Below are 144,179 nucleotides of genomic sequence, written 5' to 3' on the forward strand. Positions count from 1 at the left end.
TCATTTGACAGAGTTTGTATCACAGAATTACACAAATATTGTAAATTTATTCATATACCTGATTTATGCTAAGGGTTAACAAGAAGACAGTTCAAATTAGACAGGAGTGTTAAATTTAGTTAAACCTTGGCGGAGTGGGTGACAAAATAAGCCATTTATATTTATATAGCTAAAAAATAACGACTTATTCAAACCAAAATGATAAGTGCTATTATTAATAATTTATAGAAATGTTTTCTGTATTTCATTTTAAATTTAATAATTAAATAATGTATGTAAAATTCGTGTTTGTTCGAATATAAGTGTAGTCGTGTGTACGCATTTGTTTATTGAGTGTGCCTTACTTGGATTCTCATTCCCTTGGTGCCTTATTTGGTGTAACTGCTTCTTATCTAATGGTTAGCTGGAATAAAGCAGATCAATAAGTTCTGGGTTCTTATCTGTGATTTTACTCATCAAAATTTTCGGATTTTTCTGTCTTTAAATTCTTAGTAGCCGCTTAAAGTTAGAAACAGACCACGGATATCTCCATCACATATCCACCACAATGATTCGCTTTATCTATTACAATATATCTTTTGTCTCCTATTTGTGTTTCTGTAAACATAATTCTGTTTCTTTTTAGTTTTTCTTCAGCTGCGTATACTTTTTAATACCTATAATTAAAAAACATAGTTTGTGCCTAATCCGAATGGTATTCGTAGATTCAAAGTTAGAATTACAGTACATCATAAGTCTTATTTTTACAGAAAAACTTCATCACGTGCTCAGAAAAAAAGTCTCGACAGAAGTTAGTCTTGAGACAGAAAACTAAATTAGTAGTGGTTTAATTAAATGATTAAACTACAATTCCTTTATAAAAATTAGTTCTTCGCCTAGATTTACGAGTATAATTTAAAATTGGCCAATATATAGGTACATATGTGTTGTAGATTTCGCTGTCGTAATATTCACATTGGTGTGTTAAATTTTCTAAATACTTTGTATAAAATCGTAAGTAATCGTAAAGTAATAAAAAATCGTCAACAACGAAATCACTCCAAATTAAAAAACACGCTAATTATTGCAGACTTTCCCCTTACCAAGTAACAACTACATTACAATAGATATAAAAGACGTTATATTATATAACCATCTAAACTACCAGCAATAAATATGTTTAGATAATATTATTGAATATCGCGATAGGATTTTGTTTTAAATGTCAATATGTTGATTGATGAAGCTATTTCGTCCAACAGTTATAACGTCCGGATCGCCGATGTGGCTCAGGTTCGCCCACTCGAAGTATAAACTTTATGCTCAATTACAATAAATATATTACTAGACAAATTAAGATAATAGAAACGAAAAGATTAATAGTCGAACGATATCTGAAACACACAATAATTTAAGTAAGATCTTTATGGTACTTTCATAAACATTTATAACACAAATGAAGCCTTTTTAATATGGAATATGATATTATATTATATCCTAAGATAAAAATAAATAAATGCTAATGATCGTCAGGCATTTCTTGGATTTCAACCTTGATTCATACAAAATTTCATCAAATTCAGTTCGTTTATTAGTACAATGCAACAGACAGACTGCAGACAGAGTTACTTTCGCATTTATAATATTAGACATTAAGTTTTATATTAGGCATTACAAATGAAATTAAATTAGGTCAATATTTACCTACACGTTAATACCAAATAAACAACATATAATACTAAAAAATTTACAAATGATTTCTAAATGTATTATCAACTAAATAGATCAAAATATTATATATAAGTTTAAGATTGTTCGATATTATAGCCGATCTTAGATTACCAGCGGACAGACGATGACTAACGCGGGTACAGCCACCGCGTTACGCAGAGAACCGGTCCCGCGCAAAAATAGCCGATACATGCCTATATTATACAGATTAAAAATTTATTGTGACATTTGCTTTATGAATTGACGGTGACGTTTCTTTTTTTTTAATTAACTCTTGGCTGTGGATTATGTGAGATATGCTTAAACAACAGAAGGTTGTTAATTTGTTTTAAAATTATAATTTCTTTAGGTTTACAAATTTTGCTTGATAAATATAAGTATTTTTACCTTAAAAAAGTTATATTCTTTGTTATGCAGTTCTCTGTGACTAATAATAGAAATTAGACTATTACTAAAAATAGCCAAGTCTAGGTTCCTATACTAAATTAGGTTTTTAAATTAAATAAAAAAATGAAACAACTATAATCATTATACAATATTTATTATCATTGATCTACACATTGTAATGGAATACATACAAATCGTAACTATAAAAAAATATAATATTTTTTTACAACTAAATCTATATAAAATATGGCTAAATGACAGTCCTGTCAAATATTGGCACATGGAATATTTTTCTTACCATCACAACTTGTCAGTATAATATTTTAAAGCATATTCTGTTTAAGCGATTGTCTTATGACATTTGATATATAAACTGTATTTATATATTTGTAAAGACATAATATAGAAAAATAAAACTTTGCCATTACTATTTCGCTAGTGAAGCGAAACGGTGGTAGTTTTGGGTAATAAAATGCTGAAACGAATACAAGAAATATTTCTTTTAAATCTTTACATATAATTTCATAGAGACTTCTATTATCTTTTTAATAACTTTTCCATACCAAAAGGTAAACGAATTTTCAAAGAGAAATAAAATATTAAATATTATCATTCACATAAGTCATTATTCAATTAAAACAGAAAAAATACGTATTAACTTAAAACTATTACTGTATTTACTCATTTAATCTAAATTTAGTGTTCTCGCGAACAAAACTAGAACAAAGAATCATTATCAAAGTTTAATGAAAACGCGAAAATGATTCTCAAACATTCTGTTCGAAGGCACATATGATTTAAGGCCAAGCCAAGTCATTGTTAAAATTAAACAAATATACCCATATTTCTAAGCATTAGGAACAACCCTTATAATGTACAAAAAGCGACAGAGAATGTTATATAAAAGCCTAATATATAAATGAAAGAATTAGAATTATATTTTGAAAGCCAACATATTTTTTTGTTTATCTTCTCATCTTTTCTAAACATACTTCTTAAAGATTCTCAAAACAAACCGATCGAATATAAGGTACGTTCTACGTAGAAGATTATATTAGTAACAATATTTTAAATATTATATAAATATTATTTTACATAAAATAGCTAAGCAGTTAAGCCGTTTTAATGCTAACGTTACTTATTCTAATAAATTACTATTTACAAATCACCAGAATGCTTATTAATTTTGTTGAAAATCGAATTTAAATGACATATTTCAAATAACTTTATGCATTTGTTAAAATAATTTCAAATTACTTTATTTTATTCGTCTGATATTATATCAACAAACCGTTTAAATACAATGATTTAGCATCATACAGTTTAATATACCCTATTATCCATTAACACTACATTTTAAAGATACTGTAAATTAAATTTGTTTTTATTTTTACTATTAAACAAAATTAATAGTTAATGTCAAAAATGATACTTAAACGGTATCAATTTTAACACGATGTTCGTTTTAACAATCGTGCTACTGGACAATAGGTTGATTAAACGAAAAACTTAATTTATTTTAACATTGCAAAGTCCCATTCTGGTGTCAACAATAGAAGCATAAATACTGTTTAAATTCCCAGACGTTATATGATCTCAATGGTTTTCTAGTGATCGTATTGTGTTTGTATCACCATCTTATGTTCATGGTCTCCTTATTGGAATTGTAGTGTGTATCTCTGTAACAAATTATTAAAAATTAATATATAAACGTAATAAAATACTTATATTCCTTTTAAACGAAATGTTAGTCCAAATAATTAAAGTCATGTCCACAAATAATAAACCCAATGTTAACATTCAGTTGGTATGCTTGTGGATTTTTTTTTAAATTTTAGCACGATCTTTGAATTGATCAACGACAAATTTGTCGTTCGTCTGTCACAATGCGGTCTCCTATGTATTCAATAACGAAACTATTTCAGGAACATGTGTTTAATTACATATAAAAGTATCAATTTTAACATTAAACATTGTTATGTTAAAATTGTTTCGTTAAAATGGGTTAACATTTTGTGTTCATGCTAACCAAACTTAACTCTTATTTTATATGTATATACATGAATTAGTAACGTGTAGAACCTTACTCTATTGCGTAAGAGAGACCGTTGTTGTTGGATCGTGCTATCTCCGTCACCTCACCGCCACAAGCATTGACTACATCTACAACAATTGAAAAAAAACATTAATAAAAACATTATTTCGACACATAAGGTTGACATAAACACACCTCGATTTTATAAGCAACAGAATATTTAAAAAAAAAAAGTGTTATTTGAGGTGATATTTATATATATTTAATTCATATACTATATTAATTAATTAATATGTCTTAGTATACAAATGATTACAATTGACATTGGACTTCAAGTGGATGTTCGAGTAAAACGAGAAATCATTCAAAAAAAATACTAATACTCATCAAGACAGACCGTTAGTTTGAAGTTAAATAGTGCAGCATAATCCCAAAAAAAGTGGGTAAGAAATTAATTTATTGTTAGTTAATTTAACTTAGGATTAAATACCGTTACCAAAACAATAATAAAGAAATACTGTAAGAAAAACATGATAATTCGTTAAAAAGTTAAACCGTTAGAACCCTAAATAAGATTACAACATCCGAGCGAGGATTGTCTTAGTTCATATATCTTGCAACAAAGAAGCACTTTAATCCTTTTAAAATGTTCTATTCCTGTATATCTTCTTAATCTGTAAATCCTTACAAATACATTAAAATCGCAGCGCTTAACATCTGTTTATAATCAAACAAATATAAAATAAATAAAAAAATATCGATTTTTCCATAGATAAGATAATCTCTTGACGCAATCCAAAGACCTAGAAACCGATAAACCGGGGAATCGAACCCTCGCCTATTAACAAGCTAATTTCAGTGCACTTAAATAAATACGTAAGTCAATATCATAACTTGTGAAACTTAATACTAAATGTATAAGTAAATAAAATGTATATAACACAATGTTTAAGATAAATAATACATAACCTTAAAATAGTAAGTCAAGCTATTAATCATAGTAAACGCAATTTTAAATTAAATGATTAATTACTCGATGTTTACATATCACTATCGCCTATTTATAAGTGATAGTAATGAAGTCGTACAAAACATCCGTTAACTCGACTTTTTTATTTATTGTTAAGATGTTAATACTTTAAATGGCAACTTCGAACTTAACATGCTATGATACACAAACGAAAAGTATCTAAATTAAGTCGAAACATTATACAGTTTACATGCCATAGACTTTAGTATCATTATTTATTTAATAACATTTAGTTTTAACACAAACTACGCACCTATTCGAAATAACGAAATGGCAAACGTAGTGAGAAAACGATGTATTACAGGCGACGCGAGTTAGCGCAATCGCGTATTAAATAGTAAGGACAATATACGCGACCTGTGCGGTAGATTGTACAATGTTGAACTATTCAAGTCGCATTCGATAGTGCAATTTACGTAATCGTAACAACGATCGTTCTCGCCGAATCTCGCCACGGCAACAGTTAAAGGGCGTAGGTGACAGGCGGCTCTTATACTTCCGCGCGATACAACACCGGGTGAGTTCGTGCGAACACCCCGTATGTGCGACTGTGGGAACGGAACGTTTTGTTTCTTTATACAGCGTGATTGCGAAATAAATTGCGTTGTGATTCTTGTATGCAACTGTTGTTGTATGCAACTAAATAGATAATAAGTAACACGTTTCGCGCCACCAATTCATTTTAGACGCGTATTTTATATCGATACTTTGCTTTTAAAAACTCACACAGTCATTTCATAGAAAAATTAGCTTATAATTGTTTTATAGCTTTTAATGAGTATAATAATTTAAAGAAATACATTAATGTGATACAAATGGGACGTCCTGTATCGTGAGCGATATTTCCAAGCGCGGCTAATTAGCGTTGCCACCTCGGACGCGAACAATTGTATACAATTGTGTGCTAGCGACCAGCTGTTTTAAATCGTAATGCATTTAACCGCATAGAATTTAGGTTTAAATCTAAAATGATACATATAAATTAAAAAAAAGACATAATTATCTATTTTGAAATCTAATAGTGTACCTTTTTCATGAGTAAGCTGTATAAAAGATTTCTTTGCATAAAAACATTCAAACGATCGCTATTAAAAAAAAACAAAACACAATTTGAAATTATCAATAAGTTGTTACTTCTCATAAATTTATTGAATCTTATTAATATGCTCAAGTAGTGAACGACCTATCTAAGCCCGATCGCACCGATGACCCACTCCGCTAACTCAGTAGAGCATCTCTCGATTTCCAATCGTTCGTAATTAAGCTAAGTAAGGACCCTTTGTTATCGATACGTCAAAGGCTAGCCTTAATTACGATTTCTGGATTCGAGCCATCGATAAATTATAGTTCAGATGTTCGTTTAATTAAGTTTGCATAAATGTCACTATTTACATAGCTTAATCGAAGTCGCTTGAAAATTCTCTTCGAATTACGTATTATAATATAATTGAAGTGCTTTAAAGCTATTTGTTATTTATAAATGCTTCAAAATTTCAATTCGTTGTTTTTAAATTCAGAACGTGTTTATTATAGCATCTTATTAATAAATTTATCTATGTTTTTATTATCTGTGACTTTTGTTGACTATGATTTTTGACGGGTATGTAATAAGTACATCGATTGTATAGTCTATGGCCACCTCGTATGTTAGTGTTTCCGCGTAAACCTTCAGGTCTCAACTGCTACATACTTATTTAGTAAAATAATCAGTAGCGGTACTCCGCCGCCATCGGCACTCACGTCTCTCTTGAGGTATTCACACGAGCTGAGCCACATCTAGTAAACATGGCTATAGTTTTTTTTTTTCGAATTATTTAATACATTATGTATGTAAAGGAGCATTTCAGTTGTTAATATATGCTACGTCAAGTGATACCTCATCGTAAATGATAGTAATGACTTAATTTTTAAATGCTTATTAAAATACTTCATAATTATTGTAGGTAGATATTTTTAAGAGCAGAGCTAAATGATTTTAGTACTAACATGATCTTTGAATTTATAATTTGTCTCGTATCTACTCCTGACCATAAGCAGATGTCATTTTGAAAATCTGCACTCGATCATCGTGGTGAAGTAACATTTTCTAAACATTCTCCTTAACGGGGTAGGTGCCCACCGCCTACTACTAATAACCATGTACCTACCTACGTATGTACGGTACGCGGTAAGGTTATATGAAACATAATACCCTTCTAAAAAACATATAAGGTTTATCATCCAAGCATTATTTAACCATTTACCGTAACCCATCGAATAGGCAAGCCCATCGCTTAACCACCGCAATTCGGGTTCGGCGGGTTAAGCGGCGTGCACACTGTTCCTTGTACGGCAACTGCAAATTATACGTTCACGTGTGGGGCTACCGCGTTCGCACAGTTTCGGAAGCATTAGGGGCTATTAAGCACCGTTAACACACGGGCTCGTCACGAGCTCACGACTCGCATCGTGAGCGATCTATCGACGATCTCAGTAGCGGATACGGGGCTCGGTTTTCACACGGAAACCAATGTACGCGTATAATGTCCCATTTGCGAAAGAAAGCCGTTTGAGTTCGTAATGTTCTCGATAAAGAGATCTTTTAAAATTTCGAATTCAACCTCTTTGAATCTGCATTGCTGTAAATTCGATTCGACATAGCAATTTTACTCCAGGCCCTTATCAAAGATACACTCCTCAGATATTAGTTGGATTATCAAGTTTCCAACTAGAAATACATAATCGCTAACTAGAAGCTGTATTAATGTTTAGAAGATATTCTGAGATTTGCACTGTGACCCTGTCAACTCGTCGCTACCATTACATTGTATGTTAATTATCTGTGGGCGAGAGTGTTCTGTCACTGTCGTGTAAATACGTCTTCACTAATTGGGACAATGTCGCTTGTCGTTGACACACATGTAAACGAGTCCCTTATGTCAAAAGTTTAACGAACTCAATATGACAGATAATGCTAAGCATAAGTTTTTATAGTCCCGCTTTTTACGTTCGTCAGTAATCGACATTGTATGTAAATTATAAATTGCATGTTCGAAATGCATTAATATAGATAAGCTAATACAAATAATCGATTTAATTACTCGGATCATTTATTATTATCAATAAATTAATTATTTGTTAAATGTTTATAATTTAGTTATAAAACACAAAGATCTTGTCCTAAAGGACAACATATATTCCAAAAAAAAGAAAAAAAAAAGACCTCATTTTAATATTCCTTCTTTTTGAAATATAGAAAACATTAAATATAATTGAATTTTAATAGCGTAATAAGGTATTGAATAGGCTTTGTGTAGGAACTGTAAACCTTAACTCACAGTACGATGTGAAATGTTTTCATCATAAAACCTTAAGTACATCTAATCTTATATTGGTCACTGCGGTCTTTGTAACAGTAGGAACTGACGCCTGACATCTCAGTACAGGACACTAGATCAGCTCATTGCGCATGTGAAAAACTAGACCCTAATACAGAACGACAAGTGTAGCCGCGGCCTTGCATCCCGTGGTGTTCCGACCACAGATTATGTAGGCCATCTAAAATGTCTATTACGCAAAGAGGTTGAATTCTGTTAAATTTCAATTATATTCATAATTTAATGTTGATTATATATTTCGGTATTATTTAAATATATTTTAAAATTTATTATTTCATTTAATTACATAGTTTGATTGATTGTATTCGATGTATTATATATGTATTTGCATTAAAATATGTTTTGTTAATTGAAGTAAATGTAAACCAAATTATACTTTATTTGTTTCATTTGCGACATAGATTCCCGTTCATGCCATTTTGATTTTCATTTATTGTATTTTAAATTCCTTTTTTCATCCTTCATTACATAATTACTATTTACAAATAAGGTACAATTATTATTGATTAACATACATTGAATATAAATTAAATAAACATACACATATAAAGATATATGTAGTACTGCATATTACTTAGTTTTTAAGTAGTTTTCTCTTGTCTTCTCATGTAATTTCTCATAGAATAAGGAGAAACACTTTATCTTAAAAATGTTAATAAAATGTGTACCTGTATGTATTTTAAGATTACTAGTTTTATTCATTTATTGAATCAGTGAGTATATCAAATAATTCGTTCAAATTGTTAAAATTAAAGATATTATATCAATTTAAAAGATAGTTATGATTTTAGGCAATCATTTTGAAAATCGAAACATGTGTACGTACAGATATCAAAATCAACTAGCATTGATGATTTTTATTAACATACTTACAATTTAAATTACGTCTTAAATTAATGTTTAAATAGTATTATTTTTAAATACTTTTGTTATCATCAATAACCGTACACAATTTTAAATTATAACATAACATATTATAAGTGAAGCTAGAACCGGTTCAAAATAAGAATTCCCCCAAGAAAACCCTCTAGAAACCGACCAATAAACCTACATTAATTGTAATTTACAAAATGAACTACGGTATAAAAATCAACGAGGAGGTACTAAGTAAATTTTATCATATGTATGTATAATTATATAAAATATAGATATCCATAATACAAATACAAAATGATAGGAAACTAACCTGTGCTGACGCAAATTGTCCTGCCTTTTGAAACTCTTCCCGCAGACCTCGCAGCTGAAGGACAGCTCCGGGCTCTTGTGGGTGCGTTCGTGAATCATCAGGTTGTAGGACTTCGTGAACCGACGTTGGCAATACTTGCAGACAAATTCGCACTTTGGGCGCAGTTTACGCCTAAAATCCCTGGTGTGATCTTCGTCGATTTGCATCACGGCGAACATTTTGTCTGATCTATGGTGCTCGCTACGGGCGGGGCTTGGGCGCCTGTGTAACAATGATAACTTATCAGACACATATATCAATCAAATACGACGCCTTGCTGTATTGTAATAGAGCTGAAAATTATCTAACACTCGACAAAGATAAAGGTAATTCTTCATTTGTTTTAACTGAGTATTTATTTAAGGGAGGTACACACGTGTATAACATATGCGATATAAATTAAAGGTTGAATATTTGTTGATAGTTCTCTTATAAATTTTAAATTAAGATTTCATAACTATTTGAGCTGTCATTGAGTTTATTGTAACGTTTATTAGTGATGAAGATATTGACGAGAGCTTTATAATATAAATTTATTATCAAGACGTTGATTACTATGTTAATTACACGTATATTTATTATAATAGCTAGTAAGTAATACGCACCTTCGATTATTATATAAAGCTCGTAAATTCTTAACACTTTCACTGAAATTTGATTAAATAACACAGCGTATGAAACTCCTTTAGGTACGATGGCAAAAATTGAAGTTAAAATTTACAAAGAGCTAATGTGACTAGAAGTGACACGGTAGACGTGCGACGTAGACCGGGTGCGTTTGGCAACTGCGCTGGCGAGAGGGTGCGGAAACTACTGATAACATTACGCGGAAGGCGCGTAGCCCCCACCATGTGCGCTCGCCTGAATGAACAGGTAGCGGGACGGTAGGCTGGTGGCTGATGCCGCATAGAGGAAATTGTTCATCAATATATAACTATCGTGTGTCGGAGATATAATAAATGTACAATAAACGCATTAATTTAAAGGCATTTTTTTGTATTATTTCTTTAGCAAAACCTAAATTTAAATACATAAGAAATAATAGTATATCGCGTAGGTACGTTCTGTAAGTGTTTTTTAAATATTTGAATTGTAATATAGTCATTTCGTATAGGTATATAATACTTGGTGAAATTAAGTATTTCTTGCTATCCCCCAAACACTATTAACCTCGGTAAACTAAAGATAATTACAGAAACAAGCATTAAAATGGCAACGATTACAGTACAGTACACCGGTCACGGTGGGAAAGCCGCGGGTGGCTCGCGGCGCTACCGTGCGTGCGTTCCACTCACGATATTACTTATTTCGGCACCGGCGCTTGCATTGCCACCCGCTAAATTACCGTTTGCATTCGGCTTCTGTTATTACCGGTCAGTTGCGCTTTCCGTTCAATATAGGTCCGTGTAAATCATCGCTAAGATTTATAACATATAAACAAATCGTTCTGAATCTTAGCGTAATAAAGAAGCAATTTTTATATTTTTAATTGCCAGTGCAAGTGGAAACAAAGCTTAAAGATTATCGCGTTGATGATCTCGGTTACAGAAATGTATTTTTAATGTGAATTCTCAGCATGACTCTATTAACGGAGCGCAGTTTTTTACCGTCTTTTGCGATAAGAATTTAATATTTAACTGTGGAATCACGAAAAGATGGCAAGCGAAAGAAGCTCTGTTGTATATATTTCGACATACTTAGCTACCATTTAGGGTTAGTCTTCTGCGCCGGTACTTTTTGATAAACATCTGATAGTCACGAAGTTTCCTCTTTAGTAGCAAAATAAATGCCTCTTATGGTATGAAATATGGTACCGAGTTTATCTCAAGTTTACTGCTCATCTTGAAGAAATTATCGTCATTCTATGTTCACAAATAGCGGGTACATGTAATGCTAGATTTGTTTAAATCTCGAAAATTCAAGTTAAATTCTCTAAAGTTTAAGTTAAAGTTTTAAAAACAAATTTCATATACTAAATGAGACATATTCCTATAGAGATTATAATAATAATATTATAGAAATATTACAAACCTTACAAAACCGTAAATTATATTCAAATTACCTAATAGGAAAAATACAACGAAAAATAAGTAATCAAGCGAGCGTATTTTTTCTAAAGTTATTACTAATCCTTACGATTGGCGAAATGCTGTCTCATCCAGATAACATCTATCTGTGTCAATTTATTTGTTTTAAAGACGCGGATCTGCGTATGAATCAAGGCACACCTTAAAGTTACGTTACGATTCTATGTATTTATGATTCATAAATAACTCGTCTTGAACTACTGACCTCAGGATTCATAGAAGCGTATGCAATATAGGTGTATGTTAATTAAAATTAAATTAATGAATTATTAAATCAACATTATTCAATATTTTGACGAAATAATTCGTCACGGGTAATTCAAAACTAATGAGCGATTACGCATAATAGCTTATAATTAATACTTAGTTTTATGACATCGATTTTTATAATTAAATAATATAACTTTATTAAGTGTATCTAATATGTAATAATTATTATTATTCAACATTTATTACTTTAAAAGTTGTTTAAATATTTATAATACCTACTATGAATTACATTTTAATTGGTCAAAACAAATCAAATGAGTTCAAACCCGAGCGGCTGACTAGTAGACACTGAGAAGTTCTAGTATTTATCTCCTAGCTAACCAAATGAACTCAATGCTATCAAATAATTTTAAATCATCCGAATTAAATACATTTAAAAATTATTTAATAAAATTTACAATATAATAGATGCAGTTTCAACTTTACTGCATAGATTTGGTTACAACTGAAGCTTTAACAAATATCGGAAAAATATTTTTCACTTCACTTCGACTTAGTAAATCAGTTAGGTTGTTTAACATATATTATTTTGTTCGAAAAATGAGGTTTCTTTTGTAAGTATACATTCGTCATGCGACAACTCATGCGTCATATCGAGAGTGTGGTTAAACTGTTAACTGGAATTAACATAATTAAACAACACGTCGGGTATTCGGTCGCGGAAAGTAAAAAGTATATCGCGGTTAAAATTATGTATCTACCTAAGCACGATGTGTTTTAGCACACTAAGAACTCTATACATAATTTAAAATCGTCTTGATTAGTTTCAAATCTTCACAATTCTTCACCGATGTGGTCCAATACATAATCATCCTAAACATCTACCACTAGAACTTTTTTTAAACATAAACTTGGCAATGATGCAATCCGTTCATCCAAATAATTAAAAACATTGTAAGTATAGTATCTGGTACCAATATAATCATTGTAAACAGAGCTCCATAATACACCTTAATGATCACCACAAAAACTGCCACTTTAAAGTTAATTACGTTAAATTCCACAAACGAATAAGTAACTGCGTAAAACATTCAATTGTTAGCAACATAGTCTTTGCAACTGTTTGTCTTACACTGCGCGATTCGTTGCGTGTTGCAAACAGTACGTATATGTATATATACAGTGGCGTAGCTATCGTAGGGCTAGGTGGTGCAGTGCACCAGGGCCCCGGAGCTCAGGGGGCCCTCCAACCTAAGCTTTGAATAGATATGACATATGGATTTAGCCTACTAATGTTCGTCTCAATGTATCCTTTATCCTATTTTTATTCCTATCTATAATTTTGAAGCGTAATATTAGTTAAACAGGGGGTGAGGGCCCGTTTCTATGCACCGGGGCCCTTGTCCACCTAGCTACGCCACTATATATAAACTAAAACATTAATGTCTGTATGTAAAATGTTCGTAACTATAGTTATAAATAATATTGGTGAAATTATTTTGGATTCTATCTATGATGATGATCGTAGTTCAAAATAATATTATTGTTTCTTTGTCAATGCAAGATCTCGGGATTGTTTTACACAATATTCTACTAGTTACTTAATAATTTGTCGACAGCGGCTTTGCTCGCGTATTAGGTATATTATAAATATTAATCACTGATATTGGTCTGCAAAATTTATTTAAGTATAATTTTTTTTTTTTTTTGGTTTCCCTTGTATGCTACTTTTATGGTATTTCTTGAGGAAAACTCGTACTTATTCGTATAAGCTACAATGCGATTCTTCATAATGGTAGGAAATTATTATAAATGAAAATTAAATGAGGAATAATAATACAATCAATGATACAATAATGGGAAAATATTTAGTTGGTGATAGAGCTTAGCAGGCCCATCTAAACTACATCTACTACATCTACTCTCAGCAATTATTTTACCAACGAATGTCTTGGTGTGAATGGTGATTGAGCCAGACCAAATACAGGCACAAAGAACAGAACATCTTAGTTAACAGTTATTGGCACAGTAGTAGTGTAAGGAATAGTAACATTTTCGTATTGCGTAAAATAATAAAAAAAAAAATAGAACATAATTATTAATTTCATTAAATTAAATAACTCGTAATGTACATCATACATTTATTTATGAACTTAAATGGACAACAAAGTCAGACGATCTATCTTTACATTTTCACTTCGAGTATTGAACAATTAAAACGAGGATCAAAGCTATAAACGTAATGGCCGTTTTCATATGAACATCGTTGTTAAATTTTATCACTCGCATGTTAAGGAGAAATCGTTAATAATCACTAATTTAGTTCTATTCATAAGTTGAACAACTATTTTATTAGTCGTGGCTTGTGCATAACGTTTATGAGATTTTATTTTTCTTAACAAATTGAAAACGACGCAGTTTGTTCCCACAGACAGCACTTCATTACAGATTAAACATGAGTTTAATAATTAATTATAAAACAATTTTATTGGAATTTTATATCTTAGCATTTTAATGATTTAACTTTTTTAAAGAGACTAATGTTTTATATGTATTAACTTATATTGAAACATTTAATATTCTATTATTTTTATAAAACGATATTTTGTAATAGAAACAATTCATCTTTAAGTTGTACTTTAATGTGTAATGTTGTTTTTTTACGTACCATAATTATTCAGAATACCTACACCCCAAAAATGCTTACAATTGTATTTATAGGAGTCTGTTTTGAATTTAGTCATTATAATTATTTATTAAACTAAACATCGTATTATTTGATATTGGCCTTTTAAAAAGGAAATTGTTTTTTAATCTATATTTATCATAAGACCTCGAAATATGCTAGTAAGTTTATATACCTACATATTCCATTTTCAAATTCAAAAGCATCGATCACATTAATATCCGAAACATTAAAAACATAGATTTATTCTAATTATCAATTTGAATTACGAAGAGCGACTTAAAGAAAAAATTTTAAAGAAAGCATTTTTCATCTTATTTAATATCATAAATCCACCATCAGTATAGTTATTCTGAAGTCAAAAACTCACAACTACAAGACCGCATTACAAGAGATTTAAAAGACAGAAAGTGATATGCGACATTTGACACTATATTAACAATTATGACATTTAAATAATACGCATCAAAATAGCGTATCCACGTAAGATGGGTTTGAACATAGCCCTGCAGTTTAGAAAGATATACCACAGATCCGAGAAGAACCAAACCAATCAAAGAAGCTTCTAGCTAAAAGCTGAAAACGATTGAACGATACTGAACAACACTTGAACTCGATTCGTAACGATTTAAACATTTCAAAAGCAGTATTTATCATGTTATTGTGTCAATGCCTTTATAGTCACATCTAATACGGTCTATTACTGGGCTTTGTGGCCATTGTTCGTCTTTCACGAGACCGAATGCAAGTCAGCGTGAGTCAATTCGTATTACGGCTTTCGGCGTCGGCTTTCTAAGAATTCTTCTGTTCGATGTTATTTGTGCAATTGTCGATATATTTTTCGAAATTTGTGCATTTTATTTATTGTTTATAATGCAATTGAACTTAATAATATAAGTTTACATGGATTATAATGTATTGGACGTATTCGTACTAGATTTATAAGTAGCTAAAAAATTATAATATGAAGTCATTGTTGAGTCAATAATTTAATTACCTATATATAATTTATTTTATTATTATTATATTTATTTGGCTGATTATACTTAACTTTTATAAGTTAATATCTGGTACAAATACACAATAATTACAACAATAAAAAAAGGCGCTGAAGTTCGTCCGAAATAAAAAAGCATTAATCCCATATTGTTCAACTCGTGTCTCTGTATTTCAACACGAAATTATGTTTATCATTCTGTTTGACATTTTTACGAACAATGAATCATTCGTCTCTTTCTCACCGATTAAAATCGACGAAATATAGAAAGGGATGGAATGCAATTGTTGGCTTGTCCTTTAAGTTATGAGTATAAAATGCTTGGTATGGGCTGAATCATGCTCTTATAATTACCTTGATGTGGTTTCGTTCATGAATAAATCTTTAGTAATGGTCGGTGATCCTTGTTATAGTGGCAGTTTTTAATATTAGTAAAATTGCTTGTACAAATTCACAAATCAAGTTGTTTGTGAAAATGAGGTGTTACTATAACAACAAATATGGCTGAACAAGCACCGACTTTTGTTTAAAAAAAAAAGAATCGACCTATTGTTGTTGAGAGATGTATATGTTTCGTGGTTATTTAGTTAATTCATGCTAATTATATTATTATTTACAACGGAACTAACTTTAACTAAGAATATATATAATAATGAGCACTTAATGTCATTAGGACTAACTTTAGACCTAACACTTGAGATGTCAAGTGCACACGGATGCATTCTGTCACAATTTGTCACTTTCTCACTCTTTTATATTCTAATGATGAAGGACGGCAAATCGATTTATCGAACCAGTCACCAGAGAGAAATCAGGAGCGGGACCGACAGTATTTTACGTGCTTTCCGAGGCACAAGTGATTGCCGACGTCCGAAATACTCATTCTTTGAAATAAATACTTTTTACCGTCTCATTTATCCTTGATTTCAAACTGTATGAGACAAGTTCGAAACTCAAGAATATATTAAATACGATTGCTTGAGAATGGTAAGTAATAATAAACAGTCATCGTTAGTTTTCATTTAAATTAAGTAACATAAATTAGATAAAGGGAATTGTTTAAATTCCTCATAAGTCAATCATTTGGACATATTATTTACAGCGTATAATCCAAGTTATATCGATTTAAATTGAAACAGGTTCCGCAGCCAAATTATAATATACAAATGAGCGAGTGAGCAGATATAACGAAACAGTTAACGTCTTGCGCGTTCCCACAGGAACGGTATGCGCGAGCTGGAACAGTGGAACGAATGGAGACGACTGTTAATTATATAAATATTGTATTCTCAACAACTTAACAAAAATAAAGCACGTAGTTCCATCTACTAAGATGTAAATTATATACCTATTACGATTACTATTTTGGAGTATTAAGATATTAGAAAATAACATACATACATACATACATATATATGGTATACTTATTTACTAAATTTAAACATACTTCAAAACAAATATTGACTACAGTAGTTACCTACTTGTTGATGTTGATGTTTAAGAGCAAGTTTCATGAAAAATCATTTACCTCGTTTATAAATATTAAATTTCATTTCGTTTTACTGTTAGGTACTAATCGATGTTCATGTATTTATCTATATACTCTAAACTAGGTTAGTATATCCTTTTACTTACTTACTTTAATTCTTAAAGTTTAAAACGTATAAAATCTTGTTAGGTAATTAGGTACCTAAAATATAATATTATTATTACACGTGATAGTGCGCATTAAACATTAATAGCCATATAAAATTGTACTTAGGTACCTATATTATTTTATTATTTGACTAAAGATTTATAACTTATCTACTTACTTCCTAGTAGATATACCGATACAAATAAAACTGTAATACCTTTAAGCATGGCCTATAAGTAATTAAACCAAAATATGCGTATGTAATAGAGCAAAAAAGAACTTATAAATATCAACTCCACCGTTTTACTGTGCCGACTGATATATTGGGCGCTTGCCCGTAGCCCCCGGCGAGTGCCTCCCCGTACATTTTAGCTGATTGCCTATGTTTCAACTTTTAACCGCGGTACCTACACCTATAGTTATATATTATGTACTTAATTCGTACATCATTTTGTGCCACGTATGTTCATTAGGTATTTATATACGAGAATTATTTTTAAAACTTTTTAATGATTTATTGGAATTTAACAATTCGAAATTAGAATATTTCTTTGAAATAATAATCTTCTAATAATCTAAATTCAAAATGAATAAAAATGTTTGACATTGATTCGTATAAATTTAAAAATCGAATCAAAAAAATAAACTGGAGGAAGGAATATTTCAAATTCTTAATTAAGAAAAAATATCTCTATGATTTAGTAATTAATTCTAATAACTAAAAGCTCATTCGTAATACTTACAAATTTCTTCTCGCCACCCTAACTCCCTTTATATATTATGCCCTCTGGTAACATATGCGTATTTATGTACATGTGTTTACGTGTGGGTGTCGCTACTGGTTTACGCGGCGGCCAATCAAAGACGAAGGAGAAATCTTTAATAACAGTTCGTGAACTCTTTCGAATTGATTACTTGTGATTGGTCGATTTGAAAATAGAATTCGAATCGTTCAATTTAAATGTTTATTTTGAAATTTTATACGAATCACTAATATTCGTAATCTAAATATTGTTTGTTTTTATAAGCATTTTATAGTTCATGTATTTATTGGCTTAGGAAAAAAGACAAGAAGAATACAGATTAAAAATACTCGAGGGTCTCAATCTCAATCGGCTCAAAGGAGGTCGGTTTATTAGAGTTCGTGACCAAACACACATAATTAAAACATGGCTTCGCCCTAAGGGCTTTATCTCATGGTATTTAACGTTACAGCTTTGCACTCTAGTGTTTTATGATCGATGATTACAATCGATTAAACGGTGTCTCACAAAACTGACAATGATTTTTAAATGAATATACTTTTTTGGACGATAATAATTCGTTTGTAAGGAAAAATCGATATAAATAAGAATTACTTTTGATTTACTTACGCGATTTCATATCTATTAAAAATCGAACGATATGTGCGTGCACAGTGAAAAATTTTAATCCGGCTACTGTTCACCAATCAGCGTGGAGGGCGTGGCGCGTAACTCGGTAGCCGATTGGGGAAGCATTCAAAAAACGAATTCTTACTTTTTTATTTACAAACGAGTGAAGCGTGGGAGGAACTTTCTACAGCCGGAAGGTTTTTTCACGTGGGACGCTGATATAGCTTCAAAAGCTTTTTAATATACAGTTTAGCGCATAAACTGGAACAAATGTGTATGTAAATAACTACCTAATTATTCCGAAAATTTTCGTAACTTTCTAAGTTCTATAAGGTAATGCTTTAGTTTACATTTCTGTTTGAGAAAAACTTATAAGTACGTTATAATGAAATTAAAAAAAAATTGTTCGTACCTACTTAGGTAGAGGTAAGTACGTACCTATTGAACTCTATTTTTTTAATTCTTTATTCAAATAGTAGGTAGGTACCTAAACATTTACAAATATCTCCAGAAAACAATATTAACAAAAGCGTTCCTATTTCATTCGCTTAGAAATAAGATCAACAAAAGTATCAATCGCATAGAAAAAATCTACGGGCAAACATTACACACTTCTAAATCTGACCACAAACAGACCACATCTAAGCATCGAAATCACTATGTCTATAAAAAAGTCAGGTATAGTCACCTGTGGCGCTATGGGATGTGTTAGACGAAAGCGCCGGTGTGAACTGGCCTTAACAAACATCTCTCAATGGACGTAAAACATGTTGAATGAGCGTGCTAAGTGCTTAATATCAGGTAAATGAATAGATCGCTTAAATACATGGTTAGTTTGGACCATCAACGCTAATTCCGCAACCACAAACTATAAAAAGTTATAAGCAATGTGGCAAATACCCTCAATTTCAAACCATGTTGAACTGAATAAAATCGTGTTACGTTAAAAAATTTATTTTTTTTTCATTTTTTACTCGACATTTGTTAATTAAATACTTATGAATATTTAATGTTTATCGTCGTTTTTTTCACTCTGAGTATCGGCGTTAGAGTGAAAACGAAATTGCGAAAATATTAAGGATTTTTTTTAAAGCTTTTTGATATTAGGTAACACATATCTTGCATTTTAAATAAATTAAATAAATATCCCCAAAAACCATCCTACGTCGTATGTCATCATAGTTAAGAATGTACTTATAGATTATTAGTGTTAAATGGTCCAAACTCATAAACTATACAAGTGCTGTCTATTATTTCAACACTTAATCGATATCTATGTAAAAAAAATATATCTTCAGTTTTTGATTGTAAGGTTATATCAAAATTCTGATTCATTTTCTCCCTATGTATCAACAATATTACGCAACAAAAAGTAAACTTAAACAAAGTGTAAATTTAAAATCGTCCGTAATACATGTATTGCTGTATCGCATTTGTACCTTTGCAATACAAATATAATCAAACATGTATGCATTATCTTCAGAACACAATCGTATCAATTCACGGTCGCGTTTACGTATACCATAAAAACCTAATGATATGTGATAAGGCCAGTGTTACTTAGGTAAGTGGTTTTATTGTTTGCAGTAAAGTTTATCGTTGAACAAAGTAATCAGGTGGCGGTGTATTCAAAGAGCTCGTACTAGGCAATGCCCCGTGCACAAACAAAGCGATAGCACCAAATACAGATAAAGATTTAAAAAGGATATGTTCACTAAAATTGCGCAGCTTTTTGTATTTTTGCATAGTGTGATTGTTTTGCACAGATAATATAATCGGTTTTGGTTAAATATGTTCGAGGAATACACACCGACCAAGAATGAATGATAAAATGTTAAGAAATACAATAGACACAACAAGTAAATGCACAACAAGTAAGATATCCTTTTACTAATTTGTAGTTCATTATTGTACAATTAATTTCGATAGTATGGCTGTCATTGCAAAATATGAAAAAAAAAAAAAAAATAATACTCCGATTGGTAGATATGTTACACAAGATAGGGATGAAACTATTATTTTTATATAGGTCTCAATAACTTCCCTAATTTGGTAAATCGACGAAACTTGACCATTGGGCAGTGTTATTTAAACGAAGAAAATAAATGTAATTTAGGAGATTTTCGCTTCTAACGGTACATTTGGTTTATAACACTTGGAAAGAAAGTTATAATAAATTTAAAATTTAAAATCTAGTATTTTTTTAACGATTTTTATAATGATATCTCCATCGCTTTTTGTGTCCGTAGGTATATTTCGAATGTTTATTCGATTGTTGTTGTGCTTGATTCCGATTAATTGGAAGTTTAGTTAAAACCCTATGAGAATTATGAAAATAAACCATTCGAAGATTATAACAGGAATGGAAACTTCAAACGTTATTTGTTAATATTTAACACATCCAAGAAAGGAATTCGTTTATCTATTGTGGTCGGAGTCAGATAAGAGCTGCCCAAATTCGTCAGACTATTGTCTTTTATCTAATACAAATAAAAGTTTCCTGCCATATTCTCGCGACTGACAAATTATGTGTTAAGAGGATGCTATGTACAAATAAAGTATATTATTTACATATGATTGTTTGATCTTGTATTTGTTTCCTGTATGGTAAATATATTGACGACGTGTTCAATAGTGATGTTTTAAAATAACATGTAGGTACCTATGTACTTACAATTGTTAACTAAGAATTTGGGGTACCTACTTGGATTTGAACTGAAAATGCTAGTATTGACTACATACCCGGACAAACTTCATGGAATTCTTATTATTATTGTGTTTGTTATTAATAACTAAATTTATTAAAACTTGACATATACCTATTCTGATAAGAATAAAGCAATAATTTTAAAATGTAATTTATTTTAGAGGAAATAACCAAATTTAACGTATAAACGTACCTACGAATACTTTATAACTTGTATACAGCGAAATGATGATGTCCATCAGACCGATCTCGGAGAGGGGTACAATTTTCAACGGAGACCACAGTGACAGCGGAGATGCACTCATGATTCCTTCATAATTCGATTAGATAGCAAACCGGATAGAGTTCAGGCACAGGACCAATGGCTTTCTGCCAACTTACAAGCTACGAGATTTTTTAGACATAAAACCTTTTTCGCCCGGCCTAGTGTTCTGACCCAGGACCAGATCTCGAGATCGGATTTTATATGGCTTAATATAATAGCCAATACACCAATGAAGCAGTTTAGTAATTTTACAAATGGAATATTATGAGTAATAACTGAAGCATACCGACATAATAAATTAAAAAATATATCGTAAGGTCGATATGGACTTCTGTTGTAAGTAACATACTTACAATACATATATTAGATAATGGTAAATAGCATTTATATGAAGTATCGTCTGTTCTGGTGGACTATAATCAATATTCTGTCCTCGTTCAATGTTTAAACATCGTTCGAAAATTAATGGATGCAACATCGGTCGATTCGGTCGGCGTTATGACAAAAGCGTTTCTGACCATAAATAATCATTGTCTTGGATATTATTCCACCCCGTGGCTCATAAACTCGACGTTGTGTGTTAATATGGGGAATAGCTTGTTCTACACAGCCAACAGATAAAGCATTAAATTAAAATAATCCTAACAAAAACGAATACATCTTCTAATGATAATTACTGCGTACTTCTAATGTTGCTAACATTATTTTTGAACAATGATTTGATTGCTTTTATTCGATTTGCTGTCATTTAAAAAACCGATCGATTCGTGAACATTCTTTGACAAAGCAAAAGTACTTGTACATATCTTATTTTTAAAAACTTAAACTGCACACGTTTCGAAAATAAAATCTGAGGGGCATGGTATATTACATTCGATTATTACTGGGCGCGTATGTGACATTTGTCTTTTTAGTCTGTGGTACGAGTTCGTTCGGCAAAGTTAAAAGAAAGTGGCGCGCAGTACGCCCCGTCGCGCGTCCTCGACATTCCAAAAATATTCCAACACAATTTCAAATTTTAAACTTCGAACGTTTGTTTTTTAAAATGCAAATTTTCATTTCCCCTTTGTGGTTTGAACAAACATCTCAAAAATCACATGTAACAGTTTAAAAACTGTCGTTCTAATTGAAATAAATACGTGTGGTTAAAACAATTTTACTAATCCCTTTATTAATTTAAATTCAAAACAAATAATCATAAAATAAATCATTATGCTTTGCAAAACGTTTATGTGAAAAACTTTGCAATAAAAAAAGCGATTTGGAATCATTTAGCACATAATTTGCGTTCTAAAAGTGAATTGGCAACAAGCGGTATAATCACATGCTACTGAGTTACGCTCATTTTAAAAGAGCTCGACAGCAACTTTTATCAATATTCAATATCAATATTATACTCATTTCTTAAAATTGTGATATTTATTTTTATCACGGTGTACAATATTTTATATATATTTTTTTTTAAATTATATATTTTTGATGTTTTTATAATAGCTATTATTTTTAATTATTAATTGAAATATCGAAAAATCAAAGCGTTCAATGTTTCTATTTATTAAACTATTATTTAATTTTAACTGTTTACGAGTATACCTACCTATACAGACTTTTGTGATTTTTACCCTTGCATATTTAATCTATCGTTTGTTAAAAAAAAACACATTCAGCCTATAATAAGCGTATAAATGTTATCATTTACGAAAAAACATTATTAAAAATCGCTGACTCTCAGCCTATAAAGGCCACTCAGTAATTACGAATGTATGTTATTCAGCCTTCGGCATTGTATAAGCATGTGAATTAGTCTGACATTAAAGGCATAAAGTAATTTTCCTTATTGTTAATTCTTATTTTTGTGTACGAATAAAACACCCAGCAAATTGATTATAAATAATCGGTATCTTTTATTCGCCATGTAGGAACCACCATGACTAAAAATGAATACTCGATTTTTTAAGTAGATATCTGTTTTTTGTAACGTTAACAAAGGTACGAAACTTTGTGTTTTCAATCTACTACTCGCTCAAATTCGAATAATATTGTAAATATATTATATATTTATAATAAATAGGTATTTAATATTTTTAGTACTTAATTATTTTTTTTTGTTTAAAGTGTTTTTATGCATTTTTAATTGTCATTCTATTTAATATCTCATACAATGTTTTGGCGGTAAAAGGCTCAAAAGATAACGTCGAACACATCTGACGTAGGTATTTTTTTTTAATCTCATGGGAACCAAGAAAATATCGTCTAAAGTCTAATGATGCGTGCACTTAAAATCATTCATAAACAACAATACAAATCGGACAATCCCAAAATGTCTAATAACGTTAGGGCAACGTTTTTAAGAAACCATTGTTAAATAAACCATAAATCGTTATAAAATGGTTGCGATCAGACACTCAATGGTGCTCAAGTTGGGTGCTCGTGACTAAAAAAAAATATAAGTTTTGTAATAATTTTTTTCAAGCGCCGAGGCGCTAAGCACCATTTGCATGATAATATAGTCGGCTCTATTCAAATAAAGAATATATTGGATATTTTTAATCATCCCCAATACTTCAGAACCTAACTCAAGCACAATCTTATAATCAATTTTAAATATCGAATCCAATTTATATTTACAATTCAAATAAAATTACCTTACATACATACGAACTAAATTAACGCATATGACAAATTTTACACCTACTGTTCTATTAGATAATATTTGCATAAAATCGTAAATGCTAATAAGAATGTTTGGTTATTATTCATACGGACGAAACTTGAAAAGATTGTGGTTCACACCTTATTGCTTGCTTGTTAATTCATTATTTATCGTGTATAAATAAATATAATAAAAAAAAACTATTAAGAAAATAATATAAAAATTTCGACTTACAATTCGAGACGAATGCGTTACTTGTGACGAACATAACACTTATCAAAATATACATTTGCAATAATAATCGTTTTCTCCCTTAATCGCTTCGTCGGATGTTATGGATTTTATGTTGTACGTATCTTATAAGGCTGAGGCTGTACTCAATTCTTATGTTCGCAATCGACAGTACGCAATTAAAGAGAGCTTCGATTAGATTGAGAATAAGTAAGAAGGCGATAGAGTACTCACTGTGATCGGGCGCTAACAGCGGCGTTTATTGCTGATTAATGTTTATTTTTACGTATAAATTAGTCGGCTGCGCGGCGTAGACTGTTCGAGTGCAGTAAAAAACAGTAATTTATTAGTGGCGACTTCTCGTGTTGGCACGGGCTTAACGAGTGTGTGGCGTGCGGTGCGGTGGTAAGAAAAAACTGGCTCGCTTGGTACGTAGCTCGAGCAGCAGTGGCCTGAGGAAGAATAACCCCAGGAGTCGATGGGAGCTGCCACCGCTTCCGAACGCACCCCGCGCCCCGCACCTCGTACCGCCCGCTCGATACAGATCACGCATTCTACGAATACCTTTAGCCACGGCGCTGGCGATCACCTGCCATCTTTTTCACTCTTTTGCCGTTGCTGTTGCGTTGGAAGACCACGATTATGCGGGATGAAGGGGGTCTAATGAACGTTTTACACCGAACGACGCTTCCTAAGTTCACCGAGTAAAGGTCACACGGGCTAAGCGAGCCGGACGACGCAGCGTGAGCGTAGAACTCGACCGCGCCGAAGTAGCTGCGCGTGCGCAACACCGGCAGCGCCCACATGACCGGCCGTTTAACTGCGCGCGCTCCTCGCGAAACGCTATCCGTCTCGCTCTCGCCTGCTCAAGCAAATCGCCTCTCGCTCGCGCACATCGACGTGGAAAAATGTATCTAGTTCTGTGGAGGCGACGCGGATTGCAGTAGCAGTTAAAGGTTTTTTTCGTTTTAATAAATTTGTGGTTGTTCGTCTCGCTTAGGCGCGCGCCCGGGGCGTCATGAAGCGAGAAGGTAGATTGCCACCGAGTTACGCCTTCCGCGCGTTCTCGTTATTATGTAGGTTGCCCGCGCATTAGAGCCTCCGTGTATTGCGCCTGCGCATGTATAAAATATAATAATGTAGTAAATACGTCGCTTGTTTGCGGTGAAGCCGGTTATTTATGTGCGCCCGCGGCTACCGCGCTACGCGCCGCCTCTTACGATTTACTTCCCACTCGATATTCATCAATCATACCTAAAAGGGTTGTGTATATAAGAACCGATAGGGATAAAAATGTTATTATTTAATATTGAAGGGCTTATACAAATTAATGATTTAATTTATTTATTACGTCATTTTTAACGCAGCCAAAGTTGACGACATTATTTTTATAAAATAAGATACTTACTAAATTCAGATCTAGAAACTACCAACTATTAGAATGTTTCAGAAATTAAATTAACTTGCAATTTAAGTAAACATATTAGGTACTGAAAATTAAATAAAAATATGTATTTACAAAAAATCTTTATTTTAAATGTTTTTCAAATTACCTTTTATCTCAGTAATTAAAAAAAACAAGTACCTACATAGAAAAAGAAAACTTTTATGTTCCCAATCAAAAGGCAACTACAAATCGAACATAACGGTACCACGCGACACGCATGACACATCCAGTGAGACAAAATTAAACAAACAAAAGAGGCTTTTCCAAAAAAAAGGTCTTACAAATATTCCATTTAGAAACATCACTATTAACTTCTAATCAAGCGTGGACGGTGACAAAACGCGACAATGACCAAAAACATCAAAACATATTAAGGGATTTATTGTTTACGAAATTGGAATTCATTATACGAAACTACGGGAAGCTTATAGACTCATTGTCCTATATTATGGACTGCGAAGTGTCACTGCGCACGAGCATAGACAATGCTGTCGCTCAAAAACACAATGTTTGCTCACAATGACCAGAAACAATCGGCAACTTTTATGGCAACACAAAAAGACATTAGAGATGCTTTTGTTGACAGAATGAATGCCAATTTCGACCACACCGAGTCGATGTGCGTTGCTAATTTCCTAATTCAAATTCCTTCGAACGATATGGATTTGTAATTTAAAATTTATGATTACATTCCGAGGGTCTGTAGTCGTGCACAAAATATTTCTGAAACTAGTCATTATGATCGAAAAAATATTTGGAGTCGGTTATGAAATGTTTCCATTTGATGTATTGTCTGTTTTATTTACTCGTACAAAAAAAAAAAAAAAACTAGCGTGCTACCGGCACCATAAAAGCGAATTGTATCTTCACTGAGATCGTCTGTATGCCTTATAAAGCAAAGCAGAGCTTGCTAGCCGAACCTCTTCTAAAAATAATGTTTTCGCTCATCATTAACTCCACAATGTGCCGCGATCGCTTCGTGCTTTGTCTTTTTAGTCGGTGACGCAATTCATACCGAAACGGAACAATAAAATAAAGTACCCCATCACACGATTATAAAACTTACACTTAAAGTTTTAGAGTAGCAACTTTCTTGTACACGACAACTGTTGATCTCAGAAAGAATTGTCCGTTGACAACAGAGACATCGATGCTATTCTTTTTTGAATATCGATTGTAAAAAGCATTCTCATGATGCTGTGAGAACTTTCGAGCCGAGAGTACAGTCGCGTCTTAAATTCTTTAGCCTATTCAAAGCATTCTATCAGCCGTCTTTGTGTCAATATTTCAGCTTTGGAGTTACTAGTTAGCTTGTCAAACAGTCGTAGTTAATTTCGAACGCGAAGGTACAATGCGGATCGGTAGAAGCATAAGAGATTATCAGATATTTTCCCGTCGGCTCAGTGTATGACAATATAAATTGAGTTGAAGCCTTGTAAGAATATAATGGGTGGTTAACTGTTGTTGGATCGCCTGATTGGGATAAGAAATATAAATTATAATAAATAATTTATGCTATAAAATACTAAGTTAAAATAAAATTAAAACGTGATAAGGTTATAAAGTGACATCGCTCTTTAAAAAAAGGATAATAAAGACTTAGGCATAAAATTAATTTAAAAAATACATATTCAAAGGATTCCTCTTAAACCGAAGACGCTGATGCACATATAAAAATATGCACAAGGGATACATCTTAATAAAAACAAAATTCAATTATTGATATACCCAAAAATGAATAATAAAATATTATTCTTAAGAAATCTCTATCGTATTAGAATCAATTAAAAAGAATATGGTATTTCGATGCAAATATTTTCGAATGATTAATGCTACTAATCTGCAATCTGCCACTGAATTCCACGCTACATTCCATGGAAGAGGTTTTACGCATAACCAGTAAATTATACGACGGTATCGCCTTTTATAATCTTGTAGTTGCTAATTTATAATATCGTGCTTGAATCTCATAAAAAAAAAATGTTTTCAATTTCAATTAGCACACAAAAACATTTTAATTAAAAGCTTAATAAAACAGAACGCTTACCCATTTGTACCGTTTTGCTATCAGCTGCCGTCGAAAAAAAATAATAATATGACCACACGACCGTCGAAGGCCCCGCGTTAAAATAAAAATTCTCTAAAACGGATAAATGAGACCGAACAATATCAGCGCTGCGACACAACTGCTTGTAAAAGAAATCAGGAAAGTATGATAGCGATTTTTTTAGCTTTAAATATGTGAATTTACAGGACCGAACCGATTCGGACTGATACAAAAAAAGACATCGACAGATGACATTCGGCCGCCGAATAATTGTGTTTTACAAACGGAGCGAATAATAAATAATTCAATTTTGCGGTCCGGCGATTAAATTACAGCCTTTATCCATTCCGTATGATGCAGGCGACAATAAAAATGCAAATGACGACCAACGATGCTGTTATTTACGGTGTTGAGACATTGAAACAATCGACTGTCCGGCTGCTGCCATTCTTTTTATTTCATACATGTCTTTAGCCGCGGGTCCGTTCGTGATTTGAAACGAATTATTATTTTTTAGGTTCTTATATAAAATATCGATTTAATTTGCTACATATAGGAGACGTCGTTCTTATTCTGAGTCTTGAAAATTCGAAAGTTATTAATAAAATAATATTACAGGCGGAAGACGTCACGTATGGTTTTTAACGTATATAAGATTTTTACTTTGCTTGAATATTAAGACATTCGAGTTGTATATCATCATTGATAAATACTAAATCTTTTACTAAAGGTTATGGTCATTCTAACTTACCTCACACTTATCAAGTATATTGTAGATTTTACAGAACATAGTTTTCAATTTTGGGAAATAAATACAGGTACATACATAACACACTATAATATGCCAATCAATAAATTATAAACATACGTATTCAAATATATGTTATCATTCAATATTAATTAAGCTTCACAGACATATTAAGGTAGCTATAAAACATGGGGACCAAATGAAACAGACAGAAAGCAACTTACTATACAAAGAAAGAAAACTTACACAAAACGCCTATGAAGTCTTAAATATACCAATGAAATTGTATAGATTAGAACTTACGTATCAACGCATCTGTTCCTTTGGCAAATGAAGCGAGGAAAACATACTAATGAAGATATTAAATTTAAGATATGTGATGAAGTTTGTTTATTGATATCATTGATCCATTGCGGATTATGAAATTGCTAATGGTCAGTCAGTCATACCAAGGTGTTTCCATGTCTGTAGCTGAATCAGTAAAGTTAGTTGCATGATTATTTCTAGCAAGGACTGCGTGTATTTACTTGGTGTACAATATTCACCTCATGCTCGACAAGGTATAACACTGTAAGAGTATCAGAGAAAAGTTGGACTTACCTAACCGCCAAGACGCAGTGGCAAGCGTTGTGGAATATGTTCCATATGTTTTCTATTCATCCATTGAAGACGTTATGTCATTAAATAGCTATTACATACTCACTTACACTTATGACGTCAAGTCTCTGGATCAAATCTTTAAGAATATCGCCTCCGCTTCGCTTGGTTATTTTAGTATGTTCAATACTTAAAAATTATCTATGACACCTACACATTATATGCTTATTAACCTGTTTTATTATATACTATATATCATTAGTAGATTACTCTGTCTTGCAAATATATATATAAAAAATAAATAAAATTGTCCATGAGTAACGCTAAATTATAAACTATATTTTAAATATAAGCAGAAAACAAACAAAAAGATACATTTATAATATATTGTATATGTTCGTATATAATGAAAATTTCACATACAAACTATATCTATTTAGAAAAAAAACCTTGGATTGAAATTACAATCATTAAATTCTAAGCATGTAGGTACAAATATTATATCTTAACAATTTATAAAATCCAGTTAGCGTTTATCATTTGCAAAAAAGAAAAAAAAATACGCTGACATCACTGACGTCTATGGTTTATGTTTCGACGAAACAAACGTACCTACACAGATAATTAAAAAAATGCAATAGATGATTCATTTTGCCAAGCCTTATTTAACGTTCTTATTAACGTCACGTCTTATCTTTATTTAAAATATCAATTAAAGATTTAGTTATTTTTTTTTTTATAATATTTGTAACTTCTGACAATATTTTCTTGTTTACAAAATTGAAATTTTAAGTTTCGAACAGTCAGTCTAGAATTAAAATATAATCACGAAAAATAATTTATAATTGGTCTTTTAGTTGAGAAATCTCTTGACATAGGGGAAGGTTGCTATGATTGGACCACTTAACTTTATGACATCATATCTCATGAAATATCATCGACAAACGGAAACCAAATGTTGTAATGTGATGCTATTTATGTAAATTAATGATATATAAATTATTGGCAATGAAAGTTGAGAGATTTTAAAAATATACGAAAATAACTCTTCAATGAGGAGTTGCTTTCTTTGGACCACCGTCACCTTCAATGGACCACTAAGTTGCCATCAATGGACTTAGAAACATTTGTATTAACGGTCCAATAAAGGTGACTCAAATGAAACACAAAATAAGAATTACTTTTTTATTCAAAAGTTTTTATAATAATCATATATTTTTTTATATCTGGATGGTGCTTCATAAATACATACTACCATTTTTTTCCTGTAACTTCTTCGGTTTTATTAAAACAATATTTAATTTTATTTTTTTTATTCTCTGACATCTTTTGGAGTAATGCCAAATTAAGAATTTTCCATTTCGACAATGTGATCCCTTAATTCAATTTGTAAAGCTTCAGGGAGAGGTCTTTCTGAACCAACTATCTGAACTTCTTCGACAGCTTTTTGGTTTTTCCCGTCCAATCTTCTTTTGGAACACCACAGATTTGACTCGCTTCATTCAATCCAATAGTTTCATACAAGTTTCATTCCAAAAATAATATTTCCTTTTCTTTTTCCCTGCCGACATTCTGGAATATACTAATGAAATGTAATTATAACAAAAATGTAGTGAAATACAAAAAATCTCAATACAAAAATCTTTATTTATTAACTTGGATATTACATTTTGAATATTGCTGGAGTGTCTATTTAGATATTTTATTTTTATGAAAAATATGTTAAGGTAAACGTAAGGACTTTAAAAAAAATCATACAGACAAAAACATTTCTTAGAATTCTACTAAGTGAAAATAAGTAATTCGCTAAGTTTCTTTGATTGGACCGGTCCAATAATGGCGTCACCATAGTGGTCCATTGATGGCAACTAGGTATATCAACAGAACTGAAGCGGGTATTTAAAAATATGTAAAATAAGGTAAAAAACTTCATCATCTCTGTAAGAGCAGATAAATTTGCTATCCTGATCTATTACAATCATCAAACATTAATAAATACAATGCTACTTACATCAGTTTGTTGGTGGCTCGGTTTTTATATCACGGTCGCCGCTGACACAGATGCACGCATTGCTACTTACCACGCGTCGCAAGCGCACTGAGGTTTTGCGGGGGGGGCAATGGGTGCGCTGCTGTTGCCTAGCAACGTATTTAACTTGTCGTAAAAGGCATAGTTTTGGAAAAAATTAGGCGGTCCAATGAAAGAGCCGGTCCAATGATAGCAACCTTCCCCTAATGCTTGCAGGCGGAAATATTGAAGCGAAAAATTCAGCTAATTTTTATCTATATCAACAAACAAACAAAGTTCGGTATACAGTCCATCTATTTATCGGCCTCGTCACTGTTCAGAATATCTCATATTATAAAGAGTTGCGTACATTTAAGTATTACGCAAGAATAATACAGGTATTGAGTAAAGATTCAGAACACAAAACATTTAGGTATAAATTTTTATCACCTTTTGATGTTGCCGTTTGTTTTATAAAGTTAAGTGACTCTTGACATATTTTATACAACAAATGAGACGTACAAAAACCTTTTTTTTAATAATATCAAACCTCAATATATTTATTTTAATACCGTACAAGAATAGATATATTTAATCTATGAAGCCAAGACCGAGTGACACGTATGTTTTTTGCTCACATAAATTATAATTGAAATGTCACCAAGAACATTTTAAAGTCGTTTTTTGTTGTCTTATTTCCTTCCTTATCAATCTATAACCCCAGATGTTTCTATTTCCATTGGCTACATCACAACGAGATGCCAAAAAATCAATTTACAGGTTATTTAATGAATGTATTATGCAGATTTCATCGATTTAGTTTTTCGAATATCGATAAATCTATAAAAGCGAGACAAATAAGTCATAACATTGGAAAACCTGGTAAGGACAAGGCCAAATTATTTATTTTTTGAATATCGATGCAGGAATCAACTCGTTGTGAAATAAAAAAAATCTGTTTTAGTGGCCGTGTTTTAGACCAGTTTGACGCTTTATTTCGCCGTTGCGAACACCTCGATCCTTACCCAAAAGCGTTATGGAAATATTATTGGATTGCAATTTAAAAAAAGAACATTGAAAGGTTTTTAATTCGCTTAACATGTAAAGGTGTTCCGTACAAATTTTATATACCACATATTCTTTGAATACTGCAACGCATTATGGGAAAGGGATACGATATTCTACCTTTTCAGGATTGCCTTCTGAATTCCTGTTATATTTCAATAATTTCTACAGTGTAAATTATAAAATAATTGGTCTCACCAATAACTGACAATAAGTATATTTTCATCTTCGTTTTCTTTTATCTTGAAAAGTAGTAACTCAATAAAACTTGAACTTCAATTATTTAATAATTGAAGTTCGACTTATACATTAACTAATCTGTTTTAAAGCCTTACGTAAAAAGTACTTTTAAATCAAGCGTTTTAAGTTACAGTTTAGTATTACTATTTTAAATCAATATTAATCACATTATATACTTTATGTGATAGAAATCAATATACCATCAACATATACCTATACTTTTGGATCGATGACCTGGAGAAGGTGGCGGGACCGACAGGATATGGAAGGAAGAGATCCGGGTACTCTGGCACACTTGGCTTATATCTAGCAGTTAACTTACTTATTAATACTCCCATTTTATTAAAATTAGAAACGAAATAAATTACTGTGCATTATTGGTAGAAATATATTCATTTAGATTGGATTTGTGGAGCTTATATTTATGTGGCTATTTATGTAGGCGTGAAATAAATTTGGATCAAAAACGTCACCTTGTGGAACTCCAAAACTGGCACGTTACGTTGTACGTTACTAAATTATTCAAAAATTAAATAAATTGATGTAATATTTATACACAATCTCCCGCAGAAACCCCTCAGAATTTTTATGACAAATCGAGACTAATTAGGCTCCTTCTTTCGACCGATACTTAATATACAATATTATTGATTTTTACAAATTTTATAATAATTTGTTTGCAATAACGAGCCCGGATGGTCATTGAGACGTAAACTTTAGGTGTTGTAAAACACATTTCATCGGTTTGTAATCCGATATTGTCACACCTACACGATTATTCAAATATTAAATTAAATATAAACCGATTATTTATTTTACTGTTTATAATATTATTTCATTTATATATATTTTTTTACTTGCCATTTTCTTATATTAGTATAAAAATTGTTTTGACGATTTGTTTTAAAGTAACAATGTTTACTTCAACTACGTTAAAATGAAAAGGTATTCTAACTGTGCATATTATGTGGTTATTACATTATAATTGCGAAAAAGAGTAACTACTAAGTTTCTTTTCGGTTCTTCTGGATAGAATGGATAGAAATACACATTGTTAGCATTACATTCAATTTATCTTTTAAAATGATGATGAATGATATTATAGACGATAGATATGGAGGTTTTTGTGATATTAAAGGTTAGGTAGTGTCTGATATTCACATATATATATAAGGGAGGGAAGGATAGGGATTTAAGGGAGTTATTGTAGGTAATGTAAGGCGGAACTGTAATGGCTCAGCGTTTAAAACACAAGAACTTGGTTTATTTGTTACTGTTTATCTTCTTAGTAAATTTAACCGAAGAATTTTCAATAGGTTTCAGATATATACTACTCATATCGTGCTTGGCAGTAAAGAAAACTATCGTAAGTTAGCCTACCCATCCGCATTGGGGTTGAAGATGGAACATTATCCTCAATAGGAGAGGAGACCTTAACCAAACAGAGAATTAATTACAAGCTGTAGCTTTATTAGCATATCTTGTAACTTTAAATACAGGAGTAGGTTCAAAACAAGTTGGTACTGTTCAAAACGAAAAATGCACAAAATAGGATTAGTAATTTTCCTTTCTGATTAACTTAAATTACCTGAAGCACTACGAGACGTTTTTAGTATAATTAAATCATTTAGATGTACGGTTTAGATGTACGCGATGAAATTATGAATGCTTTTGAAACTCCAGCCTCAATAGGCTTTATTGACCAAAGAGTTATCAGTATTCTTGTAATAGCAGTGATTAAATCTTTACCACAAAATAACTCGAGGCTTGTAGTAAAACAGTAAACGTGAAATGTAAATGTACCTTGCGTAAAACAATACCCTAGTTAAGGAACTGTGACCAAGATTTTGCTCTAGAGATGTGTAACTGAAGAATAGCTTGTTCCTATTAACTCTAGTAGCACCATAATACCTGAAAACTAGTGATATCTGTCCGATCAGGCGATGATCCAATACCTGGCATGCATAACTGATCTCGTGGCGTCCCTAAAAGATGCGCAGAGTTCCGCTGGTTTTTAGTGGGTATTATGGAACTCGGTCAGGATTATTCTATTTCACGTTAACTTCAATAAATCCTAGAAAGGTTTACCTTTACCATATTGGGTATTATATACCAACAATATTATATTCGTAAAATTTATATGTATAAATACACCTGACCAAGATAGTAGATATGAAACCGGGAAGCAGCAAGATGGAATAATAAGCTTCATTCATAAGTTAAAATATACGCGATATAATGAATCTGTGACGAGTAGTACCTAATCGTGAAGGCTTAACAATGAAGAAAAGAGATTTTTTCAATCTATACAAACATTTAGTAAATATAGACAGATATTTTTTAATACGATGAACTAATATTGAAAAAGTCAAATTAGCAACTAGTTGCATAAATATTCCGATTTACGAAATAATGTTGAAAAATAAACCACTCAAAACAGTTACTGCCATGTTTAATATTTACACTGGATTAACTTATTGTGTTATACAACGTTTACTATTCCATTAGAGGCCAACATCGCCTATTTAAATGTAGGAAAGTATCAGATTACATGTCACCCAGACGTTACCTTCAAGCAACTAGCAAGTTCTACTGTAGTTTCAATTTCCTTTCTAGAATGTCTTGTAATACTAGCGAGGTTACACCATTGTATGCCGATTACAAGTCTTGGTACACACTGATTGTATTATGGGAAAAAATATATTAAAAAGAGCATTTTTTATTGATGTAATTTTGTAGGTATATTATTCCCAAAAAAATGATTTTTTGAATGATGCAGACGGAGACGGTACTCGTTTACCTAGAATTATGTAGGCAAAGGCCTAGACTAATCACTCTTGCTTTGAAGATACACGGATTTTCATGCTCAGAAAACTAAAACGCTGGAAAGATATTCCAAATATTGACCGTGCGTACGATAAATGAGGAAACACTAAACTCCGTTCGAATAGGTCATATGTCGATGTCGTAGGGATGTTCACATGCACGGTGTCTAGTTATCCAATGATAGAAGTATAGGGGAAGTATCTCCTCTACGCACACTTGGAAGAATGACTTGTAAAGGAACGACAGATACGATACGTTAAATAAAGCTATTTAATTGAAGTGAAATTTCATTGAAACGTTCACAATAAAATTCTAGTGCAATAAGTAACGTTTGAGAAAATTATTACTGACTTAAATCATTATCATTTTTGTCATGTAGACCGAATCTTCTACACGATTTCTGTTGTAAATAATGTTACTTGATAATCTAGAAGGTTGGACTTGGTTGTTAAAGATACATATATGTATGTACCTAATGTCAAGAGGATGTTCCTTAAGTATAACGACGATAAACGTTTGTTCCAACACACAGGAAGTCTTTATTTGTCGCCGACAAAGTTACAAGACATTTACGAAACGAACCATTGGAATACATACAGAATCAATACTTTTTCTCGGAACACTGCGGAAAAACTATAGGGTGCCTTTATGACTTTACGTAAGTAAAAACCTCAATACACACTTGTGTTTCAAATGCGTTACATGTCGAACGAAACTGTGACCTATTGTATAGGCTCTAAGATTGTTTTTAGAATAGTTAGGAGTGTTTTAATTTATATGATGTTTAAGGTTCGTCGTTGGCGGTAAGTTGGTGACACTTTTGCAAATAAGTGTGCATGTAGATCGCTCCGTCGGCTTTCATTAGTCGATTGCGGGCGGTCCGTTCCAAATACATCAATATCTATAACAATCAAAGCAATACAACATAGATTGTTATCAGACAAAAAAATGCATTCATAATCATATTTACCTACTCATATTTCTGATGTACCAAATTAGTAATGGCGTTTTATCATTTTGAAATCATTCTTAATGCATTTTTCGAGTTTATTTTTATCGTTAATTAATCTTTTTTTTTAAAGGTAAGACACAAGGAATTTCTCTTTAAATCTACTTTTACTTTAAAAGTGTTTAATGCAATTAAATATTGTTTAATTGTTAAAATAATTGATAAGTACGTTGACAATAGAAGTTGGTAATCAATATTGACCTGGAATAAAAAATACCTAACCTTAAAATTAAAGCTAAATGCCATAAAGGTATGCAAGACACTTAACAATATACGATCATAACGGCGAGCATTGACGTTGCCGTCCGTCCTCAGTACATGACATGCACACTTATTTATACCCCTGTATATTGACGTCTGTAAAGCGAACCGCCTGTATAGTAGGTCGAACGATTGTACCGAGCATATAGCGACCATTCATCTCCAGTTGGTAGGTACTTGAAGAATGATACTCATACTATGGCAATAATTTCTTACTCAAAATCTTGAGAAAAGAACCGATTTAATACATTCACAGTAGGACATTCGAAATAATAAGGAAGTTGTTATATATATATTTTTAAAGACAGACCGCCTAATGGGTCATCTGTTTACTTAGTTACCTTTCAAACACGAACTCTACAAAACCAAGTATCTATTGCTCGTATGATATGGGCGGTACCTACCCAGACGGGCTAGGATGAAGTCTTATCACTAAGAGCATCACCAAGATTGTTACTCATTTATAGTTAACAGATACTTAAGAAATTAACGTCTCAATTCCCATAAGTGTCCCACAGTCGGTCAAACTATTCCTCTTCTTTGAAAGAGACGAATTTGAAACGAGTTCGTGATCATCCTCTTCATCGCCATACATGCCCGCCTTCTATCTGTTAAAGGTCGAAACAGTGTAAAAATTTCACGAAAGACCGCTCGCTTTGGGAATTCTTTCCCTAGTGGATTCAGTCTCAGACTTTTCCGAAATTTAAGCCGCAAACTTTTCCTATTGAATAGCTTAATTCTTCAATATGTTTCAACCAACTTCATGATCTTTATGTATGGAAATTGAGTGACGCTTGCCACGATTTGAACCAAAGATCTGATATTAGGTAAGATCATCTTTTATACACTTCTTCTTCCACTTTAAGAGGTAAGTGAGGATTCATGACTGATACTAATACTAAGATGTTCGGAACATTGCTGATTAAAACCTACTTTTAATTAAAAATATTCAGAGATAAACCAGATGACTGCGCCTGCGCCATTACCAACTATTAAACGCCATTTTAATCACATTATAAATGTATGTAATTACGTCTGTATAATATTACACTAATTGATCAATGTAATAATATTTTGCGGATAACGAAATATATTTTTGAACACAAATTAAGTTTTATAAAAATGACAACTACCGGCGTCTTATTTTATGACGACTCTTTGTTGTACTTAATATAAAATTGTTAAAACTGGAAGCCGTATAGTCGGAATTTGTTTACATAAGTTTATATTATAATGTAGGTCATAATATATCGACAATATTTGCATTAATTTCCACAAAAAAATGTTTTTTTTCACTCATGTGCACAGTTGTCAACTCACATCAATTGCAAATGGCGGGTGGCGGGGGTTTGTACAGGGCCAAGATTTGGTGTAGCCAGTGTAGAAAAAAATAACCATTATGTGAGAAATTTTGAAGTGGTACGATTAAAATGGCAGTACGATATAACCAACTCTCCCCTAACTAATATGAATACTTATATTATAAAAGCGAAAGACTAAACGACTCTTCCTAAGGCTCAATAAGTGATTACATATTGGACTGAATATTTAATTTGTTTACCTAAATTTAGTAAAGAAAAAAAGATCAGGAACGTAAGCGGCTAAATACCTAAATACCATTATAAGCGATGTATTTATTACATAGAAAGTTAATTAGTTTTGTAAACTTTGTATATAATAAAACGATACATATGGAATATATATCAAAATGAGCTGCGTTCCAAGTTGATGTATAGATACCTCTGCAGTGAGTTGTAAGTTAGTTCCCACGCCACGCCTGAGGCGACGAGCCGGACTGAAACGTGTCCGACAGACCGACACTGAAACTAAACGAGCTATAAACTAAAATAAGTAACTAGGTATTCATGCTTGAGCTAGATCAGCAAATCTTTCTTGTACGTTTATAAATTAAATAATTTTTGGGTCTCAAGAGAATTTAATTTCGAAGTCTGCAAGTTTATATGCTATGTTGAGTAAAACGATTCTGACGCGAGGAAGTTGTTTTTATTAATGTTTCATACATGCTTTTTATTTATTTAGGCTCATTTAAGAATTAGACTTGTTATTGTTCATAATTATACATATATTATAAACAAGAAATATAAAGCTCATGTAGAAAAGCTATTGATAATTAGGGAGTATTAGTCAATACAATATTATATTTTAAAAAAGGGTGGACTTAGAATTTATAATATATTTAGAATAGGCAGGATACTTATATAAAAAAATAATTGTATTTTACTGACATATTCGGTAATTAAAATGATGGAAAAGAGTAATTATATAGGTATATCTATATAGGTATAATCTACTTTCCGAACGAGTGGTAACTTTAATTCAACACAGTAACGCGACGATTCAAAAGTGCTTTTATGAGCACTTTTGAATATATAAATAAGAATATTTTGATTTTGATTTTACCCGTATAGGTGCCGATCGTACCGGTGGAATAAGGTCATAAAACGTTTTTATCGTAATAGGTACATATAACTCTATACTTTTACGCCACGCACGCTAGTAAAGCTAGTCGGGATGGTTTATCGACGTCTTCAACAATCATTGTTATATTTCAGACAATTGATTTAATACTTTTATTAATTAAACAGCTAACCATTCCTAATTAATCAATCCGACCATTGGTTAAACTTGTATGAACAATCCGTTCAGTAGTTTTTGTACTTATCACACTTTCATACACAAAGACCGACGACTTTGTTTCAGAATACAGATAAATTTAAACGTCCCTATGACTGTTTGTAAAAATAATTCGAAAATTTTGAAACTGTTGCTGTAAAAAAATGATAATGTATTTTTTGGTTGCCTCGATTTTCATACTTTGTTATAAATAAAATTATACACTGATATTACACAAAACGATGCTGTAGTACCTACCAACTCTATTATCGAAAAAATATAAAAATCGCGAATCATTGTTTTTTTATTTTATTTACGATTAATTAAGAACTTTATATCATTTATGAATAGTATAAATATTACCCACTAAAGCTATAAATTAATCATTTAAATTAATAACTGTTATATAAAGACATTTATCGGTCTTATTTGTAGATTTTTATTCCAAGGAATAAAAAAACTTCATGTAGGTACCTAATACGTAATACTTACATATAAAAAATAAATTTTATTTAAATATATTCAATTAAATGTCAAATTTGTGGTAGAAATTTGTGAAACAAAAAGTCCAAGTTTCAGAATCAAACCTTCAACGTAGCTAAACAATAAAGTGATATTGAAGTTATGTTTATGTTAGTTGTAAATTAAATGGTAAAATCTTATATAGAAGTCCGGTTGCATCTAAACAATAAAACATCTGTGCAAATAAAGATATACACAGAGGCACTTCGTTTTATAAGAACTCTGCAGGATATCTCACGTTTCAGATTTTATGGCTGCCTAGACTAGATCCTGTCTAAACATTGTCATTGAATACTAGTTCATATTGCCATTACGATTAATAACATATTCGCATAATAATTTACGTAACGTATATATAAATAATGTTCGAAGTAATCAGCGTTTTGTCATCTGCAGTTTGGAGATCAGCTTCTGATAGATTACATCGTTATAGAAAACATCTTATAAATTAAATAATGATGGAAATTATTTCTACGTGTTCTTCACAAGTTTCTACGTGTTATTAGAAAGGAAAGAAATATTCAAATTTCTTTAAATAAAAACGCTGATTTGTTTCGCTTTAAGCATATAGACTTACTCGAAGTCAAAAATAAATTTATGCGTATTTTCACAAACCAATTTCTGACCAGATCTTAATTCATACCTTAACGAGTTTATTCATTCATAACTCTGTCATTAGTATCGAGCCAATAGCACGCGATTCGAACTTAAATATGGACGAGCGATTTTTATATTTATCACCTTACAGTATAGCCTAAAATGGTTTGAATAGTTTCGACACTATATACCTATTACGAATGTAGTTACTCGTATATGGAAAAGCGAGCTTGTCAGCGTTGCTTCTAATTATCGCCGCATCTTTATCGCCGAGGTTTTTACGGTTCCATTTACCAATTTTGGTCTTTACTCCCACTAAATACGCATTAGAAACTGTTTTTCATTGGATTATTTCGTTTGTCCGTCTATACAAATATTCGTCACGGTCGCAGGCGGGCGGATGTAAAAAAATGAATCGACGGCCGCCTTGTGCGGCCTAATTAAGATATGTAAGCGATATCACTGGCTCACCGTTGTTAGACGCACTATTGTCCCGGCAACACATTGTGTTCAATACATAATGTAAACGATCGAACGATACGACTCTTATTTAGTATACTTATGTGTAATCTTATTCATGGTAAATATCTACCTTTATCTACATATCTTAAAGTCCAACAACATAACTACATAGGTATAAGTATAAGATGATGGATTTATCTCTTAGTATCAATAAAGTAACGATAGCATTGATATTTCTTTTGATATTGATTTTTGGAAATAATTGCTACCTAATTGACAAAAAAAAGTCCCGCTGAGTTTCTTTCGCCGGTTCTTCTCAGTTCCGGCTATTTTCTTTTCCGAACCGGTGCCGGTATTCGTGTTTAATTTGACAATCAATAAGTAAGTGTAATGCTTCTATATTGAATAAATTAATTTGATTTGATTTGATTTATCTGCGTAAAATAAAGTAAAGGAATTAATTTATGAAAAGGCAACAGATGTATAAAAATGAAATACTTCCTTCGTAGAAAGTAGGTAACACATTTTTGTCAATACAATTTACTTAGAAAACACGTAGCGTACCTACTAGAAAATAATCTTGATAATTGTAAAATAGGAAGGCATACTGCGGGTTCCTATATACGAATCGTTGTTATACAAAAGTAGCCGTTCGTTTTGATTTACAAATAACGAGCCGTTAGAATTTCCTATAAGTTTATACGTCACGTACATATACCTACCTATGTGGATTCAAAACTTGCGATATGTTTTATAGGTCATAAATTAAACTTTATTTATCTATTATATATAAAAATAATTATTAATATATTTACCTTATAATTTTTCTCAAAATATAAGGATATTTTAATAATTTTTTTTATAAACGATACATAGGTACAGTGAAAATGACATAACATTTAAGTACTTACGTTTTATTTATTGAACTAACACAGTCCAGTCATTTTTTATCTAATATATTTTTTATTTTGGCTACGATTCACATTGTGTACTTAAGTAAATAATTAAATTTTTATTTGTATAATCCTCACATATTAAGATAAACACCTCATAAACGAAAAATAATGTAAGTATATTCGATTGCTCGTTTTTTTTTGTTTTGTGTGAAAATAATATATTCTCGAAGTAACCAATACAAAACTTAACCCACATAAAATCCCTCGATACCTACCACAGAAGTGTTTGGTAAAAAAAAGTGTGATTAAAATGCATTTGTTAGTGGATATATGGTGAGGTAAATACGAATAAATATTCGGGTTTTCTTTAATTGAATGTGTCGAAGCCGGCGTCGAGCGTGGGACGGCGATGCGAATTATAGGCTATTATGATTTGGATATGGGTGGGCAGTTTTAAGTATTGCAAATAATTCTATATTAAACACCTATCGATTGTTTCTTGTCGGAATTTGTGTTAAAGATAACTAGCTACTTAATAAATTAAACAGCATATATACTTATTTCGTAAATTAGAAGTTAAATTATATTTCGTAGACTTACTTAGAAAGATACCCACTATTTTAGTTAGTTTAATATACCTACTTATTCAAATAATAGTCGAAAAGTTATATTTTAATTTCTCAATATTTTGTCTTTTTATTTTTTTGTCTTTGGGCTTAAGACATCAAAAGTAATGTATGTAATGCGAATTTAATTAAATTGTATTTAATTTACATTATGTACCATTTTTAAATAAAATGTATCGTATAAAGATATATTATGAAGGTACCTAGGTAAAAACAATATCGAATTTCAAGTAAAAATACCAATAGAACGCCAATTATTTTTAAGGGAGATTTTCTGAAGGAAATATTATGTCGTTGTATCGTATGTAGCGGAAACAGGCGACCTGAATTTACGAATACACATTCATTAAAGCATGAAGATATACATGATTGAGACTAGGCGTGTGCCGGTCTCCGTAAACATCGCATTTGCATCCAAAGCAAGCCGCAGAATTCAACTCAATCGATCGCTAAAAAATCCATCGCATTAAGCTCGCCGCGTGTCTATATGTCTTCTGGACCGAATACAACAACCAATCCGCCCACGCTTTATCACGGAAAATGATACTTATAACCATACGCATAAAACCGACCTCATACAACGAAGCATAATCGCATAAGCTGTTATAAGCAAAGGAGATTCAACTACAATAATACGTGCACTGGGCCGGCGCGCGCGCAGTCTGATCTGACCACTACTGTGCATTTCCCACGGGCTACGTATTGTTCTGTCTCGCTCGCACTGTATAGCGCCGTCCTCGTTCCCCCTGATGGACTGCCGCTCTTTCGTTAAACGAAGCACACCCACACACGGTGTCGGTATTTCAGATTATTCCGAGGTAGACCGACATAGATTAGCTTCGTCAGCTTACGGGTAAGCTAGAACATTCTTAGCTGTATGAACTTTGTGTTATAATGTAAGGATTCTTTTTAAATTCAAAATTGTGCAGTCATTCTTCTCTATCGCTTCCAATTTTTAAACTTAATACAACTTTTAGATATATACAAATAACATCATTAAATACTTATTAAGTTTTTCAAGAAGTTTTGAAACAGGATACTTTTTACTAGAATTTTCCCATTACACAGCATATAAATTTTAAGTAAATGTAGAAAACGTATCTATTGAATTGTAAATAAAAAATGTCATCTAATAGAATCAATAAAAATCATATTTATTTTAATTATGTTGTTTGAAATAATTTTTAAGGCAATGTATGAGAGATTTTCAAACAGATCTCCAGACAGACGCAGCAAAGCGTTGTCTAATTCCAGTACGTCTAAAGCTCGTGCACATCCCGTCTTCTGTCAAATAATGCCGCGGGCGCTAACTCTATTGCACCCAATTAGGGATATTTCGGACACGACAAGCGATTAGTCTAAGGATTAACCTTCGTTGTAATTGGAGTTATTTTTACGTCAAATATTTTTTTTTTTCGCGTTTTTATCGAATTATATAGGAACGCTAATCTTTTGTATTTATATTTGCATAATTGCTTGGATTTCACGCCTATGATGGTATGATTTTTTCTATAATTTTATTTTGTTAATAACCTAAGAAATTAGTGTTATTAAAAGTTGGTGCTAAAAATATGGTTTTAAAGTCTTACGGTAATACTAAATATATACATATATATCAAAAAACTTATCTATATTTAAAAAAAAAAACGGTTTCTCCAAGATATTATACCGATATTTTTTACTTTTGTATTAAATACCGAGGTCACTTTTTTTTGTTTATCAAAATTTAGTTTTGATGCCAATTTTTTACAACTATTATACTAAAAATAAGTATAAAAAGACGAAACACAATATAATATTTAAATATCGTTCTAATAGGTACCTACTTTTATTTAAAACCAGCGAAACCCAACCGACGTGGTACGTATAGTTTTAATAATTATAGTACCTACTTAATACTTATTCATATTTATAATTACAAATATTTAGTACCAGACTTTTTTACATGTCTTTTCATATTCAACTACTTCTCTGTAGAAATAAATCATATATTCGTTACCGCTAAAGTCACTGCAGCAACGATCACAAGAAACGAATTCACTCGACAGTTTTATCGTCGAAATAGCTTTTAATTTTACAGGATCTTACGTCCATCCCGATGATTAATTTTAGACGTTGATAAATGAATTTAGAAAATCGAATACGTAGCTAAATTTTACAAACTCTTAACAATAAGTTGACTTGGTGGTAGTTGGTGGAGTTGGGCTTTGTGCAAGACCGTATGCCTAGCTAGGTACCGTCCATCCATCACATATTCTTCAAAAAGCAATGCTTAGTATTGTTGTCTTCCACTTTGAAGGTGACGAGACATAGCAGTTAGTTTCCAAGGTTGGTGGCGCATTGGCGAAGCAACGAAAGGTTATTTTTACAGCGCCAACGGAGGATGTGACCACGTAGGGTCAGTTGACCCATTACCATTTGCTTTTATATATTGCTATTGATTGTTAAATTAAACACTATTACCGGTTCGGAAAAGAAATACCCTGACCTGAGAAGAAGCGGTGAAGGAAAATCAGCGGTTTTTTTTGTCAATTTGTGATTATTTACAAATATTCAGTATCAAAAACACGACGACCTCCATAGTCGAGTAGTGTGTACACCGGTTTTCATGGGTACGCCACTCCGAAGTCCCGGGTTCGATTCCCGGCCGAGTCGATGTAGAAAAAGTTCATTAGTTTTCTACGTTGTCTTGGGTCTGGGTGTTTGTGGTACCGTCGTTACTTCTGATTTCCATAACACAAGTGCTTTAGCTACTTACATTGGGATCAGAGTAATGTATGTGATGTTGTCCAATATTTATTTATTTATTTATAAAAACATATAGCCAGGAGTATCAAAAACATCAACCATGAACACACTAATTGTATAATAACATTTCGCACACAAGCGTCCTTTAACATTTTTATTTGATTTGGCAACAGAGGCATTTTGATCGCTTTCTGGAATCCAGTTGTATAACCGCATACATTGCCCCACAAACGACTATGCAGTAGTTGTGTTTGTTCCTTGTAATGCAATGAGTATCACATTTTCTCACAAATCATTCATATTTTGCAGTAGATACGCAACATTACAGAATATAAGTATATTGAGAAGCCATAGTTATCATATCATAGCCATAGCCATAATATCTTGATTTCTTTAAATTGATGCCTCAAAGATTCTTTAACTCCTTGGTTAAAGATTGTGCAAATAGTCCTCTTCTACATCATAAGCATCGTATTGATATCAGCTGCGTTACTCAAAGCATTATATCGGAAAACATTATACTGTGAAAGTAACTGAAATATACTAAGCGAGGCGTACCTATTAACATCGGCTCTGAGTTCGAGCCCTAGTTAGGTAGTGCCTATAATAATGATACAAGGTTTATCCACCGAAATATTCTCAGTAGCAACCTCGAGTCTGGGAGTAGGCAGTATACACTCCTGTGCCTCTCAAGCAACAGAATCAGCCATGCGCCTGAACACTTTCCGCTCGTGTCTAATTATTTTACTATTCATAGAGATTGGTATACTTCCGCTGAAATGTTTTCTTCCTTCCATAGGTTTGTAGACTAAATGCTGGAAATAGGTTTAATTTCGCTCCAAGAATTCATTTTATTTCGGTTAAGTTAAAAGAGAAATAAAGACAAATAAACATCTTTGACATTAAAGTGACGCAATATAATCGAGCCCCGAGATCTCGAATAACACAACCTAACCCGCTTAACACTATCCCCGTAATGTGTGTCACATATGAATCATGCTTATTGTTTAAATATCGACTCGACTATTTAGGCAGAGAATCTGCTAACATTGATATGAATTGTTAAAAATAGCACCCTGTTAATGTCCCACTGCTGAGCTTATGGACATATAAAGATTCCGTTGATCATTTATATGTCTAGATAAACTACAAAAACGGAGAACTTCTCGAAAAACAAATGGTGGCCACCATTTGTTTTTCGAGAAGTTCTCCGTTGTAGGCCACTAAGTACACGCACTCTAGTAAGTATCATATAAACAAAATCTAAGTAAAAATCCTTATACGAATGTATTTTAATTCTTAGTTCTTTATATTTTTTATTTACCTCTTCGTAATGTTTCCAAGTAATTAGCGTAGAATTCAGAGTACCAATAAAATTGTATCAAGCATTTCAAATTCAAATCGGACACACAGACATACCGTTGAGATACAGATAATGACGATTATTTTGATAAATACCTAAAACACTATGTAATAAATAAATAAAACAAATATGGAGTTATGTAACAAATTGTCATTTATTCGCTGTTAAGATGTAAACGTTAACAAACTATTGCTATTAATTAAACGATACACGTGGTACCCGAGACCAGCATCCTTTACGATTACAGCAAACAGGTACACATACAATTTTAAAATCACAGTTGGTTTTTACAATTCTTATAATTAAAACATAAAAGTACACAGAGAAAAAACTGACTTGAGATTAATATTACATATAGATTAATTAATTTTTACTAAGAAAAGGAAAGTAGATCGACACATGGACAGAGTCATGACCAGTGGGCACCTAATTTTAAACTATTTCTTGGCCCATTCGATGCGCTAACCACGGTCCTTACACGAAGTCCCAACTCAAATGCCTAAGCACTATCTTTCATTTCCTTAGAACATGGGTAATACCACAGTAGAACCTCAGTAATCTGGCATTCACCCCCCCACCCCCTTTTTAAACCGTCTAGTGGCAGTGTATGATTGAACATGTTGCAAATTGTCTGTCTTAGTGATTATTTCACAATTAAAATTAGATACATTAATTTAAAAAACGATTTTCATTTTGATTGATATTTACTTGGTGGTATGGGTTTAGCGGTTGTATATACGATGAGTGGGTGGTACAGTGGTATATACCCTTTTATCTATATAAAGCCCTACCACCAAGTGCCATCTTGAAATCTAAAACCTTAATATATAATGTCTGGTAAATAAACGGAAATACGATTCGTTATTTACACATATAGGCAAACTACATATAACTTATTGCTTTTGTCGTATCACGATATTTTATAGTCATACTTTCGTTATAGCACATAAATATATTTTAATTATTATTTATAAAGATAAAATTTCCTAATTGTTCTTTGTAACAAAGTAATTTTATCTTATCAAATATCATAAATGCGAGACTAATTATATATGTCTGTCTGTTACGATTTCTCGGCTAGACCTCTGAAACTTGGTACGAAGCCAGTTTGAACCCTAAGGAACCTAACGTACATACCACGCGGGCGAAAACAAGTTAACAAATAAATCAACGCTTATATTAAGAGATATCTTGTTCATTAGATTACGTTATTGAATTTGGATATCAGTTCAAATCCTTAAATGAAATTAAATGTCTATTATCTTGATTTTTTATAAGCAGTCTTTGAGAGAAGAACATTCTAGTTAATTATCAACACTCTTAAAGTTTTTATTAAATCCGTTTTAAGACCCGTAGTAAGACTTTTGTTTCGAAAGTCAAAAGTTATCTTAATTTTATTAGATTTGTCCAGTTGCAATCTTGAAAGAGTTTCCTACAAACTAATTATGTTTATTTTTACTTTATTCTAATGGCTAGTGTTTTTTTGAGCTTAGACATTAATTACTCATAAAAACGAAGATTACTGTTAAATAACAAAATTAAAATATTCGAAGACAACATAGTGTTTGTTACTTAAGAATGACAATAAACCAACAAAATACGAGAATTGTTAAATCATAAGTAAAGCCACGGCCACACATGATGAAGATAAATTAATGGCAAAAATTTAACATATAGTCTATGGTCAATCCTGTTAAGAGTTAGACAACTATTTAACTCAGTATATTCACGAAATCGAACTTATATAATCATTTATAATAAAAATAGTTGGATCTGACTATAATTATATAATCTTGTTTTTTGTATATTAATATAGGCCAAATACAAACACACGCACGCTTCTCACTCTTCCTTCATAACAAAATCTTGACTGTTTAAAACTTAAAAATAATAATTATATTTAAAAGGTGGGATGATGACAAAAAAACCACTAAAGATAGATTTGAAAAAAAAGTTGAAATTGGGAGAGAGACTAGCAAATGGACATCCAGGGGGAAGGTGTCACCATTGTGATGGTCACCATTATAGTATAGTTACCATTCTTAACACCGTCGATGCGCCACTAAATATAGGAACGAACATTTTTCATCCCGATCTAACCGAAATAGCATTCATACGGCCCTACCACGGGTAGTCACTTAACAATGAGGCTATTTAAGAACGAAACGAAAAATCACCTTAAACACGTTCGTGAAATGTCAGAATATTATATAGGATATTGGGCGATTATAATAATACCATTTAAAGTATCAACGTGAGTGAGATACGAAGTGAGTTCTCATAGAATAGCTCAGTTTATAACTGGACGATATGTTAACAAAAATAAACATATTTGACTAACTAACCGTGCATACTTAACGTATTCAACCTATAACTTTTGTTTAGGGGTGTTTAGTTAAACAATGGTGTTTCTTCTTTCAAATGTCAAAACAATTGTAACAAGAAAGAGAGGACATTAGTTTCCAAACACCTGCTAAATTGCGTTTATAAGATTGATAATCTACAAATCTCTTGTTTATAAAATACTTATCTATATCTATAGATAAATTGTTTTGAAATATTCATATAAAAATATAATACTCTGTGTATGTACAGCATATTTGTACTTAGTTATTAATCACTGTTATTGACATATCAATCACATAACTACTATATTTTTTTATAAAATGTAAGTTTTAACATATATATATGTTATAAAAATTTTAATTATAATGTAATCTCTCAATAATATTACAGATTTAAAAAACAAAAGAGTTTTTAAACACAAAACATTAAAACAAATTATATTTAACAATCCTAAGAACTACAATTAAACTGATTAAAACCGGTTACATAATTATATAAATAACATTGTTTAAAGGAGTGTTTAGTCAAACGATGCTGTCTCTTTCTTTCGAATATCAAACATATGACGCTAGAAAGAGAGAAAGGGAGTTTGAATGACAGCGTTCATCTAAATACTTGCTTACAATTTTTATAAGGAAAGCCTTAAGATTGATAAGTTCAAATCATTTTTAAGAGTTTTCAAATGTTTAAGTTCACAATTCTACTAGTATTGTTTGTTGAACCAGATTCAAATGAAATGTTTGCAATGAATACAATGTCTTAATTACGAACATTTCATTTGAATTTTTGAAGTATTTTTTTTTTATTTTTATATCATTAATGTCAATAACAGCGATATAATTAAATGCTAAACTTACTTACTATAAATATCAATAAAACCTACAAGAAGAATAGTTTGTCGGCTAGTGCTTCAGACGGCTGCTGGTGTACGTTCTGACCCACGAGATATGCAAGTTTATGTGCGTACTGGCACGGTGCCGGCACTCGAACGGTGCCAGGCCAGTTGTAATACAAATGGCACATTTTATATGTCAGTCGTTGGCACTGATCTGGAGTCATTCCACTGTCATCGTGGACTACAACGTAGTGGGTCGGTGTGACCGTCCCTTGGTTAACCTTTTGTGATACTATTAGGAAGTCATACCTGAAACATAAATTAGGTTTTATTAATATTAATAAACATTACAGATGTTTATTTTATTTTATTTTTTTATTAACAAACCAAGAACCTTTTTTAGTAGTCAAAGATTACTTTACTGTACTGTATGTTCGTTGTAAAGAATTCCATTTGAAAGATATTGTAGTGTCTGACTTTGTCGAAGTTTAAATCTTGTCAAAAACACATTTCGAGTACATACATACATACATTTTAAAATAGTATTTTTCTTTTGAGCTGTGATACTCTATAGAATCTTAAGTCGATTAATTAAGTTAATCGTCTTAATATTCTGGCAAGCCTGAGGAATTTCCTTGTACTTAATTTGTTTTGAAACATTAAAGGAAAACGTTTTGTGAGAAAACCCGCATTTGGTGGATGTCACTTTGCTGTATGCATCCACGAACCTGCATTGGAGCAATGTGGTGGAGTAAACTCCGAGCATTCTCTTCAAAAAGGACATTAGGTCTTAGCTCGGCAGTCAGACATTCATAGGCGGTTACTTTACTTTTTATTCAGAATGTCTTAATTCATGAAAAAGAAAACAAAGATGTGTGCAAGTGTGTATACTTAAAATATTGCATTAAATAGCCTAATCAATGAGAATGGCTATACACTATAGAACTAACGCAATGACCCATGGGGGCGGGCAATTCCGTTCGACGCAATTGAATCCCGCACGGAGCAGCTAGTATATATAACAATTTTTAAATAATGCTAGACGAATTATATTCAAATGTAATCTTACCAATCTCGTCTAGTAATATCGTGATCAACGACGGTTCCCGGGTGGGGATTAGCAAATTCTTTTCCAGTCTTCATGAATATACGCGTGTTGATCCTTTTCTGTACAACGACGTACGTAAGAGTAGGTTTGTAAGTCTCGCCGACGAGGGAGAAGCTGATCTGCATTTGAGGAATCTCATATTGCTGGACGAGCTTCAATTGGCTATCTCCGACTCCGTCTCTGTGCATAGAATGACATTGCATTAGGATTTTATAAATCAATATTATTGCACTGAGCTGCCAACCGCATTCATCGTATGTGTACGTACGTATATCGTACATGTTGCGAAATTGCTGTAAGTAGGTCTTATTAGTTATTTACTAACTGGTTTTATATTTAAGAGAAAAGGTGACCCAGTGGTTAGAATTCTTGAACCTTAACCGATGATTGTGGGTTCATTTCCAGAAAAGCACCTGCTTGTTATTCATCTCGGATTCGGCGATGAAGGAAAACATCGTGAGGAAACCTGCATGTGTTTAATTTCAATGAAATTTTGCCACATGTGTGTTCACCAAGCCGCATCGGAGCAGCGTGGTGGAATAAGCTCCAAGCCTTCTTTTCAAAGGGAGAGTAGGCCTTAGCCCAGCAATGAAACATTTACAGGCAACTACTTTACTAGTTTTATGCGAGCTCGTCTGGATAAATACCGCGCACTTATTATTTTACTGCTCAACAACACTAGCTAGTATTGTTGTGTTTCAAGGCCGGTGGTATTGATGATGTACAGGGTAGTTAATATTTTCAATACCAATGTCAATGAGCGGTGGTAAGTTATACGTTGAATTAAAAAAAATGAAGTGTATTATTTTTTCATAGCACACCTGTATATAATGATCCGGTCGGGTAATCTTCCGTTGACTCGCAGATAGTGCTTGAGCGAGTCGACGAGGCAGGACTTGAGACTGTCGACGATTTCCTGCCCGCGCTCTTGGAACACGGCCTTCGAGTACCAGTGGGTCATGGTCTGATTGTACGACGCTATGAAGGCTAAGCAAAAAAAATACATATTATTTCCGTATTATAGATATGTAAGAAAAGACAAAGAAGTGTCTGCTGGCTTGTATAATTAAAATGTCCTGGTATTAGATAGCCTATTCATTTCATTCAGAGAATGACTAGAAACTATACACCTTTATAACCCACAAGAATAATACTGTTTAACGCAATTGAACGCCACATGGAACAGCTAGAAAATATGTTATTTGCCAACATTAAACAAATACAAGAGAACAAAGAACTCGAACTAGTACCTCTCTGTTTATTTGTTATATTGTGTACTCAGTAGTAGATATTAGTATATGTTTGAGTATATATTAGGGACATTCGATGTTTTTTAATCCAGTCGCAAAAAGCCGCTTTAACTTCGTAAACTGACTAAACTACATGCACAATAAAAGTGACAGAAGGTTCTTCCTAAAATAAATTACTCTTTTTCTCCTTCTCTCTACGTCATAACTCTCTTGTATCTCTTGTAACTTTACTCTCAAGCGTCATTTAAAACGTTCACCATAACCATTTGACCATATGTCTTGAAAAAAGTCTACTACAACTTATTGCTAGGGCGAAGTTAGAGCGTATTGACAGAAATGGCGAAAGATTGGTGTGTCTTCCTGAGGCTTTGCTAGGGCTGTCTTAGAGAATTTCTGTCTGCCTTTTCCGCAAAGACGCTAAGATCATTAAGACTCTCCCTTCGCGTTTAACACGACTCTCGATGACCGAGGAAAGTCACTACCAACATTCCCGCGGTGTGATACCACAATGTCGAATGTCATAACACAGTTGAATTCCGGCAAAGTGCAGTTCGTAATTTACTTTTTTCTTGGGTTTCTATGAGTTGAGTCGATAGCTCGTTTGTCACTTATGGCATAAAATATATAAATATATGTTATAGAGATGCACCCACAACACACGCTGCGGCGCTTGCGGGCGGCGTCGTGGTAGGAGTCGACGCCGATCACCATGGCCGTCTTGAACGGGATGCTGATGTTCCACAGCGTGCCGCCCAGCTTGCAGTTCATTTGCAGCAAGATCTTCTGGGTTATGGATCGAATTTTCTGGCTGTTCATGAGCGTCCGGGCGTTGATCACCTGATTAAAAATAACAATATTTACGTTAATTATTTCAAAATTTCTTATACAAAAATCATTAATTTCTTAGTTTTAAGTTACAAAATTAATTAAGTTATACATTTCCCTTAAAACCCAGACAAGCACCAGAGTTTACGTGCTGGTGAAATAATTTCAAGTGCTCTTGAGGGTTCAGCGATGAAGGAAAACATCGTGAGTTTTGATAATTTTGGAATCTTAAATTCTACCACGTATGTATTCTCACCTACACTGCAGTGTAATAATTTAAAACTAGAGACCTCTGCCTAGCAATGAATTTTTCTTTCTTTCCTAACACCGCTATCATTCATACCTGTGAGGGGACTGGGTTATCTGCACAGCAAATTTTCTTAATGGCAGCATAACGATCGTCTCTCATAGTCGGCGATATGGCGACGACTAGTTGTAAATGAGATGTGATGCATTTCTTGAGAGCCATGACATAGGTGTCTGTTCGGTCATTGGGCAGACGGAGTAAGTCCGGGTTGGATACATTTATACCCATTGGACGACTACACCGTTTTAATGTTTCAACGAAATCCTAGAAGTAAGCACTCAAATTAATATTTGAAATAAAAATAAAAAGCCCACTAAAATAGGAAAAATACATTAATTGAAACTATGTAAAAGATATTGGTAATTACAACAATTAAAGTAGGCACATGTGTACATCACAGAACAAATGTGAAATATCTAATTCAAAATTTCTAGTTCTCTAAGTATGAGTTGAATTAATTATAAAAATGTAAATTTGCAATTTCAATCAGCAAATAGATCTCCAGAATACTCTGCTATTGATTTTATAATATTTAATCTGTGCCTTTTTGGCACAAATAAAAGCCAGAAAAAAGAAAAAAAAAATATTGCTAAAATAAATATGTAGAAAAACTTCTTCAAAGAAGCACCAAGCAACTGTACTTTATTAATATCAAATCATATATTGTTGTATAACTTTTCACTTACACAACATTTGTATATTTGACAATACAGTATAATTCGTCATTTTAAAACTACCGTAAGAAAAATAAACGAAAAATACAGTAATATAAACGATTGAAATAACCAGTTATTCCAAGGTATTTTCTGTCCGTAGAAACCAGATGCTCTGATTGCACTATACAAAGGTCATACAATTAATATAATGTTTTATAGTTTTAATTTTGATATCAAAAGCATTAAGAACCTTACCGTTGCAACTTGTTTATCCCTGTCGGTATACAAGAGCACCCATCTCATTATATCAACGGCTTGCATCACAGCATTCCGCGAGACATCTCCATTCCAATCAGCATTAGGCTTACCCGGCACTTTAACGTCATTGCCAAAGTATAATGTCTCTGGTGGTAGAGTTCTGGCTGTTAAATTGATCGTCTCTTGTGCTATGGTGAGACCCCATCCTTTTAGACGATTTTTCGCTGTCTCGTTGTTAAGAACGTTTTGGATGTACTAGTAAAAATGATAAAATAGTTTAATATATCCATAATATTATATGACACAGTAGTAAGTCAGTGATTACTAGTTATTTATGTACATTGTTTGTTGACGTTACTTTTTTAAGAACAATTTAGACCCTAACTGCCTGTGTAGCGAAAAATTCAATGTAGGTCAACATACTATGGATCGAGCAATGCTCATAATATTTTTGTAGAGTAAAATCATAAATAAGATGCTAGATGAAACCAGAGTTGCCGACATAAATTTAAAAATTTGCAAACTACAGAGGAAGGGGGGCATACACAGCATCCCGCCTCATCATCATCTAGCCAAAGGTATAAATGACCTGAAGAACAGAAACGGATGTTCTTCCTGGCCTGTTTGGGAGAACCCATACACAAACACATTCTCATTGCTGTATGTTCATATAATACAACTGGCTTAACCAGATCTTGTACAAAAGTATTAAATTAGCCCCACCTGATAGGAGTTAAGAAAAATCTTCTAAAACAGGACAGATTATAATTTATAAATTAACAATTCTTTCTTGGTTCATATTACACACATTAAAGGTTATTTGCCTATTGAATGAGTCATAATTGATCATGGTGGGGTATTAAACAAGTACCTTTTTAAACGCTGCGTGCCGTTGATTAGGTGTTATACGTGTATATGTAGCAACATCTTTCATAAGTCTGAAGTTACTCCTCTGATCATCAGTGAGTCCTGTAAGCTGGCAAAGTTCTGGCACAAGACATATCATGAAGTCAGTTGGCTTTTCTGATCCTGGCATTCGTTTAGAATCTCTGAAATAGAAAATATATTATGTAAATTTTATTTTCATTAATGTTTTTATAATATCACAATTGAAATAGATCAAATGATATAGACCATCTAAATTTACATAAATAAAAAGATAAAAAACATAAAAAACCAATACATTTATGGGTCAAAATTGTTGTATAATCAAAATAACAAATACTTGGTGGTAAGGTCTGGTACAAGCCTGTCTTGGTAGGTACCATTGACTCATCACTTATTCTACTCTCACTCAACAATAGCAGATCTTTGCTGAACTTCAAGCTTGTTGCCTTCTTGGAAGACGTGGCCCACACTGACTTTTTTTTCATTTTAAAATAATATATACATAAACTATCATAAATAATATATAATAATAAATAATATATTTTTGGTTGTTTGGGTTTCAGATTAAAGGGTGAGTGAGCCAGTGCAACACAAGGACACCACATAGGTTGGGGGCAGATTGGTATTGTAAGGAACTAATTTCCTTTAGGTGTAAAACTAACATACCTTGAAATAAGCATTGGTTGATCAACATCCATAATATCAATTCCATAATTCTTCTTATAATACTCTATGTAACTAATTTTCACCATTTCACCTTTCTCATTCTTTTCGAATGTCGATCTTGGATTCATGGAGTCATCTATACTATCTACTCTGTAAAATAATAACAATTTGTGATACATTTCAATAATTGAAATACCATAATTAATCAGTAAAAATTAGGTATTCGGACATTATTTCTCGAATATGTAACACGCAACGTTTATGATAATAATATTTTTTTTAAACAATCCAAAGTTTATTCTATTTGTGAGCTTTGCTGTTGCTTCTGTACAAAGTAAAAATGCACAAAATAAATATTTTTCAATTCTAATTCTACATTAACAACAAACCAAATAGTGGTCACTTGTTACAAATGCTAATACATTAAAAGAAAATCTATAGGATAAAATCACAGACTTATAAAGATAGAGACAAGTCAGTACAAAAATTAAGTAATTTGTTTACAAAGTAAAATAACTCACCTAAAGAGTTTCTTATTATACGTAGTCATAACTGAGCAGCCTATCAACTTGTCTGACATTGCCCTCTTCCAGTTAGCGCCTTCAGCTTGGACGGTCTCCTTGATCAGCGAGAGCACCGACTGCGTCCGGAGCACGCGGTGGGTGGAGTCCAGCGTCAGCATCAGACCTCCTTCGTATTCGTCTACCGCTGTCACATAGCTGAAGAAGGGAAGATTGCGTTTTAAATATTAAGATAATTTTTTTTCTATGCAATAGTAATGTAAAGAGATTGAGAATGAATATTTTGATTTAGATTATTTAAAAAAGCAAGCGCGCCGTTACAGACAATAGCCCATTATAATTGACTACAAGAGATCAAGTTCATATGGAAATAAGAAACCTTATTTTACCACACATTAAGAAAAGCAACTTTACCCAGGCCATACTTCTAGCTTGTACTGAGGTATCTGTATCGCAGCGTGCTCGTTAAAATGCTGCCGTCCGAAGCGAACCAGTTGTAAATCCTTCATTATATGCTTGAATAGCACGTTGTATATTTGTATCATCTCACTCAGACGACGTGTACGGCGGAATATTATCTAAAACAAACAAAAAAAAATCTTATAGATTAAAAAATTAGCTGGAATTTTGATAGCTCGATTGTAGCTTCTTAAATATACCAAATACTGATAGACTTAGAAAAAAAGTCATTTCTTTACATTATGTATTGCAAGGCGAAGCAATGGATGAATATGGTAGTAAGTTACTTACTAATGTATAACTTACTTGTACCTGTTATCACACTGGATCACGCACCTTACGAATCGGAACACCGCAATACAAATGATCAATACTTTGCCTTTGCCCTTTTTTATGAACCTGATACCGTGTATTCAAAATTTCTTGATGATCGTCAGAGTAGTTGAGATGTGAAAATGTAATAAACAAACTTGCTTTCCCACTTATAATATTAATTAAGATGAGTGACTTAATGATGATATATCCTTGCAATATAATACAAGAATTCATGCCAATTTCGAAGGCCATCAATTTATAGGGCATATGGGCAATTTTAATAAAGATTTACTTTTAAAGATTTGCAATACTCACATTTATATTCACTTTACTTTCATCAAAAGGGTTAGTTGAAACGAGGTTAAGTGCTTCATCTGGTAGCATGTGCGGCACATATAATGTTGTGCCATCAAACGTCTTTTCTTTAAAAAAGTGATTATGCTCTGCAAAAGAAATAAATGCTTTTAAAACAAGAAATAAAGGCTTTTTTTTTCTCAACACTAAATTTTTTTTTTTTTGATTTACAAAATGTTAAGAAATATATACATAATTTTTTTTAAGCTTGCATCAAATAAATTATTAAATTCACCTATAATTGTGACAGCAAGCGATACTTTAATCGCTCAATCTATTGGAAAAGTATAATATTAATCTCCCTATAAAAATCTAACCCACCAATTAAACTACAAGTTAATTAAACTACCAGGAACCTTGTGGGCAAGAAGCCAATATCAAAAATTATCTTGCTAAAAGATTCACACGGATATAAAATTTATATTATTGTCAGACATTATTTATAAAAACAATTACAATATGCAAATATTGTAATATAAGACTAATATTGCATCAAAGCTAATATGGAAATATACTCAAAAAAGCTTATCATAAAATCATACACACCATTTAATAGCTTAAAGCGCAGGTGCTTATAATCTTGATCTGGATCATATCTGACTTCATATTCAAAAACATTGTTCTCTTCAAAGTTTAAATAGATGAAATTAGCTGTTACTTCACAAGGGGTTCCTGTTTCACCTTTCTTAACTACTGGTGGAGTATCTTTGACTTCTTTCTATAAGATATAAAAAAAATATATTTAGCAATATATGAAATAACAACTTTTTGTTACTACAACATTATTAAATAGATAATAATAGTAAATAGATAAGATAAATATAATACTATTTATTTAATAACCAATACACAAACTCAAATTCATATGGAATTTTCTCATAGTTTTAAAAATGTTTAATGATACAACATTTTAGAGTAATAACTACAACAGTACCAAGTGCTATATTTTTACAAGTGTATTTTGAGTATCAACTGTAAACACAGAAGTATACGGAGTTCTGTAATGTATTGAAGGAGATTGAAATTTTATGATAGAAAAAATAAAGTTACTTACAAAGTATTTATTTTTCCCCACTAAAGTTTGTGAGGAAGTTGCTGCAGTTGATACTGTACTGGAAGCCATTTTCTTTGTCAAACTATCAACATCACTATCAACAAGGCTCGGAGGTGATTGCGCAGCTTGTGAGGCTTTTCTACAACATCAACATTATTTATTAATATTGCTGTATAACACACTGTCTTGACTGACATACTACATATTGCTATAGAGATTTGAAACAATTTTACAGTAGGAAACTTTGTAGTCAGTAATGCGTTGAGTTACTGGTATATAATACAGATAATTTCCCTAGAACTGTTTTATTTATAATAATATAAATAATATTTATTTTATTTTGTTACTAAATGTTGGTATTACACCAAGAATGCAATTAAGCTATTTGTTTTCTTGGTAAATATTTATGCCATAAAACAGATTTCATGGTAGTTTAATCCAATGTATAAATTTTAGTATATACTCACAAACTTTTTAGAAGACTTAATCCACGTCCAACACCCCTACCAACTGTAACGGAGGTTAGGGGGGGTTTTACATCTGATGCTGGGCTGAATGTTGCATCTATAAATAATAAGCAGTGTTACTGAAATCAATGCTTGTTTGTAGATTGGTTTAAATGCTCAATTTCATGCTCAACAAACCTCCTGGTTTCTGCTGCATTTTAGAAAGTAACATAGCTGCCATTTTACCCCTCCCACCTAAACTGGTACTAGTTGAACCAACCTGTGTGATAAAAATTACTGTCTTATTAAGATTTTATATTTAGGCTTGTTATAATATGTAATTAAAATAGTAGCATCTGACATAAAAAAGAATAAATATTTATAGTGAAATCAATAAAATATATTGATATCACTATAATTGTCCTTTTACTAGTACTAGTAAAATCAGACTTCCACTTTTAATAAAGTCAATGTATGTAAAAACGTACCACACTAGGTGCAACACTTGGTGCTGGTGTGGGTTCAGGAATTGGCACTTCAGACGCTGGTGGCGATTCCATAATTTGTGACTTAAGGGCCTGGAGCAAGGCCAAGCCTCGACCTCGACCCTTTCCTGGGTCTGCCATTATTATCTATAAATAAAATACCAATATCAGATATACATCAAATATAAAACAATTTGAATTTACCTACGTTATGATTTAAAATAACAAATTCGTCGTTCTTCGTTTAAATTAAACTTTCTATAAAGTATATAGAACGAGAAATAGAAGACAATGTAAGAAAAGGTTACACTAATCTTTGTAGGTACATTTAGAAACAAACTTTTAATACCTTCATATATCATTTTAATGTTTACTTAACAAAAACAAAATGCTGAGCATGCTTGTAATTAAATACAAGATTACCTTGGTAAGGTATACTATAGAAAATGATAATTCCAATAAAAGTATATGTATATTTGAATATATTAAATTCACTTACCGTAGAAACTTATTTAGCTTTTACAAAAAACAAAAGTTAAATATTTCTGCCCGCGATAAATAAAATTAGAGAACCATACAACTCTCACAGATAAAATACAAACACAATACACATTGTACAAATTTTGACAACTCGAATCTCAATTCGTATTTCGCACAACAATAAAAACTTTCGTACTCCACAGACGACATAAATATTAATCGTGATTTAAAAAATAAACTTTAAACTCTGCAAATCGCTTATTAAATTCAAATTCGTCAAGCTATAACAGGTGGGCCAACAAGCGAAATCCTTAAATATCCATTCATAAATAAATTCTTACTTTAGGTAAATAATAAACGATGATGATCGCTTGAGGTCCGTGCTTTGAACAATTCAGCTCTATAGTGTATTTAAAATACCATTCATACCTATTCTAATGATATAATTTTAGTTTCTAAAAATTTAAAAGCTGAACAGATATTTTGATTTACTTCAATCCGGCTATTTTAAGGTTTCCCTGTTTTTTATACCATTACATAGAATAAAACAAAGTCGCTTACTGCTCTCTAGTCTCTGTCCCTACGTATGCTTAGATCTTTAAAATTACACAACGGATTTTGATGCGGTTTTTTTTAATAGATAGATTGGTTCAAGAGAAAAGTTTATGTGTATTATACATGCACAACATATTAAAGAAACACTAAATAAATCGTAAAGTAAAATAAACACATTTTTTTGCGCTTTCATTCATTCAAATGTTGGCTCAACCCTACGAAATAGATCAAAATAATATACTACAACAATGTTGTACAACTTAAAAAGGTCTTCAAAAAAGTCCGCTATGGTATAAAATGTCTATCTCAGAGATAACCCACAATAACTTTTTTTTATCCTATACTTTATACGAAAAATAATGGCTTATTTTTGAATCGATTTTAAGTCCCTTTATCAAAGTCTCTTAAATACATTAGGCATTTAATATAAATCAATTTGGCGCTTTACAGCATGTAATTTAAATTAATATTTTCGAAGATATTACAGATTTAAAACGCAGGGACATAGCGTTTTGTATTGTCTAACAACTGAAAAACTGTGAACGTTGTAAGACATTCAGGGCGGGTCGCTAATGTGTAATAATATCAATTTGAAACTTATTATTTACTAGTTGTCGGTTTTCCGGGGTTGGTCGTCACGAGGTAGGCATAAAAAAGTATGTAATCAACCTATCCTTACTTGGAGTTGAAGGTTGCTTTATAATAAACTTCATTCAATTTGGTTCAGTGGTGTGGCCGTGAAAGCAGCAAACAGCAGACACAGTTACTTTCGCATTTGTAATATTTGTATAGATTGTCTTTATTTTTTAAATATTTGTGTAATGTTTTGTTTGTTTGGTCTTTAAATCTAACGAGTGCTAAAACGACATTCTTGCAAAAATTAAAAAAAGTTATGTTCCTTTTAACTATATCTGTAGAGTTTAAGAGACTGAGAGACTTTTCTAGAAAAGTATTTTAAATTTATATTTTACTGGGTATGCAACAGTATCATCAAATCAAAAAGTACTTATATATTAATGATGATTACTAATTTTGATGCTTGAAAAGGGTGTGTTTCATTTAAAGACAAGCATAAATACCTCCTATATCATTATTTTTAATAAGTTCAATAAAAAAAGAATTGAAATATTTACATTATCTATTTATTTACTATATCGATAATTTTGCTGAGTAATAAATAAAATATAGTTTTTTTTTTCTTATTTCAAATGTTTATATCATTTTATTCCTGTTTTTCTTTGGTTTTAAGTTTCTCAAATTCTTTAAACACCTTCTCAATCAACTTATCACCATCATCATCAATTTGTTCAACTGCCAAAACTTCTGGTATATAGAACTGCATCATGTTTTGGACCTAAAAAATTGATAGCATAATCAATTTTAGTCATTATTTTATTGACAACCTTAAAATCTGAAGAATAATGTAGGTTAGGTTTTTAGGATGAAAATCATCATTCAATTATTCTATTCAAAAGAAAATAATTACAACTATATTAGTAATTACGAGTTTATATAGCTCATAAAAGTTTACAAATGAGGTTATATAGATATGTATATTTGCTTTGTAAATTTATTATTAATTTATATTAAACAATAATTTTCTTTTTTTGAATAAAAATGAAGACAATAATTTCAAATTTATTTTTATGACAATATTTTCAGATAAAAGAGCCACTCAGGTACTTGTACCTGAGTACAATTAATATGTTTGAGGAATGGTTTTCAGTACCAATATTAGAGGTTATTAGATAGACCACATTAAACTAAATATTATTACTACAATTGTATTATTTATTATTACTTACACCATTCTTAAGTGTGACAATTGAACTAGGGCAAGATGAACAAGATCCTTGCATTTTTAGGCGGAGAACACCATCTTTGAAATCAACAAAAAGAACATCCCCACCATCTTCCTGTACAGTGGGCCTAATGCGAGTATCCAAAAGTTCTTTAATCATTTGAACAATTTCATCATCATCTTCATTGATTTCTAGAAATAAGATTTTCTAATAAATACACTTTTATAATTATTATTCTAATATAAAATTTTTCTTGCTCTTTTATTTAAAAATATATAATTGTGTACTAACTTCAACAAATATTTAAGCATAAAAATTAGTTATGATATTATTTATTTTTTATTAATCCTTACGTGTATCTCCAGAAGGCTTAGCATCGGTGACAACTGGTAACCCGCTAGCAAAGAAATCCATGATAGTTGCGTATATATCTGGTTTCATAAGTTTCCAGTCTACATCATCATCTTGTTTTGTGACTGTAACAAAGTCTGATCCAAAGAATATTCCCTTAACTCCATCGATGCGAAATAACATTTTAGCTAAAAAGGTTAGAACAATTGAATATTTAATTTAATTATATGTTTTATGTAATATTTTATTGAAACAACATTTTACCTAAAGGACTACATTGTGCAGCTCCAATGTTAGGGAAATCCATAGTTTGACCAGGCTCTAAAACTTTGGTGCCAGGTAAGAACTTTAAGCTATTCGGATTAGGTGTTTCTTGTGTCTGAATAAACATTGTGCGATAACTACACTGATTCAAAGAAGGCCTTTTTAGAGATTCTTTCGAGTGAATAGGCAGCTGAGATAAGCTGCTAAAGTATTTCGTACCATTATAACTGAAAAAATTAAATTATGATATACTATTCGATAAGTAAAAGATATATTGATTTTATTTAGAACATATTTGTTGATAATTTATGAGTAAAACTTACTTATGTACAACATATATTCTTTTACATTGATTTCCAATTCTAATAAATCGCATTGAATTTCGGAACATATTTATTTTTTATACTGCGACGTTACGCAGACCTTTACTTATATTATACTTTTAGTTTTACGTTTGGTTGGTGACAATATGCATAAACTAGAGAAAAATATTTCAAATTCAAATGACATAACAATAAATAATGTTACCAATTATATTTATGGGAAAAGCTTAAAATAATACTCGCTATCGATACTTTAGAGAGCTTATCTTGGAGTAGGTCATTTACAATCTGTTGCTTTTATTGTATTTATTTAATACGACTAAAATTATTCCATTCGTAAATGAAATAGCGACTTTTTTTAAACAAGTATATTTTTTTTGTCAAAAAAAGTTGTCAAAGCCAAATGGATTTTGACGCGACCTTTAATATGTGTGTATGTCAAATTGACATTGATTTTAAGTCACTAATATTTTGACACTAAATTAAAGATAAGGTTGCCAGCTATTAAATAGAGAAAAAATATTTTTTTAACAAGAATTTTAAATTTTTATTAATTTTATATGGCAAGTCTTCATAATAACATACATAAATGCAATAATTATATATAATGGTCGTCATTATTGTCAGTACCTTAAAATGTGTGAAAAACGCGTTGTACGAGAAAATTATATCCCATTCCCCTTAAATTTAAGGGAAAGATGGTCAGACTTGCTGTTCTATATGAATCAGAGTATAGGGCTACAAAAGGGATGACTGAACGTTATGCGAATAGATAGAGTAACGAATGAGTCCATAAGAGGAAGTCTGAAAGTGGCACCGGTAGCCGAGAAGCTATTGGAAACCGGTTGTCGTGGTATGGGCATGTTATCCGTAGGAATGAGAACCACGTTGTGAGGAAGGTCTTGAGCATGGACGTAAATGGATATAGAGGAAGAAGATGACTAAAGAAACTATGGTTGAAAATAATGTTACTTGTGAGATGATGTCAAACAGAGAAGTATGGAAGAAGAAGACTTGCTGCGCAGATCCCAAATAAAACTGGGATAAGAGCAGGAGGATGATGATTCATGTAAAATTCTGTGAAATTGGTTTACTGTACTGTATTGTATGAATAAAAATAGAACAAATAAAAACAAATAATTGAGTAAGCAATAAAGGCTAGGAATAACAAATTATTAAAAATAAAAAAAATAGAGTAAGTAATTTGTATAAACAATGTTTTATTAATGTAACATAACTATGTCATTAAAATATTGATTACAAACTACTGATTTACTTAGTAATTAAGTGTTATTTATAATAAAAAAGACAAGCGTTTTGTTTATTTAATTATTTCCTTCTGAGTCAACCCTAGAATTGGTAAAAATAATTTTGTTCGCTTGAAGACTAAATAGAATTAGGCTGCCTTCAGATTATACAGTATTGCACCGGACTTATTAAAATTAAGTACAGTTTGACTGTAACTGCGTGATGTCGTCATGATTTCATTGCATTCATGTGTAAAACGATCATTAATTCACTCAATGTAGTGCTGATGATGTTATTATGGTTTAAATTGCCTAATTAAAATAAAAATAAATTAAATTTTGTACGCAATCAATTAAGTTTTCAGTTTACGTTAGAGTGGGTAAATTAATAAGTACATAACCGGCATTAGTTATGTTTTTGTGTTACATATACACATAATCTTAAATAATACCGAAGATCACCGTTCGGCGTGTGTGCTGGACGGACCTGCTCACCCTCTCCCCGTGTAGTCCCCTTTAACTTTAGCCGACATTACTTTAGGTTAATAATTTGTCCCGAATGGCAACGTTTGACCAATTTTGGCAGCATCTGATTAATTTGCCCGCTAGTATTTATATAACATATTTTATAGGGTGTTGTAAATTAATTACATCACAAATAGAGGCCTGTGGCTAAGTTAATGAATGTATATGATTGTGTTTTTTTGTGTTTGCTTGTTTTGGTCGTTTGTAGTGCGTTGACGTTACTTCCACATTGTATATCAACATCATATACTTACATTATTACATATATATACATTATTCAAAATCTTATACAACATAAACCATTCCTTACATCGCCAATGCGCCACCACCCTTTGGGAATTAAGATGTTACGTCCCTTGTGCCTGTAGTTACACCGGCTTACTCACCCTTCAAACCGGAATACAACAATACTGGATACTGCTATTGGGCTGTAGAATACCGCCTTGCGCGCCTGCTTTCTTTAACATAACTCTTTCGTAGAAAGGAACTATCTCTAACCAATACTATCGCTGTCTAACATGGCGGCTATCATGCTTGAACACAAGAGATCTCCACCGACTATCGCCTCCAGGGAATACCTCTGGGGCCCCCAACTGCGTTAATCTGAATGTGAGTGTGCTGTGACTCCAATCCACAAAGTGACTCAAATGGTGGTGGATCGCCTTCACTGGCGCCAGGCCTGCTAATGGGGACCCCAGGTCTTCCTCCCATCTGCGAATCATGACTCGTTGGGGACTTGACTCGCCCCACCTCCACGGATCCTGTACGGTCGCCGCTCACTCTGGCTTCCACCTGTAACCGGTGTACTCCCGCCTCCTGCTCTTAGAGTTCCGAAGGAGAATCGCCCGCGAGAAGCATCGCGTCCATCTACGAAACCGTACGATAACCAAGTTTTGCCCTCAACTCTCCGACCCTTTGCAGTTTCCGCAAAAGAGTTCTGTTCCGAGCGAAAGAGAGTTATAGTGTCAAACCATATTGGCACCGTACAGGTGTCTGTACTTACAATGACTAACTCACACTTCAATTCGGAACGCAACAAGGTATTGACGTTTGGCGGTAGAATAAGTAACAAGTGGGCAGAGCCATCTCAAGCTATGCTCGGGGCCTTGGGCACCCATGAATTTGGGGCCCTTTTGGTGGGTATTTACTACCATGTACAATTAATTTGCTTATAGCCAGGCCTTAAGTATAGTTTCAAATAAACGGTGCGGTACTTTTCGTAAATTCGTAGGAATCTAATTGGTCGTACAATCTTACGACCATAGTATATCTATTTCTATCATGAAGAGCACGTCTATAGCTTTCAACTTTTAATATCGACTGCCGTCAATAGCCTTTTGATAAATAAAATAAAATTTTTGATAAATATTTTAGTTAATTCTTACAAATATGACAATTTCGAAAGTATAATGTATAGCAGTCAACATGAGCATAAACGTGTGAAACAAATTGTTAGTTCTTCGGGGCCCTCTCAACATGGGGGCCCTGGGCACGTGCCCCGTGTGCCCTATGGTAAAGACGGTAATGTAAGTGGGTGATACCTACCCAGAAGAGTTTGCACAAAGATATTATAATATCCGATATAGGTAGCTGTTAGTACGTTATTAAATTTTGGAAGTATATTCAAGTTTTGTAATAAGTGTAATATGTAGAGGGTTTTATTGAAACAACTTTTTATAATTGGATGTCTATAATTACAAAAAAATAATACAGCAAATTATAAAGTATCTTATTTGAATATATCTTATTAAATACCTAAATGTAGGTACCACTAGGATGTTGGAATTAAATACCTACAAAATGTTACCTTTACTGCTGTATAATTTTGTTAGAAATCTAGATAATTTATAATACATAATATTATAGAAGCCTTGCTGCATTTATAGATTATGTAATTTATTTATAAATTTTATTAAAGCTTCCATTAAAATGAATTATCACAAATATCTTACATCATATACAAATATTACCATTCACATTGCTGAATATGTTTTCAAATTTTATAAATATATACATTTTACCCAACACATAATATAAAGATCTGATTTTATATTGCTTAGGCTTAAATTAAATTAAAAAAAAACAAAAAACTTAAGATGCAGTAGGCAGTGTAATAGGTTGAAGAAAGTGACACGTCAATTATTTTTGATTTTATTTCTCTGTCAAAATCTATTATTTTAAATAATAAAAGTTACCTCCTATCAGACAGGTAAACTCTGTCCTTTGATAAACAAATCACAGCTTACCTCAAAATAAAATACATCGTTGATACATTGCCAATATGATTTAAATATAAATAGTTTACATCGATCGAATAGCTTGAATAATAGTATATGAACACATTTAATTTAGGAATTTCATATATTCTATACCGATTAACTGGATAATAGATTTAAATTAAACAATATGATACTTCTTCAAAATATTCTTAAAGATTTATTTAATATGTAGGTACATACACAAAATTATTAAAATCTAAGACTTAATATAAATATTTAATTAATAGCTCTCATTAATATAGTAATTACAAATACAACATATTTAAAGTCAATATTTTACCTCGTTAAAATATCAGTTGATTATCAATCTTCAGATCTTTAGCCCGTTAAAAAATTGCACAAGAAAAAAATTTCATTTTCATATAATATTGACAATAATTAAATATAATTTGAAATTACTATAAGTTTTGTTATAATCTATGGCTTGCATCGGCACACGCAGCACGACGGGAATAAAAACCAGTCCATGAATATGCCAGCACAGTCGTCACTGGGGTCATAGGCCAGCAGTCGATGCCATTTGTACTTCTGTTCACACCCGCAATCGCCTGAACACCTTGACGTAGATTGTTTGCTAATAAAGAAAACATTTTTAATATAGAATTAAATTTTTAGATACAATTTTGTTATTTTATTTACATAACATTTTAGTTTCACTATTAACATATTACGTAAAAATGTTTATTTAAAAAAAAAGAATGCTTCCTGTTTCTGGTCAAATATTACCGTTTTTTTTTTATCTGCTTATTAATTATATACTTAAAAATTTTAAGCATTTAAAGAAGGTAAAACAATGACGCTTTTGTCAGTGAAATGTTTGTAACTCTTAAAAAAAGAATGAATCTATTGAGAGTTCCAATATTCATCTGCTGGCTGTATCATCAGCTTCACATTACCAGATTATCTATTGCATTGTCACAGATTACAAACACTTGTAAAGCTTTCAACCATTAAGACGATTAAATATAAATTAAAACATGAACAATAGAATTCCTAGTTTTAATTAATCCAGTCTTTTTAGTTCTTCTTTTTCTTTTTTAGTATAGACAGTCTGGTAATTATATTTATTAAAACAGTTTGCAATAAAGTCGGTTTATTTGGTGAGGTAATCCCTATATAGTAGATTACGTATTATTAGTACTTAAATTTTAAATATCGTACAATTGTACACATAAAAACATTAACAGCTTGTAAATTTCCCACTGCTGGGTTAAGGCCTCGTCTCCTTTTGAAGAGAAGGTTTCGAGCATATTCCTCCACGCTGCTCCAATGCGTGTTGGTGGATACACATGTGGCAGAATTTCGTTGAAATTAAAAACATGCACGTTTACTCACGATGTTATCCTTCACCGCCGAGCACGAGATGCATTATTAACACAAATCAAGCACATGAAAATTCAGTGGTGCTTGCCTTGTAGGTTTGAACCCGTAATCATCCGTTAAGATGCAAACGATCTAACCACCGGGCCATCTCGGTATTGTACACATAAACTTAAGAAGACATTGTCGCTGTTAGCCTTTAATCAGACCTGCTTAAAATCAACCGGTTATACCGAAGAGAAAGTCTAAAGAAAGCGAAAATAACAAAATGGACGAAATAATAAATGTATTCTTACGATTATTTCAATATTACTTAAGACTTTATATAAAGCAACATTTGACTAAGAAAGGAAGATAAAAATAGTAGAGCAATATAATGAGGACAGCAGGAATTTCAATAAAGTAAATGTTAATGTTGTTATTTAAGACATTTATTTTAATATACAAAATAATCCGGAACCTAATATATTCACTGTATTTGGTTATATTCGGCGTTCTGCATTCCAATTGGTCTAGTCATATCACTAGGCCATTATAAGTAGCATTTCGATGGAATAGTTTATAAAATATCAACTTTACGAGAGCTAATTCGTATTCGATCTAATGAAACTTTTATTTGTGGTCACGTAATTTCTTTTTATAATATATGTACATGTTTTTTAAAGAGTTGTATCCGGTAAAGTATTAAAGGTTTTTAATCTGAAATTGTATTATTTTATTGTACATATCTTAAGTTCTGACCATAGCAAACATTAGCATTCATTTTATTAAAATTAAGAGTAAACCAGATCCGTTTGTTGAATGAGTTAAATAAAAAAAAAAACCTATGACTTTTTTAAGACAATATTAAAAACATATGTCTGTGCATTTACATATATAAATTTCAAATAACATTGTCCCATCCCAAAAAACATTCTATAGTTTCTTCTTAAAAAATCCTCCTTATTGAGCATAAACTTAAAGGAGAATAACCAATCAAAAATATATAGTTTAAATGTGTCTACACAAGCACACGGGCACTGTCCCTTACATACTACATAGCCTTAAGGAAGCCTCGGAGAGAGACGAGACGCAGGTCTCACGAGGCCATCGTCTTTACACCGACCCGTTACTTAGAATTACATACATACATTCGACTATGTTTTATCGGCTAATTCGAACCCAAGAAGTTATAATATATAGCTGTGTAAAGTATCCATTAGACAAGGGGCAGTGAAACGGAATCACCGTTATATTATATACCTATGTAGTTAAAAGATGTGATTTACCTGCAAACCTCTTGATGTATAGCTTGTTCAAAATGCATAGTGTTGACTATTGCCCGTAACTTCCTCGCCGAGTTCAGCGCCCAGTACGGCGTCATTATTTCTGTTTTACTTTCACAGGCGTCTATCCTGCAAAATTTTATATTCATATTTTGATTCCAGTTCGTAGAGAGTGCTATGACCAAGGATGAGGATATCCACTCAATGTCCAACATCACCTACACATTCAGTATGTATTGTTGTAATATTGGTACTTAGGTATTCTATATTATAGTTATAAATTTAATATACTGAAATAAATCAAGGATACATATATGCGGCCTTATCGCTAAAGCAGGGATCTCTTCCAGGTAACCCAGTATAAAATATGTAGGAAAATATATGGTTACATAAATATAAAATAAAATAATAAATTAAATAATTTCGTTCATATTTAAACATATATATTATATAAAACTGTATAAATCATACAAGTATTAACATAATATACTGTTAATAAAATATATATCAATCATATTTCAGGATCATTTGCAGCTCCGGCTTAAGTTTTAAAAAAATATTTCACAGATAATATAACTGTCGTGTCATGTAAGTACGAAGATACTTTATGTTAAATTCTTTGTGCGCATGTGCCAGGAGTTAACTGGCATTATTAAAAAAAATGCAGTTTTGTGATAGAATAGTTGATATTGTGTGGTTTTTATGTCGTCGTGTCTAGGACTAGTAAAGTGTTTTATGTTAAATAGTTGGAATGTGAAGGATTCCTCCTTTAAAAATAAAAATACTATACAAATACTCATTTTATTTCGGTGTAATGCGTCGATGAATTGTCGTTTCGATAAATACATTTTATGTAAGAGGAATGAAGTTTCAGATAAGCACGATGATCATTTTTTTTTACAAACTTCGAAATAAAGTGAATGCTGACGTAATTACTGAAAACTGTTTTTAAGGATACGATTTGACTCATATCTATGCTTCTTAAATTTTCCATATCGGTGAATATCGACCAATGGGGTACATAATACTAGTAACTGCTGATTACATTTAGAAATAAAATTTTGACTATGACATTGATCTGATTACACACCTAAAGTAATTCGTTGGCACCTATTAATGCAGTTCATACACACACAGTTCAACACGATGTCATTTTGTTATAAATTTTTGTTATAAGCAATGACGCATGTGCCGTATAACGTCATAGTCTTGTAGGTTTATAACATAATATCTTGTTTGATATGTGTTTTGAATGTAAAATTTAATTAAGATTACCTACCTCCCAGTATTATTGACGGACTGTGTGTCAGGTAGCTTAGGCTTGGTCTGCCGCACATGTCGGAAATAGGAGTCTCCTGAATGCATGTCAGGTACACCAGGGGCCCTCCGCACTCTGTTACCTCCTGGTATTGTAAAGGAACCGTACATTCGCTTTATAAGTGCTTTATTTTCATCTATAAACGTTTCGATTTTGTCTCTGAAAAGAAAAATTGGTCATGAGTTTTAACCGTCGGTTTTATATATTTTTATTTTATTTTACAAAGCATAATATGTGAAATGTCTTTTTTGCTTATGAATTCTGCAAGGGAGGGCCTGGAAGTACAGCATTGCTTGATTGTGCTTGATCTGACGATAGCCGAGGGTCGAATAAGTTATAATAGTATGCAATGTTATCACAATTTTTCACATTTCAAAATATTATTTTATTTTAATAATAGGACGTTATGAAATTAAGACCGACGAATGAGAAAGAAGATATTGCTCTTTTAAGTGGCAATACAAACAAAATTACGACATGAAGACATTTACTTAATGTTTATGATTTTATTCAATTAAATTAAAAAGCTAGCAGATATTTACATACATATTATATCTATTTATAACAATAAAGTATCTATCTATTACAATGTTTCGAAAAGAAATTGTCAGTCAGACCACAAATTAATGCAAATTAGCGAAACAATAGACACTTACATAGGATACGTATTACCGGCGGTCGGACAATAGAGTTGAAAATTTCGTTTCACGCAAGGCACTCCTCGTATAATTTGACCTTGAAGCTCGTAACCCAAGGCTAGTGACAGGGCAGTCCAAAGGATCTAAAAAAAACAGTAATTTATGTGAAATAAAATGTATTCATTACAACGATCAACTATAGACATTTTACAACATTTTTATATATTTTGAATGAAATGATCCATGTTTTTCACTTATTACGGTATTCTGGAAATGTAGTATTTGTTCAACACAGAAGACGGCGGCGATTAACATACATGTATTCATTGTTTTGCGAAATTATATGTATATTTATCACACTTTAGTGTTTAAAACCATGCCTATACTCGTATGAAAGACCGTTTCAAAGAACATTTTTCAATCAAAACTAAATGAAACAAACTGTGCAATCATAAGAAAAATACAGAAGTATAAATACTTTATTCATATAATATTTTAAAAGCACTTTTAATCCCCGATCGGAATAAACTCGTAGATCGACAATCGATCGATCTACGAGATCTATCTCAGTAGTTATTATTTTCTGTCAAATAAAAAAGAAATATGTAAATTAAATAGGCTTAAGTGTATGAGTCAAAATTAAGATCAGCACGGTGAAAAGCCATACCTTTTCCTTAAGAGGAGAGGCTTCTGGAAAGTAGTGCATTATTTATAGGCTCTTATTTTACTTTCCTGAGATGATCATTGCCGATGATCATGATCGTCTGTGTAGTACCACCCACTCATCAGATATTCTACCTACGCTTACTGAGGTTTCCCATTTACACGCCCACTTACCTATCATAGGAAGGAAGGGAAATTTTATATAACTACTCTGTCTTTTTCACAGGTGGCGATGCGTTTAGACTGTTGTCTCCATCGCCTTTATTAATAAACCGGGTACGACCGAGGGACCTTAGGTACTATCAGGGCCGGATGTACCATACGGCTTTTAGGGCTTCAGCCCAGGGCCCCGTGGATTCAAGGGGGCCCCAGCTAAGTCAAGTCAAAAATAGACGATAATGCGAAAGAATCCATAAGTTTATTAAATTAAACAGGTCGTATGGTTTCAAGTCTACGTTCAGATATGTCTTAGGTACTTATGGCCCCTAAGTAGTGCTAGCCCAGGGCCAACTAAACTTACGATCCGGCCCTGGGTACTATATGTCAAGAATTATTTAAGGTATGGCGATAATAAGACAGACTGTAAGATTTGTATTTAGTTTAACCAAGTGAGGCACACACGTATTCAAAAATACAATTTTCTAGATAACCTAAAGCACGACTTATTTGTAAATATAAGTTCGACGTCGTGAGAATTATAGTAATTTAACATTGACCGACGTGATATAACGTATATTATCCATGTTCGCTACCGGAATTATTGTTTAATTAACACGTCTCGCTTCTTAAATGTGTACTAATTATATAAAAGAATTTAAAACAAGTCGGCTATAAGCGACTCGCGAAAAAAAGGCGCTATTCGCGGTACGCCATTCTACACAGTGACTTAAGATCCTAAGACACATCCGGTGATATTGGCGCCGTGACGTAATTACAGTATAAGCTACTATTTCGTTAGATTGCACTTACGTACTATTATTTATTTGATTACAATTACGAGAAGTGGATGCGAGTAGCCGAAGACAGATCACAGTGGCGTGCATCGGAGAGGACTATTTCCAGCAGTGGATGAGTATGGGCTGCTGATGATGATGAATTTGTTTTGGAATAAAAAAATTTTAGACGACGAAAATAAACTTTAAAGTTGGAATTGTAATTTAATGTTTAATTTAAATACAACGTTTTGTATGTAATATTTGTGTGAAAAGATTGTAAAGAAAAAAAAAATTACTAAATTAGATAAGCTGTTTTTTTTTAAATAAATAAGACATTGCTAAGTGAAAAAAGGTAAGTTTTATTTATATCACGTTTGTTATTAACTCACGTAATACTCACTCAGTTTCCAAGTATTTTAATATAAATAATTATGAATCACTATCGCGCAAATAGTACGGGTATGGAATGAATTTTACATTCATATAGAACGTCTTCCTATCAGACAGTAAATCGAACAGTGTGGAGGAAACATTAAAGTGTCGAGAATTGTAATAGCAAGACATACAGTGAATACGTAAATATTAGATATCTCACTTGATCTAAATATCGTCAACGTTGCATGCCAATATATTTTTTATAAATTTCCTATATAAATTATATTGATATGTCACAACGACTTGTTCACAATTTCATTATTTGTTAGAAAAAACTTCTTTCTAATGACAAATACACGTTGACAGAAATTAGTGTAAAAGTAAACGTGTTTAGGTCATTTACTCGCGCCCCTCTATATTCAATTATTATTGCCTGCATTTATTTGTATGAGTGAGCAACGTTCGTTCTAAAATGTGTTGGTGTGCGTGAGGCGTTTAAGAGTAACGATACCAAAAAAATACAAATTAAATAATATTTGTTAAGTTTATTTTATTAAAAAAAAATTAATTCAACGTGGAGGGGCGCGCTTTAAATGTTAAACTAGATCACGTAATTTCTTCATAATCCTTGAAGAACCTACCTAAACTATTTAGATTTCTTTAATATTATACAATAGGCGAGATGGACCAGTGGTTAGAACGCTTGCATCTTAACTGATGATTGCGGGTTCAAACCCAGGCAAGCACCACTTAATTTTCATGTGCTTTATTGGTGTTTATAATTCATCTTGTGCTCGGCGGTGAAGGAAAACTTCGGGAGGAAACCTGCATGTTTTTAATTTCAACCAAATTCTGCCACATGTGCATTGGAGCAGCGTGGTGGAATATGGTCCATACCTTTTTTTTCTCAAAGGGAGAGGAGGCCTTAGCCCAGCAGTGGGAAATTTACAGGCTTAATGTAAAAATCGTAAAAATACGAGTTTGCTGTTAATTATTAACCAACTGAATGATGTTATGAATTTTAATAACATGTCTGCTAATGAAATAAGTTTTTATGACTATAATTGGATTTTTTTTTAGGGCATTGGTTGGCGGGCGAGTATATGGGCCACCTGATTGTAAGTGGTCACCACCGCCCATAGACAAAGATTGCTTAAATTAACCATTGCTTACACCACCTATGCGCCATCAACCCTGGGAACCAAGATGTTATGTCCCTTGTGCCTGTGATTACACTTTCTCACTCACCCTTCTAACCGGAACACAACAATACAGAGTACTGTTATTTGGCGGTTGAATATCTGATGAGTGGGATGTACCTACCCAAACTTGCACAAAGCCCTACCACCAAGTAAACACGAAAACATGAAACATGAAAATTCATTAAATAATTTTCCGAATATTCTTTCTTCAACTGACTGAGACTGAGATCATTTATTTGGTAACGTTATTTAAAGCGATTCTCTACTATATTAGCGCCAAGTCTCTGTATAACCTCGCTTATTCAAATAAATTTGCATAAATCACTATGGCTTTTTTTTAATACGTCTCTTATGAATAAACTTTATCATTTTATGAATTCTAAGCAATTGTAATGATTTCTTTTAATAAAATAGAAAACATTCTATGTATTGACGTTATTCGCGTTAAGTAATCTATTTTGTGATTTTTATTTTTTTTACAGCTAATAGAATGTAATGTATTCAACTGTCGTATTAGTTTTCCTAAGAAAATATGTTCAATACATAAATAATTTATAAGAGTTTGCGTTAAAGGAAAACACGTGTCTGCATAAGAAATTTTACCCTTTTCTCACGTAATAATAAATTTGTTTCATTTTTATTTATAATTTAAGATGTATTTAACTATGTATACTTTATAATTTTACATATTTATGATATTACTAGTATCAGTTCGAGATTAAATCTAACCTAACCTTTAATCCTTCTGTTTATTTTTCATTTGTTTACTTATATAGAAAAAATGCTGACAATGTAGCCAATGAGGAGGTACCCCCACGTATGAAATATCTAAATTAATGGTCATTAAAATAATTTATGATTCAAGAAAACCTAAATAAAAATATGGAGAATAAAATATTGAAAAAGAGATTATTATTTATCTTATTATTACAATAAAATATAGCAATTAAGTATATTATAGTATATGCGTCACGCACCCATAACGTCACGAGGCGACGGTCTTACCCCCAAGACTCGCGAATAAATGATTCACATCAAAATACAACAAATCTTACCCTCAGGGTTCATTCATTCAAGAATTATTATTAGCCTGAGATTTACGTCTACATAACTCGAAAGAATGCATCAATTTCTACAATTGTTACGTTTAGGGAGTATATATTATCAAGTGTTATTCAATTGATATAGTTTGTGTTGTTATAGTATAACAAACAGATAAACAATTAAGGTTTTATGTGTATATTATTATTATGTAAATTAACAATTTTATGTGTATATATATGAATAAAAATACTATTTTGATTTACAGGTACTATATAGCTTAAGTCTTCAAATGAAAAAAAAAGTGGACACAAAATCGCAATCGATTGTTTTTTTCGTATTAAGTATTCAGCGTGTGTTACTGTTTTAATGGTATTAAATTCTAATAGAGTTCAATATTCGGATTACGTACCACAAAAACTTATTATATCTCGAGATAAATATCACCTTGGTCTACCATGTGTACGCGTAAAATAAGCAGTCGTTTAGTGCCAGTGAACATCGGGAAATGAACGGAACACATTTATAACTCGACATTGGTCACTGTTTGAATAAAAAAAAAAACGAAATTGTTTTAATCAAAAGACTGTGGATCTTATTTAGGATTTTTTTTTTTAAAATTCGATCGAGATATTGTGTGAAGAAAAACATAAACAAATCGATTATTTAAAAAAAGAGTATCTGTTTATCTCACATTAATTTATAAAAGCTTTATGTAGTAGAATTTCATCCAACATACATGTTTCCTCTTTTCCTTCACCGCCGAGCCCGAGATGAATTATAATTATTAATAAACACTTGATGGTAGGGCTTTGCGTTAGCCCGTCTGTACCATCCACTCATCAGATATTCTACCGCTAAACAGCAGTACTTAGTATTGTTGTGTTCCAGTTTGAAGGGTGAGTGAGCCAGTGTAACTACAGGCACAACGGACATGACATCTTAGTTCCCAAGGATGGTGGCGCATTGGCGGTGTGAGGAATGGTTAAGATTTCTTATAGCGCCATTGTATATGGGCGGTGGCGACCACTTAATGTACTTAAATTATTCGATTAAGATTCACGTATAACCATTGACTGTACCATCACGGCGTTATAGTGAGTAATGCAGATGACATTTACTCACCATCATACCACTGACCCGATCGTAATGAACACGAGGTACATAGAGGCAGACTTTATTAGCATATTTGCATATAAATTGCAAAATTAACGTGAAAATACAAAAACTGCGGTAATCATAAAATAACGTAAGCGGAATGTCGGGGAGCAGCTAGTAAAATAACAAATATACATTAGGAGAAATGTAGATACTCTTATTATCGAAGTTCTGTCGATTTAAAAGTAAACTTACTTTATAAAAGTTTAAATGATTGAATGTACTCTTAGTATTTCCTCCTAGAATGATTTAATGTTTATTATATTTTAGTATACGATTTAGGTATTTAAATTTTATTCTGTATATGTACAGTGTTTACCTAACATATCTATGTTAAGGAAATCAATGATTGATGACTTAGTCTTTATGTTACAAATTGTATAGAATCAATCAATTACAATATAGATGTATGTAGTTACTTATTAAAAGTAAATAGTATATTCAATGTTAGTATTATATGTAATTAACATTTAATGTTCTTTTTACTTTTATTTACAGAAGCCGACATTGCTAAGTGGTTCAAACTCGGTCAAATGCGACTAAATTTTGTTTATAACTCAAGTCGTGCCCGGCGATGAAGGAGAACATAGTGTCGTATGGTTCGATTGAACTTTTGCCACATGTATCTCCACCTGTAATGGAGCTGCATGTTGGAATAACCTTAATTCGATAGAACTCCTTTGCCCAGCCGTGACAACAGACTGTTACTTTAAAATTCAAAACCAAAAATCAAAATATGCTTTATTCAACAAAACTTTTAGAAACGTTATTTTAAAAGATAAGTTAAATATAGTTAATAGCTGAACAGGTGGCCCATTCAGAATGCAGACTGTAACGTGAGGAATCTTTGAGAAACTAAGTTAAATGTTACTCGTCCATAACAGTGCCAGGATCAATAAATATATCATAATTATAAATTTAAATATATACATATATATTTTTTAATGTCTAACAAAACGTATGAAATCAATATTCTAATGATGAAGTAGAGATAAAACAATGAATACAAAATTTGATACCCTTAGAATACACCTGTGATATACGTCATAAGGCGTAGTACAGGTAGATATTTTTAAAATAAAATAAATGAAATGTTAGTCCAGTGCTTAAAACTCATTACTCGTCATCCTCGGCGATCTTCGCTGAGTTTAAATTTGTTTATTTTGTAGTCATAATTCTTATATTAAGGAAAATATCGTATGTGACGGAAGAAATTCTGCAAGATGTGCCGCGCATTCGAATGAACTCAGAACCATAAAGACTCTTAACACAATCGTGGGACATATTTACTTTACTAATATTTTAAATTTTACTATTTGTAAATAGACATACAAAATAAGATTTTTTAAATATATTTTTAAGAGATTATCTTTTGCGACTAATAGAGTATCTTTTTATTATAAGTATTATTTATAAATGCACTTGACGTTACATATATATATATTTACTATTTGTCTCCCCGACTTCGTCAAGATGAAATTAGAATTTCAATTACAGTGAAAACAGAGAATCGGTCCAAACATTTGGGAGTCTGTTGCTGAATTCTAGAAGATTTATGTATTCGTAACAAATGTCTCCTCAATATTCCAAGTCAAGAGAAATATAATCGAAATATTCTATGTACACCAATCCTATTCCATTATTAGTAATTACTTCTTTGAAATGCAGACCGCGACTGAACGAATCTTTACAGTATTTAAAACAAAGTAAGGCAGCTCATAAAAAATTAAGCCACTTTGACATTTAACTAAATAGAACACGGTTTATTTTTGCGAACAGTTTAAACGGAATAGATAGTCTGGTAATGCGTCAATTCAATTCACGTAAACGGTCTTAAAACGTGTGTTGTGACTCATAGACACAATGGGTTCGTTTACATTAAATTTTAAATAAAACAATTTGTACCAATATCTATATAAGGTTTTTAGAATGTGACTAAAATAAACCTACAGTTTGGTTAGGTTACAAACAACTCACTAAATCCGAAGTAAGCCCATATACCATTTAAATCATTCGTTTCATAGGCGTTCTTTTATCAGTTACATAATTATCACACGGCTAGGTTTTGTTTGCTGAAAATAAAAAAAAAACCTTATTCCATCAAGCCGCTCCATAGTTTTGTGGAGTCCATTATTCCCTTAGTCAACGTCGATAGCGTCCTTAATCGCGATCCAGCCTCAAAGGTGGCACTCTTAGGAGGCGCGTATTCTGAGCCAACATCTGACTGGAGTATCTTATCTAGCTTTTCCGCTTGTGACGTAGAGGCCGTTAGGAAACCGAAAAATCTGAATTCATTCCGACAATGTCAGTTTTTCATTTTTTTATTTTTAACATAATGACAGAAAGCGTTTCGTTTTAATATTTGTTTGGGATTATAGACGTGTGTGGGTATGCTAATAAAAGTTGATTGATTATAATCACGCATGTTGCAATATATTTTAATTAGTATACTTCCTTATTAGTTCTATGTTATTTTAATGTCTTTATAACCTCTTCACGAGTAGAATTAATTAGACAAACTTAAGTCACTCAAAACTAACAATACATTTTTGATTTTTTAAATTTATATTTGCTTATGCAAAAACATTTTATGTTATTATTATTCACTAAGTCCATAAAAGCAGACATGCAATTTTATGATATTCAATATATTTATGGATAATATTTTGTAATGCTTTTGTAAACAATAAATCATTAGCTTAAACTTACATCCTTACTACGATAACCTCTGTCCTGTGCGTAATATTTGATTCCCAAAACATAAACAAACACCTTACAAAGATATAATCGATATTTGTATAATATTTCTCAATTAATAACTGACTGAAGCCCAAAAGTCATTCATCAAAAGTCAAACAGTTTAATAATAATAATTAATAATCTGATTACACATTCCGCTTTAAAATTATATTTCTTATTAAGAAGTGCTAATAATAACAAAACATAACTCCTAAAAATATTTAAATATTTAAGAGAAAAGCGTTTAAAAAGCCTTTAAAAGATTTTGCGATTATAGTTCAAGGCTTACAAATAAATCTGCTTAGACGCAAACCAATGATAAATATATATTTATATGTAATTTAACATGTCTGTACGTAGAATATTTTTAATAAGATTTATTGTTTAAGAAAATTTTATTCACATATTGATTTATTTCAAACATCATACGTCTATGGTGTCCATATCGATTGCGTTAATCGGTTAAATTACTAAATGGGAACTTAATAAATTACAATAAATAATGTAAGGAATACGTTTTGTTCAAAATAGTGTATTAATATAATTGCAAGCAATGAGCTTAGTATTTATAAATGCTTATCGCCTTGGGTTTGAGAAACAAGGTAAGCACTCTATCATTAAACCTTAATAAGGATAAATTATATCACTCACATTAGTATCTTAATCTTGCACGTTTTAGAAGGAGCCCACGCAAAGACGACCAGAGCCATTTCAACGTTGAATAGGCAAAAATTAAGAATAACGTCCTTTGAAACAATGAATTATGTTAAGCGCTAAGATGTAAATGTGACTAAGGGCACGAACGAAAATGCATATGAAGAATATTGAAAAATTTATAAATTAAAAAAAACAAATTAGTCAGAAAAGTAAAAAAAATAAAATAGCCTTTATTTCGAGCACGATAAGTTTTAATTTAATTTGACTATATGAACCACTTAGGCTAGAGGCCATGCTTCATCTTATTGTTCTATTAACGTTAATTGCGGAATATAGATCTTCCTGACGGAACCACTTCGTTCGATCTTGTGGTCTCCGAATCTAGCCGTTTCGTATCTTGTTACATTGCATGTATTATGATCTGGATGCTTATGTATGTGTGTATATGTAATTGATTAATGTATTGTTGAAAGCTTCTCTACACGTGCGGTTTGCTTAGCCATAAATAATGAAAGTGTATCATGACAAATACACACATACATAAACATCCAGATCATATTGTATACAATGTGGAAACTTTAAAAATATTTTACACAAATGCGATTCAAACCTATGACCGTAAGTGCAGAAACCAGGTGCAGTGTTTATTGCGTCAATCGTTTGTCGAGAATATTATCATAACTAAGGTTGATTCACTGGCATTAATTGCATAATATCAAGGTTTATATATAAGTCGTTTAGGTAGAACTATAGGTGTAGAGTTGTACGTATGTTGAGATATAATGTTAAAAGAATAATACATATTACGTCCAAAAACCCTAATGAAAAATATATATATCAAATATTACAATGTGGAAATTTCGGAATAACATCCAAAATGCGATAATTATTATCAGCCCAGGCGATTAAAAAACAATTTCCTACGAGAATAGATATAAAAAAGATTTCGTAATTTATAATTGTACTGGCTACTAACATGATTCATTACTGTGTACTCAAAAGCGAACATAATGCGTGGTCGTCGATGTGGTCCGAACAGACGTTTCCTTCGGTCCTACGCCCATCGTAATTCTAAGCGGCGCGTTAGAGCTGTGGCGGACCGGTATAAATTATATTTTACTCTTGTTTCACCTACACCCACGCCTTTCATTCTTGTTGCAAGGTCTGAATAACACGACCAAACTATCAATCAACCAGATGAATGTATGTAAATACTACAAAAAAAAAAACAAAACTAATCGCAATTGTTATAGGCTCATTGCAGTTTAGTCTGTGCCTCAGACAAAAAAAAAACATCAAATATATTATTTTGTTACGACATACGCTTATTTTATTCCATTTTTAAATGTTGGAATTATTTCATTATTTATGAATGCATTGACCCGTCTATCTGTTTATTTTACATAAATCTTTAAATGATTTTCCTTAAGCGTTAATATAGATCATGTTAGCATTTAAGAGGTGAATAACAACTGGTCGCTAATGATTTATTGATTTTATATATCTTAGACTTTATTACTCTGGAAGTAGAATAACGGTATTATTTTATATCAATATTGTTATGTGTTTATTTAAATATATTAGTTACCAATACCGGCCACACTCAAAGGTGACTAAGAAAATGCGCTGGAGATACAATTGTGCAGAAGTGTGTGGGTGAAAATTTGTGGTCTCTGTGTTCCTTTACTCTATAATCTAACGCGTCTTGAAATATTTCAGCCGATCTGTTTGACGTGCTCTCAATGGCGCCTTATACATGTAATGTATGTATGTAATGTAAATGAGTTAGTGTAAAAAATTGTAATTTCTAAATTTATGAAATTCCTAGTAAAGAAAAGATAACAAATAAATTATTTTGGCCAACCAGGTAAGCAGGACCTTGGGATCTGTAGGTCGTAGCTATACTACAGCCAATTAATAACCGCTCATAACTAGGTCATCACCATTGTTTTTCTTGGTGTGTACAAGTTCATATACAAACATAACAAGAGTCATTGCATCCACCCACACTATCAACTTTTGTTTTAATACAGTTATTCATCCGTCTTTTAATAACCAGCTGATTCCAATTAATTGAACGAGTGCGCGTTAAATTTCATTCGTTTCGGTTTAATATAATTCAATTACAAGATAAGTTTAAAATCTAAATACACTATATGAGATTGTTATGAGACTCCTACATATATTTTTTGAGTCATTTTACAAGACTAAATAAAAAAAATATATATACATATAGAACCTTTTTAATTCATGAACATGATTACATAAAACATACAAACAGTCTCATCATTACCATAATTCGTCTGACCTTATTTGGTCGGCGCACTTGGTATATATTAATAGCACTGTAGAAAAAAAAGGATTTTGTAGACTTCTGCTTGCATACTTGGCATCGACCCTTTTTGGCAATATTTTTACTGGTTATGAGATTTTTTTTCATCTCTGATGTAAACTAAATACATAGATCATTCCTACTACAGAAAAAAAAATATTTTATTTCTTATTTTTCACTTGCTTCCATAAAATCGTACACATTTATAAATATTAGTAGAAATAAAATTTACTAAATTACTTTACCTTTAAAATTAGAAGTTAACAAGTAACTTATATATACTTTCAATAATAATGTTTTATATCTATATATACATGATAGGTAGGTATTATTTAGTAAGAATAATATCAACATCAGAGTTTATTTGGTGACATTACCGAATAGTATTTAGCAATACCGTTGTCAATGCGCTTTCTAAACGTTCGATTATTAGCACCTACGCTACAGTACTATGTAACTATTGTTGTAGCATAATATACTATAATTAAGAGTCGGAATTGCTTAGGGGATAGACTATGCGAATTTTAATATAACCAAACACCGCGACGACTCCCTCAATACCAATTAGGGATAACTTATCCTAATAATTCATCTCGTGTTCGAAGGTAGAGTAAATTGAGGGAACCATCACCAACTTAGTTGAATGAACTCAACTTTCTTCTCCTTGACAAATGAGGATCTATCCAACAGCGTATTTATAGCCTTATTCTTACACCCATGTTTGTCTGTATTGTTATTTTGCCTTGATATTCAAAGCTACTTTCATAAATAGCTGTAATTAATTATATTAGTACAATCACCAAAAATTTATAAGTATATTAATGCCTGTTTGTTACAAACCATTACATCAGTGATAAAAGATGCTTGGTTTACATCGACTAATGTTTTTTGTCGATGTTAACATCAAAGGATTACAAACCCCTTCAATATAATTTTATATATGACTTTTTAATTCTAAGAGAAATCGGTATTTGTACATACTTACTCACATAACATGCGACTCATCTTGGAATTCATACTAACAGGATAAATAAAATTTACGTCTGTCTCCGTGTCTTTAATGATTATGCGTCAAAGTATGACAAACTAATTATCATATTTTAATTATTGTAGGTGTATAAAAACAAAATTTAAAATAGCTACTGTATAAAACAAGGCCGCTGGGTATGGTTGCATGGATGCTTGCAGCATTACGTTGAATCACAATTCCGACTTTCAGGAAATTAAGACACTGTCATCCGTTGATACAATAAGATTTAATAATACATATAGATTGATTTAGTCTTAGAAGGGATGTTACTCATCATAATTAGGGCTAAGGAAACAAAATATTTAATCTATACTAATATTATAAAGAGTTTTTATTGTGTATCTCCGGAATTAATGTACCAATTCTAATAAAGAAATTACTGGTAGCTATACTATTTATGAGTAAAAAAATATATATTTTAAGTATATATCATATCTTTTTCTTTCTTAATAAAATACATCCGTACGAAACGGGGCGGGTTGCTAGTTAAAAATAATTATATATTGACCTTATAAAATTTGGTTCACAGTAATTATAAAATTTTGAAGGCAATTGACGACGTTTATTAACGTAGGTTTTAATTTTTTTTTAAAAAAAAAAAACATTAACTATCTCGTATTAATGATTATGACTTGTCTTATATAGCCGAAGCCGCGTCTTTGCCAGCGCGAAATTTATAAAACTTTATAGCACCTTCACCTCTCAATTTTACCCCCTTGAGGGGTGAATTAAAAAAAGTAGCCTATGTAAGGTATTCAAACTATCTCATAGTATAAAATAAAAATATAATATAACAAAATATTTATTGATAATAACACCCACTACTAAAACAACACAAATACTTTAATTTGATAAAAGTATATATGTCTTTTTAATAATAATAATATTATTATTGAGGTCGTTAAACTGGAGTTGAAGGATATGGACAGACCAAATCGAAACGATTTTCCAGACAAAATATTTGTAGGGCACGAGGCTTAATTTTACGAACACGTATTAAATATTATTTTAGTAAGAAATGACACGTATGATTTACGTAGTAACGAACGCACGATAATTCTATTTAACACACGTGTTTGTTAAGCCCAGCATAAACAATTCTCATTTACTTTAACGATTCTGCAAATTACTCATTGACCGATATAAGGCGGTAGACCTTCTGTTAGGCGGTAATTTGTTTTTAACTAGCGCAGTAATTACGTATGTTTTAACAGTTATTTATTACTAACTTGCTATACATAATTAATTTGCAATCTTTTGTCCGATTCAAAGTTATGTTCTATTGAATTGTAAAACTTAATTATATTAATTAAAGTAACAACGTCGAGTATATGTAATTTACATGTTTTTGTTCGGAAAATTTATATTAATAAAATGTGAAGTGAAGGGTCTGTCTGTTTGAGTAACTCTCATCATAGAACATCTCGTTATGACCCATGGTGCGAAGAATTTAATCGTTCACCTGGTAAAGACGCGGTCGTCGTAGTAATATAAGGCTGGAGTATTTCTATGTTTAAGCGGGTTTATTTCAGAAAATGATTATTTTTTTTTACTTTAGATAGCCTATTTAAATCCCAATGCCAATTAATTTGACAGAATATACCCAATGTATTACGCACATTATTAGTTTTTCATTAAATTTGACGCAATTTGGGGTACAGTGATATTTTAAAAATTACTTTAAAATATTCAAAATATTTTCATACAAATTCTAGTATCATGTAACGCGATTAGACACAGAGAAAAAGAAAATTGGTCAAACGGACCTGTCCGTATCGTCGAATATATAGATTACATGTTCTTCCCTCTAAATATATAATAGTAAATTATATATAAAAACTACTTATAATGATATATAAATCAGTAAAATACATATAAAACCTTCTTTCAATGATATATAAATCGATTGGTGCTGTATCAAGTTTCGGTTAAAACCTTCACTGATCTACCTTTATCTTTTAGTTATATCGAAAAAAAATAAACGGAATATTTTTTGTTTTACATTGTTTGAACACATTTGTTTGACATTGTCTTTGTTTTGTGTAAGTCTTAATGCGTTAATCTACACATAATTTTGAAATGGGATTAGAATACTTGATATAATCTGTGTAATGCTTACAGGTATTTGGTAGAATGATCCATTGTTGACTGTAGGATAGGAGGTTAGAGGCACGACGGGTACGGAACCATTGCGTAATAAAATAGGACCCTGTAGAGGCGTTACTGCCGGCTGACCCGAATCTGAAAATTATAGAAATTAAATTAATAATGTATATTTTAAACGATTTGATTAATACCTAAATTTGTTGTAGGGCTTGGTGCAAACCTAGAAGGTCAGGTAATCTATTCATAACATATTCTACCAACAAACAGCAATACATACATATAATATATACATGATAGTTTTGTTTTGTTCCGGTTTTCACTCACCTTGAGTGAGCTAGTGTTACGAGCACAAGGGACATAATATTTTGGTTCCGTAGTTTCGGGAATTGACCATCTTAATGATGGTTCATATTTTTGCAGTATATACGGGCTGTGGTGACTACACGTCATTTGTTGTATTAAAAAAAAGTAATATTATACAAATTACTTCTTACAAATTTGTTACAGTTTAGCTTCAAGAGAGCTGAAGTGGCCCAATAGATTTTAATTTAATTATAACAGAAGGCGGCGGGTAAATCCTTGGATCACTCAGTGTTCATATGATTTATTTGTGTTTATAATTCTTTTTGAGTTTGGCAGTGAGGACACTTGCACTGTATGTTGACCAAACCGTATAGGAGCAGCGTGGTGGAATAAGTTGCACATCTTTTCCTCAATAAGGAAAAGAAGCCTTAGCCCAGCAGTGGTACATTTACATGCTGTATACTTTTTACTTAACTACAATTAAATTAATTATGGAATACTTCGTTAATTTTAAGTACTATTACTATTTAAGTAAATTTGTATAAAAAATCTCCAAAGCAAAAAGCAAAAATTCTTTAAAATATAAATTTCAATGTATGTATCATTTAAATCTGCGCATAAGTTTCAAGACGATGTCATTTATTTAATAGAGATATTTCGATGATGAAACGCTAGAAATCTATAAAGCTAGACGGCTTAAGTAGATCACAGACATCTAGACGATAAGTAAAAGCTATTTGTAAATTGTGTGACATCTCGTTGGTTGGTAGACGTTTCATAACATGGGTGCGTCAGATTGTGGTCAGAGGTTACGAAAGTTCTAGATCTTATTTAGGATACATAGTTGCGAGCTACGTTTATTACGTCAGAGCTTCGCACCTAAATAACCTTTATAGTGGAAAGTAGTGGGAAACCAAAAAATTTGCAAAGACATTTTCAAGTAGGTTAGAGTCAGCTAGGCGATTAGACTGCATTTTTCTTTCTGTGTATTTTTTTTCCCAAAACTAAGCAAATAACAATTAAAATGTCGTCTATTCAAGTAGGCTCATAAAATCACTTATCGAATTAAAAGTAAAGCGACTACGAGTTCGGAAAAGAAACAATGTACTGAGTAATTATTCTCTTCCAACATTTTAATAACAGAGTTTTAGTCAATCAGTAATTACAGGCACAAGGGACATAACATCTTAGCTCCCAAGGTTGGTAGCGCATGTAAAAAATGATTAATATTTATGATAGCGCCAATTTCTATGGAAAATGACCTCTTGCCATCAGGTGGCTCGACCTGGGCGGTTGTGACCACTTCCCATCAGTCGATCCATATTTTGTTTGCTCGTCTAAATATAATATATAAAAAAAGATCAATACTAACATATTAATTGATAATATGAGGTATGTTAGATTTCTTGCTCTTCTATATACATATAATAAAATTGGAGTGTCAGTTTGTAATAGTAAAATAACAGCTTTTTACTAAATATCTATAATTTTTTTTATAAGTTTTGTCTGTCTGTCTGTCTGTTTGTTCTGGCAAATCTCTCGAACGGCTGGACCGATTTTGACGGGATTTTCACTGGCAGATAGCTTATGTAACAAGGAGTACAACAATATTTTTTTTGTTAAATTCAAACACGCACGAAGTTGCGGGCACAGCTAGTCTCTAATATAAACCTTATGGTATCTTTACTAATAAAATAAATAGATAAAAATTTGTTTGTTTGTATGTTGGTGGTAATTTCTGGAACAAATGACCCAATTGTACAATTTTTTTCACTGATAGAAAGCTACGTTACTGAGTGCTAAGTGAAATTATATTTATACTTGCGAAACCGAAGCTGGTCGGAAATGGATCAAAAATTATATCCAGGGTTAATTTGAACTATTCATGAGAATGACATAGATAAATACGTATAAGTTGTAACAAAACCTAGCCTGCAATCGGTATCACAATATATTTATAACTCAAATTCGTATAGCTAACGAAATGTTAAAAATAAAACGAACGCAAAATTTTAAACAAGAATATAATATAAAAGTTTTTATAAATATTAACGGCTATAGAAGATAATAGAAAATTAAGCACAATTAAATATTTAAATATATGTAAAGAGGCTAAAATAAATATACACTTTACACGTGGAAATATTACAATTCTATGACGAATATATTGTTGCTATGGTCATATATTATAAATCAGATTTGGTTTTAAAAATAAAATTTTAAACATATCGAAATCAATCTTATATGTCGTGTGATATTTATATGACCTAGCTTCCGATTCGCCGGTCAATGCCATTTGATATTACAAAACACTTAATTATCATAATGATGTAAATGAGAGTGAAATCAAAGTATGTTTGTAGAACAGATTCGGTCGTCTCTGATCTTAAATGACATATGATTTAAAATTAATGACTTTTTTTTTTTTTAATTATCGACTTATTTGAAATTAGAACATGAACGCTCGTCACGTCAATAGTCTAAATTTCAAAAAGGTGAAACTTCGAAGCGCATCTAGTTATATAATATTTTTATTTTTAATGCACAATATAAATCCGTTCTCTTGCTCTTTTGAATACGCAATTTACATTTAAAATACACATGTGTTTGTATAATCAATGAAAGATTCAGTGGCTGTGGATCTTAATACAATATTAGTTAATACTAGTGAGTTTTTTGTGCTTAATTAGTGGTTTATGTCTTGTATACTCAGTTAAGAATAATACAAATCTGATATCTATGTTTTGAGAAAAATCGATTTAAAGTCAACGAGAGCTCTTTTAGGTATTTAAAATTTAAGGATTATTAAAAACAAAAATTAAATTGATTAATCATAATTTTTATTTTAAAATTGTATCATTGGCCAGATAAAGCTACATCAAGTATGTGTGTAATAATGACACGAATATTAGATAATTATATTATATTATATGATACTGGTGTTTACTACATGTAATTAAAGTAGATAGGCAGACTGGCAAATGACCTGATAGTAGTGGTCATCACTGCCCTTAGAAATTGCCACTGTAATAACCATCCCTTACATCACGAATACGAAACCTATCATGGGAACAAAGATTTTATATTCCTTGTAATTACTGGCTCTCCCACCCTTCAAACCGGAACAAAACAATACTATCTTTTACTGTTTGGCGGTATAATAAGGATGGGTGGTACCCAATCCAGACAGGCTTTCATAAAGCCATACCACCAAGTAGTTTAATATGGAGCTTATTGTCCAGCCGTTGAGAGAATTCCTTCCTATCGACGTCTGTCAGTTAATCATGACAAGTGTTACACTACTAAAATAAACAGTTGGCGTATCCTAGTACGAGCACAATACATATTTAAAAATATATTGTTATCGTGTACAGTGCAAAATTATATCACTTATATAAGTATAAAATTATATAGTTTTTAATGATTTCAACAATTCAAGTTAATAAGGCAAATAAACGATAATGATATTTTTATGGTAAAATCGATATCTCGATTATCTCGATTCTCTCGAGCTCCCGGTGTTTAAAACAATAAAATCGTTGGAACTGCGTCTGATCAGAAAATAAAATTGTATTGTAATATTTTATTATGTCTTGTATTTTGATTCAGTTATAAAACCTCCTCCAATTCTCTGCTTACTTATTTATTTAGTTATTTGATCAATATTGACAAACATAGTATTAATATAAAATGCTAATATAAATATTTAAGTGAAACCGATGTTTTTGTTTACGCATGCACTCTAGGTCTATAATATCTCCTTTGAAAATGGGCGCCACTTCGGCCGAAATCGATAAGGGCTTCACTATTAGCCGCAAATACGAAATTGATTCCTACCATATTAAATTCGAAATTCAGCTTGTTTAGCTTACTATAAAAACAAAAAAGTTACGAATATCTCGTAATCTCAATTGTACTTATTTTTTTAGCAACATTTTGTTTCTGATACTTTGAAGTAAAATTTTATTTAAATACTTGAATCAATCAATTAATACTTATTTATAATAAGAGCGAAAGTAGATCTTGATGGAAACCAATTTGATGGAAACTACTATGAAGCAACTTTGAACCCCAAGGACGGACATAGGGTCTTTTTATGACTGATGTAAGCCTGACGATCAACCTCTAAAATGCGAATGTAACCGCAAGCGACCACTAGTATGTTTAAATAAGGTTTACTCTGTATCTATGTAATGAATAAATACATAAAGAAACAGGTCCAGTATAGTCACCTAAAGTAAGGTCGGTATTTGAAAGGGCTCTTAGTCAAATAAGTTATTTGTATTCGTTGGTCAGTCGGTTTTCGTGAGTAAATTAGTCTATTATTCTCGTTGTCATTTTGCTTTAATCTCTAAATATAATACAATTGTAACTAGGTCGTAGCTGCTGGTAAAGTGTTATTTTTCTTTTTTCAAGCTTACCTTAATAAGTCTGATTTTTGATGGATCAATTCATTTAAATTCAATTATATATAAATCACAAAATTATAAACTATCCAACAAATCACGAAACATATATGCAATGCTTGCACGAGTAAATAATAAGTGTAGTAATATTATAAAGCTTTGTCTCTTTTTTTAGTTTTTCCTTAAAATTACTTAGATCTGTTAAACTACGCAACGGGTTTTAATGCAATTTCCATCAATAACAGAGTGATTCAAGAGGGAGTTTTATACATTCATATTATAGAAGAATTTTTCATTTTGTTTGTTCTTTAATCTGGAAGTTGTATATAGACCCTCATTATACCCAGGGCCGGACCGTAAGTTTAGAGAGCCCTGGGTTAACACTACGTAGGGACCCGCCTAAGACATTTGACTTGACTTAGCTGGGGTCCCCTTGAATCCACCGGGTCCTGGGCTGAAGCTCAAAAAGCCAAATGGTAGATCCGGTCCTGATTATACCCGTGTGAAGAGGGGTCGGATAGCTTGTATTTCATCAAATGAAGTCTCCCTAATTGAATATTAAAAAGACTTAACTGCCTAAGAAGAAGGCATCCAGGCAGGGTTTTAGCAAGCTATTAAACTAACGAGTCCATTTATAAATAAAGCAAAACTATTAAATGGAAACCAAGTGCGTATATTCTATTCGCAATTCACTAAATAAATACAAAAATTATTATTCAGAGGCTACTACGCATTTCTAAGAAAGTCTTATACAAAATATTCTTATTCAAACCATTGTTTTCTATCGAATAAAATACATGATATATATTATTATTCCACACGAAGCTAATAATTTAAATAGACAAGTCATTTCAATAGCAATGTTTTTGAATAGTAAATAACAAATATTTATGTTTTCTATACAAAAAGTCGTGAGGAAATCTGCATGTACGAAGTGAAATCCTATCAAATGTCAGTTTAACTTGCTGGTTAACAACATAATAGAATAAGCTTAAAACCTTCTTCTTATGTGAAAAGAATTTGGCTGTTTTTGTAATTTATACGGAAAGTACTAGATATATTATTTTATTTAAAAATAAATAGATGTCTAGATGAAAAGGCGATAATGTGCAAGATTATTATAAATAATATCAGGACACTGGCAGTGTGAAAATATGTGCCTAGTTTGTATTTTTATTTTGACATATAGCTTTGCAGCATAGTTGATAAAAAAAAAATAAAACGTTTCGGACTTCGCTGGCTAACTAGTTTCACTGTAATCGAACAGTATTACGAACAAACAGATTTCTTGATCTTGTATTGTTTTTTAAAATCATTATTGATTTTGAAAAATATTTTTTATACTTAATAATGTTTGTTTTAAATATCTTAAATGTACGTTATAAATATAAAGAAAAATAATATACAAAAATCGTCTACAACAAAGTACCTACCACTACGTGTACAAATAGGTTTGATAAAATATTCTTGTATAACATTGTCGCCGTTCAATTATGTCTATTTTAACATTCAAATAAAGTGCTTAACAGGAGCTTTGTTTAAATGTGTAGAGGATATTACTGTAATCAAATTTGGTAAAAACATATAGCACACTATTAAAATGAGCATTTCACACTATACATCATACGATTCGTGTGAAACCAGCTTAAGAGTTTCATGTGAAAGTGACGTAAATTTAACCCGTCCTCTCGAAGATAATACGCTTGAAAGTGAAACCAAGGTCGGTACTGATGTTTTTATACACACTGTCTTAAAAGTAAAGACGCTTACACGCAATCTTTAACACATAAACACGTATGTTAATAACCGTTTGTGCTGTTGATGAAAACTGGCTGCTAGTTAAGCAATATCTAAATAAAAACGTATATTTTACCTCCTCAAAAATATTTGTACAAAGCAATAACTATAAACTAATTGTAATAAAACTATAACAAGTTTTACGCATTATTAAGAGATTAAATATTTCTGAGAATAGTTACAAAACTTTAATTCCATGTGGACATGGAATGAACTTTGGAAAGTTCATTAGAAAACGCCGGTACACAAGACCCAAGCGATATTATCTTAATCAAATTTGCAATTATCTCATGTGATATCAGCAAAATGGAAAGTAGTGATCAGGTTATATAATTCGTAACCTTAAATCTACATTTATAGAACATTGTAAACAATCATGTATCAACGTCTGCGGTAGACTATTCATTGTTTGTATGGCATTGGCTAGTCGGTATTAAAACGATCGAAGGCTTTTGAGTAAGAGCTAAGGCAAGAGAGTTAGCGATATATTTAACAGCAACGACCTTGGATATAGAATAGTGCATGGCAATCGTAATAAAGTAATCGTAGTTTTATTCTGAATATATGTAACATACGCTTCGCATTTGATACTTTATTATAAATATTATATCGTAATTATATAAATCAATTATTAAGTTCGCTGTTATTTTTGATCTTAAGCCGTGTCCGAAGGCTGCCTGCTATCGACTGATAGTGGAAGTAATTGGACCGATCGTGCAAATTCAATGTCTTGTAGGTAGGTATTAAAACTATTTAGCGGATAACAATCTAATTGTAACGTATCTAAGCAATTTATATCAATCAATAATCTTTAATAAGACATAAATGAATGTCTAATACTTAACATATTATGTGTGAAATATTTTGAACAATTACCTGATCCCGGTACGTCTTCATAGTAATCGTCGTCGTCGTAGTCGAGTATAGCGTGTAGTTGTGTTTTACCTCCTGAACCGCCTGTTTCTACTTTAGTGAAGCCTCGAGGGCGATCCGGAGGTATTTGTCCATTTGTACCACTATTACCACTAATTTTATTTCCAGCCTCATTTTGCTTCCGCGATGCCGATTGAGTTGACGGTGTCGCAGGACCACTTACAATATTAAAGTTTTGGTTTGAGACGCCATCAAACCTTCGACTAGATGGTGGACCAGTTGTGGTCGCTGGCATAAAAGGTACATCCGCATAACCTGGATTATAAGGTGGTCGTTGCCCTGCATTTTTTCCATTCTTTCTTTGTGCATAGTCGTAATCGCCAGCGGGATCATGAACATATTGTCCTGTATTATCATAATTTGCATTGATGTCATGAACTCGTTGATTTTCTATTTGTAAGTCGAGTCTCGTATTTTGTTGGTATATTTGTGTATGTAGCTGACTATTAAAAGGATTTTGAGGAACATTATTTTGTTGTGGATAATGTGTGAATTGGTTAGGTGGAGGCAGATACGCTGTACCAGCACGTTTTCTAACCTTTGATTTTCTTGGCTGTTGTATATTAGGGGGTGGTATGAAGGGTTCGTTGCCAGTGTACTGTGCTGCGTATTCTGGTTGGTGTTCTTCAGGAGAATAAAGAAGATCATCTAGTTGTACTCGCAAAGGGGCAGACGATGTTGCCGCGAGCGCAGGTGTTGCAGCATTGAGACTGGCCACCGTAAAATTCGCCAAAGCCATGATTCAATATCCGCTCGACATTGCCTTAAATGTCAACTCAAATATTTATGCGCTATTACGATCGCGCTTGCATAATAATGTAAGCAGCGTGGGATAGTCAGCTGCGCGAGCGTCTTCTCATTGTAAAAACAAAGAATACACTACACTGCCACTATATTTCACTGAATCACTTTCAAATACGTGCACCGCGTTTACCTGCAACAAATTAATACATATTATATACAAAGTTTAATCGTATTACATTTTTAAATTACCGTACAACGTAACTTTATATTTTAATAAGTATCGCAAATTAAACTCTGTTACAATCTATTCTTGAATGATAATATTGCCTAGATTTAAACTTATGATATCGGCGCCAACTGAACCAGTTTGTATGGTCGCATACAAAGGTTTATAGCTGGATTTCCCTCGTTTCGTGATATCCTTGCCACTTTACAAATGGCATTCGTATTTAAAGGCACAAGTCGTGATCAACGAACGTCGATTGCAGATGCTTTTGGTACCGAAATAGGGAAAAACCGATCTTAAGATGAAACATTCGCCTTTGTCCTTGTATATACAATAGTTACTTGTTCTTAATTTCTCACTAATACTTATAATAGTTGCTTCATTCGTCTTTGTTTCGAATTCATATATTAACGTTTTTATTAATTTCATGAATTTCAATAAATAATTTGTTAATTCACCGATAATCCGATGTCACATATCAACAAATCCCAATTGGAAAGCAATAAGCTTCTAATATTATCCTCAGAAGAGAACGCGTTTGTTCATATAATAATCTTGGTACAATTTTATGTTTTAATTTAACTTTTTTTTAAATATTTGATAAAACTACGTTTTACAGAATTATTATGCAAAAAAAAAAATTTTAATCATCGATAAAAGTAAATGTATTTCTATTGTCTCGGCGTACTAACGCACAAAATCGTTTAAAATCTTCAAGCCTTGATCCAGCCATTTTTATATAAGAATCATGTTATTGAACAATATCTATGTACATTGTGCACGTGTTCTAAAACAAGGATGCAACAGCTCATATGGTTATAAATTTTCGTTTGTGTAATATTCGTGTTGTCCTCGCACGTCTGACGCGACCACTATCATCGAAGAGCATCAGCTTCACGACAGTACATGTCAAAATGTATGTGTCATAGACGTGGACGGTAACATGCCTTTTGAAGGAAACTTAGACGAAAATGTAATCTATTGTTTAGATACATTTAACCTTGCAAACAAAAATTTTAACTGCTAAGCGTATATGGGCGTTGTCGTTTAAATCTATCCATGAATTAGGAAGAAGCAAATGTCGGAGAAGATACTTTTTATGAATAAATTTTATTTCAATGAGTCTTTTGAAATTTTGAAAAATATTTCTTTATAATGTTCGTACTCTATGTGTTTTTATTTCGTTAACACGTTCGAATTGAAACTTTGTACAATTGTTTGGTATTTCCATAAAAATTGTTTGCATAATATCAATGCAGTATTCACCAACTTACTTTGGAGTAGTGTTTGGAGGAAACACCAAATCCTCTATTAAAAAAGGAGATGAGCCTTAGTTTAGCAATGAGGTATTTTCAGTCTGTTACTGAACTTACCAGAGCAGAACAACTGGTGACGCACGTGTTCTTTCGATATTTGTTTACCGTAAAATATTCGAACATTTATTGCAAGACGTGCGAGGTATTAGTTAGTTATTCATGTATATGTATTCGTCATCTTATCACATAATAAGACAAACTAAACATTTTATAATAAAATAAAAGTATCTCCATTGGAAATAACTTTCAAACTATTTAACTTAATTTCTCATGATACAACGCTCTGCGATTCATTTCAATTTGGTTCATGAAAATCACTACAAATTACGACAGTGAGTGAAATTTTTCTTTTAAATTTAAAAAGAAAATTCTAGAATTAAAATATATGCTTTCTCGACGCTCTACATTTTAAAGACTTCAAGATTTACTTGAAAATGTGACATCAAAACGAGTTATATAAGTAATATGTAGCACAGAAAACAATAGAGTTTCATAATCGATCACATTGTTTATAAAGTATTCTGAATAGGTACTTTTTACATTCTTTTAACTTTTTATTTCAACGTTATATTTAAGTGGGAAAATTCCCGATCCAATACATCGTAACATAGTTTTTTCTAGACTTCTTTCGCTATTATTCTATTTAAATTTGTATCGTTGTGTTCTAATTTGAAAAGGAATAAGTGCCACAAAAAATATAACTTCTTATGTCCCTTTGTTGTAAGCCAACAAAAATTACTCTATAAATGAAGTTACTTAGTTTTGCTCTCATACGTAATTATTTCACCAAAAACTTTTGCGCGTTTGGCAGTTTTTTTGAGTTGTCCTTTTTGTATTCAATTGAATTTCGATCTTTTGCTCTGAATGAACGAATTAATTAATAAAAACCACTGTCGCTCCGGATGATGTAAGGATTCTAACGATATACACAACGTAACAATATTTTCAGGCATTTTAAAGTTATACTCGTAGTTGAATAAATAAACTCGAATACATATATCTTTTATCATTATTTATTTAACCATAAGGGTTATTTTTTTGTTGCTTAGTATCCTTAACCTAGACGTTAGATACATATACATAACAGTTGTTTTGTATATGTATACTAGATATTTATACATGAATCCTGAAACTTATATCTTTAGGCAGTCGTGTTCTAATTACACTTATGTTTCACTAGTTGTAACTTTCTTCAAGTGTTTTTATTGAGTACGGTAGGTTTACATTTAAAACAATTCTATAAAATGTAGATTTAAATGTACTTACAAAAGTCTGATTGAATAAAGTATATTTTGATTTGATTTGAGTCAACAGGTGACTTAAGAGCTGGCAGCTTCCTTAATGTATGTGTTTGGCTGTACAAAGGGGAAATGTTGCCAGTATTTTAGACAAACTTCATTTTCGATTCGAAATTTGTAAATAGTCGGTACATTCACTTACCTTTATTTCACTTAGATATTGGTGCAATGTGTTAGTTATAAGGAAAGGTTTTCTTAGATTATTACGACTGTTGTGCTTAATATTTCGATTGTTTTTCGTGGTAAGCTGGTTTTCAGCTATTTCAGGGATCGTTGAGATGAGATGAGTGACAATTTTAATAGACACATTTGTTCTTCGCGATCTTTTTTCGTCGACCACAAGATGAAAAATAAAAACAAATAAAGTATGTTGACCAGTTTGCTATTGGTTACGATTTACGTCAACATACACACACACAGAGATACAGGCAAAACTTTAAAATATCTATGGCTTCTACTCAAATCCAAACACTTCCTCAATAAATGATTTAATAACAATATTTTATATATAAATTAACTGCCTGTCATTCTTTTATTATATGTAATATTTTCTTAGCGCCACGATCAATCTGAAGGTTGTAATTGCTTGTAATTATATTGTTTTATTGTAGCAGTCTACAAGTAATACTTTTTTGCTGTGTTAGAAATATATGTTTTCTATTATAAAAACATACCGTCGAAGTGATTAGTAACTAACTACTTTTTTTATTAATAAAAGGTGATTTTTTAATATTGTTAGTTATCTACATTCGAATAAAGTTAATTGAAAATTCAATAATAATTACCTTAATTTTTTAACAATACAAATACAATAGACAATGACACAGAACTTTGAACAGCTCAATTAATAACCAGATTGTCAACTTTGATATTTTTTGCTAACGTAATTAACGTTTGTTCCTGATCAGCGCAAAAAGCTACCGTAGATATAACAATTGATTTACAAATTTAAACACTATTATCAAGATGAATTACAAAACGTAATATAGTGTCCGAATGAAGCAGGAACGACTTTTAGCTTAGTGATGAGATCTAACAGGTATCTAACCTTTAAACCAGTGGGGCTGTTACGGTTAGAGCATAACAACCGCAACAAATATTTGATAGCAACAGTTACTATGCTTTAACCGTAATAGCCTAACAGAACACTACAAGTGGCAGTACCCAGTGTTGCCACAAGTAAATACGATAAGTGTATAATCTAGATACTTACACTTTAATGTGGTGTCGTATGACAACACTTTTGGTTAAAAGATTATAAGAGGATAATACAATAAATAATTTTGTTTTATAATTTTAATCGCTATTCATAAAAGTATGTTTTTAGTTTTTATTTTTGAATCTATTATTTGTTTATTTATTTTATAAAATTTAAGAGGTGCGTAGGTTTTAAAGTTTTCAATAGCATCTGTATTGAATTAGATGCGGATGATTTATTATTAGGTGCCAAAAAAAAATCCAACTACAATAATTTAGTTACAAAGGACACGTTATTTGCATAAGTAAATCGATGCCTACCTATTAGTAATAATTTAAAATGTTCTATTGGTAAGGTATGGGTTTGATGGGGAATGGGTACCTTTCATCGACATTCTAGATCGGCGGTACTTTATTTACATACATTTACATATGTAAAAAGTTGAAAATTTAAAGTCAGTAACTAATCGTTTCATAAGTTTTTTAAACGCACAGTTAAAATTAATTAAAATATACCTCCTTAATTATAGTTGTTAGCAGTTGTTCTGAAAGGGATACTTCGATTAAAATACGTACCTTTTGCATACGTAAAGAGAATGTTGAAAAAAATACTCTCAAAATTTCCGGTACAATATTTTTTTCAATTATAGCTAACATTTTTTGTGTCATGGTCAGGACTCTGGTATTCCTTGCACTATCGTACTTAGCATTACCCGGATCTTCAGACGTTTTATTTTGATTTTATTTTTTCGTATTTTATATATTACTAGCTGTGCCCGCGACTTTGTGCGCGTTTGAATTTAAAAAAGCTGTTGTTCAGTTCGCAGATTTTACTATAACTTACTAATTATGTATAAGCAGCTTTTGTGATATTAAGTCGGTGGTGGGAGGAACAGTATTTGGACATAGCAGCGTGACTTTATTATTATTTTATATATAATTCTAAAATAAAAGTAGCCTAAGTTACTCCTTATTACATGAACTATCTGCCAGTGAAAGTCCCGTCAAAATTGTTCCAGCCGTTCCAGAGATTAGCCAAACCAAAAAGACAGACAAAAATTGTAAAAAAAATTGTTTTGGTATATGTACCATGTGTATGTAATGTATGTATACATACATATCCATTTAGTAAAAATCTGTTATTTTAATATTACAGACACTCCAATTTTGTTATATCTATAGATATTTTAATTTATAGTGTAGTTTTTCTTCTGTTGCTGTTCATTTTTTTTATGTTTTATATTAATTTAAATAATTTTTTTAAACGTTTCCGTGTCTTATGTAAGTCCGGTCACCAAAATATTACTTTAAAAATAGGTAATTTTTTTTATAGCCACCCAGAAGTAAGTCTATAAATTATAAATACTATACCTTCGAATACCTAGGAAACCTACATTAATGATATGGTCAACGTGGGTTGACACATCCCAACAAAGAGTACTCAAAAAAAAAAAATCGTTTTTCTTTGATTTGTTATTTCATTTTTAAGATGTTTTAAGATGGCCCCAAATTCTGAGTATCCCAAATATATACATTATGCATTATATCCTTACAATTATGTAAATTCAGGAAATGTATATTATGGGCAATAAATAAAAATTATTAATGTATAGTATGTATACAGTAAATGTATAAAAAAGTATGATTTTTTATATATATATAAATAAGCAAGTATTCAGTCAGATAACGACCTTGTCACTTTATTTCGAGCAATACTTACTCATTGGAATGTAACAGTGACCGTGAATACGAATGCTTCAAATATTTTTTATTGCAGTCATAAAAATTATAAGTTATTACTTGTAATACTATACGATCATAAAATGTGACTATACAATATCTGAGGAATACTTTTATACGACAAAGGATTTATGCAGGACCATACATATTTATAAAATTGTTCGAGTGGGTTAAACTCAACAAAAAAAAAATTGGTTTAATTGGTTTAGTAAGGAAAAGGGTATTTTAAAAGTTTTCCAACATGAAAAATACCAGAAATCCCGTTAAATGTGTAATTTTCCATGTATTGAATAATCAAAGCTTTACTAAGCTGATGTAGGTGTCGGCAGCTCTGGCGCCCAGTTACAGTTTCTTACGTTGTAGTCAATTAGTATAGAATATTAAAAAGACACGGTTTGCAAAAGTATAGTTGTGACAAACAGTGATATCGTATTTTTTATAGTATGGCAACACCGGTGAATAATTAATGCAGTAATACAAAATGCAAATAAAAGCAATCATCGCCACATCTAAGTATGTCTAAATTGTACTGGCAATACGAATTGTACCAACAGTGAATTCCAAATTTAAATTAAATATAATTTATTATTTGTTTTTAATGAATTAAAGACCACAGCCAACACAAAAAATGACATTTCTAATAGAATTTAATAATTTAAAAACTTATCTTTATTTTTCCCATTTATTTTATAAAAAAACAAATAGCAACTTTATATTTAAATCAAGAGTGTTATATGCAATAAAAAGAAAGTTGGTGTCATTTTGTGGATATTTAATTTTGTTCGACTGCGCCAAAGTATACCGTGACCCTGTTCCGCCAATCATGATCACGTAATAGTCGATTGATGATTACGTGTGTTACTCTTATCATGGGAAACTATACCACGGTATATTTGCTATATAAAATGTTCAAGTAGATCTTCGAAGACTTATTACGTTTTTACTCAAAAAAAAAGTAAAATAATAAAATTGTTTTCTTGTACTGAAGGTTTTGTTTTTCCGTACATTTAAACTAATTTTAAGTATGCAATGTTTATCTGAATAAATATTTTCATATTCTTATCCTTATTCTAAACAAATAAATAAGCAATTAATTAACATCCCATTGCTGGGCAACCTTATCTTAAGAGGAGAGAAGTCGTCTTATGGATACGTTTTGGAGTTTATTCGAGAAAGCGGCTCTAATGCGGGTTCATGGATACAAATGTGGCAGCATTTCATTCGATACTAGCAGGTTTTCCTTCGCCACTGAGCGCAAGATTAATTATAAACACAAATTAAGCCAATGAAAACCCAGTAGCTTGTCCGGGTTTGAATCCGCAATCTTCGTTTGAGATTTACGTTTTATTGTATTTCTATTTAACTTATTAAGTTCATTTCAAATATATCATATTTATAACCGAGTTGTCAACCATCCCATTTTTCCAGGGCATGTGGTTTTTGTAGTGTCCTAACATGTCCTAAGTATTTTTTTATCATAATCCTGATCTTTAAAAGCGTCCTGATAATGTCATGTATTTTAAATTCGCACAACACTATTGCAATCTTTACGTTACGGGTGGCCTCATGACTCCGAATATTCAATGTTTTATCTATCCGTTTCTTCTGAATTCGAGTTCTTCTTTTTAAATTTGGGGTTGGCAACCCTAATAACAATATTTAGAAAAGTTTGGAATAATATTGTCACATTGAAAAATATCTAACACTCAACTAGCAGACCAGTGAGGTGATAATCTCAGGCCTGCGCCTGAAGTACTCTTATCGCAAGCTTTGTATCCCTTTAGGGTAAGTAGTCCCTTGAATCATCCTGGGAATAAATTAATTATACTTTTAATTTGGCATTTGTTGTTGTTGTTAGTCACTTTTGAAGAAGGTTTTGTTTGTTGGTAACCGACTGTTTTCGGTAATATATAATGTATAGCTGACATTTGTCATTATTTTTCATCCTTATTTTGCTAAAATGTTTACACTTGTCAGATAAAATTTTTTTAGATGGCATTCTGGTAATCTGTGCTATCCAAGTAATTCCTTGAAGAATTGCTGGTGTTTTTTATTTTGTTGATTGAGAATAAATTAATTACAATTGAATTTTGCTATTTATTATTAGTTAGTCACTTTTGGACTGGGTTTTGTTGATATCAACCAACTTTTTTCTTGATAATTTGTCAATGCAAAAAGGTTCATTCCAGAAAAGGACTGTCCAATTGAAGTAATGCTTCGATGGGGAAAAGTATGTAAGATCAAATTATGCCAAGAGTAGCACATACAACTGTGTGGTTGGATTAATAATTAGCGTATAAAGTTGCAGATCTTCAAGTAAGAATAACTATAGTGTTTCTTCTAAGAACCTCTCAGTAACAGGCAAGGTACTGAAAATACCAACGGGTTCTGCGTCTAAACTCTCTAGATAGCCGGAGGGTATCACCGTCCCAGCATATTATAATAAAGAGAAAATAAACTCAGTGTATATGTGTTTGCAACCTTGCCTCAGCTATAACATAACTTGCGCAGATGAGCCAACAAAAACTAGAGTACCGTGGTCGATTTCGGTCAGAAGGATGTAATCATCATTAGTAGTACTTGTAATAATAAAATATTTCGATATTACCATATAATTTTAAGAACAACCAAGCAATTTCATCTAAATCAGTTGAGCAATTTATGCGTGAAGAGGTAACAGACAGAGTTACTTTCGCATTTGTAATTTTAGTATAGAGTCAGATGGGAAAAAAGAGGTCGAAAAATTGTGAACGGCACATACATACAAACATTTTTTTATGTAACGGACCAATTTCAGTTAAATTATAAACACAATTACAATCAGTCTAGATTTAGATTTTAGATTTATTATAAACTATCTGTCGTAACAATTTCACGCTAACATTAGCATTATCTATCCATTTATCCTTTGTCAATAATAATGTTAAAATCATCTGTACTCTGGGCCACCTCAATTAGATTGTCCTAATTCGTTCGACGCTCAAATAAATATTTATATATTTTCTATGTTAGAGAAATCATCTAATAATTTTGTGCTCTACGTGTTGTGCTTGTGGTCTACGATAGTCCCGATCGAAACCTATTCACAACTATCGTTAATGAATAACTTTTCAGTCGACAACATATTTCTGTAAAATTCGTATAATCGAGATATTTCGATAATAAATTCAAAAAATTCAATGACACGATGTACAATGGGCGGCCATGTTTGACGTTTACGGGTGCGTTCAGTAAGAGTTTTCAAAATAATTATTTCGTTCAGGCGTACGGTAAACTAAATGGAACCTTATTCACAACAAATTATTAATAAATGATAAACAGTATTTGTTTAGTTTTATTTATTTACCTGATCGGATCCAGGTTTTCATCTAGTATTGATATTATTAATTTGACATTATACAATTCACAATAAATATATCTTTATAATAAAAAGTAGATATGACCCCACTTATCGTAAGCAATAAATGCTTTGTCATCAGACATTTAAATGCTCTGAGTTTACATGAATAATTTGTTTTTATGACATGGCGAACTGGCTAATGGGCCACCTGATGTTAAGTGGTCATCACATCCCAATGTACCACCAAATTTGGGAGTTAAGATGTTCCTTGTACCTGTAGTTACACTTGCTCACTTACCCAATAAACCGGTAGAATAGCTGATGAGCGGGTGGTACCTACCCAGACGGGCTTGCACAAAGCCATCTAGTATAAATATTGATACTTAAATAATAATAATCATTGCTATTCTTTTATAACTTACTGTTGAAGTATTTAAAACCGACATACGGCGATAAGCATTTTGGTGCATGTTAGAATCATAACACATGTACATTTTTGACAGACATTTGCTCTGCGTTGAGTTTCGAGTTCAATCTTACAGAATATCTCTACAGTTATCTCTCTTTGATGTATAATGTGTGTATGATTATACGTTGAAATATTAATAAGTTAAATCAATCAACGTCTCTATATACTGTTTATTATGAAATAAAATTATTAAGAAATAGTTTTATACTACAATATTTGTAAATCATTAATTTATCATACATATGAATATATTATCCAATGATAAAACGTAATTTTTTACATAATCGATCGATAACGGTACAGTTTGGTTGATTGGATGCATTGAACTCTGAAACTATGAGTACGATTTCGATAAAACTTTTTTCAATGGACAGCCCTTTTATATAATATAATAAATTTACTGACGCAAAAGACAAATATTTGCTTATATAAAGAAATTATAAAATAGATTTAATTTAAAATTAAAGATTATTTTTAGATAAGTACCTATTCTGCTTAAATGGGATTGCACCTTAAAAAAGAGTGAAACTTAACATCTATTATCAATTTATGGGCTTCTTTACATAGTATAAAACAAAGTCGCTTTTTCTGTCGCTATGTCCCTTTGTATGCTTAAATCTTTTAAACTATGCAACGGATTTTGATGCGGTTTTTTTAAATAGATAGAGTGATTCGAGAGGAAGGTTTTTGTATATAATACATAGACAATATAGTTAAGTAACACTGATAATTTTAAAAGTTTCTAATGTGATGTCGTAAATTTATAAATTCTTTTCGCTTACATTGTAAACGCTGGCTGAACCCTACGAGATAGATCAAAATAATGTACTTCAGTATTGTACACCTTAAAACGGTCTTCAAAAAAGTCCGCGATGGTATATGTCTATCTCTTAGGGATTGCCCACATTGCACCCGTGCGAAGCCGGGGCGGGTCGCTAGTTAAAGATAATTAGCCCATGTCTTAATGAAAGTTAAAGTTAATATTACAAACAAGAAATATCATAGTAATTTAAAGACAAAAAAACGATTCAGCAACTGTAGAGCTCGCTCGTTTGTGTGTGTGCGTGTGTGTTTGTGAGAGTGTGAGTGCTAGTGTAGTGTGTGTGCTATTCTAGTAAATTATATAAAAGCGACACCATGCATAATCCGAGTAAAACCTCTGGTAACAGCTAGGTAACAAATCATATCTGAATACCGCCTCAAAGCATATAATTTGTATGCTAATTAAACACATAATTTGATAAATAGGAGAGTATTGCTTTATAATTTATATTTATATATATATAAAATTTAGCAATATTACCTATAAATTAACCTTACACGATACGACACGATTACAATAATGATCATAAAAAAAGTAAAATAAAATAAGAGTTACGTCCTTGGTCATAATTAAACTTAAAAGCACTTATTATACTAATAGTGATAATCTGATAGTGCGTGGTGAGTCCTGTAAATAGCAGAACATTTGCTTAGATAATTTTGAAATGTATTTTTTTTTATTTGACGGGATATTGTATCAACTGTTGGTTGCCCTACTGAAAATAAAATAAAATTAGTCCCTTAAACCATTTTATGTAAGACAATTGTGGTTATTTTGATTAATTACTGATTAAATAACTTTTATACTATTATTTGTCTTTGTAAAATAAACATTAAAAGCGGATGCGTGATTATTTATTAAGTAATCGTGATGAAAAAAACTATTCGATCGTTTAGTAAAGAACAAATAGAATACGATATTCGTGGGTAAGCGAATATATATCAAGTATTGATAATAAAATGTAATGGATTTAATATAGTACATGTATTAGACTAGCGCCGTGCCCCGGCTTGTCTCAATTTATTATTAAAGAAAATGTTATGAAATAAGTAAAAATGTATACCCCATAGCACTCTGGAATAATGTAGGTATCTACCAGATTTTTTTTTCTTTTAATCCGGAGATTGTCTCCTTCATACAAACAAACAAATTTTACCTTTATGATAATATTATAGATTAGTAACGAGATATTTACTTGTGATTTAAGATAAGAGATCTTAAATACGAGATATTTATTCATATTAAATATTTAGTTTATTAGAGCGAGATGAATCAGTGATCGAGTGTTCAAATATTGCAAATGCCACCGTGATTAATTTACTGATTGAATTTGTATTCATAATTCATCCCGTGCTAGGAGATGAAGGAACTCAAGCACTCGGCCTCGAGTGGAAACCATCACGTACAACGGATGAAATTTTGCCACATGTAAATTCTCCAACCCAATGAAACAGCGTATTGGAATAATGTTATTAATTTATTTTTTAACACGAAATAACAAAATCAAAGAAACAACGTTCAGTGAAATGGAATACATTGAAGTCAATGTAAATAAATGGTGATCGTTGTTAAAGTCGATTAAAATTCATATAAAAACTATCTCTTGAAATTTATTATCCGTTTGGACTTATTAACTCTTTCGATCAATTTAGAACAGCCTTGGAGATGTGTTGAAGACATGTTTTTACGCAAACCTCGAATCTCCGATCCAATCAAATTTCGCCAATGACATAAGGCCATTGCTATTAAGACGTAAGTTTGTTTATGCATTACAACATTTGACATTAAATTAAGGTAAAATTAATTCTTGGATACATTTTTTATATTGCATAATACTTACAGAAATAATCATGTTATTATTTATCGGTAATTACTTTACATTCAATATATTGCAAGATGTTTTTATATCGTAAGAAAAATTATAAAGTATATAATTAATTTTAATTATATCGTAAGTTTACAAGCTAAGCTATTTTTGAATAAAATATAAAACAAGACATTACCTTATAAAATTAAACAGAAGAACGTCTAGTGTACGTGACGAAACAAGTACATATATAAAGCACACGTAAATTAAATAAACTATACTCTCATAATTATATATTTACCTTTATTCCTCGTTAACGCCTTCACGGAATTGTTAAACCTTAATGTTTATATACCCTAACAAACAATAATTGTCCACAGATAATCTAGAGTACGTAACTGTTTATAGGAATGTTTTCAATTTGAATTTCGAATAAGTTCACGTTAGAATTTGGCGGGCTTTATTTTTAGCGGTAAACGCGTGCGTACTGGTAGCCGGTCGCGCGTACACTAGAATGACGCGAACCGTGTACTTTTACTCCGACTGTCTTATTGTCACTGGTCAGCAGTCAGCTGTACGGTGTACAACCGTCAACAGTGAACCTTCAAACTTCCGATGATGTATGTGTTCCGGCTGGTATCAATGGTTAAATTGTGGACGCGGAAACTGTAGCGGATCGAATTCTTTTGAGCATTGTGTGTGGCTGTCAGGGAATTACGCCATTTTTTACGATATGATCATCTGGTCATTTTCCCGGACCCAATAGTCCGCTTGCGGTTCGCACTATCAACTGTGCCTTAAATGTAATGCACAATGCGCACTGACGCTATTGTTAAAGAAGCACATTATATTAATATATTATATATTTTATTTATTTTCTATTGAATATTTGAAGGAAATATAACGAGATCCCAATTTATAGTCCAAAATCGCTAAAGACTATTTACATATGATTGTAATTAAAAATGCAATCTGAAGGGCTCATAGCCAAAATTTTTAAACACTACTAGATATCAACAAACGTGTGGTATTAAATAGTAAATATTATTGTAAAGTCTGGCCTTAAATTGTTATAGCATTAGTATTATTTACAAAGTTTAGTAGTAGTGGTATTCCTTACAAAGTATGCAATGTTTATGTACCTTTGCGATATATTAAATATGTAACTATACTAAATGATAAGCTATAATAGTTTCAGTACATTTATTCCAAGGACGTTACTCGAAAGGAAGGAAAATCTAATCTAAATAAACACAAAAATAAAACTGCAATATACTTACTATACTATATACAAGCAATAGAGACTTTATTTTCAAATTCATATAAATATGATTTTTCGTTATTGTAAGTACTATATATTCTTATTTTGATTACGTTTAATATTTGCATTTTTTGAGGTTTTAAAACTTTGACGTTCGACGACTTATGACCCACCCTTAAGTAAGTCCCTACAATGTTAGAGAAATATCTAGGTACGCCTTTATTCTAATTCTATTTTTACATATTTAAACTTATACATATCGCAAATTTAATAAAAAAAATAATAATTACGTTCTAGCCTAACCGACAAAGTAATTTTTATTTTCAGGAGAGTCTAAAGAAAATTACCCCAATTCTACGAATAGAAGATCAGCACTCATGTCATCCAGGCCGCAGGATGAACGAAGCCGCTTAGTAAGGCTGTCTAGGCTTAACTAGGCCGTCAATTAAAAGGCAAATTAATCTAATTGGCTGCGACATACACTTTTTTGGAATAAATATTTGATATTCTTATAACATTGGGAATCTGTAACAGTTAATGACGCTCATATAAGCCTTAGATCCGCTGTTATACAAATGACTTGTTATGCTAGGGCTGTCAGTAGTTTTAATTTATTATACTACACATATGTATATTTTAACTAACTAACAAGTAAGAGTAATCAATCATCATAGACGGAAAGTTTTTTTTTTCAGAATTAAAATATCTTATCATCATCGGCAGCCAATCACAATCCACTACTGGACATATGCCTCTCCCAAAGTACGTCAAAGCTCCTAGTTTTTCGTCTTCCGCATCCAGTCAGGTCCCGTTACCCTCTTCAGATCATCAGTCCACTAGGCGAGGACTTCCTGCGCTGAGTTTGCCGATCCGTAAAATTCATTCGTCTGTTCACATTTACGTTTCACACTTTTGTTTTCAAATATTGCGGTATAGGCGACATCCCTTCGGCGTAAATCAGTCCCGGCACGACATGCCTGTTGAACATGACCTCGGTCTTGTCCAAGTTCATACCGAGTCTAACTTGATTTACTCGCCGCCGAACATTATAGTATGGTGCTGTAGCCATATCAAAAGATAAGGATTCTGAGGGCTGGAACTCGTCAAATTGTCTTTCAAACAGCTTCACTTCGAAATAATTCACTTAGTAATATTTGTAAAAAGTATTGAACAAAGTAGCTATACGCATTTATTCGTATGTTCACAGATATATTTTACGCAACAAGTGTCATTTCAATGTGTAGACGTGATTTTTTTTTTTAATGTAGCTGTGTTTTTAAGTAATTATTACTAGTAATCAAGTGCCAACACTTTATTTGTAAGTTGACTTTGACCGACGTATAGCGACATTGGGAAACCCAAACTTAACAGGAGTACCCGCCTACACTATTTGCTGCGGCATATTATAAAAGATTTATAAATATTATGTATATTAGACAATTGTAACAAACTACATACAAGGTGACTCAAGGCTTCTGATTGAACGTCTGGTTCAGTAATAGCGAAATTTTACTGCAACGGCCTGCAAAAACCACTACTGAGCTAAGGCCTGATCTCCTTTTGTAGCTTGAAGATTATTTCACCATCGATTAAGTTCGGTTCGGTGATACATGTGACAGATATTCATCCGAATGTTTTCCTTTACAGCCGAGTACTAGATGAATCAATAAATAGGTAGGTATAAAAATTTCAATGGTGCTTTCCTGGATCGAATAGCAATCACCGATAAAGTTTCACATGTTCTAACAACTTGACCATATCGGTATCAGTGACTGATGGTGAGTTAATATTTATTCGCGGGGAACATTCGTATTGCGTAAAGGTCACCGTATTCGCTGTGTACGTCAAATCGCTCTCGATTTTTTTTTTTACTGTCGGTATTTGTATTTCATCGTTTTTAAGCTCATTTTTATATAGATTTAAATAAAAACTTAAGTACCTTATTAATTTAAAAGTAGATTAATATCTACTAAGAATATAGATAATTCTAATGAGCAAATTAAGTGAATAAAAGAAAAAAAAAATCGTTTTAATAAAGTGAATATTTTATTTTTAAATTGGAAAATATTAACTCAATGTGCATTGTCCAGTGCCCTGTGCATAACCTATTTACAATACAGTAGAAATAATGTGCAATAGGATTATGATAATGAAATAATAGAGAGTGCACTCTTTTTTTTGCACACACGACTGTTCACTATAACTACACGAGAATGGTTATTATTTTTGAAGTTGACCGGGCGACATCTTTATAAATTTGTCTTGATACGTTTGTTTATTTTTAAACATTTTATGATGACATCAATAACTTAAAACTCTTTTATAATTGAATATTCGCAAAGGATGAGTCATATGTCTCAACAAAGTAAATACAAGATTCCATCATCGAATTTATTGGTAATGACTTTATTATAGTAAGTTATTACCATTGTAGTAGTAAGTACGTATAGGATACCACCAAGACAACACGGTAAAACCAATGAGACAAAATAGCATTATTTCAAATTTTTATAAGAAGATTATATCGTCAAATATCATTACTCAGAATTTCTATGTTCCGGTTTCAAGGGTGAAGGAGATAAAATTTTACTGGGTATTTCTATCGAAAAATTTCTCAGTAATAGCCCGGAGACTAGAAGTTAGATGTGTGTGCACACTCCCATGCCTCAGGAGGCACGTAAAGCCTGGTACTGCGCTTAAAGTTTTTCCCATCCTGTCGGAAATCGACCGATTCGTGTTTGCTATCTCATCAGATTATAAGAATAAGAATTAGAGAGTGAACCTGTGTTTCCGCACGTCCCTGTGTAGTATAATGTCCTGCGAAGTTGGTTTGATTGGCCCCAGTTAATTAGTCTCCCTTTAGATGACCGCTCCTGACGAATAATAATATAATAAATAAAATAATAATATCACCCGCACCACCTAGATGTCCGAAAATCCACAACAGCGCGATTTTTAAGACATTTTCTGTCTCACACAACCACTCTGTGGAACCAGCTTTCGCCGGCGGTTTTTCTGAACCGATACGACTTGGGAACCTTCAAGAAAAGAGCGTACTCTTTCCTGAAAGGCCGGCAACGCACCTGCAAGCCCCCCGGTGTTGCAGATGTCCATGGGCGGTGGTAGTCACTTTCCATCAGGTGAGCCTCCTGCTCGTTTACCACCTTTTGACATAAAAAAAAAAAAAATATATACATTTTTCATTATGTTGTGGTGTCGTATTTATATTATATCTACCAAAAAGAAAACACGTCTGTAACTTCTAGCATATTTAAGAGAAGAACTTAGAGCCTATTTAAGTACGCTATTCCAATGTGGGCTTCAGCTTGTAACGAGTGGCAAGAAGTCAATTTAACATTTATGATTATTTATTATTACTTTTTTTTTAAATTACGTATCAACATAAAAATGCAACGCCCAAATTGGCATTCCGCGTCTAGAACTCACAAAGAAGATCTCATACATACATACAACTATTTTCTACGTAACCTGTGTCTCGGTACAGATATATTTATTTATTTGTTAATTTTATTTTATTTTCGGGAAACATGCAGCATAGTATAGTACACTAACCATTTGATACCAAAATAATTCTAACATACGCCAACAAAGTTTCCACCGTTATATTAAAACATGGAGTAAATCTAATAAGATAATTAAATAATAATTAATAGATAATCAAAGTTAAAAAACCTAACACCTATTTTAATTAAAAAAAAAAAACCTTAGTGTCTTTAATTTAAAGTATTTTTTATGAATAATTTAGTTGCAATTTATAACTAGACTATCATTACAAAAGTTGGACAGCAAGTACTGATGGCAAAATATCTTAAGTAGCACCGTAAAATTTACGGTTACTATAAGTGATCTCTGCTCTCTGAAAATCGATTTTAAAATTTGACTCAAAATTTTTATGAACTGTATATATCCAATATATTATAATTATTTCAGGAATTAATTATGATTCATTTTATTTTCTATATAACTGAAGTAGGAATCTACGAAGAGAATTACAGAGATTCTACACTTAGTGAGTGAAAATTAAAAACAAATAGAAATACAGTTACTATTTAATACTTTTGAAAATCGAACACACACACGCACACACACGCATACACACTGCAAAGATATGATCTTCAAACATTTATAATCGTTGTTTTACAAAACCCAAGACGTGCACGGAAAGTAAGCACCTAATTACCTTCAATTATTTGATTTAGAAAAACAGTTTTTTCTGCAAATTAATTAAATGGTCAACAACACAAGTCTATTTAAACGTAAATACTTTAACCAAGACTATAATAATCACATTTTAGTCTGGTTATATCATGCCTTTATTAAATCGTTAGCAGTCATTTTAAATACTCTTTAGAACTACAACTGCTTGTACTTATGTTAGTGAACACGACATTTATTACATAGCACACAGACTAGTTATACTTTATGTAATATATACATAAAACGTGCGGTAGGATGAATTATTAATCGTTAGTTTATTTTAGTCTACTTCTCGTTATGACATTAATTGATTGTTTGGGATTTCCGTATTTCCGCTAACGGGGATTTCTTTGTACTGTTATACTTTTTATGTTTTTCGTTTTAATTTAAACAGGATGTAAAATTTAAATGTTTATAAATATGTAAAAATATGTAATATAATTCTCAAAGAAAGCCATTCAAGTATTACGTGAACATGAAATTTGATATTCGCCTTTTTTATTTTTGTTGACATTGTGGACTTGAATTTATACACCAATTTTTAATAGAACAAATCATTATATCGTTTATGTACTAATAATATTATATTTTACTGCTGTCAAATATTCAACGTAAATGAACATTAAATTCCTCTATAGTCTGAAAATTCCTTGACTGAAATACTGGCTGCTCATAAATAATAATAAAGAAATCTAAACGGATTAAAAATATATGTTCGCGTAATTGTATTGCAGGTTCGTCTCGGGAGAAGTAAAGTTGTTGCTCACTTTTCCTGGCAAAGGGGAGGGTTGGGTTAATAATACTAAAATTGTGCTTACATAAAACTTGGGACCTCAGATAGTATTATCTATTGTTCTCAGCGTATTTTATTATTTGCTTTAAATATTTTTTTTACTTCGTAGACGGGCTTTGTGCAAGCAAGTAAGGTAAGGAAAGGTACGCAAAAGCTTGCACTGAATAATGTTTAGTGGCTACTGAGTATTCTATATTATTCTCTCGTGTATTTTTTACGACAACGCCAAGTAAAAAAATTAATCCTCAGACGACAGTAACGTGATATTAGTTAATAATGATTTATATAGGATCATCTAAAAGGCAAGAAATACTAACTGTTTGAATTATATTAAATATACATGCGTTTCTACGATATCAAGACTGGCGTACCTCGTAAATGATGTCTGATGTTGTGTCACTACGTTCATATTTGTTCTGCCGTGTTGTCCACAGAACAGAAAAAATATTGGAAATGCTATCACAAATGTATGAAAAATCGTAACAACAAACTATAGCAGTAGAAAAAGTAACAAAGTAGAATATCAAAAAAACAAACATTAGTACAAAATTGGGACAGTGTGATTAACAAATCATAAGGAATATGTAGATCTGAGGTTTGTTTATCTTAACTCCTCTTTACGTTAGAATAAGATATAAGTACCAACTATAGTTTGAGAAGAATAATACAGTGAAAGAGTCCGTCATTCCTTTGTGAAATAACATTAGTTTTAATGTGTAACATCTTTCCTCTCTTTTTTCACAAATCAGTGGGAGTGTTTTCGTGAAAAGGGACGAAAATGTGTAACACAAAACTGTGGAAACGCGTGCAATTTGTTTTGAACAATGAACGCCCTCGGTGCTAATGTTACGAGAGCGTATATTGTTAATATTGCTCATTAGCGAGGTGAGATGCTAAATATTCAATTTATTATTTAATGAAAATCGAAGCACTCTTCAATTTGTATTATGTTGTGTTCTATTATTTTTATAAATTTTAAAACCAAAACTCAAAGTACATATAAATTTTGAAATTGCAAAATTTTTACCGATCGCATTTCGTTAAAGTCTTTATTTCTAAGGTAGTGTGTGTTTGAATTTTGAGACTTGGTAAACGTCAGTGACCTTACGATACCACTTGACAATGCGTACCAGCCAGCGTACTTGACATTTCATTGAATTGAAGTAGTCAAATTGGTATATTTGTTTTTGTGGTATTTTAAGTTTATCGTCCATCACATCACAGTTAGATTAATAATGTTTTTATAATGCATATTATTATATATTATATCAATAAGCGAGCGAGATAGAAACATATAATCTTAGGAAAAAAAGTGAGAAGGGAAATTAGCTATTTGCATTTTATATTTCCGTATGACGTTTAGTTTTAATATTATTTATTTATTTTTTTACATTATGTACAGCAGCTTTGTGGCTTTTTACAGCGGATGAACTAGAGATTAGTCGTTAGTAAAATAAAAGTATGCATCATATATATTACTTGTTTTTTATGCTTGACTTCTTTTTGTAGTTGAACTATCTCAAATATATACAGGGTGACTTAAAGATGGGTGCAAAGCTTTAAGGAGAAGCTAGTATAGGCAATTCAAAACTTTTTAGGCCAAGGTTGTCATAGACAAAGTCTGCCTATTTTTTTTCTAGCAAGATTTGAAGATTTTTTTTAAAAAGACCCAAATATCTGCACTTTTTTTAAAATAGCTAGCTTAACACCCTGTATAATATTACACTCCTTCTTTAATAATGAACTTCCTTTTACTTTTTTGTGTGTAATAAATTTGAACTCTGAAAAAAGACGGTTTTGTCCAAATAAGTATAAATTTTACACTTAATAGTGTAAAACGTACTTAGAGAGAAAAAATAAATATTTGCCTTGAAATAATTGTTACTCAATCAAATTTATAATCGAAATCGAAATAAATAAAAGCATCAATATTAATTTCAGGTAATGTTAATTTTAGTAGCCATTCCGGCTATTTATGGAACATTTATTTCATACTTCATTCTAAACTCCATATAACATAACTAGCGAGAATATACATAGACTAGACTTTTTTTTAATTCACCCTTCTAGATTTCGATACAATATAACAAGTGATAATATTAGAATTTTTCTAGAATTAGGCCACAATGGCTACAATTAAGGGATTAACCTCAATAAATAATAAATAAATATTTGACATCACATACATTATTCTGATCCCAATGTAAGTACGGTACCACATACAACCAGACCCAAGACAACATACAAAACTAATGAAATTTTCTACATCGACTCGGCCGGGAATCGAACCCGGGAACTCGGAGTGGCGTATCCATGAAAACCGGTGTACACACTCGACCACGGTAATCGTCAATGAAATAAATGAAACAATCTTGTTAAAATAATGTAATTAGTTGAACATGGTAATATGACAATTTATTTATTTAGATAAGTATCTAAGTACATATTAAAATAGAATTTGATTTTAACGTTGGTGTCAACTATCATCGTACAAAGATTTAAATCGGTAAGTGCGACGCGTTTATTTCTTAATGTGACCGAAGATATTTAATTTTAATTATTGACGTATTAACAAAACTGCCCTTTGTTTCGTGATCTGAGATTCACGCAGGAGTCCGATCGAATAAAATAGTGTCACAAATAGTCAAATGAAATCGGTCAGAAATGAAAACTGAATGTTACTTTGTAAATTTTTTATAAATTATAATCTCGCTTGATTTATTTAAATTAACGGTGTTAATTAATCCCAAATTTGTTATCGGTAGATACTTATAAGCTGGTTAAATTATTTTTAAGCAATTGATTTCAAAATATGTCAGGATACTTTTTAGGATTTATTATTTAAATAAAGTTTAATATGAAAGCACTTAATTATGCATCGGTATGCAGTAAATCTATTCATAAAAAATATGTCAATCATTAGTAAATTATACAATAATAATTTCTATTATTTATTTAAATTTATATAATATAAGAAATTAATAAGAGTTGATAAAACTCGTGGACAATGTGTCACGCCTAGTCTTGAGACATGACAGATAACATGTTAAGATGAAGACTAATTTTAAGAATTAATTAAATTGCTCTTTATTAAAGTTGAATCGATTTTACTCTAACTTCTCACCCACTTAGATATGTCAATTAACTTTAATGCCTATTAACCATTTTAAAAAAAATATTTTTTTTAACGATAATAATCTTATTCAGGATCTTAAGATTTTAAGCCATAGTCAGATCTTGAGAAGTTAAACAATTCGAGCATCGTTAATAAATTAGTACGAGATGCCCCGGTGACCTCCAGAGTCTGGGTACCTTCTCAAAGGTTAGCTTATTCGACTCAATTCCGGAGGTTATAAAATACAAATTCTGGTGCGGCCATAAAATATATTCAATACTTTTTTCTATTCAAAATTCTCAATATATTAAAAAATCAGCATATTTGAACAAATAATATTACTGTACCTTAATAATGGTTAGTGAACCGGTAGTGTCGTATCTTGGCAGGGCGGGGCGACGCCTTCACCGTTCGCGCGTGTGCAAATCTGGAATTTTGTATAATAAATGCTAATTACTTGTATTATAATGTCGTTATTTGCGACTTAGTCTTTTTGTCAGTTACAAGTGACTCACGTTGATACAATTAACAATAAAATTGTATTTAATTTCCGTTTGGGTCTATTGTAATTGGTATGATTTTCGAAAGTTTCCAAAGGCGAATTTCCATTAGTCCAAATTATGACAAATTCAATCGAGTGTAGTGTTGATAGGTCTTCCAAAGCGGTTTACAATTCTTCGACATCTTGTTAGTAAGTAAACTCAAAGTTTCATTCAGCGATCATCAATTCACTCGTTGGCATGTTAGTAACAGGGCGAGTGAAAATTATATATTTATTTTGTAAAAATAAATCATTCATTTGATACATGAATACTAACTACCAATATTTTTTTGAAACCAGATCGGTAGGACTTCTGTATGAATGATCATATTTCACACATGTCAAAATTCGCAAATTTTGAAATGTGTTAAATATGTCTGAATTGTATGTATAATAATTATCCAAGCAGTTTGTTCTTAAAAACTCAATTACCTATACAAACTGTGTTAAGTTTTTTTTTATATATTTATATAATAGATGGCGAACGAGCAAGGCTCACCTGATAGAAAGTGTCTATTTTTTTATGTTATAGGGGGGCAAATTAGCAGTAGGCTCACCTGATGGAAAGTGACTACCACCGCCCATTGACATCTGCAACACCAGGGGGGTTGCAGGTGCGTTGCCGGCCTCTTAGGAAGGAGTACGCTCTTTTCTTGAAGGTTCCCAAGTCGTATCGGTTCGGAAAAACCGCCGGCTAAAACTGGTTCCACAGAGAGGGCGTGAACAGAAAATGTCTTAAAAATCGCGCTGTTAAGTTATATTTATATAGATAGTCAAGTGTTTAAAATAAGTGAATCGTACCCGAAAATAGTGGGTTGCAACAGGAGTGGAGGCTTTAACCTAGCAGGGGGACATTAACAGGATATTACATTACGTTTTATTGTATCTTTGTAGAGATTAATATAAGATTAGTAATAATGCTCAGTTTACTTACTGAATTCTGGTCCCAAGAACTTCAGTCTAAAGCCTATTCCAATCGAAGTAGGAATAAAGATAAAAAAGCCTTAGATTACGTATTTCATGCTATTTGCTAATAACTTATAGGTATTTTGTGTACTAATATATTGTGCACATAATACTACTAACTACTTATATCCATTTTAATTTTGCTTACAAAATTCCGATAAAATATCGTCAACGTTCAATACGCCATTTTCAAATCCATAGTGAATCATAGAATAATCCAGCTAATATCGAGTCAATTTGCCGTCAAAAGTTGTTTATTTGGCTTTCCTTCTCTTATGGTTGGAATAGAGTATAGTTATACATACAGTATCAATTATTACCATACATACATACATACATTAGCACCCTGTAAATCTCCCATTGCTGAGCCTCCTCTAACTTTGAGGAGAAGGTTTTGGAGCATATTCCACCACGCTGCTCCAATGCGGGTTTGTTGAATACTCATGTGGCAGAATTCGTTGAAATTAGACACATGCAGGTTTCCTCATGATGTTTTCCTTCACCACCGAGAACGAGATGAATTATAAACACAAATTAAGCACATGAAAATTAGTGGTGCCTGCCTGGGTTTGAACCCGAAATCTTCGGTTAAGATGCACGCGTTCTAACCACTGAGCCATCTCGGCTCATTATTATTGTCAACCTCACATATTCCTTTTAACCATATAAACACGGCGTGGTGATTACAAATTTGCCGAAGTATCATAGTTTTTGTCAATTTTTTTTTAGTTTTTTTGAGTTTGATTGAATTGCACAAAATCTAAAATATAAGGTATGAACTAACAGTGTGGCAGCAGCCTAATGTATCACGTAGGCTATTGTACAATATTCTTAATTAGTAATAAATTAAAAATGTATCTATGTCATTCTAATGTGACAGTGTTCTTGCGGCAAATTAATAAATTACGTTAATTTGCCAATCGAATGATTAATAATGCTTAAATATTTGAAACTCTCTATTTCTTACGCCTGATTATTTTATTAAAAAGACGTTTCGTTTTATTAACCAGGAGGTTAGAAAAACATTCTAGCAATTAGGAAATTTATAGAAAGTTTTCTAGAATGTAGATATTATATAGTAGGTATGCAAAAATGATGTCATTATTGCTTGGAGTAAACTTACGTTATTCTTTACTTTTTAATGGTGTATGTTGTAGTATATCCAAAATTGTTTTGGATGTATTGATTTTGATGAAACTATAGATATTTTAGACTGACAAATCGATCGAACAATCGAATTACTTTACTTTGTGTGCGAGTACCTTAGGCCTTACCGAGTCCACTTCAGGACTAAGCTACCTATTATGAGGTCAACCTTCGGTTCAGGACTTCGGGGACGTCAGAAGGAAAAACATATTACTTAAATGACTACGGGTCATACTTAAAAAGAACTTTAAACCCGCCGAATACAGTTTAATATGTGTTTAGAATGTTACCTAACACATTATGTATTTTGTCAATTTATTTTCTGAGTCATTCAGAACAGAAAGGTCAGTATAGAATAATAAAGTGCATTCTTGCAAAACTTATTACATTTGATATAATTTAGTTACTGAGATATTTATGAATAATATACACAATTAATAAAAAGTAAAAAGGTTTTATATGACTCTTTTATTTAAAAAAATGTATAGTTCTCTTTAAATACAATCATTTTCAACATAGAAGAAATGAAACTTCAATTACTTAATATTAAAATGTTATAGCGTTAATGATCGAGTCGTCGAAGCATTGTAATTAGCATCCGAGTCCCTGAAGCGAGAAAATTGTTTCCCAGAACTGAAAAGTTGTTAGACCGGCCGAGTTGCGTTTGAGATTGAACCGATACATTTGTATGAATCATTGGTAATTTAAATCATTTATCAGTACTTTTTTATTGGGTTTTCACTTCAACGTGATTACTGGTCGGAAACGAGTCTTCACGGCTTGTTTTTTTTTTTTTTAAACAGATGAAATCGTAAATCAAATTATTCTTAATTCAAATAGTGTAATAAAAGTAAGCACTTTCAAATTATTATATTATGGTAGTCAATTAAATTTAAAGCTTCGTTTTCCGGTTTCGTAATATTGATTGCATCGACAAGTAACTCCTGTCTCCCAATTTACATTATGTTAATTAAATAGAATTAAAACTGTTTATCTTTTACTTAGGTTTTTTTTAATGACATTTAAAATTAATAAGTTTTAAAGATATTCTCGTCATAGTATCAATTTCCAATTCGATTTATATTCACGAAAGTCTTCAGTATTATATTACAGAGGAATAACAAGATGATGGAGTTCACTACTTATATACATAATAAAATATGCATTAAATGACAGCGCAATTTACAACCCTGGAAAAAAGAATTTAGACAAATTTATTGAAAAATATTCATCGCATAGAACGTCGTAAGCGAGGAGTTGTATTTGGCGATTTTAATATTGATTTATTATCTAACACGAGAGATAAAACACTATACATAGATATATTAAATACAACGGGCTATAACGTAATAAATAAGATAGAGGAACAATACTTAGTACCAGAGAAACGGCAACAACTAGAACTATTTTAGACCATGTATGCTCCAACCTTCAGAATAGCCATTTCCATGTTTCGATAATTGACAATCCGCTGACCTCAAGCAAATTTATCTCGAATCAAAGAAATACAATCATAAAAATATTCATCGAAGTACGTACGAAGTGATTGACTACACTGCGTTGCACAGATGTATTAAGAAGATGAAAGATACAATCGAAACTTGTAATTACTGTACCTTTGAAAATCAGTTGAAATAACAGATAGCACACAAAACCACCAAAGTAAAAATTCTAAATTTACCACAAAAAGACTGGATAAACAGCAAAATTATTGATTTAATAAACAGAAGAAACATTTCATGGAAATTAATGAAAGAAAACAAATATGAAGGACCTGCAAGATCAGTTTAAAATAGAAAGCAAGCAAGTTCGTATATTGATAAAGAAAACCAAACGAGATTATTACAGTAAATTATTTAATTCCTATAACAATGACCCAAAAAAGATTTTTGAATTAATTTACAAATTAGCTGATAACAAAATTAAATCTAATCCACAACCTCCTAGACTCGTAATAAATTCGATAGCTTTAACGAACGGAAATGAAAATTGTGAATAATTTAATAATACTTTTGCTCTAATAGGTGCCGAACTCGCTAGTAAAATACAACGTAATCACCCAGACGAAAGATATAACACTTTAACTTATGTAGACCAAGAACCTCAATATAAACTTACAAATTTTGATTTATGCTCAGAATAAGAAATTGTCACCATAATAAAGTGTCTTGATGTAGACTGTACAGGCATTGATGGCATTAATGTTAAAACTATTATATGTTTAAAAGATCTCATTGCTAATAACCTTACACAGTGTATAAATAAATGTATGGCACTGGGTACATTTCCTGATAGCTTAAAAATAGCCAAAATAACATAAATTTACAAGTCTGGTTCTAAAACAGATCCTGAAAGTTATCGTCCAATTTCAGTATTACCGGTACTGTCAAAAATATTCGAAAAGGTTATCTACAAGCGACTAAACCAACACTTACACGAGTTGCAATTTTTAGACGAACGACAGTATGGCTTTCGTGAAAAATCTAGTACATTATCTACATGCAAAATGGTAAAAAAAAAATATATCCCGCTGAGTTTCTTTCGCCGGTTCTTCTCAGGTCCGAGGTGCTAAATTCCGAACCGGTGGTAGATTTTTGACTATCAATAAGCAAGTGTAAACACTTCTATATTGAATAAAGATTTTTGACTTTGACTTTGCTGTAATTGACCTTGTTACTAAAATAAGCACAGAAATAGATAACAAAAACATATGCTTAGGAATATTTATAGACTTGAAAAAAGCATTTGACACGATAAATCACTCACTACTGCTTGCTAAATTAAAGAATATAGGAATATCTGGATCAGCTCTTAATTTATTTAAATCATATCTTAGTAATAGATCACAAATAGTAAAAATAGGAAAATTTTCAAGTACAAATAAAAGTGTTACCTGCGGAATACCGCAGGGGTCAGTGTTGGGTCCCTTATTATTTTTAATTTATATTAATTATGTTAATAAAATTGGCTTATCGGGACATATCACCTTGTATGCTGACGATACTTGCCTTTTTTATTTTGGTCGAAATATAAAAGAATTAGTAGAAATTGCTCAACGAGATCTAAATAAATATAACACCTGGTGCCGGTGCAACTTATTGACTATTAACTCCAAAAAAACAACACATGATATTCAGAGCTAATAACAAGACAATTTCCGACTATCCACCTCTAACTATAAACAACGACATACTCTCTAAATCTGAACAGGAGAAATACTTAGGTTTAATTCTAGACGATAAATTATCATGGAAACCTCAAATTACCAAAGTTAAAAACAAATTAATATCGCTAATTAGCTCATTACGCAAAATGGCCTCCTGTGTACCATACAAAACGCGATTAATGGTGTACAATGCACTTGTTAAATCCAACCTTGACTATCTAATAGAAATCTGGGGTTGCGCTCCAAAAACTAGTTTTAAGCCTCTCGAAATAGCAGAAAACAAAGTTATCAAAGTACTTTTTAATTACGATAGACTGACACACACGCCCATACTATACAAAGAAACAATTTTTTTAAATTTAAAACAGTCATACACAAGCTTCGTCAAATTCATACGGAATTACTACTAACTAATAAAACTTATACACACAGCTTAAGAAAAAAACACAAAATACATCTTTATAATCCTAGAACTAAATACGGTAATAGAAGCGTTCTGTATAACGGGGTAAAATTATATAATAGTTTGCCGAATAGTACAGTACAGAAAAGCGTGTACAAGTATAACTAATTTTAAAAAGAAACTAAAAAAAAATATAAAGGAAAATATATATTAATAATATTAGTAAATATCATTCACATATTTAAAACACAAATTTAATGTTGTTGAAATTTAAATTTTTACATTATTTTTTCATTTTTTTATTTATTTTGTTTTTTCTTTTCTTTTTTGGGTCAATGTGAATACTGCCACAGATTCTACCACTAAAACAAATTTTATTTATAAGTTATATGTATTGCTCATTGTAAAGTTAACTGTAAGGTTCTTTACGAGTAATAAAGTTCTTTAACCTGAATTAAGACTCTCTTTAAGTTTGCTTTATTAATTATTTTGACGTTTCTTTCGACTATTTCCTTATTAGCTGAATCATATTCTGTAAAATTTCAGATGGTCTATCATTTAATGTTATCATAAAATGATCTCAGAGCCGAGATGGCCCAGTGGTTAGAACGCGAGCATCTTAAGTGATGATTTTGGGTTCAAACCCAGGCAGGCACCACTTAATTTCATGTGCTTAATTTGTGTTTATAATTCATCTCGTGCTCGACGGTGAAGTAAAACATCGTGAGCAAACCTGTATGTGTCTAATTTCAATGAAATTTTGCCACATGTGTATTCCACCAACCCGCATTGGAGCAGCGGTGGAATATGCTCCAAACCTTCTCCTCAAAGGGAGAGGAGGCCTTAGCCAAGCAGTGGGAAATTTACAGGCTGCTAATATAAAATGTATATGTAATGTAATAGAATGATCTTGAGGTATGCAAGATGAAGGATACGTTCGCGGTCATACATACGTGCATACATACATATATAAACTTATATTATTCTAACGAAATGGAACTGGTGGAGTTTTTAAAGATTGTAGCTTTACCGGAACTATTAAATGCACTACTTCCAAATAAGAAGAAGTCTTGACACTTATATCTTTAAGTGCTAATATCGCGTGCTCCAAATATTCGCCCTTATGAACGATATATGCTTAATTTCCAATTAGACTGACTACTAAAAAAAATATACACGAGTTTAGATACTTGCCATAACTTATTTACATTTCAATCAGTATATATAATTGATGTTTTTTTGCAATAATAAAGAGTTTTTAATGTCTTCCTAAGATGAAGCAATTGCTTTTGCATATTACAATACGAAACACGACAATTAGTTTTATTAATACCTTCGAGTTCCAATAGTAATTAATATTGCTAGTTGTTTGTAGTAATGTCTGAAAAAAAATAATTAATTGTAAAACACGATGTAACTAACGCGGTTCGTATTTATTTATTAATGATTTTGTAAATACAGTCCGTGATGAATAATTATTGATATAACTCTGTTTACAAAAATATATCAATTTTTACAAATCGTATAAAAATATTGTGCTTTTCAGAATTTACTTTTTTAGTTATTTCACCTCGATTTCATGGTGAAAATAAAGTAAGTGGTACTTTTTACTTTAGTCTACTTATTACTATGAAAGTGGTTGGACACTCATGTGGGGTATTTCCCTTTTCTTTGGTATTTTAGATAAGTTTATAACACTGTTATTTTATGAACAATTTGAGGTGAGTTGAGGTATACTTGATATTTTTTCCGAATCAAAATAAAAATAGCTTTTGTACTATGAAGGATGAACCAAAAAAAAATAATGAATCGTCTGTTTTCTTAAGATATAAAAGTTTCTATAGACTATTCTATCTACGACCCATGGATTGTCATGATATCTATAAAAAAATATTTCTGTACATAGGGGTTCATGTGAAGAGATACAAGAAGCTACAAATTCTCAATTAACTAAAATAATGATAAGGAAAATAGATTGACATTACATTAAAACTTAAAAAATGCAAATTCATAAATGTTAACCTGAAAATATATATATATTTTTTATTACAATAACTATGATTTCGACAAATAATTCTACTAAATGTCAAGCTACCAGCAACTTTAAACGTAAGTAATATTAAGAAAAATGGGAATGATTTGAATGAAGAAATGGTATCATCAGGAATCTCTTTTATAAAGTCCTCCATAATTTCAGCAATGGCAGACGACTCAAATACTAGCTTTATACAGAATGTACTAAATTTCACAACTGTGTGAGTGTATCAAGATTCTTTCTATTCTCAATCTCACATACAATGCATTCAATGTCAATCTTCTGTACTAACAATTTAAGTACACATATTTTTTACTTACAATAAAATTTATACATCCTGTATGACAATCACTTAATACTAATTACACGCTTTTTTATCTTCGATATAGTCGTGTATAGAATAATTTGTTTTGTCCTTTAATTATATATATTTTTTTATTTAATATAAGCTGTCAGCTTAGTTTAAGAAACAGTTACGTATTTCATTTCATTATCTATGTTTAAATTTTTAAATTAATGTTAAGGGTTACTCTTTTATTTCATAAGTTGTTTTTGCGAAACTCTTAAAAAGTAATATATTAAATTAGACTATCCTGTATTTATTTCAACTCAATGTAAAGGTTATCTTATTGGACAAAATAACAGGTCAAGAAGTAATTAAATAATACAAGAGACTTTCACATCGAGTCTCGGTCAACATTCGGAGCGACCAAGTCTTCTATTTTTAGCCTTTAAAATTTAATTTGACTGTCATCGAATTGGGCATTGCTCTTATTTCTCTTCCTTATTTTTTTATACCATTCTTGGCATGTTAGCTTTGTTTAATTATACAACACAATGACTGATTACATAACTCGTTCAAGTCCACAACAATGGACATTACGCGTACGACCTTAGAACAGACGGGCGATAAAAAAAGAAATGGTGTATCATCGATCAAGTGACAATAATCCGTGTAATAATGATGTTTAGTTTGTTTACGGTAAATAGTCAATGATTGAGAACCGTTGAACCGAAGGACGCGGGTTCAAGGGCAAGCAATAACATTGTGTTTTATCGCTTTTGTCGGACAGAAAGAGTATCTAATACATTGACGTGTAGCAGCCTGATGGAAAAGATTTATATTTTTCAAAACAGCGATTAGAGATTAATCTACTGACTGATATTTTAATTTTCCTTCAACTGAACTTACTTTAATTTATTGCCGTTAAAACTCTTTACGAAATGTATAAGAAACATACTTCCTTAATAAACATTTCCTATATTAAATATATGTCAAGAGAACCTTGTTACATTCGTTAAAGAGTACACTTGAAGCTCGTTTTATTATCTAAATATAAACGAAGATTCATTTGCAAACTGTCTTGAAATGAAATCATAATATAATTTATTCAATTAATCGTTTCTTGAATGAGATTACGTACTAAAGTATATACAGTCAAAATTATATATGCTATATGTAAATCAAATAACTGTAACTCTACGCTTTTTATCTTCTATATATTTTTAAATTGTGTTATTGTGATGAAAGCTATTTTTGTTTCTGTATTGTGTTCGACTTTTACAAAGACAATCAACCATTACATAGACTTTTACGGTCGCTATACAGTAATCGAAGACCGCGAATATTGAATTATGATATTCTTAAATTGTATTTGAAATACATTTCGTACTAGGCATGGAAAATATCGCAAGAAAATATCTGGGCTGATTTATTTTCTTAATTAAAGTCCTATAATTTATATGCGACCAGGTTAACGATCCAGATGTATAATTGAAATGGTACAGGATAACATATTCATGATGCATCCCACTTCCAAAGTTGGCTCTCTTCTAAAAGCGACAGACACCCAGTGTTCCGCCTGTTATGAATATTTAAGCATATCTGATATGAATATCAACACGATTGGAATTGATCCGGTAACTTAATTGCTTAATTGTTAACTGACCGAGGTCTAGTTTGAAATTGACAATTTCGAATTAATACTGACAATTGTTAATAACCGTAATTAAAATATATATATATATATTTAAGTTTAATGAAGTAACTGCTTTAAAATATAATTTCATGATATTGAAAAAAAAAAAATAGTTATTTAGAAAAGTATTTCCGTTAGTGTGTCCTTTTGTAATTTGCCAGTTCAATTACAGTTTTAAAAGTCATATCACATTATATACAAGTTACTAACCAATATTATGTACTTATAGTTATAGCTCTGATAGTAATTAATCAAAAATGCTTGTCAAAAATGTGAGTACATTTATTACAGTCTTCCTGTAACATAATATGAATGGAACTATAAACGTCTTCTGTAGCAAATAACCTTTGATATGAATTTATTAAAAAAGTTGTTTTTGACGAAAAGGAAATCAGACGTTAAATGTGCTGAGGCATGTCGAAAATTAGATTAAAAAGGAATCACCTATTTATTGGCAGGCCTGGGTGTAAGACCATATGCCGTAACGGTAAACTAACAAACGTTCGGTGACGTACACATTCATTTTTACTAATGACAAATAGTATCCTACTACAGTACTGGGTTATGTATATATTTTTTTAGTTGCTTATGATTAATATACGTATATTTTTGTTATTATAATAATAATGTTATAATTAGACTTCTTGCATACAAGTGAAGTTAGGAAAGATCGTTAAGTTCTTTAGAAGTTTATAACATGGTTAACAAGAAATATCAAATTCCTTTCTCAACGTCACTATCAAAAATGTTCAAGTAAATAATCTAGATCCAAACAGTCTTATAAAAATAAGTAAGTAAGTTAACATTTAAGAATATTGACCTTTTAACGTTCATTGAAACCTTTTAAACGATGTCATATTTTTAATCTCTTTTCGTAATACTCTTTTTTTTAAATTGTAATATCTTGCAATAAGGATGTTTAAGATTAACTTGTAATAATTTTAACAGAAAATTAATTTAAAGGAAACATTAAAAATAATACAGTATTAATGAGACTTTTGAAAAAAATATCTTCGTTGCCTATAATGATTTATCTAACTATAATATGTGTTACGTAATGACGATGTATTTTTATATGCTATAAAATAGTTCGTTATTATTTATTTAAAATAAATCACATCGTTTCGCAACTTCACTGTAGCGATTAATTTAATCTCTTGATAGAATGAGGTCGCCATATTTGGTACGAGTTTCGCATCATTTTGCAGTGATGTTTAGGATTTATATTCATGTTGAGTAATATTTAAATACCAAATGAAAACTTTGAAAAATAATATTATATTTTTAAATCCATATATAAATATTAAATATGCAAAGTAAAAACGGTTCAGTTACCATTTTCTGCTCTGTTTGCCGATTGGCGAGGTTTAGTGTTAATGATCTGAAGAATTGGAAATAAGGTTTGAAACCTGTGAATTCTTTTAGTTTTCACTTATTTTTTCAATAATGCTTATGGTTGAACTTCAACTACACGGCGAACTCTAGTTAATATAAATGATGCAGGACTAATCAAAACACGTGCGATGCCAGTTATATCCGCTCTCTCACCCCTGGGTAAGAGAGCGGAAAGCTCAGCTCTCTTACTCGTGGCTCGGCGGAGCTCAGGTAGCGAGATTGATCTGTCGCCCTCCGTGTTTCTCGCTACCGTAACGCCAAGTAGTGGCCGAATGAACCTCCGGCTTCGGTTTTGGTTTCGACCAAAATGGTCATCGCGATCTTGCAATGTTACAGTTCGTTTAATTCCGGCTTCAGTCAGAAATCCACCTTTAGTCAGATATAAAAGCCAGGCTATCGTAGCTGCTATCATAGCTATACCTACTGAGTTTCTTGCCGGCTCTTCTCGGTAAAATTTATGTTCCGAAACGGTTTGTAAAATGACAATTCAAAAGCGCTTGTAAAAGCCTACTTGATTAAAGTAATTTTTTGATTTTGATTGACTAAGTATTTCTGTCTGGTGGTAGAATATCTGTTGAGTTTGTGGTACCTATTCAGACGGGCTTGCACAAAGTCCTACCACCAAGTAAAGTATGTCTATTTTAAATAAAAGATAATATTTAAATTATTTTGTTCCATTTATAATGACTAAAATTGTTAAATACGAAAAGTATGCATTTAGTTTTTAAGACACTTTAAAAACCACTCAAGTTTATGTTTATTACATATCAGATTAATTTAATCATATAATTCCCTTTAAGGACAGTACGTATGCTCGTATAAACAAAAAATACGCTTATATTTTTCTTAATTTCTAACAATGGTTCATGACATTCATTCTGGACCGACATTCCTAACGAACGTTAACACACTGAATCCTTTCACTTCACGACATTACACGATATTAAACTAATTCCTAGAACTGCACCAAGGCACAGCATTAGCAGAACTGTAATCGAAAATGTTCAAGGTTGTGCCGTTCCACGTCATACTTAACCCACGAGTGACGTCTGATTGGATATAAAGGCATCGATAAAGTACTTAATAAAAGATTAAACTGCATATTTTCTTACATTCCTCGCTTTTAGGGTACTGTCTCTTATTGCAAAAACTTAACGTATATGTATGTTACTATGTAACAGACTTTTAATGTTCCAATGCTGGACTAAGGCTTTTCCTTTTGAGGTTTAGGTGTGTTGCTTATTCCACCACGTTGCTCTAATGCGGTTTGGTAGTTAACCAATTGATAGAATTTAAACCTATAGATACAGGTATACTCACGATGTTTTCCTTTGTTGAGCACAAGATGAATTATAAACACATGAAAAATCAATGAACTCGTAATACCCACTCCGTATCTTCGGAAGTCATCGCAGGTTAACTTACTCATACCCTTACAGATGGGCCAACCGTAACACCCCACGGTTGGCTCATTTATGCGGACCTCCCACCTAGAAGACCTTGGGACACTCCTACTCTCGGCGACACACACGATGGGGATGTAGGTGCACATAGCTCCAACGCCTTTTCCAGGGGTTTCTTCGGCTTCAGCTGATGCACTCTCCTCACGCCTCCTTCTGCGAGCAATACTAAATAATATAGGTATTGTTGAATTTCAGTTTGAAAGGTGAGTGAGCCAGTATAACTACAGGTACAATACATGATGAGTGAGTACTACATACCCAGGCGGACTTGCACAAAACTCTATCACCGACTAAACATTCAGTACTAAATTGTATATTATCCTGACTGTCGCTTTATGTACGGAATATTTTATGCTACGATTGAATTCGCGCTTGTCAAATTTTTTTATTAGATCACCTGATAACAGAAATTGATATAAAAATTTATATCCTTGTAATATACTACTATTTACTACGACTTTTGCATATAAGTCTCTTTATTTAATTCAGAATAGAATGGAATCATTTTAGGCATCATAAAATAGTTGATTTAATAATATTAATTTTGATCTTGCTACAAAATACATTTATACATCTATACCAACTTCGACGAAAAATATGTTATATGTATGTTTTATGTAAACTATACTAGATGTGCAACCGAACAAAACTTATGAATAAATAAATTTATAAAGTAGATCATATGTGTATGTCATTACGTCCAAATGTAAATCTTAGGTTTTACTAGAAAATCTTAAGATTTACCTTAGTTTGAGCTTTTACGGTAACATATATATTGTGAGTGGTATTTACCCAGACGGGCTTGCACAAAATCCTATTACCATATGACTCCTCTAAGCCGGTGCAAGGAAGTGAGTGTCAATGCCCTATCAATCATGGGATCTAAGATTGGACTGAGTCATTCGCCCAGCTAATTGGATAGTAAGCCTAGCACAACTTATACATTTTAATAAAACAACTCGTTTAAGTGTAGCTGTAGACTATTAAATGAAATACAAAATCAATTTCTTAAACATATTTCCTTACTGAATCATTTTAATGCTATACAGGTGATATCAGTTGATTGACGCAAAGTTTTGAAGTGGGTTGTTAAGAGTCTAAGGCGATAATGTTAAGTGTCGTTGCTAATAATTAAACATAATAATCTATCGCGAAATCGCATGAAATCGTAAATATAATAAATAAAATATAATTCACGAGTAAATCAAGGAATATATTTTATTAATTCGTTTCATAATTAACAGTTGTTGGTATTGTTGAAGTAGGTATACATGGTACGAAATAAAAACGAAATAAGGGTAACAAGGGCTGACTTATTCGAAAAAAAGATCATCAATTTATTAAAATGATTGAGGCAATCGCTTGAATGATTCAGACTTTATTGTATATGCAAAAGATACTCTGTCATCTCGAGTAAACCATGGCAGTTCTTGGGCGGTGCAGATATCTTGAGTTCTGGATCAGAGACAGTAATTACCCAAAAAAAGAGTTTTAAATATGCAATTGGCCAGCCTGATGTAAGTATGTATATAGTATGTAGTATATGATATAAGATGTAAGAAATATTAATCATTCCTCCACTGCACCTTGGATGCTAAAATGTAAAGGGAATTAAACTTCAAAAAGAATCACAACAATAATCAGTTTTGCTTTTTGGCGGTAGATTATATGATGGATAGGTGGTATATACGAGCACAATACAAGCCTACTCAAAAACCTACTACCAATTTCGTTATATTCTTAACTTACGAAATTATTGTAAAATAAAAAAGTAAAATAAATAAAATAAATAAATGAAATAAAAAGTAAAATTGTGTCAAACCGAATAGCAATTAAATTTAATAATGTTTTTTATATGTTATGCTTTAATACTGTTTTCAAATAAAATATTGCCATTACTCTATCATTTCGGTTTAATGTATCTTTTACCTTTCTTATTGTATTTAAAATTATATATTGTGGCTAAACTAAATTATGCGATCGATGGGAAAACAAAAAAAAACGCATAGCGACGCGTCTTAATTATTTAGGGGGCGCAGCTAGTTTCCGCAAAAAGTTAAATGTAGACCGTATTTACATTATATAATACGTGAACATAGCGACTTTTTTTAATCAAAGCTTACGTTATTTGCAGTTATGTATTTGACAGTTTTTAAATTTACTCTAATTACAACTTATGGATTTACTATCATAAAAAGAGAAAATAAAGTTGTTTATGTAATTTAATTGTAACATAATGTATTAATATACATATTAAATCGTTATTATAATGGCTCATTACGTCAAAATGTAATCGCGTGATAGAGACCGCTTGATTCCTGATTTTGACCTCATAGTAATAAATATATTATAGTGTACAATTCCCAACAAAAGTCATAGTTCGAAATATATTCATACATAATGTTTAGTTTTGAAATTTTACAAAAATATTGCAAAGAAAACTAAATAGTAAAAATAAAAATATATAAATATCTAACTTTATTGATTGTTTCACTGTTAATGATTTTGATGATAAAGTGAAATGAGAAGATTACATATGCTTTTATTTGGTGGTAGAGCTCTATGAAAGTCCGACTAGGTAGTTACCTCTCACTTATCTCTATTCTACCATTAAACAGTAATATTTAGTGTTGTTATGTTCCAGTTTGAATGACTAACGGCCGAATACTGAAACGTCACTTAAATCAACGACACAAGAGACTTTTTTGCATTGGCAAATTCCCGTATCCAGTCTGTATATTTTAAATTAAATTATAAACTTCCAAGATACCCCGGCCCATTAACTATCACAATTAAAAAAAAAAACAGTTATTCTGTTGTTCCGTAAAAGAAGGATATGTCGACAAACCAAGTATTAATATATTAGTATTATCTTCAAAATAAAATACGTAAAATCATAAATGGGGCGTTACATTTATATGACAGCTGTCGATATTAATTGGGTTCGTGTATGCTCCATAAAATGGATTTAGACAACTTAGCAAGATGTCGGAACGATGACGTTACGAAAGGTCAATTTAATGCCGTTCAGATATTCTGTCAGCAGCCGTGAACTTTAAGGTATTGACTCCATGTACCTTATGTCATAAAAAATAGAGCTCATATTACAAACAGAAATTCAAATGCATTTTTTTTTTATTACACATTCTTGTTTTATATCTTTCCAAGTCTAATTTGTAGTTACGTTCTTTTAGTTTAGTACTAGTGGGTCGCCCGCGAAACATCGCGTTTGTTCAAAAGTTTTTTTTAGGAATTTCGAAACCTACGATTGAAACTGTGATTATTTTGATTTCATTTAATTGAAAACTGCAGGGCAGAGTACCCTGCAGTTTTCAATCATCTAATCTACATTTGGCACCAAAATTAACAAACATTTAAATTATATAACTAATGTCGAATAGGATACATTAGTTCAGTTAGAATTGGAGTTGGTCGAAAACAATTTCCTTTAATTTTGTTAACGTAGGTATTTCTTTTTTTTTTGCTTATACAGCTGTAGTAATTCTCTCTCCCGCCAGTAACTTTCTTCCGCTCTCTAAAATTAATTCTTTGTTAAATCTTTATGTGCAGCTATCGTGCCATAATCACCGGGACAAAAATCGGCTTACGCTATTAATATATAAGATAGTAAACAATTTATTTGTATGTAAAAAGTAGTTACCGCCTATAGGCATTGGCAGCTTAAGAAATATCATCATTTTATATACCGCAAAATCGGTTAATAATTAACATTATAATTTGTTTTCTACACATACAATCGTTAAGCTACACATATCTCAATGTCAAGCATGTTAATATAATACACTTAAGCAAATGGCTTCTCCTCTCGAGGAGAAAGTTCGGAGCACACTTTAATACGACGCTCTAATGATGGATAAAAATGTGGCGGAAACACATCCAACACAAATTTTCTTACGCTTACAAATCAAGCCCATGAAAACTCAGTAGTACTTGTACGGATTTAACTCGCAATCTATGCTTATTACTTATTGCTTATTATTCACGTGTATTCCTCAATGGTACATCTCGGCTTCGAATTTCAGTGCGACATTTCATGCTTAATGTAACATTTTGCTAAAAGTTATACGTGTCTAGTTTTTTTTCTGTGTTCATGACATTACCACATAGATTGTAAGACAAGGAACTGACAAATGTCCTCCGACATATTTGTTATTTGTAGGTAGTTAGGTGCGTAGTAACGAACGAACGAATTAAAGTAATTTCGCCTTAACAAGTGATCTTAAGCGAAACTGTTATGGTATTAATAGTATGATAATTATTAGGACTTTTTACTCAATACAAGACTATTTTTTGTATAGATAATTTTAAAGCGTGGTAGTGTCGATGTCGTATTTAATTAACTTTGAATCTATCTAAATTAATCTTAATGAGTAACTACTGAGTTTCTTTTTGATTGTTCTCTCATGATTCTTCGGTTCTGTAACATGACAATTCAAAGATGCTTTAATGGCCCAACTTGAACAGAATATTTTGATGGTAGTGTGGAAAGGTTAATATTTCTTACGGCGCCAATCTCTATGGGCGATGGTGACCACTTACCATCAGGGGGCCCATTTGTTCATACGTATACCTAACTATTTAATAAAAAAATACTTTTTAGGGTGTATTGAAATATCAGCTTTGCTTAAATTCGTAATCGTTGGTACAGTTACTATGTAGTTAAATTCGTTTCTAGTAGTAATCTTTTATTAAAATATAGTTACTACTTACGAGCGCGACGATACCTAAACCATAACAAATTGCATTGTAAGGGGCTATTACTGTCACTATGAATTAATTAGAAAGGCAATTTAATTATATTATTTATTTTATTTATAGCATGCATTAAAAAAAGTATTATTCTTTGTACCAACTAATTATATAACGACAATAATAGTTTTAACAAGAAACTATCTTTGTTGTTGGATAAAGGGATGCAATTAGCGTTGTTAACAATTCTTTGAAATTAAAAGGTTCGAAGGTTAATTTTGCAGTCTTCTTTTAGGTAACAAATTAAAAAAAGATGGAAGATGATTTGAAAAAACAACGTATTCCCTGCCATCGTGAATGTCTGCTTAGATTAATTGGCCTAGAGCAGAGAAGGCCTAGAAGAGGTTAACTCCACCATTTTACACCTTTGTACCGACAATAATAAACTACATGTTTTGCAGGACATTTGTCTGAAACGAGGGTGTTCTCGCCATATATTATGTATGATATAATAGACTTTTTAATGAAAAAATTTAGCAACACTTACGTTATAAATTAAATGACAATAAATTAAATTCATTGTGGTCGTGTAAAACAAATCCCGTTAAATGTAACAAAAAAATGTTTAAATAAAACCATGTTTAATAGAAGAGAAAGCTGAAAAGTTCTTTTTTCATCATCATCATAACGTTGTTTCCTTACGTGATGATTTCTGATTAATTATACGCATCCGGGTACTCCAATCCTCTTCATTTGATATATTTGGAACGAAGTCCTTTTACGCGACTTGCAGTAGAGTGATCTGGCATTACACGTCACGTATGGATAATTTTTTTTTTTTCATTTTCATTTATTTAATCATTTTATTGTATCTCTTACTTCATATATATCGAAATATAATTATCGAAAGCAATTATCTTCCATTACAGAAGTAGAAAAAATCTCGTTGAGTTTCCTACAACAGTTCTTCTCAGGCCAGGGTATTTTTATTTTTCGAACAGATGGTGTTTAACATTTCAATTATTAATAAGTAAAAGCATTAAATATGAGCCGTGACCATGAGTGGATCACGGCTTACGGATATGTGAAAATGACGTACATCCTCCATTTCCCCTAGGAACCAGGTATCTATTAAAGATATACTCTGGGCAAAAATATAATTGTAATCACTTTTGGTCGGTGTCAATTCGTGGGTTGAGAACTTGTTTGTGATTTAAACGAGGACACGCCCCGTTACTTCGTTATACAGTTTGGAAAATAATAAATTATTGTAACACTTAAATCATTTTTTTAATAACAGATATTCGTATTCATAAATATTACTTGAAGCTAATTTGCAAGGACACTTACTTTATGATATATTTAAAAAAAAAACAGGCTATTTTCTAGATATACGTGTTTCTCTTTCTATCCCAAAAATTCAAAGTTGTCAAATTGTTGATATAGGTATATTTATTTATTGAGTTAAAATATGTTCTTTATAAAGTACATCTAATTTAATTTGAAATTAATTATATCAGGATACAAATTAGTCAAGTCCATATGAAGTGTGTATAAAACTAAGAAGCGACTTTTATACATTGGACTATCTCGACGATTTATTTTTAATTAACATTAGGTATAACAGTAAATTTAATTAAGACAATACGTCTTGTTTTAATTTACCGTTTAAATTTTTATTCATAACAAATGTTCTTTTGTATGAATTTTCTTTATTATTAATGCAAGCTTGTTTGATTTCATGATAACAACCGATCGTAGGACTTTGTCATAATTGCGGTGAGCTAGGGCCTAACTCTTCATACTGAGTAGAGCACCTGGCCCAGAACTGGAACAGATTATAAGCAGCGCTGATGTTATACAAATATACAAAATACAGTAAAAAAAATACAATAAACTTACATATTTAAGAAATATATATACTTGCATACTCTATACACAAATATGACGATGGTTTCAGTGACACTACATGCAACATGGCGGTCGAAGTACTTTCGTCTCATCTTCGTCTCAGCTATCAATCTCAGCTCTCTAGCTTCTCGTCAGTCTTGACAATCAAATTGAATCTCGATTGCCGGTCGAAAACCATAATATTAGACTTTTTTACCAGAATCGTTCTTCCCGTGATGAAGGTTCCAATATAGCCGGACTCCGACACGCTCGAGTACAAACCTCGGTGTGTACCTATTTTATAACACTTGACAACAACTCGTCCAGAAGGCCATACTTCAAAGCAAGCTCCTTGTAAAGGGTTTGGGCTGTTTGGTTATGCCTGTGCTGATGATCAATGTAGGCAAGCGTAGAACAGTCAAAAAAGTAAATGTCTAAGTGATTAATAAGGATGACAAGCTCTTAGGATAGTGTGGGCTTATCAGATGTCGTGAGCTCGTCAGATGTTTTGAGCTCATCAGATGTCTTGGGTTCGTCAATGTCGTAAGCACATCAGATATTCCTCAGAATGTACCTCTGTAGTTCCACGTTATAAATACCTGATCATGTATCGTAGAGAAAAACTCTTCGCTTTCCAAAAAAGGTCACATGATATACATATATGGACACATTTTTCTATGAAAGTCTCATTAAGAGCTATAAAAAATATAATAAAGTAATTATATTAATTTTAATATTTAAGTAGGTATTGTTACCATTGTGCATTTGTACGTTTTATCTTTATGTATTATTTGTTATAATAAACAATTTAAGTACCTACTCATGGTAATAATAATCTTTAAAAACAAAGGGAAAACAATAAACTTCATGCTAACTTCTAATTTCAACCATTTTGGGGTGATATTAACAACAATCTAAAAATCGCTTTGTTTCTTTTGCTCAACTCACAACAACAATCACATGTACATCCTGTAAATTTCCCACTGCTAGGCTAAGGCCTCCTCTCCCTTTGAGGTGAAGGTTGAGAGCATATTCCAGGATCATGCGAATTGGTGGGTTCACATGTGGCAGAATTTCGTTGAAATTAGACAAATGCAGGTTTCCTCACGATATTTTTCTTCGCCGCCGAGCAAGAAATAATCATTTTAAATACAAATTAAGCACATGGAAAGTCAGTGATACATGACCGGGTTTAAACCTACAATCTTAGGTTAAGGATTAGGTGTCCTAATTACTGGTCCATTTCAACTTAAAAAAAATACAAAATTAAACATTATATAAAATTTAATATTAAAAATATCTTGTTATAAAATATAACGAAGTATGTACGAAGTACATCCACTAAATTCTCATCCAAATTAAACTAATTAAGTACCTCCTAATTATGTTAGTTTAATTATTTTTAAATAATTTTAATAACGTACTTTACATGTGTTAACGATATTTATTTAAATAAAATTCACGTAAAAAAATGAAGACAGGTTTAAATCGGTATTCAATAACATCGGTTAGCGCGTCGAGCATGAGAAATGGTTATACATGTTTCTCGGTTACTTTATAAGATATATTAATTTAACCAGTTATACTGCTGTTATCGATATAATTAGAGCTTTCGTCTTTCGCAAGCGGTCGACCTTTAACAGCAGGAAGCGGTGAAATGATCAATCAGACACGGCCTTGGTATCAGCGTCTACGCATATCCTTTCAATACTATATCCTCCTTAGTGACAGTTCATGAAAAACAAAATTTTAACCTTGTAGTTACGTTACCATAGGTTTTCCACTAACGGTTTTGTGTTATTTTATATAGACGTAACCTCAATCTATTACCTACTGTGAGGTTACTAAGTGCTGTTTGACCAAATATATGTATAATTTTAAATCACAAATTTATCGATACAATTTTAAAGCTTTATATATATTTACATCCCTACGAACACAATGTCAAGTAATTAAATCAATTAAATTAATAAAATATAATATATATTTTTTAATTAACAGTACGAATTCGTGTTTATTAGTACCTAAGGTTTCTCTTTTTATTTATTTATTTCTCGTAATTGTCAGCCGCAACCAGGGTTAAATTAATTTTTTGTGTTCAATGTTCAGATTATTTACTGAAGTCATGTTTTAAATCAATTATTTAATTCCGTTTTGTTTTTCATTTTATCCCTGTTTTTTGTTTGCAATGATTTCAATAAACGTATAATTCTTTCTTTTACTTCTGTACGTATGTTTAACGATAAGATAAATATATAATAATTGAATCATCTCTAATGTATTAGAGAAAAAAAAAAACTTCTAACACGGTAGAATAAACCCGGTCGCTTTCATTTCAGAAGCCTATTGAACTAATCATAGTAACATACAACAATAATACATAAATATAAGATCTCGTTACTAACAATCGATAACTTAATAAAAAAATTAGAATCAGCGCCATCTATATATTGTTTCGCATGAGTTTTATCCTCATCCATTCGCCTTGTTACACAGTACGCTTTACGATAAAACGTATTTTCTTAAGAGTTGTCATCACAAAAACATAGATGGCTCTAGTTATGTATTTATTACTACAATAGCTTTGTTATTTTATAACAACGCTAAACCGATCGCAATATTCCAATGGCAATCGAATGTCGACGATGTTGTTATCGAAACTTTGGAAGTAAAATTAAGGTAGTATAAGGATATGAGTACTTAAGTGGAATAAAGTATTTTTATAGTATTATGCAAGTCTGAAGATTGTTTGATTTTGTTACTCCTGCTTTCGGAATAGGCTATATATGTATTATTTTTTTTTATTTGTAATTAGGCGGTGGAGCTATTTGGTCACTTGGTAGTCACCACCGTCCGTCTATTGACACTGTTATATATCTTGTGCCTGTAATAACATTGGCTCACTCAGCCTTCATACCGAAACACAAGAATATTAAGTGTTGCTATTTGGCGGTAGAACACGTGGTGGTATCCAGTCCCTAACCAGGTGAGTCAAAGTCCTATAAACAAATGAAATAACCTTTACTTTTATCCATAAACTTTTTTTATTGATTTTAATTTAACAGGCACAGAGTACGCTTAAGCATTGTATAGCAGATTTTAGAAAGTAAACTTTCTTTGTCAAACCAAATAGTTCGTTGATAAATATTATGATCGTTGTTTAGCGGATGTTTAGTTAAACACACATTTCTCTCTTTCTTTCATCGTTGTTTTAGCATTCGGAAAAAGGAGACAGAGCATTGATTATCCAATCACCTCTATACAATTTTCAAAGGTGAAGTCATAACTTTAACAACACTATTAACATGAACGTGCGATTTACTTCTTATCTTTCTATTTCATCTTAAGTATTGGTTTTTGCTAACCTGCATTGTCCATACCCTTATTTTACCACGTAATTCATATAAGCTTTCATCCTCTATGCAACCCTCTCATGAGATGGATATTACTAAAACCACTCTAAGGATCGACTTTAAATGATAAATATGTATAAGCTTAAACAAAGATTTCCATGCGTCTAACATCACAAGACATATTTCTTAACAAAATTCCAACCCTGATTTCGACCCCTTAGGTGATTCATTTTCTAAAACAATTATCATATTTCGAAGTTTAAAAAATAACGAACATCCATACAATTTTTTTATCCTGAATTGCAATATCTTAGGTGATCAAATTAAAAAAAAAAACTTAATATTCTACAAACGGATTTTTATATTACTAACAAAAAAAAAATACTAATTTCCGTACGAAATTTCATCTCTTTTTATGGGGTGAATTTTGAAAATTATTTTCTTCAGTAACAATTACCTACCTAAATTTCATGAGGAATACCTGTGCATGCATCTTATTAAGCCCACCGGATTAGGTGCGTTGTAACTTGTATGCCAGTCAGTAATTTTTTTGATTAAGTAGATATAATAATTACATCAAAAGTATTCCAATTTTTGTATTTAATTTTTTGTTTTCTTTTATGTTTGATGAAATTGAGTAAGTAAGAAGTGAGTGTAAATCTGAAGGCTTCTTATAATCCAACTGGCTTATAATAGATAATAATTGATATAAAAACGTATATTTCAGTAACTTTTATAGTTTTAATATTTTCCGTACCTTGTGAATATCGAAATGATCGAATCTTAGATATTTTTTTAACGTCCTCAGACTGAGGCCGCAAATAAAATGCCGGATATGGTTGACTTTTTATGGTCGTATCCGGCCAAATATTTACGAGTTCAACCTGACCGGAATTTTTTAATAATTGTGGCATAGCTATATTACGCTAAGCATTAGTCGGATGCAGCGTCTTAAGTCAACAAACTTCAGATAAACCCCAAATATTAAATTTGAAAAAAATAGCTTTTATGCCTAAATGTTCGGACAAGTCATTACCGTGTGTGACCTGACAAAGCTAGTATTTAGCTGTGTACTACAATAAAGGCAATGCTACGTTTTAAATAGAGTATAAGTTTATATTATATTTAAAAAAACCAGCAGTCGCTATCCTGTCTGAATATATATTGAATTGTTAATGTGCAGCGCCATCTAGAGGAGAGTTAAATCTCTCCATAAAATATAGTATATACTATAAACATATGTGTGACTCTCATGGCATTCGGTCAAACAGTGCCGAACCAAATTTTTATCAATTCTTAAATGTGCCCTTAAACGTATCATTTTGTAACTATATTACTATAAGCGTCGTATTAAAACAAGGTCAAATAGGGGAAGTTTTTACAAACACCGTCGACCCACATAGATAGCAATGGCGGCGCCGGACTTCCATTACCATACAGTATTGATGGTTGGATCGTTTATAGCCTTAATATATATATTTTTTTCGTTTCTTTAAATATGTTATATATTCTTAATCCATGTAAGCGTCTAAAGCTATTGAAATAGCTTTGTAATTTCTTGTAGACGATCAGAACTTAAATGTTACGGAAAAATATAAATTAAATTATCGTGTATTTTTTTTTGTTTAAACCTTTAAAGTACATAGATAACATTGCGCGTTTTAAAAGTGACTGGTTAGTACAGGAATAAATTAGAAAAATAATGACATCCGCCTCGCGGCACCTTATCGTGTTACATTTTTAATAATCTTAAAAGACTTTGATATTGAAGACAATAAACCTCAAAAAAATGAATATAAAAAATTCTTAAACGATACTTTATGTTTTTTTAATATGAATAAAATACGAGAGTTTTTACTATTAGTGAAAAATTACTTTTATTTAAAGGATAAAACGGCATAAACTATATTACCAAATTAATTGAATTATTTGAAGTGACATTACAAATTAGTTACCAAGGAAACTTACGACGGAAAACCTCTTTTGAATGACACTGGAGAGTGTTTGTTTGATCGCGCTAATCTCGGAATGTATACGTTCGATTAAATAAAAAATGTTCTCGCTATAGATAGCCCATTTATTAAGGGATGTTATATGCTCAATATATACTATATGTATATATAAACTATTCTATTCCTAAAAATAAAATGGGGATTCTTTATTATGTATGTTGAGTAGTCGTGGTTTGATAGAAGATTAAAGTAGGATACAAATTGAAAAATTATATACGCGTTCCCAGAATGTCATTCTATGTTTTTGGATCTTTTTATCTCTCTGGTATTTTTTATTAATTAAACACATTAATAATAATAAAATATAATTGATTGTTTGAGTACTCAATAAAACGTAACATAATCTCTGTTCCACATGATACATAATTATGGAGAGATCTTGATTCATAAATATATTTACAATAAAACCTAATATATATTTATGTATGTAGGATATAATATATAACTCTTCGATAAATGAACAGAATTTGCTGATATTATAGATATGGGTTAGACGAAAACAACAAAATAATTCTCGTAAGCACTAAATCACGGAGTTAAGAATAGGTATGTATTTTTTCTTTCATGATATCCACGACCTTGTTTTATTATTATCTTACGTCTGTTTTAGTGTCATATAGACATTTTAAATAAAATATAACAGTAATACTATTATAAAGAACAAAATAGCTTTAATTGGTATATTTTTAATTTTTTTAAGTAGGTAGGCGGACAGGTATTTGTTTAACCTGACGGTAAATGTTCACTATCTTGGCGGTAGGACCATCACTTACTAGGTGGTAGGACTTTCTGCAAGCCCGGCTGGATGAAGCTGCCACCCAATCCACTCATCAGATATTTTATCGCAAAATATATGTAAATACAATACTAATTGTAAATACTTACTTACTAAGATCTTAGGTCCCTAAGCTTGTAGTTGGCGAAACATTTTATTATTGTACGGCTGCTGACCTCACCGGGTCAGCGGATGAACCCTCCTCTCTACCTCCTTCTACGACTTGACGTTTCTGCAAAAGAAGACCACCTCCTTCCAATACCTTTCAGTTCTCACCTGCAAGCATGACGATTTTCGCGTTCTGCAGCAAGAGATGTCCGCTGATATTGGAAAAAGGGAAAATTCGCTTCAGAGAAAAAGCGCTTCGGTCGCTAGCGACACAGTTAACGAGGCGAACCACCCTCTTGGCAGGACGGTATAACCTAAGAACCTGTGTCAATTAAACACCTGCGTCAGCCTAAAAATAGTGTGCCGCATTTTCTCTATTGTGCCAGCAAATCAATTGGGGTGGTCGCTAGGCTTACTTTTTTATGTTATAGGTGGCAAAAAAACCTGATGAAAAATGACTACCACCGCCCATGGACATATGCAAAACCTGGGGTTTTTCAGCTGCGTTGCCGGCCATTAAGAAATCAGTACCTACTCTCTTTTCTCGAAGGTTCCCAAGTCGTATTGGTTCGAAAAAACCGCCGGCGAAAGCTGGTACCACAGAGTGGTTATTCGAGGCAGAAAATGTCTTATATTCATCGGAAAACATTCCTCGTGTAAAATGCGGTAGAAGATGCAGAGTGATCCAACATCTCTACACGTAGCCAAAAGATCAAGCAGGTCGGAAAGGGCTTGATCGTCGATATTTCGATATGGTTGGGAATGGTTTGGTTCTCAAATCGTGGATAAACGACAAATAGTATTTTTTATATAGATATAGAGTTTATGTAGTAAATAACGTATATCACCTATTAAAGTTTATAGATTTTTTTTTCAGCTGTCAACTTCTTACAACTATATTTGCATTTAGTATTTGATCTTACTATCATCTTTTATATCATCTTTTATAAAATAATTTGAACAAAAATCCAATGCCTATAAAAATTCATTAACTCAATATGAGTTTGCCAAATTAGATTTAAGTTTGTTGGCAAAAACATTTCCGCTATAAAAACAATATTTGCATCTTGCACGAATGCTATACATTAATATTGCAATTTTTATTATTTTTTGTATTCTACTACTAACTTACTTGAACATCAATGACATTGTCGTGATAACTGATGGCTCCAAGGTGATAGTCAGAGTTTGACGATGTGGGTTTTAAATTGTCCCCTTGCCTCCATTATAATAATATTAAGAATTTCTTATTAAGTTCCATTGCTTTATGCCTATGTTATAACAAATAAACACATTTCAGCGTTAGAATTTTTATTAGTATAACTTAAAATTATTGGAATATATATAAAGAAAGATATATAGGTGCACTGTTTCCAATGTCATTGTGTAAATTGAAACACTCATTCCATGGACACATTTTTTAACAATGGTATTATAGTACTGGATTGCGTGACCTTGATTTGAAAGATGCAAGAGGGTAGCGTGTAGAGTTCCCTATATTATATTTATATAATTTGTCATTATAATAACTACATTTAAATTATCACAAAAGTCATCGTGTTATTTTTTCCGAAGAAGATTACGTTTTTTTTTTTATAAATTAGCAAAGTTTCACTTATATGATTGTATTAAACTTACTGATAAGATTTTTTTATTTATAAGCAACAATGAAAACAAACTTGTGAAAAATGATTGCTGCCTTCGTTAAGTCAATCCTGAAGTAATATTCCATATCTTATACGCTTTGGAATGCACTATGGTTATGGTTTTTCATACATACATAGCAAATAAAATCCATGTCTGGCTGAAGTCTAAGCTAAGATCGATCGTCGGTTAACGAGTTTAGTAGACACATTACAGAAAAGATTTTGTAAAAAAAGGCGTCCTTGATAAGTTTTTATAACTATCGTGTTATTGTCTTGTTCTGCTGCTAATTACTCTTTATACTTATTTTAATTACATAGTATTCCGACATCTATGTACACCTACTCTAACATAGCCTTCAGTAGGGCTATTCTGTAACAAGGAACTCGAATCTCACCGCAGAAAGCGAGCGCGAAATATCAGAATGTTCTATGTGACATTGATATAATAATTATAAAATTTAAAGGATACTCCTGTCAAAACGGCGTATCATTGTAATTCGATTGTCAAAATTTTACGAGTCAGATACAAAGTGACTTCTAATAGAATCGCACTGCTGGTGTCTATATAAATTTACATATACTCTTTTCCAACCATGAGAGGAGACACCTTTATAACTTATAACTTTATAACACCTTTAACATTTAGCTTCAAGAAAAGAGCGTACTCTTTCCTGAAAGGCCGGCAAAGCACCTGCAAGCCCCCCGGTGTTGCAGATGTCCAT

General features: G+C 31.6%; 4 protein-coding genes across 5 annotated transcripts; all 4 read right to left on the reverse strand.

Annotated features, from left to right (window-relative positions):
• Positions 1 to 3,333: 3,333 nt before the first annotated feature.
• Positions 3,334 to 25,041, reverse strand: LOC125069853 (protein drumstick). Its single transcript, XM_047679448.1, has 4 exons — positions 24,844 to 25,041; positions 9,726 to 9,986; positions 4,185 to 4,260; positions 3,334 to 3,776 (listed from the first exon to the last, which is right to left on the reverse strand). The coding sequence occupies exons 2-3, from the start codon at positions 9,941 to 9,943 to the stop codon at positions 4,236 to 4,238; spliced, it is 243 nt and encodes an 80-aa protein (XP_047535404.1). The 5' UTR covers positions 9,944 to 9,986; positions 24,844 to 25,041; the 3' UTR covers positions 3,334 to 3,776; positions 4,185 to 4,235.
• Positions 25,042 to 46,860: 21,819 nt separating this feature from the next.
• On the reverse strand, positions 46,861 to 60,083 carry LOC125069844 (piwi-like protein Ago3). The gene is made up of 17 exons (XM_047679435.1): positions 59,978 to 60,083; positions 59,482 to 59,625; positions 59,192 to 59,273; positions 59,015 to 59,111; positions 58,548 to 58,686; positions 58,040 to 58,211; positions 57,455 to 57,582; positions 56,780 to 56,943; positions 56,366 to 56,563; positions 55,845 to 55,994; positions 55,162 to 55,339; positions 54,288 to 54,545; positions 53,413 to 53,640; positions 52,898 to 53,081; positions 51,816 to 51,981; positions 50,956 to 51,174; positions 46,861 to 50,195 (listed from the first exon to the last, which is right to left on the reverse strand). Exons 2-17 carry the CDS (start codon positions 59,617 to 59,619, stop codon positions 49,931 to 49,933), a joined length of 2,766 nt encoding a protein of 921 aa, XP_047535391.1. The 5' UTR covers positions 59,620 to 59,625; positions 59,978 to 60,083; the 3' UTR covers positions 46,861 to 49,930.
• Positions 60,084 to 61,665: 1,582 nt separating this feature from the next.
• Positions 61,666 to 63,413, reverse strand: LOC125069836 (NFU1 iron-sulfur cluster scaffold homolog, mitochondrial-like). The gene is made up of 5 exons (XM_047679428.1): positions 63,254 to 63,413; positions 62,931 to 63,157; positions 62,669 to 62,854; positions 62,319 to 62,506; positions 61,666 to 61,867 (listed from the first exon to the last, which is right to left on the reverse strand). Exons 1-5 carry the CDS (start codon positions 63,319 to 63,321, stop codon positions 61,736 to 61,738), a joined length of 801 nt encoding a protein of 266 aa, XP_047535384.1. The 5' UTR covers positions 63,322 to 63,413; the 3' UTR covers positions 61,666 to 61,735.
• Positions 63,414 to 66,940: 3,527 nt separating this feature from the next.
• On the reverse strand, positions 66,941 to 116,718 carry LOC125070003 (protein spaetzle 3). 2 transcript variants are annotated; one of them, XM_047679667.1, is made up of 9 exons: positions 116,708 to 116,718; positions 112,625 to 112,627; positions 106,784 to 106,940; positions 93,466 to 94,456; positions 86,097 to 86,218; positions 71,864 to 71,988; positions 71,169 to 71,366; positions 69,893 to 70,018; positions 66,941 to 67,878 (listed from the first exon to the last, which is right to left on the reverse strand). In XM_047679667.1, the coding sequence occupies exons 4-9, from the start codon at positions 94,259 to 94,261 to the stop codon at positions 67,722 to 67,724; spliced, it is 1,524 nt and encodes a 507-aa protein (XP_047535623.1). In that variant the 5' UTR covers positions 94,262 to 94,456; positions 106,784 to 106,940; positions 112,625 to 112,627; positions 116,708 to 116,718; the 3' UTR covers positions 66,941 to 67,721. The 2 variants fall into 2 exon arrangements, with proteins under 2 accessions (XP_047535623.1, XP_047535622.1); XM_047679666.1 differs by lacking the exons at positions 112,625 to 112,627; positions 116,708 to 116,718 and having other exon boundaries at positions 106,784 to 107,027.
• Between the last annotated feature and the right edge of the window lie 27,461 nt (positions 116,719 to 144,179).

Source organism: Vanessa atalanta, chromosome 16, assembly GCF_905147765.1.
Source record: "Vanessa atalanta chromosome 16, ilVanAtal1.2, whole genome shotgun sequence".
Lineage (NCBI taxonomy): Eukaryota > Metazoa > Arthropoda > Insecta > Lepidoptera > Nymphalidae > Vanessa > Vanessa atalanta.

Bases quoted from the DNA above. Each gene is read 5' to 3' on its own strand.
- LOC125070003 (XM_047679667.1), bottom strand. From the start codon at position 94,261: ATGGCTTTGGCGAATTTTACGGTGGCCAGTCTCAATGCTGCAACACCT. The intron at 71,989-86,096 runs GTAAGCATTACA...TGTTTTTTTTAG, and splicing joins GATCATTCTACCAAATACCT to ATCCTTTGGACTGCCCTGTC. The intron at 67,879-69,892 runs GTAAATCACATC...TTTCTTTATTAG, and splicing joins ATACATCAAGAGGTTTGCAG to CAAACAATCTACGTCAAGGT.
- LOC125069844 (XM_047679435.1), bottom strand. From the start codon at position 59,619: ATGGCAGACCCAGGAAAGGGTCGAGGTCGAGGCTTGGCCTTGCTCCAG. The intron at 59,274-59,481 runs GTACGTTTTTAC...TTTATCACACAG, and splicing joins CAAGTGTTGCACCTAGTGTG to GTTGGTTCAACTAGTACCAG. The intron at 50,196-50,955 runs GTAAGATTACAT...TTTATGTTTCAG, and splicing joins GATATTACTAGACGAGATTG to GTATGACTTCCTAATAGTAT.
- LOC125069853 (XM_047679448.1), bottom strand. From the start codon at position 9,943: ATGTTCGCCGTGATGCAAATCGACGAAGATCACACCAGGGATTTTAGG. The intron at 4,261-9,725 runs GTTAGTTTCCTA...CAATTGTTGTAG, and splicing joins GACAATTTGCGTCAGCACAG to ATGTAGTCAATGCTTGTGGC.
- LOC125069836 (XM_047679428.1), bottom strand. From the start codon at position 63,321: ATGTTCCGAAATTCAATGCGATTTATTAGAATTGGAAATCAATGTAAA. The intron at 62,855-62,930 runs GTAAAATGTTGT...TAACCTTTTTAG, and splicing joins TGCACAATGTAGTCCTTTAG to CTAAAATGTTATTTCGCATC. The intron at 62,507-62,668 runs GTAAGGATTAAT...TCTTATTTCTAG, and splicing joins TAAGCCTTCTGGAGATACAC to AAATCAATGAAGATGATGAT.